At 49.2% G+C, this 142,338-nt stretch overlaps 3 protein-coding genes and 1 non-coding gene across 10 annotated transcripts; all 4 read right to left on the reverse strand.

Moving 5' to 3' along the window:
* Positions 1 to 32,538: 32,538 nt before the first annotated feature.
* Kcnc4 (potassium voltage-gated channel subfamily C member 4) lies at positions 32,539 to 56,088 on the reverse strand. Of its 7 annotated transcripts, none has more exons than XM_047520372.1 (4): positions 53,978 to 56,088; positions 42,832 to 43,768; positions 40,511 to 40,714; positions 32,539 to 33,644 (listed from the first exon to the last, which is right to left on the reverse strand). In XM_047520372.1, exons 1-4 carry the CDS (start codon positions 54,653 to 54,655, stop codon positions 33,583 to 33,585), a joined length of 1,881 nt encoding a protein of 626 aa, XP_047376328.1. In that variant the 5' UTR covers positions 54,656 to 56,088; the 3' UTR covers positions 32,539 to 33,582. The 7 variants fall into 7 exon arrangements, with proteins under 7 accessions (XP_047376328.1, XP_047376337.1, XP_047376300.1 ...); XM_047520381.1 differs by having other exon boundaries at positions 32,539 to 33,704; XM_047520344.1 differs by having other exon boundaries at positions 40,511 to 40,756.
* Positions 55,034 to 55,702, reverse strand: LOC124991066 (putative HTLV-1-related endogenous sequence). Its single transcript, XM_047561807.1, has 2 exons — positions 55,351 to 55,702; positions 55,034 to 55,239 (listed from the first exon to the last, which is right to left on the reverse strand). Exons 1-2 carry the CDS (start codon positions 55,700 to 55,702, stop codon positions 55,034 to 55,036), a joined length of 558 nt encoding a protein of 185 aa, XP_047417763.1.
* Positions 56,089 to 64,076: 7,988 nt separating the features above from the next.
* Slc6a17 (solute carrier family 6 member 17) lies at positions 64,077 to 114,140 on the reverse strand. Its single transcript, XM_047518000.1, has 12 exons — positions 113,735 to 114,140; positions 97,158 to 97,530; positions 92,547 to 92,704; positions 90,474 to 90,600; positions 89,600 to 89,781; positions 87,851 to 87,961; positions 73,665 to 73,906; positions 73,212 to 73,404; positions 71,268 to 71,460; positions 70,343 to 70,502; positions 68,337 to 68,499; positions 64,077 to 67,925 (listed from the first exon to the last, which is right to left on the reverse strand). The coding sequence occupies exons 2-12, from the start codon at positions 97,441 to 97,443 to the stop codon at positions 67,557 to 67,559; spliced, it is 2,184 nt and encodes a 727-aa protein (XP_047373956.1). The 5' UTR covers positions 97,444 to 97,530; positions 113,735 to 114,140; the 3' UTR covers positions 64,077 to 67,556.
* Trnam-cau (transfer RNA methionine (anticodon CAU)) lies at positions 85,899 to 85,972 on the reverse strand. Its single transcript has one exon. It is a non-coding gene; the product is annotated as a tRNA-Met (tRNA).
* Positions 114,141 to 142,338: the final 28,198 nt, after the last annotated feature.

Genomic DNA, 142,338 nt, shown 5'->3' on the forward strand with positions numbered 1-142,338 from the left:
CATTTGCCTAGCTTCTGTTAGGAGGCCCTGGGTTTGATCCCTAGTACTAAAGAAAAAAAGATTAAATATATACTTACCATACAATTTAGAAGATGTTTATAGCAACTTTATTCATAATTGCCCCAAATGGAAACAACTCTAGTGTCCTTCAATTGGTGAATGGATAAACAAACTGTTGTACATCCATATTTGGAGTGCTACCTAGCATTAGAAAGGAATGGGTTACCAATACATTTAATAAGATGGGCAAATCGCCAAAAGATGGTACTGAGTGAAAACAATCAGACTCAGATTTCATTTATGAGACAATCAGGAAAAAGCAAATCCAGAGGGGGAAAATGAAAGCAACCCACACTGGTGGTTGTGAGAGCCTGGGGAGAGGAAGTGGCTGACTTCAAAGGTGTCTGGGAGAACTTTTGGGGGTGATGGAACCATTCTGTACCTTGATGAGGGTGGTAGTTCCATAACCATGTGTTTGTCAAAAATCTAAGACATATATGCCAAAAAAGGCTGTACGTTACTCTGTGTAAATCATGACTCAGAAAACCTGACTGGAAAACTAAATGCCATGTAGTTTAGATACTGTGCTGTAGGAAGCCCTTGGGGGAATTTGCCCTCTCAAAAGGTGAACCTTTCCCAGGAAGTGGAGTGAGAAAGATAACAAATGGCAACTGAATTTGGAGGTCCTCATCCTGTTAAAGGTAGATGAAAATGGTAGCTAAAGGCATGGCCTAATCCTAAGAGAGGCTGAAATACAGTTTCATTGGCCAGGAGAGGAGGCAGGAGCCAGATTGTAAATGTATTTAGGAGTGTGCTTCGGTAGGAGATGGGGTCTGAGGAGAGTGTTGGTATCTGGAATTACAGATTCAGGAAGGACATGGAAACAGCAGGGGAATAAAGATGGGCCCTCCATCAGTTGAATCTCTTGGTGTGCCTGTGCACAATGCAACACTGAGCCGGAAATGTTCTTCTGTGCCTCAGAGCTTACCAGTTTGCTTCAAAGAAAACCCCTAGACAGTAACTGCAGTATAAATAGCAAACAAGCAAATACAACATTCTTCTGCATCAGAATGGAGAAAGCTGTTGACTTGAGCAGCCCGAGGGCCTGATGTGGTGAACAGCAACAGCCTGGCTGGGCCCCAACCCCACCCAGCTGCCCCCACCCTGGACTCCTGGAAACCCAGTACCCTGCTTCCCAGTAAAGCCCACCCCACACAGGTGACTGAGCCAACCACGGCCAAATGAGTGATGAATAGCAGCCCTCTCCCCAAGGGTTCTGCCCACAGAGGCCTACGGGGCCACTTATGGGCCACTTGCAACAAAATGAAAGCGACCAGGCGTTTGGGCTGCTGCAGCTTGTTTTGCTGCAGGCCCCTTGGTAAATGCTGTTTGCTCAGCCTGTCCCACCAGCGGAGGAGAGAAAGTGGGGTGCCCCAGGAGAACCACCCAGGAGATGATGAGGGGATATCAGAAGGAGCAAACACCCTCAGGATAGTGGCATATCAAGTCCTGGATTCTCGAGGGCCCAGGGAACCCATGCACAGAGGTACTTTGGGGTGAAATGCCAACGACTTAAAGGGGAAGAATTGGGGCCCATTACTAGGATGACTGGTAATAAAGGGGCCAAGCTAGGCCCAGAATGGCAATAGCAGCCTTGGCAGTGGTATAGGTAAGAGCAGAGACTGGAGCTGGACTCCCTGGGTTCAAATCCAAGCCCTGCCATTTACAGGTTCGGGCCATTAGGTAAGTTGATAAACCTTTCCTTATTTGCAAAATAGGACTAGTTATAGTATCTACTTCCTAGAATTGCTGTGGAAACTAAATGAATTATCCTGTCTAAAATGCTTAGAGCAAAACTGACTGTTAGTAAGGATTTACTAAGGGCTACCAACTATGAAAGATTGTGCTTCCAGAAAGTCTTCAAGGAGTTCCAGAAATTATCGTTCCAACTCATAAGGAAAGTGATGTTCTGGGTGCCCTTATTTGTGGGACCCAGCTCATTCTGCACTCCACCCCTGGCCCCTCCAGAATGTCACTCCAGCCCTATAACCTCACATGATCTCCTCACTGTCTATTCACTTCCTCCAGCTGAGATCATCTGCCCATGCAGCAGGGTTGGGACCTTCTGCATCCCTAACCAGCCACTTGACTTCATTCTTGCCTGTGCTCTCTCCCAGGGCTGAAGGGGGATGAAGTGAGTTGTACTTAGGTGTAACAGTGGTGCACTTAGCAGTACTCAGCAGTGCTGCTTCTGTCCTCATGCAGAGCCTCAGGAGCTGGTGTTCCCCCCCCCCCCCCCCCCCCCCCGTTCCTAATTCCTCTACACCACCAGCACAGTCCCTCCACATTCTCCAGAGGATTATCCAGTGCCAGACAAGACCTAACCTGTGCTGCCCACCTCTAAGGGCCTTTCTCCTGGTTCTGAGATCCTGTTCTGGGCCCCAGAACAGCTTCCTGGGCTAAGATTTTTGGGAGATGATTTTTGGGTTGTCTCCAAATCAGAGGGTTAACATGTCGACATAAGTACTGATATAATCCTAGAAACTCAAGTGGCCTGGAAGAGTGAGGATGACCACTCTCAGTGTTGCCTGGGAGAGCAGCCTGGATGACCTCTGGGGCAGTCTTCTCTGAGAGCTCCTCTGGGCTCTGACACAGCCTTCTTCTAGCAGCCTAGGACCCAGTTGCAAAGGGCTATCCTCTGGGTGGGGATTTTTTTTTTTTTTTAATATTGGGGATTGAACCCAGGGGCCCTTTACTGCTGAACTACATCCCTAGCCCTTTTTATTTTTATTTAGGGACAGGGTCTTGCTAAGTTGCTTGAGGCCTCACTAAGGTACTGAGACTGGCTTTGAACTTGTGATCCCTCCTACCTCAGCCTCCTGAGTCACTGGAATTAAAGTACATGCCACTGTGCCCAGCAGGCTGGGGAATTTTTAACAATTTATTTTTTGTTGCTGCTGGAGACCCAGGAAGATTTAGATTTCTACTGTTCACTCATTGGCCACTTGCAAATCAATTTTCCAAGGTTTACAGTCTAGGGAGAACTTGAACACTTTAAAGGAGGAATTGTTCTGGGGAGTCTCAAAGCAAAAGGGACAGGGGAAAAGAAGTAACTAGTATGGCATCAATAAATTATGTTTTGCTATTGCAACTAGTTTTCTCCTTCTCCTCCTTCTCTCCCTTCTTCTTCCTCTTTCTCTTCCCTTTCCCCTTCTCCTCCTCCTTCTTCCATCTCCTCTTCCTCCTCTCCCTTTCCCTTACCTTCTCCACCCCCCCACATGTGAAGGAATTCAGGAAACACTATCCTAAACATGCCACTTTTGGTCATGCCAGGAATCACTTCTAGCTGAGGGTACTTGGGGAATACAAATGCAGGGAGAGGCTTTCTCTGAGCCTCTATTATCTGACTAAAGACAGATCCCCCCAAAGGAACACAGTTGTCATGAATCTCCTCCCAGGGAATCTCATCAACCAAACAAGATTAATTGCATCATAGGACAGAAAATTAGAAGTCAACATCACACCCCAACAGGCTTTGTCATAGGCTAGCACCGATTTTTTCAAGGCCCATTTGTCTCTCTACAAAATCACTCACTCTCCCCTACATCTCCTCTCCCATCTCCCTTATGAAAATTATAGGTTTCTAGATCTTGCCAGATTTGGGAGTAGTCACTTTTCTTTCCTGTGATGCTCCCATGCACAAAACACATTTGTATAACTTTTCCTCTGTTCTTCTGTCTACTATTAGTTTATTTCGTACACTCAGTAATAGAATCCTCAGAGAAAATATTTTTCTTCCCTTACATATGTATAAAGACCCTTTGGGAATTTCATTCTGCCTTGGCTGTACTAAGGGCAATATATGAAAGAGATTTTTTCCCTATCCATTTGAGCAAGAGAATGGAGGAGATTTGCACCCAAAGAGAAGGCAAAGCCCTAAGGTAGAGACAACTGTAAAGGGTCCTTCTCAAATGCAGACTCCCATCCAAAGTTTGAAATAGTTTGGTTTTGCTTAAGGGATGGTGGCTGTTGCCTTCCAATATGGAATTTGTTTCCCCAAACAATCTTCACTGCAAGACTGTTTCTTATTCTGTGTGTAAAATTGGGTCTTTGAACCTATCAGTCCCCCACATGAAACCCCACTCTAACCTGGCTCATTTTTTCAAGAGCTACTTTGAACCCCAGAAATAACTATGGATTAGATGATGGCCCTACTTGGAATGGCCCACATATATAAGGGCGTCTGTCTGTCTGTGTTGCCCAGACAGCTCCTACTTACCCTTGGTAATCCTTTCTGGACAAAGAATGCCAAGGCAAATATCAGTCATTCTATCTCTAGCAGCAATCTTAGATGGCCAAGGAAATGCCAACCTTAGAAAATAAACAGCCCTAAGATTAGCCTGGATGTGTGGACATGTTTCCCCTCCAAGTGAGGCGGGGGGAAGCCCTTAAATTCTCATGTATTTTTAAAGCATGCCTCATGCACTGAAACCTCACAGGATGTCACTACATGTCTTTTGGCCCATAACAGATATTATTACCATAACTCTTATCCACAGGATGAGGTAGTAGCCAGTTCAGCTCCCAGGGCTCAGAGTAGCTGGCTATCTTCAGAACAGCCTGAGCAGTCCCATCCCTCCTGACCCCTCATTTCCCTCTGTCACCAGGCAGGTAGCAATTCTAGAGCTACAGCATATAACCACTCTCTCTAGCATAGAAAAATATTCAAGAGACAGATCCAGGCAGGTCACTAAGCAGCCCCCCAGATGTCATGCTGTCGCCAAGTAGCATTTCCAAATGAGGCCTGGGTACAGCACGCTCATGTTCACAGGGCTGTGTTCCAGCTGCTGGGCTATAAGGCACCTCACAGGCTCTCTGGTTCTTACAGGTGGACAGTCAGAGAGTATGGACAGGACATCCTTATCATGACAAATGCTTATTATCATACCTACCACATCATACAGGTAGGTGCTATACAAAAGTACTCAGAGGTTGGAGGGTTCAGAGAGGTTAGGGCCAAAGAGATTTAGAAAGGAAACAGGACCTGACTGGGATTCTGTCCCAAATCTAGAGCTCAAATAAGTAGGAGAAAAGAAGGGCTCCTGGAGATGAATGGGGACAGGCAAGTGACAAAGAGGATAGACCCAAGGAAAATAGAAGCACGTCTGTGTTACAAGAAGGTAGAGCTCACTCTATGACCTTTGGGGAGCCAAAGTAGGATGAGAAAACAGGCCTGACAATGGCAGGATCCAAGATTCTGGAGGTTAAGTCCCTGTTGGCAGAAACTTTATATTCACATTCATAAATGCAGTGTCTTCTGAATGAAGAGGTAGGCCCTGGGGCAGGTGAGGGTGGTCAGAGACAGGGAAGAGTAGAGGCATAGAAAAAAGAACAGGAAACAGGAGTTTCAACTATGTGGAAAGACGGCACACTCCCTTGGCTAAGAAGACAGAGCGGTCTAAGGCAGTGTGCAAAAATCATCAAATAGCACCAAAGTCTGTTCTTTTAAGTGAAGAGAAAGATTTGTATAATTTTATATTTTATAATTATTTGTTATATATGTAATTTTAATAAAATGGAATCAAAACATTGTAACACCTCATTTAAAAAGAATTAAAACAAGGCAGAACATTTTGTTTACAGTTCTTCATAAAATGTTTAGATACAAGCAATTTAAAGGTAAAGTTGTCCCTTGGTATCTGAGGGGGATTGGCTTCAGGACCCTCCCCAGGTACCACATCCACAGATGCTCAAGTATCTTATATAAATTGATGTAGTATTTGCATATAACCCACATGTATCCTCTCACATACTTTAAATCATTTCTAGATCACTCGTACCTTAAAAATGTAAATGCTATGTAAATATTTGTTATAGTGTATTGATCAGGGAATAATGGCAAGAAAAAAAGTCTGTGTACTGTTCAGCACAGATGTAACCATTGCAGGCTGAACCACATTTTCCATCCGGGGTTGGTTGACTGAGGATGCAGAACTGATGGATAGAGGGCTGACTGTGTTACAAGCAGTGCTTTGGGGAAAATGGCAATAATGGAAACAACCAAACATCTGTTTTCAAATATTCTTTTTTTAGCATAAATTTAATTTTTAAAAGATGATAAAGCATCAGCTGTATCTTGAAGGGACAGATTAAGACTGCTTTTTTTTTTTTCTCCGAGGGATGGCGTGGGTACTAGGGATTGAACCTGTGGCTTTGTACATGCTAGCCAAGTTCTCTACCACCGAGATACATCCCCAGCCCAGGACTGTTTATTAAAAAATATCTTACAGTCATTTGTCATCACAGAGACAATAAAAATAGAACCCTCATCTTTTGGTATAGGAAAAACTTGTAACTTATCTTTAACATTGGTAATTCATTAAAATGCTTGCCCCAAGAAAACCAGTGAATGCCTATGTAAATAGAAAGATCTTCCTGGTTACTCCTGCCCCATTTTGAAGTGTTGTAAGATCTCTTATTATATTTTAAAAACCTTTTTTTTAAATAAAATGTACAACATCAATGATATCACAATGTTTTTTGCATGTCTAGCTTTAGCATCTTTGCTGTGAATAAATATCAAGTGTGGTCCTATCTTTGCAACCATATGAGGCCTCTCTTTTTATTTCAGTCAATAAATTTCCCATACAGCATTATTTTTAAAGAAGTCATTTATTTTTCTCCCACACACCTTTCCTTTAATGGCTCAAAAATAATTCTTTCTCATATATTTCAATAAAATGTAGCAAATTCCATTAACTGAGATGTTAAAAATCTCTATGCTTTTAATCAAATATATAGCATGCTTCCCTATAAGGCATACTCTGTCCTCATATTCATTTCTTGAATTTCCCAGCAATGTTTTCTATGCATCTTTCAATAATGCTTGCTGACAAAAGATTGCATTTTTTATTGCCACATTGTTTTTCGTGTATTATTTCAGCAATTTTTCATGGTAGAAAGAGCAAATGGTTCCCTAAGGCCATGTGGTTTTTTTTTGTTTTGCACTTACTAAGAAATACCAAAAGATTCTTGTATATGCTTATCATTACTTCTAACGAAAAATTGTTAAATACTGGATTAAGCATTAGAATGGCTTTAAGCATAATGCTTAAGTTTTAAATATCTTATCAATTGGAAAGTTTTCTCCTGTCATTGGCTAATATCTCAAAGCAAAAACTCTTAGGAGAATAACCTTTGTAACAATACTGTTAACCATATTTCAGGTAATTATTTTGAAAATGTTGAATTTTTTTGTCAACTTCTTTGCAGATTCCATCAGATTGTCATTGCTTTTTACCTTGAGGAAGAGGGTCATTCCAGGTATTAATGTTTTACGCTTGCAGTATTGATATTACCTCCAATTCAGATCTCTTTGCAGACATCTTTTAAAGACATTTGCTTGTTTTGTGAAAGTTCACATGGTAGGCACTCAGAAAAATGTTGATTGGTCTGGGATATAACTCAAGGATAGAGTGCTTGCCCTAGTGTGCACAAGGTCCTGGGTTCTTGTGCACAAGGTACTGCAAAAACAAACAAATGAACAAATGAACAAAAAGATGTTGGATGAGTTGAAAGTCATTTCAATGATAGATGACACATTCATTATTTTCTCTTTATAAAGCCTTAAGATCTTGCAGATTCCAAAGGCTCAACATCCACAAGCTACCAGGCTTTCAGTGGGCAGCACCCTTGGGCCCTCAATGGTTTAATACCTGGAGGGAGAAGACCCTGTCCCTTGGTTTGGGAGGATCAAGTTCTTAATGCTCAAGGAATTCGCAGCAAGAAGCATTTTTGTGAGAACCTTATTCTCTCTTGGAACAAGTAAAAGCAATTTTGGGGACTTTATTCTTCACATTCCCCCAGAGTGATACAGATGAATAATCAAGAAAGAGCTCAGACCATCTGAGATGTGTGCCCCAGTTCACTGGGAGTTCTGCTGGGAGAATTCAGACGCGTTTTTTTTCCCTGATAAATGGGTGGGCTGATTTGAAGCCTGGCCAGGTTTCAATCTCAAAGCAAGTGGAGCCTGGGGACAAACACAGAATGGGAACCAAACATGGGTTGTCTAAGTCTGCTGCCACACACAGTCACCTGCTTTGGCAATCTTTATGTGGCAGTTAAGATTGTACTTGGCTCCCTGTTACAGAGACAAATGAGGCTCTTTTTTGGGGGTTGGGGGTCATATAACTAGAAGTCAGGAGGCAGATAATCAAGGGACATTGTCAGAAAAGTTACAAAGGACCTTAGGTCCTTCTAACATCCTGCCCTGCTCCAGCATGAGGCATTCCTTTTCGGGATGGTGAGACAATTGCTTCAATCTCGGGCCCCCCTCCTCCAGGCAGGAAGAAGTGGGTGAGGCCAACATGTGGTTTCTTCTTGGGCCTTTGCCTTTTTAATCAGAGATGGACAGTCTTCCCAGAGACTTCTACCAATATTTTATTATCTAGCATGGTGAATATCTGTAAGCAAACTTGCGATATCAGGGTTTTCAAACAAGCATACGACCTCTCCAAATAAAACTGGTGTTCATTTAGTACAGATTAAGGGAAGAAAGGATTCTGGGGTGAGTTAGACTCTCTGGCTCATCTCATGAAGGAACCACCCATGTTTCAATTTCATTTGAATAAACTGACTCTGGCTTCTTCATAGACAACTCTCAAAGCCTTTCATCATGCCTTGGACAATATCTTACTCTAAAATACTGCCGAGAAGCATCAGGTGATCTTGGTGAGTTCCCTGTGCTGGCCTACTTCTCACTCCAGAAGTATTTCTACAGCTACGGCAAGAGTCAGGAGGCCTGGGCTTCAGGCCTTAATTTACTGAAGGGCTTCTTTGTTCTATGGGGAAAGGGGGACAGTCCTCCATGTCCTTGACTTGCCTTACAGGTGCTGGGGATACCTCTGATTCATAAAGAATTGCAGTCCTCTGTGAGAGGCTGTGTGGAGACTGAGCCTCCAGGAGCTCCACAGCCTCCACTTGCTGCTATTCAATGTGACTACAGTTGGCCTTCAGCCTCAATCCCTGAGGACATTGGATTTCAGGATGTGGGAAGTGCCTCAGACACAGGAGTGGGGACCGGCAGAGAAGCAGCTCAGGCGCTAATCCAGGAGCTGGCCATACCTGAAGCTATAGATCCTTCCAGCTCCTGGCAGACTTGCTCCTTTTGCTCCATTCCTCTTTCAACAGAGATATGGTCTGTAGATGTCATTCAAACTGAATTGAACTGATATTCATTTTGACTCTGGGCTAATAGTCACCTATGTGGATGATGAAGGATAGATCTTTTTCCCTCTCTTATCATCAAATAAATATACATGCTGCAGAAAATTAGACAACACAGAGAACTTTCATGAAGCAGGAAACAGAACCCCTTTGTAAACCTTAGGAGATAAACATGGATGAAGATATATAGATGAAATCCCCTAGCAAACTGTCCATGGCAGAAATTGCTGGTTTCTCCCAATATTATTCTCCCATTATTTATTCCTACCACAACTCCAATCTTAATTAGGAAAGCAATGTGCCCAGCTAAAAAACAACATTTCATAATCTCCCTTGCAACCAGCAGGTGCTAACGGATTGTGAGTGGAACTTAAGCTTGCAGGAAGACTCCTAAAGGGAGGGAGGGGGAGGAGAGGGCAGCACGAAAGCCCTGTCCCTTTCTCTTCCCATGTTTCCTATCTGAAATGTGGACATGATGGCTAGAACTTCAGCAGATGTCTTGGGCACTTTTAGAATTAAATCTATGGACTAGAGACAGTCAGACAGGTAGAAAGAACCTGCATCCCTGATGGCTTGGTATGGCTGCCATCTAGCTCTGGAGTAGCTGCCTCTGGACTTCTTTTATGAGAGAGAATAAACTCTAAGTTCATTAAGTCTCTAGGTCAGGTCTCCCTTGACAATAACTGAATGTAATTCTCAGTTGATCCATTGCTTGATATAGAAAGAGTATCAAGTAAATGTTTAGGGCAGCATGTTTCTCTGGAAAGAGGTTTAAGCAACAAGAAGAAAAGTGGCCAAAAGAATCCTGGCCCTGCTTGCAGCACCCATTTCCTTAGGGACCAAGTCACATGCTGTTTCTGGGTCTCAGTTGATTTTCTATGAAGTGTGTTAGAGTAAACACTCTCTAAGAGCTTCTTGAGTCTTATCGCCTGAGTCTATGCCCTGGACAGATCACGTGCTCTTCCACCTCTACCTCTTACCAGCATTGCCATTGTAGGTGGTCACTATGGCCTCTTGGAGCTTTGCATTTTTCATCTCAATTTTTTTACCTATCAGGTACACAGGAAACAGCAAGGAAAAAACAAGATAATTCTGTACAGTGCTACCCTGAAGAGGGAGTCTCTGTCATTCCAATGGCTCCAGGACTTAGGTGACCTAGCCTTCCCCAGTCTTGGGCGGAGCTTGTGTTCTATGTAATTGCCAGGACAGGCCTCTGCTACAAAATGACCCTGCTGTCCTTCTTTTCCTGGCAATTTCTGGACTCCTTGGGCAGCCAAAGCCTTCTGGAGAAGAAAGAAACAGGGAGAGAAGTGAACCAGCTCATGACCGGTATGAGGGAGGAATAGTCAATCCCTCCCAGATTGAAGCTCTAAAGACAATGTCCTCTATCTTCTGACTGACCCCTTCCAAGGGCATCAGAGAACTCTGCCATCGTTTGGCTTTAGGAGAGGAAGCTGTGACCGTCCAAGAAGCTCCTCAATTCCCATTGGTCCAGAACTCTACCTGTGCCGTTGTTTCCTGACAGGAAGTTCAGTTGTCCTAGCGCTCAATCTCCATGGCAACCCCTGCATTTGAGACACTGAATGGAAACTGCTGGTGTGGGGAGGCCAGTAGCAGAATACTGATTTGCCTGGGTGTCTGTAACAACGACTGCATCTCAATACCTTTCCAGATACCCAAAGAGCTAAAAATACATCTAGCTCTGTCTAGGACTCCCCAGCCAGGCTAAGCATCTTAAAGTACCTCTGTGCTGACTCTGAACTGCTAATATTAGTACCTTTGGCAACTTGGGCTTCAGGGACATAAAGTGGTACATTGAAAGCAAAATTGCAGAGCTCAGGTCTGGAGGGGTACATTTGGGAAGAAAAGGAAGACCTCCTAGGAGAAAACCCAGGGGTTTGAGGAGAGGAACAATCAGCAGAGAACATGATAACTCCCAACTCCTCACACAGCTCTATCAATCTTGCTGGTCCAACTCAGATCATCCAGGTCTTTGTTCATTTACTTGTTCGAGAAACATGTATTAGGCACGTACTCTGTTCTGGTCTCTGTGCCAGGCACTGAGATTACAGTTATGAATAAGAGAATAGGTGTCATGTATGACCAATTAGAACAAAATTTTTAAAAAGCAAAAGTTAAAAAAAAAGAGAGAGAAAGAATATGTATGTTCCCTCTTCTCACCAGAGCTTGCAGGATGTTTGAACTCAGGACTATTATTCAGTCTAGAAATGTTTTGTGTAATACCTGGATGCTATGAAGTGAGTTTCTTCAACTAGAAGCTCATGTTACTTTCAACCTTGGCACATTTCCAGCACCTGGTAGGTGGCAAGCTAACATGGGACTGAATGCAATGGGATGGAATGGAACGGCACAGCAGCTACAGTTGTGCCTGTCTGCCCTAGTGCCACAGCCTCTCTGTGGGCCTCCCAGAGGCCCTGGCTGGCTCTGCCAAGTGTGTGCTCAGGCTGTGAGGTGCCGTATTCAGGATAGATGGGGTGACTGCTCCATGGACACCTGCTAAGGGAGCTCAGTATAAAGTGACAGGTTGAATTAATTCCTAGTCTCCTTGGCAGGATCCACAGACAGTCCTCCCCCACCCATCTCTTCCCGTAATCGCTGCACATGTCATTCAATTAATTCTGTATTTCCCAGAGCCAGAGGCTGTAGAGAGTCGAAGCAAGCAGCCTATTCCAAGACTGTTTTCAAAAAAGCAGGTGTTGCGCATTTAGCCTCAGTCGCAGCTCCAGACCCAGCCTCTTCCTCAGGTAGATAAGCCACAGATGGAAAAATGGACCATGACTACGGCTCTTCATGACTGTTCTTGGATACACAGTAGGTGCTGGGCAGGTACCTGAGGTGCAAATGAGGTACCAGATCACATGAGGATGCCATGCTGAGCCTCATGGGGGGTCAGATCTTGTGGCTTGTCTGCTGGCTGGAAGCAGGGAAAGGCTGGGCTCCTGGCTGCATCCCAAATCATTCTAGGCCTGACTGAGAGTGAGAATGGTTCCACGCAACCTAATCCTCCTTTCTGGAGAGGCAGCTTCAGAGATGCCTGTGGTGTGTGTGTTGGAGTGGGGTGATCCACAGCAGAGCTGCTTCTGGTTCCCTCTGGAACCCTGTAGGCAAAATGACAACAGCCCCATTTCCTTCTTCTTCTGCCCTATTTCCTCTGTTACACATGGCAGTAGCAGGTCTCTGGTGGCTTTCCTTTCTCTTCCTCTTAGAGGAAGAATCCTCAGACTCATTGGGGCTTGATCTGTAACTAATCACCAGCCTCCACTAGTGGCTCCCTGCACACCAACAGGCTGGGGAAGGGATCCTGGAGACCCCCAAATTAGCTGAATCCTTTGGGATTCTGGGAGGGTCTTCTCCTGTCCAGGACCTCAGCCTAGCTGGTGGCATCAGGGCATCACCTGAAATGCTTCTTAGTACCCTGTGCTCTGACATGAGTTGCCCTCAGAGCCATTCTGATGGCCCTTTCCACAGGGCCCAGCAGCACCCTTCTCATGGCTCTGTGGAGGAGGAAACTGCAGGGAAAACCAGATGACTGAGGTAGTTGATCGTACGTCTGTGGCCTGTGCAGAGAAAGACGTTTAGATTCAGAATCGAAACTCAGCTCCCAGTCCTGCTCATCACCTTGGCTATAGCACCAGCCCCTCAAAGCCTGTCCCACCTCACAAGGTTCTCAGATGACCAGGGGCAATGGACATTCGAGTGCTTTGAACAGTAGTACCCAGCTGTGTGGAATGTATTCAACACCTACTGTGTGGCTGGTACTGGGCCGAGTGCTGCCCACATACAAAAGTCATTGCCTCTGGACTTAGGAAACCTGTGTGCCCAAGAGACAAGATCCCATGGCAGTAAGCAATGTGACATGTTGGGGGATTGGTTGTTCTTTAGGGAGGGCAAAAAGGGTAAGGAAGGGGCTGGTGATATAACTCAGTTGGTAAAGTGATTGCCTCGCCTGCACAAGGCCCTGGGTTCAATGCCCAGCACCACAAACACACACACAAAAAGCAGGGTGTGGGGTGGGAACAAGATATATACATGTGAAAGAAGAGGACACATAAACAGACCACAATTAAGTGCCTTCTGGTTCAGTAAATGTAACGGGAAAAGAAGAGGGGAAATCAGCATGACCTGGATAATCAGGGATGCTTTAAGGAAGAAGCCCATTGTGAGCTGGACTGTGAAGATCTACAGTCATGAACCGCATAATGATGTTTCTATAAATGAAGGACCACATATATATGTTAGTGGTCCCATAAGATTCTATCACCTAGAGACATCGTAGCCATCTAAGTTTGTGCAAGTACACTCTGATATTTGTGCAACATGTGATCACCTAAGGAGGCATTTCTCAGAAGGCATTTCATTGATAAGCAACAGACTGTCCAGGCTTCAGGGAATTGACTGAGAGAATGAGGCTGGGGTGGAGGGAAAAGGGGATCCAGTGTTCAAAGGGATGGAGGCCCCTTCAGTATGTGTAGGGTTGGGGGAGCAGGGTGGTAAGACAGCAAATAAACAATAATATCAGTTGGGCTTGGGCTGCCATGGTAGGTCTATCACTCAGCAGTTGTTTGCCTTGGGAAAGCCTCATTAACCTGAGTTTCAATTTCTCCACCATTGAAAACTTGATAACAATACCTACATGAACTGATTATTTTGAGGATTCTACTAGATCCCTGCCACAGTTCTGCAACTCCCTGGCTACCTGACCCAGCAAGTTCACTTTCCTAAGCCCCAGGTTTCTTATCTTTAGAGTGGGGACAATGCCTCTGCCAAAGGTCGGACTAGGATGAAACAAGGTGTGATATGTCAACTATTTGGCACAAGTAGACACTCAGTGAATGTCATCATGAACCAGATCCCCTCAAGGGAGGCAGGGCTCCTGGGAAGTTTTCTGAGCAGAAGGAAGGACTCGAACTGGGCCATCTATCAAGTGGATGGAGGTCCAAGTGACTAAGAGAGCATTTCTAAATGCTCCAACCAGGTAAGTTCCACCTGTGCCTAGAAAAGGGAGGAGAGTCTCCTCCCCAACTAGAGCCAGCAAGTTAATCTGGCCTGACCTCACCCTTGCAGGGCAAACTTCCATCCCCTCAAAACCAGGAGACCAACTTAATAGCTGTAACCAAGGTGGAGAAGGAATTGGGAGAGGCTCTCCTCTGGCAGCCAGGGATGCATTGTGAACCTCATTTCTTTGATGGATGGAAAAATAAATCATTTTAGTGGATTTGTTTTCCTGTGGGCACTCTGAGTCATAGTACCTGGACATCATCCCCCAGTCGTGGAGCCTCTGAGCTCCCCAAGCTGCCCCTGCCAGTGCCTGGGAAGGTAAGCACACTCCAGCTATAGGGCCACTGGGTTCTGGACACCTTGATTAAGAGTGGGGGTGGGATGTCATGGGCAGCACAGGCCTGAGGTGACTCAGAACCTACTCCCACCCCCTGATCCCTCCCTTGGCCAGTCCTTAGAAGAGCTGCCTGTAGCAGACAGCCTACTATTGTGGGCTCTCAGAGTCTGCCCATGTGGAACCTACTGGACCCATACAGTCAGGACAGGCAACCTGGATGAGCAAGGACCCTGGACCAAGGACAGAAACCCTGGGGTCAAATCCCATCTCCTTTACTGATGGCCCGCAAGGGTCTTTACCTTTTCGAGCCTCATTTTCTTTGCCTGTATTATGGAATAGCTGTTCCTGCCCTGCTCATCTCACAGGGTTGATGTGAGACCATCTATATTAATGTTATCAGTCTAACACCTTACAAATAAGGTGAATGATCATGAATGACCTAGTCACTTGAGTGTCCCCTTCTCTCTTGGGCAAATAATCCCAAATTCTGGCCCTCTAAGCAAATTTCAATTCTGTCTCTTTCTTTTATCCACTTCAAGTTCTTGGCCTGTGGAGCATAAAAACCCTCTAAATAGATTCTCTTAGCCAAGTTTATCTAGTGTGCAGTGACCTCATGGACCCTCACATGGAAGTCCTGCAGGGATTCTGTCAATGAGACCCTTACCCTGCAGTCTCTACTCTGCTACCTGCTAGGATGTAAGCAGTTACCACAGGGGACTCCTAACTGTTTCTGCCGGTGCCTACTGCCCCACCTCCCTTCTCTGCCTGACACATGGCCCTCATCCCATCCCCCAGTTCTGACGTCAAAGGCTGGAGCGGTAGCTGAGCACGCAGAAGGTGAGGGCAGGGCTTCCTGGCAATCCAGGGGCTTGGCTTCGGAATCAGCCACCTGCTTCTCTGCCTGATGGGCTTGGCTGAGCCTCCTCGGCCACAGCCTCCCCTCTGCTCCTTCCAGAGTGACCTGTGCCTCTCCTAGGCAATGAGTCCTTTTCTGATAGGAGATCATGTCTGAGCGCCCAGCAACCCAGGAGAAGGTCTGACTTTCCTCCTTTCATTTGGGTGCCACGTTGGGAGCCACATGGGGTGCCTGACTCAAAGCACTGCTGCTCTGTAGGATGATCTGGTGAATGAAGGCAGGAAGAAATAGCTGTGCTGAAGCTTAGAATTTGATTTCCCTTGGGACAAGAATTCCTACCCACACTGAAAGCAACCATGCCCCACCCCCCCACCCTAAGGCCAGCCATGTGGGCTGATTTCTCTGAGAGGATAATTCCCTCATTTTTGGTGGAGGGGGGAGTTTCTTACCACAAATGGCTCAGGCTTGCGCACTGGTGCCAAATGTGGCACACAAATTATTCTAAGCAACTCAACAGCCTGGTCTTACACAAATCATGAAATAGGGAAGTTTAATTCTGGGTTTCTCTTTCTGCCTTCCCTACTGTCATTGATTGAATGATTCATTCATTGATTCATTGACTCAAACTCTTGCAGAGCATCATACATCAGCAGGTGCAAACTGAACAAAGGGCTTGCTGTGAACTGTGCCCTCCCTCAGGGAACCTGTATGCTAAGGAGGGAGTTAGTATAAAACTAACAGGGTGATCTACCAGAGGGGGGCCCAGAAGTCCAGGAAGCCATGGAGGAGGCTCCCCTGCTGCAGGTGTTGCTGGGCTTCTGGGAGGAGATGAGGCTTGAGCTGAGTAGGCATTAGCCAGGTGAGGGAGGGTGGCCTGGCAATGTGGAGGAAAAAGGGTGGGGGCTTATGGAAGGGGAGCTGCGTCAAGGAACCATCTGGAAGACAGTGTTTCATTTAGCTAGAGAAAAGAGGGAATGATGACCCATTCTTGTTGGCAACTAATTCCTGCTAAGGTGCTAACTGTTAAGTAAGGCAAGTGTTAGCTTATAACAGTTTCAAGATGGGATTCCTCTTAAGGACTATCTATTTTCATTGGCTGCTGATGTGGGAAGAGTGTGACTTTGGAATCAAGCACACCTGGGTTCAAAATCTGCTGCTAGTCATTACCTGTAACCTTGAGCAGATCACTTAATTTTTGGAAATTTCACTTCCTATAGAGACAACAATCTCCACCTCTAAGATTGTTGCGTGGGTTAAAGGAGATGTCATAAGGAAAGGGCCCAGCTCAGAGCCAGCACAAAAGAGGTGCTCAGACAAGTTGCTTTTACCTCAAAAGATTAAACATAGGATTACCATATGGCCCAGAAATTCCACTCCTGGGAATATACTCCAAACTGAAAATGGGGACTTGAACAGATATTTATACACCCATATGCATAGCAGCATTATCCACAATAGCCAAAAGGTGGATCCAAATAGCCATCAATGGATGAGTGATAAATAAACATACAACAGACTCTTTTTCAGCCTCAAAAAGAAATTCCTGATACATGGATAAAGCTTGAGGACATTATGCTAATTGAAATAAACTGGTCCCCAAAGGGTAAATACTAAATGATTCCACTTACATGAGGTACTTTGAGTAGTCCAATTCAAAGAGACAGATAGATAGTAGAATGCTAGTTACCTGGGGTTGATAGAGAGGGGGAATGAGCACTTAATGAGTACTGAGTCTCTGAGAAGATGAAAAGAGTACTGGAGAACAACATTGTGAATTTAATTAATGTCACTGAGCTGATATGCCAAAAATGATTAAAATAGTAAATCTAGGACTGGGGCTATAGCTCTATTGGTAAAGTGTGTGCCTTGCATGCACAAGGCCCTGGGTTCAATCCCCAGCACCACACACACACACACACACATACACGTACATACAGTAAATTTATGCTATGCATATTTTACCATAATTTTAAAAATGTTGCAGAACTGGGATGTAGCTAAGTGGTAAAATACTCACCTAGCATGCATAGGCGTTGGGTTCAGTCCCTAGCACCACAATAATATATCAGTGATTCTTCTTCAGAAGCAAAGCCTCTTACCAACCCCCACTCTTTCTGTCTCTTGGAAAGTGGACAAAGGTATACTCCGTGTGACACTTCTGAAAGATCACCAGCCCTGAGCTAGATGCCTAATTATCAGCTGATCCTGCTCAGACTCCCAGAGGGGGGATTGATTAAGCAATGTTCTATCCAGGCTGCGGACTGTATGCATCAGGCTCATTGGAAGGGAGCTGGCTCTGGTGCTGGAGTTGGGCAGGGAGGGGGAGGGGAATTAGCATTCACTGAGTGTCCACTGCATGCCAGGCTGCATACTAACCAGGTGCCAGGCATACAAATGAAAAGCTTCTGCCCTTAAGGAATTTGCACTCAACTTCTACCTCAGTTGCCAGTCAGCCAGCCCCCACTGTGGAGATGGCCAGGAGGGTAAAGGGGATGAAACATATTTTTGCAATTATTGGATAGGACTCAGAACCTAGAGAGGTTTCTCCACAACCCCCAGAAGACCTGGTTTTTGAGGCCAGCACTGCTACTGACCTCTAACAATAAAAATGTCTATGTCCAGACCTTGAGGAGCAGTTGAGCTTGTCTGACAGAATCTTCACAGTGCTATAGTTGGCAAGATCATGCCACAGGACAGGAGGGTTGGGAGAACTATCTGGGCTCTCACTACAAAAGGGAATTGCTTTGGCCAGCATTGTCCTGGGATCACAGACACCAAAAATTAGGGAACCACTCAAAGAGTCTGGGTTTCCTAAAAGAGCGTCTCATCTTTCCTACGTCTCCCACCTTCCAGGCCAGCAGCTGATAGGGATGCTGCTGCAAAATATGGGTGGTTATACCACTTAACGTCCCAAATTGAAACAAGGGCTTTTTATTCACTCAACATTCATTGAACCCCTACTTAATACTTAGCATGTTAATAATTCAGTCTTTGCTCTCCCTAGATAGGAGACAGAGAGCTATCAAAGTATAATTTAAGAATAGTTAAAAGTGTGCATCTCATACAAAGATGTCATTGAACTTAGTAATTACCAAGAGAACCAAGAAGGTGATAAAGTTGATTCAAAGAGCATTTGAAGAGTTGGGATTTAAAAGAAAGTCACAGCAAAATAGTTTCTTAAAGATAAATTTAGCTATTGTCCTAAAGGTCAGTAAAACTGGGGTTATCTTTCTTACTGGGCAGAAATAATCCCATCTCTACTAGACAAAAAAAAAAAAAAGGGCCAGTTAACATGTAACTTCATATTCTGAGCCCTTAGTTAATAATAGCAAATGATGAAGTGAATGAAACCTTCCAGAGGGACACTTTCCAAAAGATATATAATGGGAGCCACAAGTGTAATTTAAGTGTTTTGGTAGTTACATTTAAAAGCAAAACCAAAAGGGCAAAAATTAATTTTAATATCAAGATTCAATATTAAATTGTAAATATTGTATTTTATATTTTAATTAAATACTAATTTTAATTTTTTTATTTAACCCAGCAAGTCCCAAATGTTATCCTTTTGACATATGGAACTAACCACATTTCAAGAGTTCAATAGCCATCCATGGATTGCACAATTCTCTCTATTAAATCATCTTCATGCACATCGGTTAAAACAAAGACTCCGAGTAAAAAAGAGCATCTTTGAAATTAAGAGCTTCAAGTTGTAGTAACTCTGGAACCTCCTTATGCTGAGACACTGGCCCAGGTGGGCACCAAAGAAACTGAACGGTGACAAGTTTTCTGGCTAAGCACATGGTAGCTAAATCTACATATATCTACACATGTCTATCTTCTGTTTTTTTGTTTCTATAAGTTGTTACTGCTCCCAATTTTTTTTTCTTAAATCATTTGCTTATTTCTTATACAGCAGGCAATCAAATCCAGCCAGCCCAGATCCAGGCAGGCTCCCTGGCTTGACTGCCAGTAACATGTTGCTTCTACCAGCCACTGAAGGAACACACAGAATCCCCCTGGTCTTATCTGTATTTTGGATCATTCTTATGAACATAACTGCACAAGTCCTGTGATCTAGTTGGAAAGATGAGTCCAAACTGTGACCCTTAGAAGGGTTTGTGCAAGGCAGCTGAGCAAGCGTCAGTGCAACAGGTGCTCTGGTTGAGGTGTATCCAGGATTGTGGGGGTCTACATTCTGCTGGTGGGACATGGTAGATTAGAAAAGACCTGATAGGGGATGAGTGGGTTAAAAAAAAAAAAAAAAAAAAAAAGTGGTGGAGGGACATTCCAAGCAAAAGGAATGAGGCCCAAAGCAGGGAGAGGCACAAATTCAGAGAACACTGATGTGTGCACGTGGCTGAAGAACGGGGTGTGTCAGGGACTGACTGAGACGTTGAAGACAGGCTAGGCCCCCTAGCAAAGGCCAAGGGTCTGGAAAGCCATGGATCCTCATCTACAACCAGAAAAGTAGGGACATGACCAGATTTGTCTTTTAGCAAGCTACTTCAAGGAGCTGTTAGCCCTGTGGCCGGTAGAATCTTCTCCAATTCCCTATCCTCTCATTACCCCAGTTGTGAATGGGGATGAAGTTTGTGTCACAGTTGGTAGCTAAAAATATTTTCTGGGCATCAAGTGACAAATGTGAGGCCCAAATCCAGGATGAAGAAGGCATTGATGAAGGGGGCAAGGTGGCTCCTGAGGTCAGGACAAAGCAAACACTCCTTCTGGGTTCTGAGAACGGCTGTAAGGTGACTTTTATGGATTGGTGACTTAGTAGCTGATACTCTATCAGCCTTTGGGGCCAGGTTCAGGTGAGATAAAAGAATCCCAGTCTGGCCTTGACTCAACCATTGGCAAGAAAGAGCCCCTCATCTGAATGGAGATAAGAGCTGGCTTTGATTTCTCTTGCCCTTCACATCTGAGAAGTCGGGCGTCCTTCCTGGGCATCCCCTGAGATGATAGTCTCTGGCTCCTGGAAGAGGCAGGTTAAACAAGGGCAGGTAAGGTTGAAACAGGCCCACAGAATGTGAAGAACCAAGAATTCATTGATTCTCAGCTTCACCCTCCTGGATCCCACACTCCATCAATGTTAGAAAGAGGAAACTGATTTGTTTTACTTCTAGTTCTACCTGGAAACAAAATATGTGCATGAAACAGCTTCTTTAACCAAGAGCCTGTGGCTGCCAGGAAGGGATGAGGCAGAGTGGGTGAGACTTCAGGATGGCTCTGCAGTCCAGTTGCCTCTCTGCACCCAAGTATGTGGGGGCGGGGTAGGAGGGAGTTCAAATCAGTTTCCCGGGGCTGATGTGTCCCTAAGTGGCCAGTCTGGGAAGCAGCAGACTCTAGGGTCCTATTTCCACTTGGGGCTCTACATCTCTAAATGCAAGACTAACCATCCAGTTGAAAGAGGAAAATTCTGATCTTATCTCCTTGGAGATAAGACTTCCTGTACTTCTGCTTCCACACTTTTTGCCATGAACTGATCACTGCTGAGCTTCAAGCAAATGTCTTCTAATGACAGGAGAGGAAGGAAAACCGAAGCCCAGAGCAGCAGGGGCTGCTGAGTTGGAACTCGGGCAATGGATCCAGGCCTGCCAGCTCCAGCCCCATGTTTAGAAATGAGCTCCACAGAATGTCAAATATATAGTTAAATACAAAATCCAGTATTTCCGAATATTAGACACAGGCTCACATGCCTTTCTGCCCCATAAGCTGTTAGCACCTGTGCTGAGCCCTCTGGTCCCTCAGCATTCCTTCTCCCATTCCTCCACCAGAGCTAACCTTCTGGCCCCAGACCCTCAGGGGAGACTGTGGATGATGGTGCTTGTTCCCTTCCCAATTTAAGCATCCTCAGAGGTCCTCCAGTGGAGGCTACCTATTAAATTTGAAAAAGGGCCTTGGAGTTCATCCAGAGAAGAAGGAAAAAAGGAAGGAAGGACACGAAGTTTTAGGAAGTGTTTGTTACTGAGCTCAGTGATAGGGACACAGATCTCATTTGAGCCTGTGAGAGTCTGTTAAGGGGGGCACTATCATCCTCAACTTGACAGGAGGGGATCTGCAGCTCAGCTAAGTGAAGTGAAATTGTGCAGCCAGGGGCAGAAGCCAGGCTAGAGCTCAAGGCCCTGATTCCTTCCACTTTCAGTCCCAAGTAGAACCGATCTGAACTCTGGAGAAATCAGTAACAGCAAAGCCCCATGGTGAGGACCCCTTGGGATGAACTAAAACCCAGGCTCCAGCTAACTTCATGGCTGGCACAGACCCAGTGTCTAACTCCTAGACAGTTCTTCACAGAGCAGTTGGGTAGACTCCCTGGTGAATCTGATGGAAGCTCTGGATCCTCTCTCTGGAAAAGGTACAATCACCCTCATACACACACAACCTTGGCTGACATTTGAAGGAGGTCTGTGGGCCCTAAGAATCAAGCAAATTCTTTTGGAAGCCCAGAAGTCTCCGTGGGGGCTTAGGTAAAGAAAGAGAGAGTGTTTGGGAGAATGAAGGAAGGAACAGAGTACTCTGGCAGGGGAGGAGGAATGAACTATGTCACTGGCATTGCAGAGCTCAGTGGCCCGGGACCTCCCAGAGCAAACTTTCTGGTGTCCTGTGAGGTCATCCAGAGCATGCCACAGCTCTGGAGGCCTGAGAGAGGCAGGGCCCCAGGCAGCCCTGACCCATCCTGGAACTGGGTTTTGCTCTAATAAAGGAAGTGGTGTTCCATTCCACGCCTTAGTTTCCTAAGTCCCCATTTGGAAAGTGGATTAAAATTTCTTACTCTGAAGCCAGCAGAAGGCACATTAGAATAAAAACCCAGAGTGGTTTTGGTCTCAAGGTACTGCCCACCTGCCAAGAACAGGGTGGTGTCAGGCTAACCCAGTCACAGCCAGCCTGTTAAAAATAATGATTACGTTAAGAAAACATCCCCAGAAAAAGAATCTTGACTAATCTCAGCTGGACTGGAGCAAAGGCCTCCTGTCCTGAACCACCTCTGAGGTGAGATGGTTCTAGTCTTCCTTGAATTGTTGTCCCTGTTCCATTCATTCATGTGCTTGCTCAGCAGATACCAAGACAGTGTGAGTTTGTCAGCTCTTCCATTTCTAGCCTCTTCAGTTCACTTCAGGTCCCATAACCTCAACCTAGTTCACTTTAGGCCCCATAACCTCAGCCCCTGTGAAAGCAGGACCTCCTCCCCTGCCCTTCCCGATTTTTCTCTCCTGCTTCTGCTCTGGTTTTCCACTCTCCCTTTCTTCTTCTTCTTTCTCTCCTCTCTCTCTTCCTCGTCTTCTAAGATTTCTGCTGTGTTAGTCAGTTTTCCATCACTGTAACAAATCTCTGAGAGGATCAACTAATAAGGAGGAAAGGTTATTTTGGCTCAGTGTTTCAGAGGTTTCAGTCTATGGTCACTTGGCCCTGTCATTTTGGGCCTGTGGGAGGCTCAGTACATCCTGGTGGGAGTGCTAAGGAGACCTAGTCATTCATTTCATGGAAGCCAAGAAACAAAGAAACAGAAAGGGACCAGGATCCCAATATCCCTTTCAAGGTCACACCCCCAATGACCTAACTTCCTTCCACTTGGCCCCACATCCTAAAGTTTCCGCTGCCTCCCAGTAGCACCATGGACTGTGGACCACGCCTTCAACACATGGGTTTTGGGAGGACTTATAAGATCCAGACGATAACACCTGCTTTCCATCTGACCTGTGTTTCCTCTCACCTCGTTGCCTCCTTGGCTCTCATTTCCAGTGGCTCACAGGTGTATGTGGAAAGAACCTGAGGGCACTCCCAACCCCTGGGCCTTGCGGGAGGGAGGAGGCGGGCAGGTGTGGCCAAGGTAGTCCCAAGTGTAAGGAGTAACTTTGGCGGCAGACAGCTTCATGTGTGTCCCTCTGTCTTCTCATTGCTTTGAAAAGCATGCAAACAGTTCTCACTGCTTCTGGGTCACCAAGAGGGACATGGATATGCCAGTGAATTGTCTCATGTGAATTACTGCCCCGAAGTCCTGCCTCAAGCTTGACATGGCTCATCCTGTTGTCCCAAAGTGAATGGGTCTAGCAAGAGATTTCTGGAAAAGAATATCCGTTGTGAGGGTCAGTCCTGCCAGCCCCCAGCCCCCTGGCTGCTTCTCTGCGTGTGCACTGGGAAGGACACACGTTGGAACTCTTCAGTTGCTTGGGTCTGGCTAGCTGTTTCACATATTCCACTTCCACTTACTCCCTTCAACAGGGTCTGTAGGAAATTATCCTTATTCCACAGAGCAGGAACCAAGCTCAGAGAGGTTAAGTTATTGGACCAAGGTCACACAGTTCCTAAGTGACAAAGCCAAAGAACCTAGAATTATCTAACCACAGGCAGCGAATAATTGGCAGTGATGGTTCTACGGTGCTAAGGGGCCAGTGTCTTCTACCTGCAACCGTGTCTGGCTACAGCCAGTGGAGTCACATAGGGCCAGAGACAGCCTAAATGGGTTCCGGTCCAAATTAGCCTTTGAAATCTACCTGTGAGTCCTCTGTCAAGTTACTCTCTGCCTTGCTTTCCTCATCTAGAAGATGTGAGTGATAAAAAAAGTCTTTACCTCCTAGGCTTGTTCAGAGGATTAATCTGCACAGAGGGCTTAAAACAATGCTTCTCCTGTGTCGGCACTCAAAATTAGCTACTGTGACTTCCAGAGGCACCTGTTTCCCAAATCTGCAGAAATGCCCACATTGCTGGGAGCAGGCTGGAAGACCAATAATCCTTCACCTTAGGGGGTACCTAGAGGCTCCAGAGGACCCACTCATCACTTTCTCATCTAATCTTTATAACACTCTTGGGTGAGGTGGTGGTGGGCTTCCATCCCATCTCACAGAAGTGGATCCTAGAACCTGGCAATGTCATGGAACTGGCTTAGACCCCTGTAGAAATACCACCTTCCCTCCTTCCTTCCCTCCTTCCTTCCTTCCTTCCCTCCTCCTTCCTCCCTCAGCCTCCTTCTATGACCCACTTTTGCAGCAGGAATTTTGTCCAAGAGCACAACTGAGAGCACCTGACTAGCCCTCTGAGAGTTGGGGAGAGCATGAGGCTCTAGAAGAATACTTGCAATAAAGGCTGAGAAAGAAGAACATGGAGAAGGAAAGGGCACAGGGTGTGAGCCCCTGGCTGTTCCAGTGGACTCTACGCAAGTCTGCAGCCATTAACACCAGGAAGGAGTGTCCCAGCTCCATGGAGCCTGGGGAGCTGGGACCATGGGTGGGGCAGAGGGGGAGCTATGAATGGGAGCACTCAGGGTGGGGAGCACTGATGGGGGGGTGATAGGAGGACAGCATCCCAGGGAATTGCTCCGGGCAAATTCTGACACTCAGACATGGACCTAAGTGACAGATGTGATGGACAGAAATTGACAGAAGTCAACAGTGGGCAGCTATCCCATTTACCATTTATTCATTCAATCCTTCCTTCATTTGTTCACCACTGAGCTCCTGAGCATTGAACTGGGACTGGCACTAATAATGGAAGCATCTGCAGATGAGCAAACGAGCAACAGGGTATCAGTGCGAGGGGTAAGGTGCTGTGTGTGCACAAAGGAAGGACAGAGGACTTCTGCCCGGGAGAGCCCAGGAAGGATTCCCAGAGATGACAGCTGAGTGGGCCTTGAGGGATGAGTAAGAGTTTGACAGACAGATGGAGCAATACTGGAATGGAGGAGGTGGGCAACAGGAGAGGGGTGACCTAGACACGGGCAACTCCAATTGCATATCAATTCTGATTTCCCCTTTGTGCTCTGTTTTCATTTTGGTTAATCAGAGCCAGATCAGAGTTTCTTGTAAAGTCTTAGCTTCTAAATTGACCCACACAAAGGAACTCCTGCTTTCTTCTCCCCTGGATTCAAAACAAACAAATACAGGACACAGTGGTACATGCCTGTAATCCCAGCTACTTGGGAGGCTGAGGCAGGAGGAGCACAGGTTCCAGGTCAGCCCTGTCTCAAAATAAAATAATAGCCGGGTACATTGGTACATGCCTATAATCCCAGTGGCTCGGGAGGCTAAGTCTGGAGAGTCATGATTTCAAAGCCAGCTTCCACAATTTAGCGAGGCCCTAAGCAACTCAGTGAGACCCTGTCTGTAGATAAAATATTTTTAAAAGGACTGGGAATGTGGTTCAGTGGTTAAGTAGCACTTGGGTTCAGTTCCTGGTACCAATAATAATAATTAATAATAATAATATAATTTTAAAAAAGACTGTGGATGTAGCTCAGTGGTTCACCCCTGGGTTCAATCCTTGATGTCCACCCCTAACACATAGAAAAAGAAAAAAAAAAAAAAAAAAAAATAGAAAGACATAAAAACAAAAAGAAAAAAAAAAAAAAAAAAAAAAAAGACATTGCTTAGAGCTTTCTGGTGCTAGGATTTCCTGTAACAGAGAACAAGGCTCTTACACCATAAGTTCTTGCCGTCTTACAATCCTATGTTCTGTGAAATACATACTAATTCATACTAGTGTGTTAATGACTGACATGAGATACTTTCTTGTGCATATCTTAGATGAAGAGAGTGAAGACCTCTGGAAATGTGTGAATATGCTGGAGGTGGGGCAGCAGGAGCATGGTAATTAATGAGAGTCCCTGCATGGGGTGGGAATGAATTCAAGAACAGATGAAGAGTATGAGAGATCAATGTTTCAGTCCTACCGAGGGAAACGCAGTTTGTCAGAATCCAGCCCTGAGGCCCAGAGGTGGGATGATAACACTGGTGCTCTCATATCTCCCCATACCTCTCCCCATCTTGCCCCAGGTTCCCTGGGAGCTTGTTGCCACCTCTAACAGGGTCCTAAGAGAAATGAGGTCCCTAATCGATTTGCCTGGAGTATAAACAGTAATGTCCCCTCAGGGGAGGAACAGGGGGCCCTTCTGCCTTGGCTAGATATCAGGAGCAGGGACTGTGGCCACTCTGTACCCTGAGGATGGCACAGATCACCCCCCTCCCCAGGCTGAGCAGCCAGTGCGCTAGGAAGGATGAAGGATCCCAGGAGCTGTGTCCCTGTGGAGGTAGCCTCAGAGATGGTGGCACTTGTGGCGCGGCTCCCTTCTCCATGGTAACTGGGGAGGCGCCTCACCAGGGAGGGCCACCACAGCAACAACGGCTCTGGAACAGCTCCTCCGGGCCTCCTAGCCTCCTGGGTTCACCTTGGTCTTCCCCTGGGGGCAGTTGGCCAGGACTGGGCCGCCAAAAGGAGAGGAGAGGCTCTCTCTCCAAGCCCAAGGAGGGAAGTCTGTTTGCAGATCAGACTGACAAGGAATGTGAAGTTCACTGGGCTGAGGGGTGGAGGGAGAGGGGCTAAGGAGAGTCTCTGGGATATCGGGAATGGAGCTGAGCCTTGGGTTGAGGAATCCTGGTCTCTAGTCCCTCACAGGTCTCCGTGGGGCCAGTCGTGCCCCTGGGTCTGTGAGCCAGAGTTCAGGAAGACCCTGCTCTCCAACCCTGAGGCCTGAGCAGGCCCAGGAGTCTCCCGGGTCAGGAAAGAATGGAAGGGATGCTGGCTATAGCGGATGATGGGCCAGGCAACTTGCTCCAGGTTCTGCCTCTTCCACACTCCTCAGCCTCGCTTCCTCCCTCCTCTCCTGTCTGTATCATCTCCTTCACCCTGCCCTCCCCTTTCTCTTCTTCTCTTCCTTCTTACTCATTTCTTCCTTTCTCATCATCTCTTCATTCACCTTAACATTTTGCTGAGCATCCACCTTGCCTAGCTGGCAGTGCAGGGGGGCAGGATTTGATCAAAACCAAAAAGGACCAGGTGGAAAATGGTAAGTTCTGAAGAGAAGAGAGGAGGAGCCATGGGTATGGGACTCCCTGTCCCCTTCCCTCCCCTTCCCTCCCCTCCCCTGCTATCCTCTCCCAACCCTCCTCATTATTCCAACAGTTTCTCAGGCAGGAAATGCATAATATAGAGAAGAGCTTTCACATTGTTCCCCAGGGACTCCCAGGAATGCCCTAGAAGTGAGGCGCACAAGCCAGCTGGAGGCAGCTCGGCAGCTCTCGGGCAGGTCCATCTCCTGCACATGCGCTCATTCATAAAACATGGACTGAATCCCCAGCACTGTGCTAGGCCCTAGCAACCCACTGGAAGGCAGGCAATAAATAAACATATAGTTACAGAGTGACAAGCACCTGGAGAAAACCAGGTGGCTGCAGTGATAAACAACACAGGAGGAGGGTCTGGAGGTGGTGAGGGGAACCCAGGCCAGAAGGGAGAGGACCCAGCTACTAAGACAAGGGTCTCGGGGAGGGGGGGGGCGGGGACAGCACTGTGAAAACACTTGTGAGGAAGAGACTGGCAGGCGTGAGAAGCCCAGGGGAAGGGAGCTGCTGGCTCCCAAGGGCTGAGAGCAGAGAGGGACAAATGAGTCTGCAGAGGCAGGAAGTGGCCTGAGCAGCAGCAGGGCCTTGAGGGCCCCCTGAGGAGTTGGGATTTTATTCGAAATGCAGTGGGAATCCAGCCACTGAGGGTTTTAAGCAGGGTAACATGATCCTGGTTCCATTTTGAGAAGCTCTCGGGCTTCTGGGTGGAGACTGGGTGGTGGAAGGGCAGAGGGGACCCAGGGAGACTGGGGAGGAGCCTCCTGCAGAACTCCAGGCAGTCCAGGCAGGAGGCCATGAGCAACAGTGCTCATGACTGAAGAGTCAGAAATGGAGAATATTTGACATGCATTTCAGAACCAGAAAGATAGAACTTCTAATGGGATGGAATGTGGGATAAAAGGTATTATTGTATATTATTTTTGTTTACTGTCTTCCGGCCTTTCCCCCCCACTAGAATGTAAACTCCATGAGGGCAAGGATCCTGTCAGTCTTAACACTATTAACAGGACAGGCTTTTTTTTGGTGGTGCTGGGGATTGAACCCAGGGCCTTGTGCACCTCAGGTAAGCGCTGTACCACTGAACCACACTCCAGTACCACCCTTCAATAAAGATTTCATGAGTGATAACTGAGTGAGTGAAGTAGAAAATGAGAGGCTGGGGTTAAGAATGACACCCGCCCGTCAGTTTCAGGCTCAGCCCCCTGCAGGGTGGTAGGGAGAACACAGAGAAGGGAGGCAGAGGCATGAAATCAAAGTCTGTGTCAGGGAAGCAGTGACAACACTGTGTCTGAGTGGAGCAGGCAGTTAGTGGGCATGGACAGCATGAGGGGAAAGGACTGGCCTATTTGGACCAGTGCTATCCACCCAGGAAGTAAAGCTGCTCCCATAACGGAGGAGGGCTCCGGGGGTGCCTGCTGAATGAATGTGCAACCAAGCAGCCTTGAGAGGGGATTTCTGATTCCTGGGCTAGAACCAGAAATGTGGATGTTACCAGTGCCTAGAAATGTTGAAGGCCACAGGAGTAGATGAGGTCAACTAGGAAAGCATGTGGAGAGAGAAAGGGGGCACCCCCACCTCTGACCAACAACCAGGGATTGCTGTAGGAGGTAGGGACCCTGATTCAGCTAAAAGCTGTACCCCACCTTTCCTGGAGACCAGCACAGAGCAGTCCTGGCATATGCTTATTAACCACCATCCTTCTAAGGCCCCTTGGGGTGGGGGTGCAACTAAGGTCACCCAGGAGACAGCCAGGGCCCTGGAGTCCCCTGGCAGCCTTCTGTAGTGAGGTTGCTGTCCTGGCCTGGACATGGTGACTCCAGCCCCAGGGGACTGAGCCAGCTTGTGTGACACCTGTCCTGGGTACCAGGGTGCACACACAAAGGCTGGGAACCCCTAACTGAAGGGAAGCACTCACTACAACCATGCCTCCTAGAGCAGGGGGTGGGAGCAGGGGAGGAGGCTAGGTCACATCACAGCCCAAGCCCAGGTGTCCACCCCGCCACTGCAGGCAAGATGAGCCAGATATTCCTTTGCCCTGCCCTATATCCATGATGGGTGGGGAAGAAGCAGAGCCAGCCTTGCTGGGAATTCTCTGGAGTTAAGGAATCGGAAGGAAATCACACTGGGAAAGGAGCTGATCTGAGTCCTGCTTAGAAGCCCTGGTTCTGGACAGAATTAGCTGCACAGCCCCAGGTGAGTCAGTCTTCCAAATGGAGGAGGTCTTCTAACCACCTTCCACACCGAGCAATTGTTCTTCTTGTGCACCCCTGGCACAGCACGTTACTGTCCAGTGTCTCTCTAAACATGTCCAGGGACTGGAGCTTCCCTCAGCTCCAAGGTGGTCCAGTCCTCCTTGGTGATTTTTCTAGAAAGAGTCTCTTTTTGGAAAGGCCTGGAGGACCCACACCAGATGTTCATGGTGCCACCTCCAGAGGGAGGAGGTGGATGGAGGCTTCCCTACTGATTATAAGACGCTTTCCAACACCTTGTATTAAATTTCTACTAGCAAACAAAACAACAAAAATGCCTTCCTAACATTTCCAGGTATCATTGGAACCCCCTTCCCCTCAGCATCCTTCAAATACCTGAAGGTAGCGATCAGGTTTCCATTGAGTCTTCTCCAAGTTAGATGTTCCTCATGTAACTTGGTTTCCAGACCAGACTCTCCCAGGCACCTCTTCTGTGTGCCAGGGAATAAAACTCCAGGGCATTGCACAGGAAAGGGACCACTCTCTGAGCTGGAGGTTACCACTGGCTAGTTAATGAAGTCTGAGAAGGCATCCCTTGCCCCTTTGTGTGTGGACATAGGTGTGTATCGTGGGGTACACACACATAAAAGGAAGAATGAGTTAAATCACTCACTTCCCCAAGTTCTAGTTTTCTTATCTATACAAGGGGAAACAATGCTTTTACTGTAATAATCAACCAAGATTAAGGTAAAGAAAAATTTAACAGCACAAATTTCCACAGCAGGGGCTATGCCTCCCAAGCCCCATTTGGTTTAGACAGGGGCTAGACATTGGGCCAATAGAGTCAGGCTTCATGGCTCGGGACCCCAGCTTTGTCACTTTCAGGCTAAGTGTCTTTGACCTGCAGCTTTCTCCTCTGTGGAACAAAGATAATGATAACACCAATCTTGGAATGCATTTTTATGAGCATTAAATGTATTGCCATGCACTCAATAAATAGCGGCTGTTTGGAATTATCCCTAGGCTTACCCTTTTGCATGGAGATAAGGGCTTCACTGGAACAAGGCTAATTCCTAGTACCTATTTTGAAAAGTGAGGGCATCAAAACAAAATGGTCATATTATTGAACTGAGTTGCTCCATAGCACCCCCAGCCCCCATATTTGTAAGCAGCAAATAGGCGCTAGGGGCTCTGCTGAAGCCTCTGCAGGCACCAGCTTGTTTCATGAGGTAGATCCCACGGCCGCTCCCATTACAAGGATGAGAGGGGAGGTTCAGACAGGTTAAGTGCCATCACAACTAGAAGCGATGGAGCGGGAGCTCAAACCCAAAAGCCCCTCTCAATCACCGCAGTGTCCTGTTATCTTCAGCAGTTCCCCAGTCTGGGCTCACCTCCAGCTCCCAGCTGCCTGAGAGTGGCTTCCTTGACAGCAAGTCCCGCTGTCTCTGTGAGGCCAGGCCTCCTGCTTCTCTCACCCAGCTCTGCCCTCCTGTGCACTCTGCCCCTATCTTCCTCCAGGGCTCTGAGGGCGACACCATGCACCCCGGCTGCATCCTCTTGGGTCCTCTCAGGATCCCCCTGCCATATGGTATCCCTGGGCTGCTTGCTGGGTTCTTGGTCTCTGACCATGAAATGGTTCCACATTGATCTACAAAAACAAAAAAACAGCCATTCTGGATGTGGGCCCTGATGCGTAATATCATTACAGAGCCAGCAGTGCATCCCATCCCATTATCGCCTGGCCAAGCTTCCCTGAGCAAGCCTGGCTGCAAATGACTTTCTTTGAGGGGAGGGGGGCACAGCCCCTATCTGCCCTCCACTGTTGGAGGAGAGATTTTATCTTAAATTGACAACTGGCTGCCTGCCACCGCCCTGCCTCTTCCGTCAGCCCAGGCTCCCAGTTGATTTTCTCTTGACACTTCAGGAAGAGGCTTCTTGCTTCTTCCCTCCCCTCAGCCCTAGGGTCCTCACCTCACTGTTCAGCATTGCCCCGGAGGCCAGCTCTGGGTATGCTCTTGTCCTTCCTTAGTGTGATGGACATGGAGATTTCAGAAATCTACAGAGAAATGCCTGAGAGCTGCAGGCAAAGGGCAAGAAGAGGGCTAACATCTATTGTACGTCTTCTGTATGTTGTACACAGACACAGGCCACCAGGCAGGGCTCTCACACTGCCTCTGAAACAGCTGCTCTTCTTATCCCCTTTCTACAGACAGGGAAACTGAGGCATGGGGAGTTGCCTCCAAGTTATCCAGCTAGTAAGTGGCAGACCAAGACTGAACAGAGGTCCCTATAACTCCATTTATACCTTTAGTGAAAGTAAGGAATAAGACATATAGAATGAACAAAAAAACAAGCATCCAGACCCAGCTACATAATTTGCAGAGCCCAGTGCCAAACCAAACCATAAGATCCCTTGTTCAATAATGACTAATTCTACAATGGTAACTGCTGAGCATTAAACTCAGTGTGGGACCCCTCTCAGTGACTCCAAGGGTTACAGCCTGTGAAGCTGCTGTGTGTGTGCCCCTACGTGAGTGTGCGGGACAGCAGTGAGGGTCCTGGCTCATGTCTGACCATCGCTTATCATTCCCCCATTCTAACCAGGTCCAGGTTGCTCATTCCCTACACCTAGGCAGCCCCTGGTAGTGCCACCCATCCCTTGTTGGCTTCAGTGCATCAACCATCCAGTCATCTCAATGAGTAGTATCCCTAGGGCCTTGGCCCACTTAGAACTGGTGCAATGGCAGGGAGGGGCACAAACAAGCAGGAGCAGAGGGGACCTGCCTAAACAAAGATTTCTTCCATGTGATGGGGGTTCAGGTGGCAGCAGGGGAGATCAGAACACTGCCTGGAAGTCACAAGTCCAGGGTTAGTCCCCTTCATATGGACTTAGGCAGATTTCTTTCCTCTGAGATTTTACCTCTGGCTATAAAACATCAGGGCTGGGTTGCATGGAGGATCCCGGTGGGTAGGAGTATGCTCAGGTGTGTGGCATTCTTTAGGTGTAGTAGATGGGGCCCAGGGAGTCCCCACAGACCCAGAGTCAGAAAGAAGAGGCAGACACTCACACAGAGGAGCAGCAGGACACTCTGATGTCTTTATTGAGGTTCGAGCACAGCGTGACAGTTGAAGGCATGCAGACAGGGCAGCAGGGCCCAGCCTAGGCGTGCCTCAGACACACATGAGGAGACGGCTTGAGAAAAGGACTGACCCACACTGGGGAGGGACAAGGGGGAGGGCTGAGGCCAAGGCTGAAGGGGTCACCTGGCCTCTGCTATTGCACGCATCCTCTGGCCACCGGCCAGGAAGTACAGTATTGCAACTGGTCTCCTCTTGCCCGAGGTGTCCCCTTCTCAGACCCCTGAGCCAGATGGGCAGACAGACCCCTTTCCTGCCCGTCTGCCCAGCAGCATCTTTGAAAACAAATGGATGAAGGAGACAGAACAAATAAATCAAAATGAAAATGACAAAATGCCCCCCTCCATCAAGGACACAGATGGGGTGTTGGAAGGAGTGGAAAAAGCTGCAGAGGAGCCCCTGGAAGTCCCCCCACAACTGAGGTGTGGGGTGGGAGGTAGAACCCCAATCTGGGGTGGGAGTGGGTTAGTGGAACAGTGACCCTGGGGGGGGCAGTCTGACCTTCTACAGACTTCAACAGGCCACCTGCTGACAGGGCAAACACCCCCGGAGAGTATCCTGGGACCACCCAGGTGGATGGGCAGCTCCCAGGTGCACTTTTCCTGGGACATCCCCACAAACAATCAGAAAAAACAAGGAATCTGTGAAGGGGAAGGGGACTGGAAACTTGGGGTGGGGAGAGGGCTCAGGGAGACATAGCCTACAAAGAAGACAGACCACCAATAGCACGTGCACTACACACAAGAGTATAGTATGTATGAATATAGATACTATATGTGCATATATATCTCTTCAATGTACAGTAGAACAGAACATCAGACCCAGATGGCTCTGGGCCCCGAGGGTCACATGGGAGATTTTCCACCAGTCCTGTGCAACAAGGACATCTGAGTCTTTCCCAGTGAAAGATTCGTGCCTGGTTTCCAGAGTTTCCCTAAGCCTCTGGCTTTCTGTCTGTCTGCCTGTCTCTCTCACGTTGGTGCCGCTTTAAGAGAGGGTGAGGACTTCAGCCTGGGCATAGTTGGACGAGAGGGCGTCTTGGCAGGTCTCTGTTTAAAGAGCACAGGTGTGAGACACTGGGACGCACGCTTTCGGTTCAACATTGCCTTCTGAGGGCAAGGAGTTCAGCAAAAGAAAGGGAGAAACAAAGAGTGACAAGTTAGAAGGAAGCCAGCAGCTGACCCACAGGCTGTGGGTTAAGGAGCAGGCCAGAAGCAGAGCTGGAAGGCATAGGGAACCCAGGGCCAAGAGACCAGAAAGCACAGGGATGGGTTAGGGAATAAAGTGAGTCCTTCATCGTCCCTCTGGAACAAGGGGTTACAGTGCATATCCACATCTGCTCCGGTAACCTAGCTCTAGAAACTATTAGCCTCTCAGGTCTTCAGAACTGCAATGTGGTGCAAGGACCATAACTCTATAGCCTAGTTGAAAGGCAGTGTGGAAGATTCCTCACATAGCCTGTGGCTCATGGGACCCAATTATCACCAGCCCGTAAGCTTTCCCCCAAATAGCTGCACTGCCCTCACCACCCTGGACTATTCCATTGTCCCAAGGAGCTGGTAAGGCACTAGAGTATGGAGCCACATCATACCCAGCTCCTGTCCTCAACATGGGAGGACGAGTCTCTGCAGAAGGAGGGCATGCAGCCTCAGGTGGCGGTCAGGGAGGATGAACATGCCTGACTCAGGAGGGAAGATCAGCAAACAGTATTTGAGAGCCAACCCCTCTGAGAGCCCTTAATGGCATCCCATCCTCAGCCTGGGATTTCTGAGGCCTAGGTCTTCCCTTCCCCTGCCTCCTAGTGATAGCACTGGCAGAGCAGCTAGGGGACTGGGCCAACAGTGTGGGTGGGAGTTTCAGCCCCTCCAGGCTGGTGCTGAGACCATTCCTGCAATATTAGGTCTGTGATCCAGGGCAGGGATCAGAGATGGCACCCAGACTTCACAGCTTCTACCCTGGGTTGCCAGGCCACACTGAAGGGCCTCCATTACTTCTCCTGGAAAAGGTGTTCTCATTTTGGAGCGACACCGTTTCCAATTCCTTAAGACTGTGGGCCTCAACTACCTCCCTACACACAGCCTGATGACCCACTAGTTTCTGGGCCTCTGAGTACAATCCTTGAGGAAATCAGAGAACCTAAGGCCTTTCAGAGCCCCATTTCCAAGGGCAAGGAGAGGGTTGTGGTTTTCCCCTGTACTCCTGACACAAATTTGTGCATGTCACAATACCCAGTCACCAATACCCAGTCACGGGTCCCCCTCCCTAAGAGCAGGGGAGTGCCTCTGGGTTACCTAGGCTACTGGATCCTAAGATGCACTGGTGGGAATGCCTAGGATTCCAAGAGGTCTAGGATGGGTGGGCATGGTGTGAGTGAGGCGGGAGTTCTGGCAAAGCTGTGAAGAATCCTTAATGGGGTCCCACCCTCAGCCTGGGATTTCTGAGGGTGCTAGTGAGCAGAACAGCCTTTTCTGGAGAAAGAATGGTCTTGGGTGGCTTCTTCAGTGACTTCCATGGGCTCTCCATCTTCAGGGGCCTCTTCCAGGGAATCTTCTTTTTAAATCTGTCTACATAAGCCACCAGGGGTGGATCAGGGGTTTCAGAGGAGGCCCTTCTCTCTCAGATGCTCCGTGAAGGGCAGCCCTGGTCCAGGGGTGCCTCCTAGAACCCAGGCCCTCCTCCTCCCCTCCAGCCCCTGTCAGACCTGGCTTAGGCTGAATAGTCACCTGCCCATGGTGGCTACTCACAACCACTCCTCTCAGAAGCCTGGGGCTGAGAAGCTGCCTCTAGGGTTAGCAGTAATCATGATACGGACTGGAAGGTGAGGCTAAGAGCTCCTGCCTATGCTGTTCCCTGCCCTATAGGAAGGGGCCAAGTCCCAGTTGTGGGAAAGCTTTCTAAAATGAAAAGAAATGGGTGCAAGTCTAAGGAAAATCAAATTACACTGTCAGATCCTGGGTGGGAGAGAGTCTTCTCCTGAGGAGGGAAGCCCAAGGTCTCGGGTGGGTCTGAGGCCAGTGCAGGAGGAAGCCTCCTGCGAGAGAGCCTGGTGCACTTGGGAGCGCTATAAACACTGCTCTCTTCCTTCTCCCAGGGCCCTGGGAAGGCCCAGAGGTCTCAAGAGGTAGCTGGGGGCAGACACGCACAGAGCTCTCCTGCCAGCTGGGTCCCGTCTCTCCCCTGACAAGCCAGGGAGCCAGGCGGGAAGTGTGAGAGCCCATCCCCCAAGGTACTAGGGGCTCCAGCCTGGCACTGCTGCATCATGTCGCCCAGGGACATCTGTGCCCCCCACAGGGGTGCCGTGAGCATGCCCATCCCCGTAGGAGGAACGAGGGGAGGAGGCGGTGGGTGCCGTGGAAACTTGGGCTCCTGACAACTTGAGGGCTGCCACAGAAATAGCCGCCTCAGTTCCCTGAACCAGAACGGCAAGTCAGAGGAGAAAATAGCTGTGGTGCCCATACTAAACCGGACACCTAGCTCACCATATTCCTGTCAGACCACACCTGAGACCCCTATGCCAGGAGCACTGCGGGGCAGGGCAGGACCCGTCATGAGGAGGCTGAACTTTCCTATTTGGCTGTGAGGGGGAGAGGTACCAGCACCTCCATCCTGCTCCATAGGCTTCCCATCACTTAAAGTCTGCATCACTTAAAGGGGCCTGTCCCCTTCTGAAGGGTGGTCACGTGGATGCCCCTATATGTTCTCTTTTCAAATCTTTTGGGTCACTTCTTTCTGAGAGCAAATGGCAGGCAGGCCCCACAGACCATAGCAAAGCTAGAGTATTCCACTCTACCTTGAATGGACCTTTCTGAAAGGGACATCCCACATCTGCTCAGTCCAGTGAAAGCACTAAGATGGGGATGCTCCTAGCACAGGTTCTGACTATACCTGGAACCCCAGGAAATAATCAGATCTTTTTGTCCAGGCCACATTTCGGGGTAGCCCCAGATTTCTCAGCCTCCTGCCAGGTCCCCAAAAGCTGTCTTGCCAAGCCTATCTTTGCCACCCTGGAGGAACAGATATGGACCTTCCTTAGTCACTCCTCTACAAAGTTGCATAATCTGACTCTAAAAATTGCCAGGCGCACGGCTCTGCTGTCAGGTCTAATTCCCATCAGGTAAAACAGGAAATGGCTCGGCTGAGGCCTTGGTTCCTGGGTCCTGGGCTGAGGAGGGCCGGGCTGGCAGGTGTGGGCCTCCCTGGGAGTGGCAGAAGCAGGTGCGGGTGGGATGGCTTCTGTCTCTTACTTCCCCTCAGCTGTCCCTGTGCAAGGTGTACCCCTGCTCACCCAATGACTCACAAACCTGTTGTGCTCCCAGGCTCGTTAGGTAAATGAACACACTTAATTATAGAAATTAGATGAGTCTCTGGTTCTGGCTGGAATACAGAGCGCAGAGGCTGGGTGGGAGCGGCAGGTGACTCACAGGCAGGGCTGGGAATCTGAGAGAGCAGGAGAGGGAGGAAAAACTGTCGCGGAAGCAGAGGAAGCAGTGTGGAGAGAGATGCTGCAGTACGGGGCGCAGATGGGATGCCGGGTACTGCCGCTGGGTGTCACCTGCTGAATCAGAGGACAGGCTTCCCTGCACCTAGGCACCTGGCCCATGGCTGGTGCCAAGCTTGGGGCTTCGATTAGAGGAACCCCCACCTGCGTCCCAGGCCAGAGGAGAAATGTCAGGTCTCTTCTCCCAGGGCAGCACTGCCTGTGGGCACCGCTCTTCCAAGGAGTCAAACTCCCCTGGTGCCAGCAGAGATGACCCACATGACAGCCTTGTTCCTTGCTGGTCTTGGTGTGGGATGGACAGGCAGACAGACAAGACAGGCTGCTTGGGTACTGGTTAAAGGCCACAAGAAATGGGAAATGCATTTGTGGTGATTAAAAATATTAAGGTAGGCATAGCTCTCTGGCAAGGCTGGCTGGTCCCAGGTCACCTTGTACCACCTTCTGAACCATGGGACACTGAGGCAGAAGCAAGGCCCAGAGACACAGTTCCTGGGTATGCCACTCCAATGGCTCAGAGGAGACCATATGGGGGGCAGGGTAGGAGCTCTGGGAATAACCTCCCTTGCTGTCAGGGAGGTGAACATTCTGGGGAGCTGAATGCTATGCAGGGATATCAGGGACCTGAATCTCCATCCTGATGGCAGTTCCCTCCCATTGCTCCCTAAGGCCCCAGGAGGAACAGGGACACGTGCCTACTCAGGTATGTGTTCCCCTGCCCAAAGCAAGGAAGGCCAAGGGTGTAGCTAAGGGGCCGAGTGGCCGGGTGGGGGGCTGGTGAGGGGGTGGAAGGGGTGGGAGAGCAGGAGCTTTCTCGGAGGGTAGGGCGAGCTGTACCGCGATGCCAGTGGAGACAGCCCCAGACTGGTTCCAGCCGCTCCGGCTATGTTGTTTAGGCTCCGGGACTTTTCGCAGCCTTGGTGAAGAAAAGGTATACGGGTCAGGAGGACAAGGCTCCTCACCAGGGCAGGTCCATGGAATCCATGCTCCAGGGGACCCTGCAGGGCCGGTGGTGGCCCTGGCCTGTAGTGGAGGAGTCTGTCCCTCCTGGGAGAGACTTCTTGACTCTGGTCTTTTGGTCTCCTGGGTTCCTGAGGACAGACTCCAGGGCCCTCACACCCAGCTGACCTTTGTCCTATCCTGTCCCCAGGTAAGTTCCTCAAGAGCTCTTTGATAGCCCAGCTGCACAAAGACCCTACAGCTTCCAGCACCCAACCTAAAAGGGCCCAGTTAGCACCTGTTACCTTCCTCCCAAGAAGCTGATAATCTTTTTTTTTTTCTTTTTTCTGATTCCAGGGATTGAGCCCAGGGATTGAGCCCAGCTCAATCATTAAGCCACATCCCCAGCCCTTTTTTAATATTTTATTTTGAAACAGGGTCTCACTAAGTTGCTTAGGACCTTGCTAAGTTGCTGAGGCTGGTCTTGAACTTGTGACCCCCCTGCCTCAGTCTCCCAAATTGCTGGGATTACAGGCATGCGCCACTATGCCTGGCAGAGCTGACACTGTTGACACACAGGCAGCTACAGGTTAATGTGGGATCTGTACTGGTGGCTGGAGAAAGTGGGGAACCATTCTCTCCTGGTCCTACATGTAGCTGAGTGCAGAAAGGTGTGACATGGGACAGCATGGGGAAGCTGTTGAGTGCACACTGGGAGTCTGGAGATGTTACCTCATGCTTGCTTAGCAGGGCCTGTATCCCAGCAACCCACCTGTTCCCTCTCGAAGGTCACTCTAATTGGCTGAGTTACATGCTTGTTGCCAAGAAGCAGTGTGGAGGCATCTTGAAAATAGAGCAACAGGGCCCCACCGGCACCCCAGAGAGATAGGGTGGTGGGACACAGGCTCCCCAGCCACGTGGATGCGCACGTGACCCCCTTTCATAGATTCAGCTGCTCCCAGGAGCAGGGGCCCTCCCAACTTGCACCCTCACAGCTTCTTCCACACTCTGCTTGCACTGAGCCCCTCACAGCACGGGGAGGGAAGCAGGGGTGCCTGGCACTCAGCATTGTGTGCTCAAGTTCTCCATGGGGGCGGGGTCCCCTCTCCCCCACATTCTAGGTCATCAGCTTAGTAGGCTTGAGACAGAGCAAGACTGTGGGTATGAACCAGGGTGCAGTGGAACCACTGCATGGTTGAGGGAGGAGGCAGGAGAGAAGGGCGTGTCCAAGGCCTGAGGGCACAGCGGGGGTGTACAAGGTCTGCGCACACTTCATCTGCAGTCATTTAATGGGACCTTTGGGCTATCTCCTTCCAGATCAGATTGCTGCTCCTGCTTCTACCAACCAAGACACATGTGCAGCAAAGCTGGACAGACCTCTCAGGGCCAGGGAAGATGCCCTAGGAGCCTGCCTGGTCAGGGCAGCCAGGGGACATCCTTAAGGATCAGAGGCATTGCAGGTCATCCTTGCATCAGCCCCTGCCCCACCTCACCCAACCCAACCCGGACTGAGATTGGGGGATAGTGAGAAGTAGCAGGTGGAAAGTCTGACTGGTGAAGAAATGACGAGGTAATCTGGGAAGAGTTTCGTTTTGGGTGGGAGGAGTCAAGGCCTGTTTTGGAACTAGGCAGGATTTCAGGGAGGTCAGGTCACAGGGGTAGGAAATACAAAAAGTGATCAGAAACTGGGCAGGAAAAGTGTCTCAAGACCCCTGGTTCTCGGCCACCTTTGGCCCTCGCCCATCCCTGATCATCTCTACCCCCATTTTGAGGACAGAAGTCCTAGTTCCATAGCCTTAGGCTGGGGCCTGGTGATGGAATTCTAGCCTTTCCTGACAAGCAAGGAATGGGCTACCTCCCTGAACTCTCCAAATCCTTCAGAGTACTCACAGACCCACTCTCCCTGCCCACCTCACTTTTGAGCACCTCTGGCTCTGCCTTGAAAGGACCATCTCCCCAGGGGGTTTGCAGATTTTGGTCAGCCCGCCTGGGCTGCCCAGCACCACAGTAAAAAATGGGAGGAATAGGGCTCTCTGAAGACCTGGAATCTGACTCTGGAAGGTTGAGGGCATCTCTGGGGACTGCTTGAGCAGAGAAGCCTTAGCTGTGTTCAAGGGAGGCCTAAGGAAAGGCTGGCAGTGACCCTTAGAGCTAGGCCGAAGGCAGTGGCAGGACTCCAAGGCAGAAAAGGTGATAAAAATGAAGGGGCCAGGCTCCTGAGCCTGTGTCCCCTCAACCCTCTAGCACTGCTTGTCCTTGTGGGTATTTTGGCAGTGGAGGGCTCTGTGGACCCTTTTGGGAGGCTGGAGGCCTTTCTAATCCAGAGACAGCATACCCCATTCTAAAAGCGGGGGCGCACCTAAGGCATAGGAGATGGTGGCCACAGGCTCTGAGAAGTGGGGGACCTCAAGCTCTGTGGAGAGGGCTGGGGAGACTCAGCTCTGCGGGGGCTCCCCACCTGCCCAGCCCAGGGAGCCATACCTTTCCGGACACTACCATCGGCACAGGCATAGTCCCCAGCACTGAGCAGGAAGCAGGCAGCTGCCTTCTTGTTTCTGTCCCGTGTGCCAGAGCGTCGCAGGGCCCGGCGCTCCTCGGGCGTGGGGGCAGAGGCCAGGGGCTGGGTGAGGCCGGCGCCTTCCTCATCCGACAGCACTGCGTTGGCATCACCATTCTGCTTCGAGTCTGAAGGCAGCAGACAGAAGGGGCTGCGGCGGCTGCCTGGGCCTTTTTTTGAGTACCAGGGATTGAACCCAGGGGCACTTAACCACTGAGCCACATCCCTGGTCCCTTTTACATTTTATTTAGAGATGGGGTCTCTCTGAGTTGCTGAGGCTGGCTTTGACCTTGAGGTCCTCCTGCCTCAGCCTCGAGAGTCCCTGGGATTATAGGCATGTGCCACTGTGCCCAGCTGCCTGGGCAACCTGTGTCTTCACAGCGCCACCTGTGTCTCAGATTCAGGACACGGGATATCCGGGATGTCCAGGATGTCCTCAACCAGAGAAAGGGACCTAGTATCACTGGGAAGAAGTGTCCCCAGAGCCAGGAAGCAGGCTAAGAGTCAATGCCGTGCTTGATCTGCACGATTCTCCCCCAGCCTCAGACTGGAGGCCTCCCTCAGGGTGAAGCAGAGCGGATGCCCCACAGCAGGCCCCCCAAGTGGTGCCCACCACTCCCAGTGGTGTTCACGGCTCTCTCCCTGCACCACCTAAGGCAGCTATTCTTGCCCACCATGCACCTATGCTGAAAGTGCCCAAAGGACCTGGAGCTCCCTACCTGCAGGGCTCCCATGTCTGGGAAGACACTGTGCAGAAGAGACTTCAGTTCAGCTCTGTGGCTGAGGTTTTTAGCCCCAAGTCCTTGCCTTGGGCAGGGAGCAGCACAGGTGCGTTGGGCTCTTGGATACAGAGAAGAGGGGTCCACTTGGTCTGAAGACCGTGGCCTGGGCCTTGGCCAAGGAAGTCATTGATGCAGCTGAGCGTCATGGCAGCTAAGGGCGTGGTTGACTGGGTCTTAGTGACGTGCAACTGAGGAGCCCCCTCAGGACCTGCATTTTATGTGAGGATGGGCCCTGAGTTCTGCATGGGCCTTGGAGTAGAGCCAACATCCCTGGGAGACTTAACATTCAGGGATCAGGAAGGGGGTACCATGCTGGTGGGGGAAAAGAGGAGCCTGGTGGGTACTGTTCTATCAGGGTTGTCCATCAAGGAAGACCCAAGTCCAAGATGACTCTAGGGAGTGAGTGGCCCCAGGGTGTGTGATGGGCACATGCCAAAAGGCCACAGGTGATTGTCCCCACTCAGGTACCTCCATGGAGGATGAATCTCACTTTGTCCCAGAGTTTAGCCAGGAGCTGCTAACTCGGTCTCTGGCCCAAATCAGTCCCTGGGGTTCCAGCATCCAACAGCCCCCCACACTAGGCATCCCACATCTTCCCCTGACTATCAGGTGCCAATGTCCTGGCAGCCTAAATCCATGTTGCTGGAGATGGAGATGCTTTCCCATCCTGGTCTGACCCAGATGGAGGTGAGCTTTGTTGCGCTGGCCTTTTCAATCCTTGAAGGACAGAACACAGAGACCCAGGCCTTCCCCTTCCACAATGCAGATACCAGTTTGTTCCACCTTTATCCCTTTCCCAATACTGCCTGGTTCTCTCCCTCCTCAGTCCCTTTCCATCCCATATTCAACCCTGAGCCCGGGACTCAATCTAGCTTATGCTGAACAGAAGGCAGCCTCCCACTGCTGTTACGTTATCGCATTTATTAGGACAAGAGACACCAGACTTGAATGTTGGAAAGAAGTGATTCATGTGTTGATGCACCTTGGAAGAACAGCTGTCTGCTCTCTGGCTAATAATGACAGCTCCTGACATTAGTAAAAACTTTGAGAAGTTTTAGCTTCTCAAAGTGCTCTAATGTCTATCATTCATTTGGATCTCATCAGGGTCTTGGGGGTGGAATATTGATATATCTCTCCTATTTTATAGGTGAGAAATCTATGCCCAGAGAGGGTATGACACTGGCCTCAATGCACACAGCAAAGCAGCCAAGTAGGGATAAGAAACCAGGGCTTCTAACATACACATCCAAGCACAGCGTATGCTAGGTGGACTACTAACTCCACAGATCCTGATGTTCAGGAAACTCAGGACAACAAGAGGATGAAGCTGGCTTCGATGCTTTTGTCCTCATAAAGGCACATCTTATACTCTCATTAGATCACAGACCCAAATTCCAAGGGGACCTGGGGAACTGCCTCAGCCATGGGGAAAAGAAGGGTCCTCCTTCCCAGTCCCTACTCACCTGCCCGTTTCCTCTCCACCATACCCTCTTCCCGGGCAGGGGGGCTGGTATCACTGTAGGTGCTGTCCCTGGGCGAGGTCTCCTCCGACTTACAGTAAATGGGTGACTCAAGCTGGGGTGGCCGTGGCACATGCTTCTTCCGTTTCTTGGGCAGCTTCTGCTTGGCCATAGCCAGGGAGTAGTACATGCCGAAGTTGTTGACAATGACAGGCACGGGCATGGCAATGGTGAGCACCCCAGCCAGCGCACAGAGCGCCCCCACCAGCATGCCGGACCACGTCTTGGGGTACATGTCCCCGTAGCCCAGCGTCGTCATGGTGACCACGGCCCACCAGAAGCCGATGGGGATATTCTTGAAGTCGGTGTGGTCATTGCCCCGTGGGTCGGAGGGCCTGGCACCAATGCGCTCTGCGTAGTAGATCATGGTGGCAAAGATGAGCACGCCCAGGGCCAGGAAGATGATGAGCAGCAGGAACTCGTTGGTGCTGGCACGGAGGGTGTGGCCCAGCACGCGCAGCCCCACGAAGTGGCGCGTGAGCTTGAAGATCCGCAGGATGCGCACGAAGCGCACCACACGCAAGAAACCCAGCACGTCGCGGGCTGCCTTAGACGACAGGCCGCTCAATCCCACCTCCAGGTAGAAGGGCAGGATGGCCACAAAGTCAATGATGTTCAGCAGGTTTTTGACGAAGTCCAGCGTGTCAGGGCAGCACACGATGCGCACCAGGAACTCCAGTGTGAACCACAGGACACACACGCCCTCGATGTAGGTGAGGATGGGCTCCGTCTCCACCTCCCGCCGGAAGCGCACACTGGTGATGTTCCCCACCCGGTGGATCTCCGTCACGTTGCGGTCGATGTTGAAGGCCTCGTGAGTCTCCAGGCAGAAGGTGGTGATGGAGACCAGGATGAAGAAGAGGGAGGCAAAGGCCACCACCTGTGGGCAGGGGAGGAGAGTCGGGAGCTGCTGTCAAGGCAGGGATGGTGTGGCCCCACTGGGGATAGGAACCTATGCTTGTGGAGGGTTGGCACCCAGGGCACTGGGCAGGGTGCTAAAGGAGAGGAGGCATTCAGGCAGAGTCAGAGGCTGGAATTCTGTCCTCAGAGGGTCTCAGCTTCCTCATCTGTCAATGTGCCCAGCAGACAGAGGTTGCTGTCTGGAAGCAGCGGGTCATGGAAATGCAGCTGCTTGGCCCTGCCCAGGACAACTCTGTCCACTTTAAGGCTCTTTAAACTGTAATGGGTATCCAGATGAGCTGCAAATCCCATCTCAATATGATTCTGCCTTAGGAAGCTTAAGAACAAACCTGCAATTCTGCCTTTTTCACAAGCACTCAGGTGAGGCTGCAGCTAGAGTAACCAGGGCAGTGGTCCTAGAAGTGAGCTCCTGGACCAGAAGCAAGAGGTCCCTGGGAACTGGTTAGAATGTAAATTGCAGGCCCCACCCAAATCTACTGAGCAAGAAGTGCCAGGGGTCCAGGGCCTGGCAATCTATTTTAGTAAAGCTTCCCAGGAACCCTGATGCACATGCAGGTTTGAGGCACACTGCTTTAAGGCAGGGCCCAAGGAATGACCCTAGGCCTCCTTCTGCCAGCAGAGCCAACAGCCCCAGCCATGAGGCATCTTAAGCCACAGTCTTAGTCCCTCTTTCCAGCCTCAAGGGTGTCTAGGTGACTTCACAGATACTGAGGAAGTCCCAGAAGGAAGACAACATGCACTGTGGCAGGAGACACAATGGTCCACCCAGAATCACCCCTTCCCGCAAACTGACATTTTCTAGGACACTGAGTCCTAAAGAAGCATGAACTGCACCCCCAGGATGAGGGTGGCAGCGGCTGATCCTGACAACTGCTGGGATCTCAGCTAGAATGGTGACAGCAATACTCAGCAGAGCAACGGCTGGGCTTAAGCGTCCAATCATTATGAATGGAGATGAAATGCACGTGTAATAACACCAATTACGGAGCCGTCATCTGTTATTCATGCCATGCCATTTAGCATTGTCAGGAGCCCGTTGCTGGGGTCTGGTCTTCAGGCCCTGCCACTGCCTGTGCTGCTTGGTGTGTGAAGCTGGGCTTCCTCTCTGAGCAGAGGGCTGAGCCTACACAGGGGGTGAGGGAGGTCTGCGTCCCCAGGACCATTTGGCAAGCCCATGCCTGCCCTCCCAATCAATCTCCACCTGCCATGGCCTTCACTGTTGAAGGAGGATGCAGACCTACCCCAGAGGGATTTTCATCTGGGAACTTTGCAGTGGAAGTGGGAGTGGTACACCCTTTTCTTAAGACCACAAAACACCACTGCAGAACACAGGGAGATCCAGGAAAAGGAGGTAAGAAGTCACACCCTGAGGGAGTCAAAGTCTGAGGGAACTTTGGACATAGACATTCATCTGCTCCTTATTCTGTCAGGAGTTCTGTATGGGTCACCACCTTCAATACTCCCAGTGATGTGGGAGACAGGCGTCAACCATTTTATGCAGGAGGAACTAAGGATCAGAGAGGTTACATACTTGTCTCAGGTTACACAGCCCAGAAGAGGTAGAAGCCAGATGTGAAATGTAAACGGTTTCACTTTAGTCTATCTTCCCTTCATAGCGCACTACCTTCACTGAGCAGGGTCTGTTCTCTCATGCTAGCTATTTCATATCCTTGGGGATGTGTACCTTGGACTTAGATCCTCTATCACATGCTATGATGTACCTCATTTACGCCTGAGCTTGGATCAGGAACAGCATAAAAGGAGAAGTCTGGAGAGGGGAGTGGGGCAGACATACCTTCTCTACTTTTTAACTTTGTCTGGAGTGTCTTCTGTCTGCTTCTCCCTGGGAAGGTACACTTCAACTGTCTTTGTTGGCCTCATTTTTTCCCCCTGACGAATGGGCTGCCAAGACAATGCAGGCTGATGGACCCAGGAAAATGGCTCCAGACCATGGCCTCTGCATGCCATCAGAGATGCACTGGTGGAAGCACCTGCTGGTGGCCCTGGCAGTGTTGGGCATCCAGGGTCATGGCTTTATCCCTTGTCCTGAGAAACAGAACGCATGGGGACAGCACATCCCAGTTCTGAAGCATAGGATACGGGCCCTCTGTCTCAGAGGGAAAGTTAGCCACCTGGGAGTCCAAGTGTAGGTTAATTAGTGATTTGGAAAAACAAGCTCAGGAAGAGCTGCCAAGGGGCGGAGCACAGGGAACAGAGATGGAGGGAGGATGGTGCGGCCACTGCTGCTCCCTCACCCACAAGGCCAAGGAGCCTTGCCCCACTGCCCTCTGCTGCCTCAGGCTCCTGCAGAGGCGTGGGAATCCTTCAAGCCCAGTAGGTACAGCCGCCCTCCGGGTCAGGGAGCAACCCCTACTCCTGCTATCTGCACTCACACTTTAGCTCCTTTTTTTTTTTGGTAGCAGAGGTTGAACCCAAGGGTGCTTAACCACTGAGCCACATCCCAGACCTTTTTATATTTTGAGACAGGGTCTCATTAAGTTGCTTAGGGTTTAGGGCCTCACTAAGTTGCTGAGGCTGGCTTTGAACCTGTGATCCTCAGCTTCCCAAGCTGCTGGGATCACAGGGGTTCGCCACCACGCCCAGCTTGCTCTTATTTTTACATGAAGGACCGTCCCCCATATTACTCTAAGGTTACAGTTCCCCTTCAGGACCCATGTTATTCTTTTCTCCCTTAAGCTACTCCCTGCGCTCAATTATTTCCTAAGCAGTTGACTTGCTTCTAACTGGTGCTTTTGGCCAGGTCTCCCCCAGGGGGCAGGGATACTGCTTTCTTTCCCCACATTCTCTTGTGTGGGGGCTGCCCAGGACAAACGGTGTCCTACAGGAGGTGGCTGCTGCACCACCAGTCTGCAAGGGGTCAGGGCCTCATGCCATGGGGCCATCCAGCAGAGCTGACAGTTGCATCTGGGCCTGCCTTCCAACAGCCCTTGTGTTGCCAGACTGAGAACAAAGGAGAGGGAGAGAGTCCTGGGTTAGACACTGCCTCTGGGGGTCAAATTACCTGGGTTCCTCAGCCTGGCCTTGTCCCTCAAACAGGCAAATCGTGCCCTCTAGGCTGCTTCTTCCATGTAAGACAGGGATAGAACTAGTACCCAGCTCCTAGAGCCACTGCAGGATTAACTGAGCTTCACACTGAGGAGGTGCTCAATAAAATGGCGACAGAGCTGAGGTGTGAGTGCCCCAGAAGACCTCTGCATGCAGCTTCTGATGGCAAGCTGGATCTGGAGTCAATATATCACAGAATCCTGGTTTTTTAGAAATGAAAGGTACTCGAAAGACGAAGAAACAGAACTGGGTGTGGTAGTGCACACCTGTAATCCCAGAGATTCAAGAAGCTGAGGCAAGAGGACTCCAAGTTCAAGGTCAAACTCAGTTATTTAATGAGACCCTGTGTCAAAATTAAAAATGACAGGGACTGAGATGTATCTCAGTGATACAGCACCCCTGCGCAGATTCAATTCCCAGTATCACAAAAAGGGGCGGGGAAGGAAAGAAAAAAAGAAACTCAGACCCAGGAGAAAGGATTTGCCCAGGTTTCTATAGCTGATGCTCTTTCCACAGGCTACAGATTCTGCTAGAAATCAAAACTGCCCAAGCACAAAACTGCTGGTGTGAACTGGGTTTGCCAGTAGCAGCTCCTTTCCTGCCAGTTGGGAGGATGCAGGAGGACCCCCGATCCCCTGGGCCTCCCCAGACACATGCTGGCCACTGTGTCTTAAAGAGCCCCCACTTATCCCCAAAGGCCCAGGTGTTCCAACTAGACAGCTGGCCCGATTACCAGCCTCCTCCACCAACCCCACCCTAAGACTGTCCTTGAGGAAATCTAGGGTCGCACTCTAGGTTCAATTGGGATCTGCTACCATCCTGAGACTTTATGTGAATTTTTTAGCCTCTCTGAGCCTTAGGATCATCATTTATAAATGGAAAACTGAACACTTAGTATGTAGGGATAAAAGCAGGGAACAGTACTTACTATCTGCTGGGAACAGCAGGAAAAAAACCAAACACTCCTACCCCATTAGAATGAAGAGAACTATTTACAAATAAACAAGTAAAAATACAGAGCATATCAGATGGTTTAAGTGTTACAGACAAAAACAGAGAGAAAAAGAAGAGAAGGCATATGGCAGGGGAGCTATTTCAAATAGGATGGTCAGGTAAGATCATAATGACAAGGGGACATCTGAAGAGAACCCTGAAGGGACGAGGGAGGGAGTCACAGGAGGAGCCAAACAGCTGCGGAGGCAGAAGGAACAAGGGCAGTGAAAAGGCACTGAGGCCACAGTGTGCCTGGTGTGTTTCCATGGGTGAGAGTAGGACACACCTTATATGGTCATTTGAGAATTAAAAGAAACCATTCTTGTACAATCAGCACAGAGACTGCAGTGTCTCAGGAATCTGGCACAGACTAGCTGAGGGGAGAGGTGAGAGACACCAATCACTGGGAAACAAATACAATCACTGGGGGCAGAGAAGGGGAGCCCAAGGAAGGAGGGCCAGGGAGACAGATGGACAGATAAACAGAAGAAGACTCATGCCCAAAAACCTATATTAAGGATGAAGTGTAGGAGAAGGGAAAATTGAGAACAGAGCCAAAGACACTTGCAGAGGAAGATCTGGAGGGTAGGGGGTGGCGCTGAGTCTCCTGGGGAAGTCAGATCCTAGTGCCCAGGCTAGGAGTGGGGTGCCCTGGGGGCTACAGAGCAAGAAATTAAGGAGGTCTGCTAAGGATGGCATCTGAATTGTACTGAGCTCGTGGTTGAGGACCTGCAGCGAGGCCCAGTTCTCAGCTGAGGGGAGCTCCCCTGGGGGCTCCCCTAGGGGCAGATTTGGCTCTGGCCCCAGCCCCACTCAGCCTGAGCCAGGACACTCTGGTTCCAGTGTCTAGAGCCTACCTCTACCTCTGCTTGCCTTCTGCTGCCTGCGCTGGGTGCCACAGGGGCACCTGAGCCGATGAGTCCCACTCCAAAGCAGGACCACTGTCTGAGAACTCCACTCCAGTCCCTGGCACTCCTGATTACTGCCCATCCGCGTCCCATGCAGTCCTCCCTCTGCTTGGGCTGGTCTCCTGGCCAAGAAATGCCCCTTCCCTAACTCTGCATGGTTTAGCACTACCCACTCTGAAATTTTATTTATTTATATATTTATTTATAACCTGTCTTCTAAAAATTACTTAAGGGAGCTCTGTCAACCCGCTTCCCTTCTCCTTCCTCGCCATGTAGAGGGAGGACCGCTGGGTCCCTCCTCTCACCTCCTACTGGACTTTATTTTTTATGACTATTGTGCCACCTCTCATGATCCATCTAGTGTTATTGTTGCCATTTCTCACCACCTGTTTCCCCTCCACTACCACCTACTCCCCCTGACCTGGCTTTCCTCAGGAGTACAGACCACCTCTGACTCATCTGCTTCTAAAACCCAGCATGGTGTCCACCACATAGTAAGCACTCAGTGTCATCTGATGACCGGGGCCAAGGAGACTGCTGCTCCCTCTCCCAATCCTGGGGAGCCTGTTAGAAGAAGGGATCACCAGCAAAAGTGTGACCAGGAATACCCTCCAGGCACCAGGGCCCTAGGCCCACCGCCCTGGTTGCCTACCCCATGGCCTGAAGAAAACCCCAGCAGGGTCATGGCACATTGACTGTGCCCTGGAAACAAAGCTGGCATGAGCGCTCTGGTGCCCAGCACCCCACTGACAACGACCCTGAGGTGAAGGATCCAGGGGTCTCCCCGCTCCCAAGGCCTAGCTGCCTGCCTCTGCTTCCGGTTGCTCTTCCCCGAACCCAGCTCTCCAAAATAGCCCAAGTTTATTTTATCCCCCTCCTCCCTTCCACACCCCAGCCCAAACGGTGACAAACAGAAACACCTCATCATCCAAGACAAGATGTTCAGAGGCAAATGTTGGTCTGTTCAGGATGAGGAAGAAAAACACAAAACAAAACCCAAACCAGGAGGAAACAGAGGCTCCCTGCAGCAGGGTCTGCGAGGAGGCTGCGGCCTTTGGCCCAGCCCAAGTTCTGCAGCTCCTCAGAAGGAGGCCAAGGGGCTGGCACCATTTTCCTGGGCTAGGGTTCCTTGTCACTGTAGTCCAGAGGGCACAGGATCAGTGAGTGCTGGCCTTCGCTCAAAGCCAGTTGTGACCACTGAGCAGCAAGTCCCCAGGCAACGCTAGACCAAAGAAGCCAGGGACCTGCAGAAGGGGGTGGATGGGAACCAAGCTCTGCATTTGTTTACTGAAAAGCCCTAGTTTCATTCCTTTGCCTGGACCAGGGGAAACCTAGTGTTTACTCCTAACCAAGACTTACTTCTTTTTTCTTATGAAAGTCCCCAGTAAGAAACTAGAGACCAACAGGGTCAAACTCAAGCAATTCTAGGAGGAGAAAGGAAGGAAGGGAGAAAGGGGAGGATGAAGCTCCCCAGTGAGGCCTACCCCTGAATCCTCCAGAAGCCAGAGATGCTCTCTGGACAAGAGCCATGGGAAACAGTGGCAGGAGCACAGACTTGGACTCTCGACACCAGAATTTGGATCCTTATTCTACCATCAGCTGTGCCACCTTGGGCAAACTACTCTATGCCTCTGTTTCCTTATCTGTACATTGAGTTTAATAATCCCTGCCTCACCTAAGCTGAAGGAACTAGGAGAAGAAAGCATAGGCCAAGCACCTGCCACACATTACAGCCTGAAAAAGAGTCAGTTCTGGCTGCCCTCCAGAGCAGAGGATCCTGTGGATCACCTCTCCCAATCAGAGGGAAAACAACATGGGAAAAATCCATCCAGAAACTGATTTAGTCAAAGAAAACTATACTCCTTAACAGGGCTGACTACTGAGCTAAAACCAGCTCAGTTCCTAAGACTTCAGGAAGGAGGAGGGTGTCCCAGGCTCCCATTCATGGGACTTCTGGACTGCTCTCAGAAAAAGAGAAAGGAGAGAGATTCTTTATCTCTGTGAAGCTACCTTAGGGAGAGCCCTGACTCTGCTCAGGGCAGCAGGCAGTGGGGCAGGTGGGGACAGGACCAGCCTGTGCCTCATGTCTGTCCCCAGTTCAGGACACAGAAACAACCACAGAGGCAATTTCCCATGGTCCAGCTACATTAGGAATGAGCATCCTGGGCTGGGAGCCCCTTCTGAACCGGAGCAGGTCTGTGGGCCAGGCCGGTAGCTAGGCAACAGGCTCTCCTAATCAGCTCAGTTCACTTTCCATTTGTATCTGTTTTGCTTTTGTCATAACACACTACTCAAATGACCAGACTGTTTGGTGTGAAGAAACACCCTGGGTAGAGCACCACTCCTCTGCCCTCATGTGTCCTTCTAGGCCCCAAGCCCACCACCCAAGGTACTGCAGACCCCTTTCAGGGAGGCAGTGGCTGTGGGTGAGGTAAGACATGCACACATACTCAGGAGCACAGGACTGGGATGGGGAGTGTGACTGGTTTACAGTCAATGGAGGGGGACAGTGCAGTCCCGAAATCTCCTGCATGACACTGTGCCCTCAGGCCTACAGGAGCGACAGAGCAAGTGTCTCTTCTGATGTCCCCATCTGCTCCTAGATTTTCCGATGCCATCCACAAGAGATACAGAACCTCAGAACACCCTGCAGGTCAGAGCAAAAAAACTAGGCACCTCTCCCTGCTATAATCAGCCTGGAGCAGTGGGAAGAGACTGCTGTTTCCACAGGAACAGGGGCTTGGAAGTCAGGGAGCTCTGGCTTTGGTTCAAAGTCTGGCCACTATCTAGCTGCATGATCTCAGGCCAGCTGCATACCTGCTCACAGCCTCAAACTGTTAAATGGGGATAATAGCCTTGTTGTAAATTCATTGGGAGGATTAGAGATTAATGTAAAGTGTGTATAGCAAAATATCTGCACAGGGTGCTCAATGAATAGCAGTTATTAATTTTTTAAATTGTATCTTTCCACCTGTGTGTCCAGGAGCAGCTTATGGCTTGCCTTTGCCTGCATTCCTTGGCAACAGGCAAGTCTTCTTTTGGCATGCTTGCCAGTCAGAGCTCCATACAGCTCTTCACATCAGTACTAACAACCCGAAGCCTGGAAACTAAGGGTGGTTTTCTGGCTCTGCTATTACTTAAGTGTCTTTGGCAAGACACATGTTTCTGAATCCTGGTTTCTTCATTGCTTAAATGGGAGAATTAATCCTGCCCTACCCCAAACTTCAGACCTCAGCTGGAATGCCCAAGTTGAAAAGATTCATGCCCAAAGGGCAAAGCATCTCGGATCCCTGGAGGATCCCAAGGAGCACACTAGGCTCTAAGCTTAATTACAGAGGTTCCTGGCTGGGCCATTCTGCAGTAGGTTGAGGAGAAAATAAGCTCATTGATGGTGCATCCACCCCGCAATCCTGGCAAGAAGGACCTGAGCAGGTGAAAAGTCCTCAGAGACACCAGAATGCTCTGAAATAGGGCCTAGCTCTGTTTCTCTTAACCACCTCTTTTCATTCCTCCTCCATGGTTTGTTCCCTTTCCCCATCTCTATCAAGCTAAATCTGCTTTCTCCCTGACCAGCAACTTTGAAAGATCTGAACTATCTGTGCTTGTCACTCTCCCCTTATGCAGAAAGCCAAGAACCAACACTAGCAGGGTCAGTGAACTGCATTAGAAGCCCCTGGAACTCACAAAAGACCCAAGCACCTTCTGAGCTGGCTTCAGAGCTTCAAGGAAAGACACCAAGGCAGCTTGGGGTGGGAAGAGACCTGAAAAAGATTCCTGGCTCTAGTGGCTACCTGTGGCCCCAGTCTGGCATGCCACAGCCCCTGAGACCCTTGCTCCTCCCTTCAGGCAAGGGTTGTATCTGCCCTGATCTGGCATTTATGCCAACCTAGCCCCTCCCTGCAGCCCCATTCCCCAACCCTCTGATCTCCCTTTGGTGGGGAAGTGGAACTTTTCCTTCCATGATTAGGATGAGATGCAGCCCAGGCAGTGCTGAGGGGAGGGCAGGTCCCTGAGACTCATTAGCATGAGTATGCCACAGATACCAACCAGCATTCACAGCAAGCAGTCCCCAGACTCAACAAATCACTCTGCTCTTTCCAGTCTCCCAAATAGACCCCAGCCAGGTTTTAGGCTATGGCCTTGAGATAAGACACCAGTCAGGCAATTTTCTTTTTTAAAGATTCTAAAGTCATCCTTTGGGGTTTTAGCTGCCCAAGCATAACAGAGTGCGTTAAGTATCTCCCTGATCATCCGCTTCCACCTATAAGAGTTAAGGAAAACCAGATTAATTTAGGGAGAGTGATGGGGAGGGACTAGATCTTGCTTAAATCAACCTGTGCTCCCCCTCCCCCTCACACTCCCATTTGGAGCAGTAACCTGAACCAGGGCTTTCTGGGAAGTCACTTTATGCAGCATCAGTAAGAAAAGTAGTGGCAACAAATCTGGCATCATCACCAGGAAGCCTGTGGCTGGTCATTGGCAGTGGGAGCCTGATGGACCTAGAATAGCAAGCCCTTCCGGTCTAACACCCCCTTATCCCAGCTGAGGCCAGGCCAGTTCAGGTATGTAGAAAGCCTTGGGGCACAGCCTGTTCCTGGAAGAACCAAGGCCCCTCACCTGAACTGGAAGCCTGGGTTTGGGTCTCAGCTCTGCCTCTCCGAAGCTGAGCATGCTGGAGCCCATGTCCCTCTCTCTAAAACACATAGCTGCCAACACACAGAGATGTTGGCAGAATTTAAGTGAGGTGACATGGAAGGGAAACATCTAACAAAAAAAAAAAAAAAAAAAATCTAGTTTTCTTCTCTCAGTCCTGCCTCACCCCAGCAGAAGGCAATTCAAGTTCTCCAGGACTGTGGCCCTGTGGAGGAGTGGAGGGTAACTGAAGATGGGGTAGCTTGTGCAAACCAAAGAAGGGATGAAAGAGCTGTGGGCACCCCACTCACTAGGGGGATGCAGCAAAGCAAGGCAGCTGGGATTGGGTCCAAGTAGTAAGTCAAGTGTGTGCAATCTCCTGATGGAGCGTGCAGGAGAGAGGGTGGGAGTGTGTAATTCCCCAGAGGGCCCTGGAGGGAGTTGGGAGGGAGGTGAGAACAGACTGCAGTGGTAAGCTAGTCTTGTTTGGCTCTGCTCTGCCCCTACCCATCACCACCACGCGCCCCTTGCAGACCCGAGAAGGGGAGACCAGGGCTCCTGACACTTACCCTGGCCGCCCGGGAGGAGTAGGGATCCTCAAAGAGTGCCCACATGCGAGGCTGCCAGCCGCGGCAGCCACCAGAACCCGCGCCGGGGCCCGCGCCTCCCTCGTGGGGGCCCAGGCGCTGCAGGGCTAGCTCCCGCTCATCGTCGCCGACCTCGTCGCTGGGCCCCGCTCCGCCGCTACCCCCGTCTGGACTTTCGAAGATGTCGAGCGCCTCCTCGGCGTCGCGATGCTGGCGGTAGGTCATCCAGCAGCAGGGCTCCACATCGGTCTCGTCGATGCCCCAAAAGGTGAGCTCCTCTTCGAAGAGAGGCCCGCACACGTCGGCGGGGCAGTGCAGCTTGCCAGTGCGGTAGTAGTTGAGCACGTAGGCGAAGACGCCGGGGTGCCGATCGAAGAAGAACTCGCAGCCTCCGCCGCCGCTGCTGCCGCTGCTGCCCGCACCGCCGCCATCGGACTCGGGTCGGCCCCCGCCGTCGGGATCAGCCAGCCAGGCAAGGCGGGTGCCTGGCAGAGTGCGCAGGGTGCTGCGGTAGGTCTCATGTCGCGTGCCGCCCACGTTGATGATGATCTTCTCCGACGCCTCGCCCTTGGCCATCTCCTCCTTCAGACATGTTTTGGACGGAGGCTTGTTCCCCGACTTGCGCCCGCGGTAGGAGGAGACACACACCGAGCTGATCATAAGAAGCGCTGCGGGGCTCCGGCTTGGGGCGGCCGCTGCCCTCCAAACACCCTTCCCGAGGAGGCAGCGTCAGACGGGGGAGGGGGAGGAGAAGAGGAGGAGGCAGGAGGCGGTGGCGGCCCCCTCTGCGGCTTGGCCCTGCCCCTGTCTTCCCCGCGGGGCGCGTAGCGGGAGGAGTTGGGTTTCTTGGGCGCACAGGTGGTTGGGGTTTGGGTAGGCAACGCTGGGGCGGGAGGCAAAAGGTGCACAGAGGACTCAATCAAGGGGCCCGGGGAGGTATCGCCAAGCACACGCACGTTCCCCCGCTATGACGGGACACACACACTCCGGCTCCGGCCGGGGACACGCCCCCCCTCACCAGCAAAAGACGAGAAGTGCTCAGTCCCGGCACACTGCGAGGGTCCGGGGCACGCGTGCGCTCACACTCACAAGGGCCAACCTCCGGCTCCCAGACCGCGCGAAGCCCGGGAGCTGCCGGTTTCTCCGTGGCAGCGGCGGCAGTAGCGCAGCAGCAACAAGTCCTTCGAGCGGCTGCCGGGGCCAGGCGGACGTTTTCAGGGCAGCCGGAGCTCGGCGGGCCCAGGCTGCGCGAGGTCAACACGAGGCGGCGGCGGCGGCATGTGGCCTCTTCCCCCCATTCATAAATCCAGCGCTGGGCACGGATGGCGGGAGGGGCTGAGCGGAGCGCAACGGACCGGCGAGTGGGGGCTGCGCAGGGCGAGGCAGCAGCAAGAAAACAAGCGCGCCCGCAGGAGCGAGCCTCGGGTCCTGCATCCGCGGCTGGGAGCTGCGCTGGGCTGGGCGCCGCGCTGCGGGGGCCGCGCCGGGGCGGGGGGGCCTCAGACGGGGCGTCCTGCGCGGCGCCAAGCCTGGGGGGCGGGGCCGCTCCGGATAGCGGGGCTCTAGGTGCTGGCGAAGGAGTCTTCGGGGCGGCGGCCGAGAGGCCAAGGACACCTGCAGGCTTCTGGGGCCGCGCCGAGCGGGAGCCTCAGCGCAGCGCCCCGGCGCCGGGCTCCTGCGATCTAGCGGCGCCGGGAGCCGCGCCATCTACACGTCGGCCCATCTCCGGGCGGGGCGCTGGCCTTGGCTCGCGGCAGGGGGCGGGCGCTAGGTGGCCTCGGGAAGGGCGCGCCTGGGCGCCGGTAGACCGGGACTCAGGGGGCTCTGCCTCTCTCTCCGGCGATGGCAGCGGACGCTGCGCTCCAGTGGCGCCTTTTCCTTCAGGTCCTGCCTGGCCTGGGTGCGCCCTCCTCCGGGAGGGGTGGGCGCGGCGCGGCGCAGGGCCGACTCGGCTCGCTGCAGGGCCGGGGCGGCCAAGCTCAGCCTTCCTCCGCGCAGCCGAGCCCAGCCGAGGCGCGTAACCCCCTCGCCGCCAGTGCCCAGCCCTGCGCGCCGCCCCTGCGCGCCTCCGCCACCATCCCCTCCCTCCGGCGCCTAGGCCCACACTCCGGGCCTCCCCCGAGCCAGCAGCTCCTCCCACTGCAGCCCAGGTGACACCCGAGCGCCCTCCACCCCATAACCTGTAACCTCTGCCGACCTCTTATTACTGAGCCTGTCGCTCCCCTCCGCGCAAGGCTGGTTGCATTGTTGCCTTTTCACTGCGGCTGACTGGAGACTGGAATGGGAGTGAAGAGACGGTGTCTTAAGGAGGAGACCGCTCCAGACACCGCAGTTGGGGTCTCCGGACCACCGTACCCTCATCCTGTGTCTTGGAGGTCCGTAGTCTTTCTGGTTATGACCACTGTCACAGTCACCACAGCCTCTGCCATGGAACGGGGAACAGAGCTGCCTCAGGCAAAGAAATAGCATCTGATCTGAGCCGAGGGAAACTGTAGCCCTGGTGAAATTGCCCATGAAGAAATGCGTTGTATGAGTGTGGAGTGGTGACCCTGACCCATCTTTAGGGAATGGTTTACAGTTCCCTGGAGGGCACATAGAAAATGCCACATCCTGCCTTATGACTGTGTCCAGGTCCTACTGTTGTTTCACTCCTTGTAGTTTGATTTGTCCTTTGGTTCTGTCTCCTTGCCCCTCCCTGACCTGAGCTTCTCCCTGACTGCTTTTTCATCTTGATAGCTCCCACAGTGCCTGCCTTTTAGGACCTGTTTGTCAAGTGATTGAGAAGCTCACATACCCAAAACATTAGGCACCAGTTGGACTTTGCTGGCCCTGTCCCATAACCAATTTCCAGATTTATTTGTTTTTATTTGTTTTGAAGCCCAGAACCTCTTCTACATCTTTAATCTTCTCTCTCCCCCACCCTCCCTCACAGCTTCAGCCAGCCTCCACATCTGCCTGGGTGATATGCAGAGGATTTTGGAGCCGAAATGAAAACTGATGGGCACACCTGCCCTGAACACCTATGTACCATCCAATTTCCAGATGAGGCAGGACCTAGAATACCAGAAATAACAGGAAAGGTTAAAAGTCCAGAACGCAAGGAATTTTCATAAGCAAAAGTCTCATAGTTAATGAGATCAAAACCAAAATGATGGTGATCTTTGATACAGGGCAGATGGGTATAATCCTTCTGTCATCAGAAACAAGTATTTGCTGATATACTTTGGTACTCAGTCCCTCCACTCAGACCTGATGTCTGTATTTCAGAGTTTAGGAGGCTTTGAGTTTGCTGCAGTGAAAAGAACTATTCCAAACATGACTGGGAAGAGAAGACCAGGACTAGCTGGAGCTAGAGTACAGAAGTAAGAAGCACCAGGTGGATATTAAAGAATCGACTACATTGATAACTGTAAAGTCCCCTCTGGACTATGTCCTGGCAAGCCCCTTGTAGTCTCGCCATTGCTTTCCATTCATCGGTTTGGCTGATGGTCATTCTGAGAAAAGAGACAAGATGATGGGGGTACAGTAGGCAAGAAGGAAGAAAATCCATCACAGCACCCCACACCTGGTTTACTTAATCATTCAACAAATATTTATTGAACACCTACTGCCTGCCAGGAGCTGTTCCAGGCACTGGACATGTATCTGTGAATTAAACAGCCTCCCCAGAAAACTTCTACCCTGTCAGCTTCCATTCTGCAGTGCTGTTGGCTGGTGATGAGCACCTGGGGAGAGGGTGGAAGGAGAACACTGCCAGGGCGAGAGGAGGCCAGGAGGGGAGGGAAAACTGGTGTGAGGGTAGGATAACCAGAAAGAGCCCAGAAAAATAGGCAGTCAGTTAAAGGTACACTAAGAGGAGAACTCCTGGTCAACTCCTAGAGAAGGTAGCTCAGACAAGAGGCTTCCAGAGAAGGCTTACCACTTACAGAAGGTTTTATTCTAGAACTCTGGACTAACCAGAGTTCTCTGGGTCCTGTGGGCTTCTCTGGGGGAGTCTGTGTGCTACCCTTGGCATCATGGGGCTTGTCCCCATCAGCTCTGTATGTGTGAGGTCATGTTGTTCTTTGACACAGACCTCAGGATGGAAAGAGCCCCCTGCCTGCTGGCTGGATGCCAGCCTACTGTGGGTGTGAGGGTGCTGCCCCCTGGTGGTGTTGTGGTGGCCTGGTTCTGAACCTCACCCTCTGCTCTGACTGCGATGGTTAAGAAGAAAGGGGGGCTATTATGGTATGGGGTGGCAGCTGATCCTGGGCTTCCTGTTGATTCTAGAACCCAACATAAGGTTACCATCCCGGACTCTATTCTGTCCATTCCTCCAAGACCTTGATAACTAACAGACTTAGGCAAGACACAAGCCGTTACAGTTGGAAAGTCCTAATTCCCCAAGCTTCTTTCCCCCTTTTCACCACTTTCCTATCCTGGGCACCCTATTCCTCCTAGCTGTAGGGAAGAACATCTATGTGCAAGTCAGTTCATACTAATGTGTCAGCTGCAGTGAGCTTCTCTCACCAGGATTGGGGTACTTCCAAAAAGCAAGAGAGAGAACAATGTTTGATTCTAGAATGACAATGTCAAACTTTTCCAGAGCCCCTTAAAGAAGGTCCTTGCTTTCTGAATACTGAAGCTGACCCTCCCTGCAGGAAACTGAGAGACTGAAATCAAAGCCATTTATGCTTCCTCTTTCTCCATTGGGGGATTTGTGTGGCTTAGTCTCTTTGGGGTGACAGGGGCCATCCAAACTCCTCTCTATCCTCCTTCTTTGGCCCCACTTGTTTTGAGGGGTTCCAGGCCAAGAAGCACACTCCATGTCTGCCTGAGTAAGGTACTCATTGGCACTCACACTTCCCCCTGTTGGCATTTCAGCTCCTGCCGGGGACCAACCCCTCCTCCTTCAAGTCCAGGCCAAGGAGCCAGCATACTTTCCCAGCATGCCCTGCTCCCTCTTATTCTGGTTAATTGAATTTCTTTATCAAACATTATCATCAGGCAATGATGTCCTCTCATGGAACAAGAAGGGAAAGGTAGGCAGGAGAAGGCTGGGAGCTTGTTGTCCTCCTATCCCACCTCCAGGCAACCTGCAGATCCCAGGCTCCAAATCAAATGTGAGAGCCTTCCCAGAAGGACTTTGGGGAGAACCTAACCTTAAAGGGAACCCAGAGTCATCCAGGCCTTGTGAAGGTTGGCTAAGATGGCTGTGACCAAGGACTGAAGGCATGGTTGGGTTACTGTGAAAATTTGAGTGAAGTTGTATTTGGGACTCAGGTCTCTCCAAAGACATCCTCTGATGGCCCAGCTCTTAAAGGGAAGAGACCAGAAGCTCAGGCTGGGCCAGGACCTAAGTCCTCATAAACTATGGCCTTAGAGTCATAGGGCTAGAAAGAACCTGGGTGCCAGCTCACAGGCACATGCCCACTAAGGAATTTCAGGCCTAAACAGCAACAGTGAACCTGGAAGACAGAGCTATGGCTGCAGTTGGGCCCAGGCCAGAGAAGAATATGGAGACTGTGTGGCCTCTGCAGGTAGGACAGTGTTTGTAGAAGTCACAGGACCAGGGCCAGCTGAGTGGACCCCCCTCCCCCAGAGGCCTTTTTGCTCAAGGCTGCTGGGCTGGAGGCCCAACCTAGGCCCAAAAAACACCTGCCACCCCACTCCCCCCCCACACACACACACTCACACGTTAGCTTAGGGCCCAGCTGGCAAGACTTCTTGGCACTCAGCATTTCTCCATCTAGAAAAGTACAGATTCCTCCCACCCAGACTAAATTCCAGCATAATTGGTTCATTCCATTAGAGTAGTTAATTAGTCCTGATGGGCCCAGGCCCCTCCAGTAGTGTCCTGGGGAAAGGGGAAGCAGCTGCCTGGACATGCAGACCAAACTCAGGATCCTTTTGGCTGCTCATGAAACCCAGAAATCCTCCCTTTGTGGGTCAGCCCTGGGCAGGAAGGAAGAGACCTGGAATCCAACCAGCTCTGACCCTGGAAACCTGGGGACAGACCCTCCCTGAGTCTTTCTGTTCCACAGCTGGCACTCTGCCTGGCACAGAGTAATCCTCATGATGGCTTGCTGGTTTGTTGTTGAATGACAGTTTTCTTCCCATCTCCCAGATTTCCCCCCACCTAAACCAGTGTGTCTGGCACTGGTGGCTCTGCCATGGGAGGGACACTCCAAGTTGCATTGTGACTGCCTCCATGAGACTGAGACCCCTGCCTGGCCTCATCCTTCTTTGTGCATTTCCACTGGTTAGCACAATCCTAGGCATTCAGATGACTTGATTCATACCTGCTGCATGGAATTACCAGAGTGATGAGAAGGGTGGGAGAGGACTGGAGCCCTTCCCGTCAGCACCTTGCAGTATGGCGCACTGGATTGGGAGTCAAGAAACCCAGGCCTTGTCCTTAGTTTTCATTTGCTTTGTTATAGGGATTCTGGCTAGATGTCTTCCCTTATCAGGGCCTCAATTTCTCCAGTTGTTATTATAAGAAGGTTGGCCAAATGATCACTGCATTTCATGTTCTGATTGCTATTGCTATAACACAAATTACCCACAAAATGTAGTGGTATAAATTCGAGAGCCATTTTCTTTTGCTCATGATTTTATGGGTTGGGAAGTTAGGAAGGGCTCAGTTAGATGGTTCTTGCTTAGAATCCTTCATGCAGTTGCAGTCACATGTAAGCTGGAACCGCAAAATTTTGTAGTCCAGCTGGTCTAAACATCCACTAGGTGTGTTCATGTGACTGGCAGTTGACAGTGGCTGTTGGCTGGGTGCTCAGCTGAAGTGGCCAACTTAAGCACCTACAAATGCCCAGCCCTCTATATGCAGTCTCGGGGTCATTGGACTTTGACACAGCAGCTGGTCTCCCTCAGAACCAGTATCCCTGGAACACTGTTTGCAGTTCTACCCTTGAAAGTCACAAAGCTTCACTTCCACCATCCTGTTGGTCAGAGGGGGCATTTGCTTATTTAAATTCAAGAGAGACAGACTCTGCTTTTTATTTTTTTAATTTTTCAGCCTAAAAGAATAGAATTTATTCAAATGAGGCAAAAAAAAAAAAAAAAGAGAGAGAGAGAGAAAGAGAGAGAACTCTCACAGGATAAGAGGAGATCAGTTAAGGGTTGCCCTAGACTCTACTTTTTGATGGGAAAGTTTAAAGAACCTGGGGACTTTTCTTTGAAAAACAAATCATCACATTACTGAAATCTGTGAAATACTTCAACCTTGGCCCAAGTCCCTTATACTCAGAGCTGGATGAGACTGTGTGTTTGGTTGTGGCTGTTGGGAGGAACAGGATAGTGTTCAGGATCAGGAAGACTGCCCCTGCCACACACACACTCGGAGTGCCCTCTTCCTTGGAAAGGGGAACTTCTCATTCCTCCTTCCTTGGTTTCTTTGCGATTTAGACTGATCATGTCTTTAGAAGCAGCTCTAGGAGGCTGGCTCACTGTCCAGCTGATATAGCTCCCAGATTGAAGCAGGCCCCATGAACCTACCCAGGGTTGTAAGAAAAGGAGGAAAATATTTAATGAGTAGCTATTGTATTCATATGGAGGAATTCTATACTGAAATCCAGCAGGTACTACAGAAGGAGCTTGTTTATTCCTTACAATATCTCCTCCAAGAAGAGATGTTATTGTCAACCTCCTTTTATAGATTAGAAAATTGCAGGTTCAGAGTTAAGTGGCTTGTTCACAGTTGTTGACAAACTCATGGTTCAACTACCTTGTGTCACCTAACCCAGGGCAAACCTGAGGCAGAAGAAGTCTCTCATGTTCTCCTGCATGTCCTTCTCATCTTCTTCCCCTCCTGCTTCCTCCACCCAGGACCCAAATTTAGCCACTCACCTCCACATCAGAACAGACCTGTTGTATGTCCCAGTTCTGTAGTTCTAAGGAGCCAATGACCAAAAATGAAGATCCCTGAAACACTAGAACGGCTTCATTACATGGGCAGCCAACCCCCGCATCCTTTAAGTGAGGTCTATGTGCCCTCCCCTTAATAACTGTAGGAAGATGTTATGCCCGTAGAATATGGTGGAGGTGACAGGGTACCATTTTCCAGGCCAGGTCTTAAGAAATTGGCAGTTTTCATTTTCTGCCTCTCTGAGGTTTTTGTTTTTGTTTTTAGAAATGGTCTCACTATATTGCCCAGGCTGGACTTCAACTACTGGACTCAAGTAATCCTCCTGCCTCAGCCTCCCAAGTACCTAGAATTACAGACACACAGTTCCTGCCTCTCAAAATGTTCTCTGGCACCCAGAGCTATGAGATAAGAAGTCTGGTCACCAGAGAGTAACTCTGCTGGAGGAACCAATTGTAGATGTTCACTCTGGCTGACATTCCCTGCTGAACCCAGGCTCCCAGTCATTCCCACTGGGGTGCTAGACATTTGAATGAATGGGAGTGAGGCTGCCTTGATTTTCCAGACCAGCTCAAGTGAAAGATGAAAACCACTGAGTGACCTCAGTTGCTACTAGAAGAGTTGCTTAGAAAGCTCTGCCTGAATTCCTTACCCATAAAAGTGTGAGATATAATAAAATAGTTGTTTTAATTGTTGGGCTAACTTGGAACACAATATGAGACAACTGGACATGTATTATCTCATTTAACCTATTCAGTATTTCAACTTTACAGACTAGGAAATTTAAGATAAGACAAATTAAATTACTTGCCCAAGCTTTCCCAAGAAACATGAGGTTGAACCAGCATTTGAACTTGAACTTGAGGAGTCTGACTCCAGAGCTCCCTGGCACTGAAGTCCTTGTTATGCTGCTGATTGGTGTGTCCAAGTGCCCCTCCTGGCAGGAGGGTTGGAATTTCAGTGCAAAACATTACTTTCAGTCAAAAGATTGTATGATTATACAAGTAATAACTTTTCTATCACTGGGACATTCCCCTATTTGAGAGACGTGGGGAGATTTGGAATCGCAGGATGGGTTCTTCCTTTGGCAAAACTCAAGAAAGTAGGGGCTGATTTACTTATCTTTATGTATCTATGACTAACAGGGAGCCTATCCATGGTGAGTGCTTAATAAATGTTTGTTCAACAAATAAACTAACCCACAAAGGAGTAAGTGGCAAGGAGGAGCCACAGGCTGAGATCTGGACAGAAAGGTTTTTCCGCCACCTGGTGGTTATTCCTGGAACAACTTTCCTGTGAGGCAGGGGAAGAAAATGGAAGTCTCCTTTAAGGACCTTGGCTGAGTATGTCTAAAGTGATACAGCAGCATCATTTTGGACAAGTCGGGCAGGGTGCAGGTGAGACCCTCTTAGAAGCCAGACATCTTCGCTCTTGAGGGGAACAGGGAGATGGGTTTCCCCTGCCATTTGCTCTTTCTATGCATGGTGCTCAGCATTTCAGCATTTCAGTGGGTGCTTAATAAATACTTGGGATAGAAATTTGAGAAAATAGGTGATGTCACATCCTGTGGTTCATCTTCACCTTCCACTGAAGTTTCCAAGATAGCCAGCCTAAATCAAGGATGGCTTAGAACTCATAATACAGCTCACTCACAGCCAACCCACCTCTCTAGCACCCTGAGTCTGCTGCCTTTCCAGTCCTTGCTCTGGGACCTCTGGACACTGGCAGCTTCCTAGTCCCTAGCCCCCCACCTTCCAAAGTAGGCCTTCACGTACCCCACCCTTGATGAGCTGATGGGTATGGCTTTCCCTGGCAATCAGTCAGGACAGGAATGTCCTGTGCGAAGCCCTGGAAAAGGCCACCAGATGCCATCCTCACATCAGATGGAGTCTCATTTTCCTCACACAGAAACATCTAGACCAAAAGCATCTCCCTTAGAGAACTGCTGCAAAGCTCACAGGAGGTTAGGTGTCTGGAATAGCTGGGATCCAGTAAGGCCTGCCACAAGTGTGTGCACTGAAATACCTTAGGGCAATTCCTAGGAAAATAAATCTATGAGGCTTCCCAAGCTCCTCCGCCAGCCAGCCAGCACCCTCTGGAATCCTCTCCACACATTGCACTCCAAGTTCTTGCCCCAAAGCTTCCCTCAGGATCCTCGGCTTCTCCCATTCCCTTTCCCTGATCCCAAGAGCAGGTAAAAAAAGCAAGAAGGGTTTGGTAAGAACAGACACTTTATTTTACACCAGTGTGGGGGGAGAGGAAAGAGGGGCCCTGGGGTGACAATGCCTCATCCCCCACCCTGGGTGAATGGTCCTGACCCAGGGCTCTGACCAGCCATGGGACACATGGTCTTGAACTGATCTGAACTTGCACCAGGACCCAAAGTGACTGCCTGGTGTGTGTGCTTGGGTCTGTACAAAGCAGGGCTTTCCACGAGAAGGGAGCCTGGACCTTTCTTCCCCAGCCCAGGCCATCAGGCCCCAGTGAAGCGGCAGCAGCCCCCCTGTTTCAGGGCTAGTGGAAGGACCCGGGGGTGCACAGGGAGTCAGGTGCTTTATGAACTGTTAAATCTCACTTCTCTTTTTCAAGGTGGGGAGTACTCTGGCGGCGGGTGTACAACCAAGAGGAAAGGCATCCACCTGCCTGGCAATACTACGGGCCTGCACGGGGCCCAGGCCCAGCCTCATGGCTGATGCAGGCTGACTTGGATGGGCTTCTTCTGGCACTAAGAAATCAGCAGTCCCTGCAGTTATTGCTGGAAAGCAGAAGCCTACCTCACCTGCATTACCTTGCATGCCCCACCTGTCCACCCCAATCCAAGCCTTGGGCTCACATCACCTCAGTGGAGAGGGCAAAGGCTCCCTGAGCAAGAAGCAGGTGACTGGGGCTGGGCACATTCCTCTCACAGGCACCGCCCTGCCTACTCAGCTTAGCCATTCACAGCTGGGAGCCCCTCTGCCTCCTGGTGGGCACTACATGGACAGCACCAAAGCCGGCGGGGGGTCTGCCCCTCTCTGGCCACCTCCTGCTCTTCCAGAGAAGCTGGGACTTGATCCTAGCTCCTCAGGTGACCCCACCTGCCCTGACTCCCCTGCAGAGTGAGCAGAGGCATCAGAAGCACAGTCAGGCAGTTGTTCCTTTCTGAGTAATCAGGATCATCTCAAGGACAAATGCAGGACAGAGGTGCAGTGAGGCCCTCTGGAGGTCACCAACCCAAGAAACCCAGGACCTTCCCTGCCAAAGAGCTGAGACTCCAGTGAGAACAGGAACAGGTTGACTGGAAAATAAATTTGGGGACTTTTTTTCCCCCCACTTCCAAGGCCCTCCCTCCCACCAGAGATGTGAAGGCAACTGTCAAAGCTGAAGCCAAAGCTTCCTGGGGCACTTGTCCTGAGGCCTCTCTCAGAGCTGAGAGGAGGAAGAAGAGGGGGAGCATGGTCTTCAGGAGGATGGTGAACACTGAGGGTCACAAATCAGCACCCTACAAACACCCACAGCCACGCATGTGCACACTACACACACACACACACACACACACACACACACACACACAACACCAAGCTCTGGGACCTACGTCTAACATCTAACACAGCAAAGACACTGCCGGGCCAGGGCCCAGCCCACAGCAAAAGGCTACGATGAACGCTACTGAGCCCACAATGAGCAAGCAGACAGCCCTGGCTCAGCCCCTCCTGCAGGCTCGCGGGCTGGGGCCTGGCCCAGCCATGCTACAAAATTAAAAATATATCAAATATACAATGAAAATAGATCTGTACAGCACTGAGGATGAAAATAGTCCACCAGCCACAGTATAATATTGGGTTTGTCATTTCACAGCATTTACACCCACATGTACAGATTGAATGTACAATAGAAATAGCATATATAGAACAGTATAGACAGCGGAGTGTCTCTCCTGGGGCCTTGCTTTTCCTGTTGCTAATTCTGCTTGGGATCAGGCATGAAGCCAGGTAGGAGGTGTTGTCAGGTGAGAGGGCCTCTCTTTGGGGATATGTGGGTCTCCCTTTCCTCTCACACACTCAGGAAGGACAGGTGGGGCCGAGAGGACTAGAATTGAGAGAAGGTGTGGGGGAGGCTGGAGTAAGGGAAATGGCAGGCTGTGGTGGAGGGGTGTGGCAGAAGACTAAGGGGTAAAGGGAGGGACCAGGGCTTAGTCTGTCCTTCCCAGTGCTGAGAGTATTCAGGGTCACAAGAAGGACTTTGGACCCTCTGTGAAGATGTCCAAGCCTAGGACTATGGCCTGCTCCATTCCTGCACACCACAGCTCTCAGACATGAAGCCTAACTGACTGACTTCCTCTCATCCACTGAGCTATCCATCCATCCATCTGTACACCTATCCATCTATCTGTCTGCAGACATTTATTCTGGATCTGGTTCTGATCCTCACAGGCAGCTTATCTTCAGGAGAGGTTTGAAGGTAGGTAAGGGTGGGGTTGCTGCCATCAGCTGCAGCTTCCTGCAGGTATAAGGCCTCATGACTGAGACTCCACTCCGCCCTTGGCAGCCTCCAATGTCCACGGCACTGTCCACACTGCTGCCCGCCACAGGCCAAGGGAAGCTTGGGCAAGATTCCCAAGGTGTCTGCACACAACATGCACACTGGTGGCTGTGCTTGTGCAACAAGGTAAGTGAGTGGTGGCCCAAAAGGGGCAGTGAAATTATCTTTCTCCAGGAACAAGACTTCCTGGGGGTGAGCTCCTGAACTACAGGGATGCCCATTCCAGGGGAGAAGCTGCCACTAGAGAGAAAATTGGGCCCCAGGTGAGTGGAGGAGTGTGCTTCACGATTGTGCTCCAAATCATCTAATTGTGCTGGGAACCATCAAGTTGTGCTCTGGAAACCTCACCTTGCACTGCCCCCTTAGAAAGAAGGCAGAGGCCACTACCCTGGGCTTCAGGTTGGATAGAGGGGGCTGGGAGATGGCTAAGCCCTGACAGAGGTGGGGAGATTCTGGACCCTGTCATTGCCCACCCAGGCAGAATGCAGGAGCATACCTCACCTGCCCCAGAGAGGGGCAAGGACACCCAAAGTCTCCAACTTAGAGCTGGGGGCCAACAAGTCCCTTTTGCTGTCACGGTTCTTGCTCAAGCTGGGGGCACCACTTCCTCACAAAACAGGCCTTGGGAGCTTCTGCACACTCCTGGCACACCTGTTCTCCAACCCAGCCTTAGTCAGGCAACCTCTTGGCTCAGGAGCCGTCAGTCTGGGTTGGGCAGGATGGTGAGTCCTGTTCTCATGGCAGACTGCCCCTAGGCCCTGAGGCCTCTCCTCACCACCACCTGATACTACAGGGGGACCCTACCCCAAACCCCAGAACTGCAGGTGGCAGGGTACAAGGAGAGAGGAGGGTGGAATGACCCCCAAAGTAGCCACTTGGAGTCTTCCCTGTACTGGAAATCAGGACTTCTAGATTGTTCTGGGTTACATGGCTGCAATTTGGTGAAAGGTTCTAAGGGTTAGATGGATCGAGGGCCTGGACTAGGGGACAGAGCTGCTCCTGGCTCCCTGCTCAGAGCTAGGGAGCAGAGTCTGCCAGGACTGGGGTGGGAATGAGGCAGGGCATGACCCTCTCTCCTTGGGCTTGGCCTGGGCCTGGTGGCCACTGTGGAAGAAGAGGCCAGGCCCAGACCAGTGGGCAGGTTGGGCATGGCAGGAGAGGTGGGCAGGGTAGGGGCAGTGGTCACAGCTCTGATTCAGGTGTGCTGGCCAGGAGGTAGCCGCTTCCATAGCGTCCATTGGGGTTGCTGCTGCTCTCCAGGGGTGATGTGCTGCCAGGCCCCAGGTAGGAGCGGTGGGTGGGCATGGGGGAGGGAGCCTCGCTGGGCACCTTGCTGAGGATGAAGCGGGTCTCATCATTCTCCTCCAGGTTGGAGACATCCTTCATCATGCGGCCCTTCTTGTAGGACACGGAGAGGGTGTTGGAGCCGTCGGAGAGCAGATGGAAGTGCCGCAGGACAAATACCACAGGGATGGGCAGGGTTGCCACAACGATGAGGGTGATCAGGAGTGCCATGGCCCAGTTGGGGAAATACAGGTAGCGCTCGGCAGCCTGGAGGCAGGTGGCAGTGAGGACCACAGCTAGCACAGTTTACCCTCCCAGGCCTCTAGGCGGCCTCTTCCTGCCCAGGCCTAAGGCCTCCCACTCCTCTCATCTGGGGGTGCTACTTGAGTTTTTTAGCTGGTCACCTTGGTTAAAAGGTCTCAGTTTCTACATCTGTAAAATGGGATGGGTACTTCTACTCCATAGACACGGAGAGAGAATATGGGTTAGAAAGACTGTTTCCCCATTTGTGCTATAGAAACAATAGCACCTTTCTCTTTGTGCTGTTCTAAAGATTTCAGAGTAGCTGTGCAAAACACCTGGCAGGCCTGGGACTGAATAGCTGCCATGTAAAGGTTTATCCTGAATACCTGTTGCATTAAAGGCCTTGACCCTGGGTTTCCCAGAAACCACCCTCACCTCCTCCTTAATCCACGCGCTATAGCCCGGGGGCGTCACCCCCAGTTGGATGATACTGGCGGTCGTGAGGATGGCCATGCACAATGGAGACACAAACTTCCACATGTAGAAATAGAAGCGGTAGGGTCGGAAGCCCAGCATCTCTGTCAGCTCTTGCATGAACCTGCCAGGCACAGCAGAGAAGTCAGCAGTTGGTACCTGCACCTCTGAGCCTCCCCTTCCCCCACGGCTACCTCCTCCAAGGAACCTTCTCTGGTCAGTCCCTCCAGGGCTTTTCTAGGCTTCATCTTCGGTGCTCATGGTGTGAGGCCTGACTGGCCTGCCTGGACTACCTTACATCTTGCTCCACCCAGAGGCATGAAACCTGTCCTGGGTGGTGGGACAGGCCCTAGAGGACTTGGGTTCATGGAGCACTGGTCCCGCAACCTGCCCGGCTCAAGTCTTCCCCTGCTGGAGAAGAGGTGGCAGTGCAATTCCCTAGCATCCTGACCGGGGTTCCTAACTTAGGTTCTGTGCTGTACTGCAGGAGGCAGGCAGGTTGTGTATTTGAATGCACACGAAAATCATCTTTACCTCAATTCCACCTCACTGAAACCTGGCAATTTCTCCTGTCATAAATTCAGGCAACCACAATAGTATTAACTGCATATGCGACTTTGTCACCAGATAGATGAAATCACAAGGTGTTTTAATTTTATATCACAGTTGTTGAAGATACCTAAAGACATCATTTATATTCATCACTACTTTGAAATTACTATTTCCACCACTAGATCTTGTAACTTAATGCAATACATATAAAGTGCATGTACATTTCTACTTTACAGATTTAGATAGTATTTGTATTTTTCAATATAATTAGTTTCCTATCTAATCCTATACATTTTATGCATTAAATAAATAGTATTCTGAGAAGGGTACAGGGGCATCATCAGAATGCCAAAGGAATCATGGAATCAGAGCCCCTGTAGCAATGTCTTTCAACCAAGGCTCCAGGAGAAGGGTTGGGTGGTGGATGCAGAGGAGTGTGCCTTTCTTTTCTTTCCCTTTCTCCATCCCCCACCCCCACTCTCTTTTTCAGTACTAGTGATTAAACCCAGGGCTCTGTGCATGCTAGGCAAGTGCTCCACCACTGAGCTACATACCTAGCCCAATTAATTAATTAATTGATTGATTTTGAGACAGGGTCTTGCTGAGTTGCCAGACTGGCCTTGAACTTGTGATCCTCCTGCCTCAGGCTCCTGAGTAGGTGGGATTACAGGTGTGGACCACTGTGCCTGTCTGGGAGTGCTCCTTTCTTAGCCCTTCCTGTCTTCTCCTGTGCTCTCTTAAGAAGCAGGCCACTCCCTGTGCGAGAGCCCCCATTCCCAATCTAGGCCCAGGCATCAGGGAGGGCCAGACTGAGTGGTTCCCAGAGGTCCTGGGCCTTGCCCAGGAGAAGGACAGTGAGGCTACTTCTGGAGCTGAGAGTGTAGGAGAGGCCTAGTCCTGGAGCTTCTTAAGGACATCAATTTTTCCTTAAAGGAGGAATGAGGCCATGAGTTGGCAGTGACGGAGGTCTGCCTTAGGGTCAGGACGAGACTCTATCCTTTCTTATTGCTGAATTCTCGTACCTTGTCTGAGCCCAAATTTGGGGCCCAAATCACAATTTGTGAATTAGGCTGCTGAAATCTACAAGTTCTTTGAGGACTGGGGACCCTGGTGCCCCCACCAAGTGCTTAACAAACTTAACAGAATTCTGATAAAGGGCTGGTATTCAGAAAAGGGGCTGTGGTAATTTAAGAAAATTTAGGCTGGTATCAGAACTTGAACCCAGGACCTCAGCCTGACTTTGGCTCTTACTAACCAACAGACCTGGGCAGCCATGACCCTATCTAGACCTCAGCTTCCCAGTGCTAAAAAGTGCTGCCCCATCTGCAAGCAACACTGGGAACATAGGACTCTCAGGAAGTCATGATGGGATAGGACCCTCCAGTCCCCACCTCTCCCTGACTTGTCCCCCTTACTTCTTGGTTCCATAGATCCAAGCCACAGCGATGTTCTCAAGGATGACGATGACGGTGAGTGGCAGGGTGGCCGAGTAGTCATCAAACATGGTGACAAAGTAGTTTCCAGAGCGCTGGACGAACAACAGCCCCACGAAGAATGCAAAGACACAGCAGCCCACTACAGAGAGCCGGGAGGCCGGTGTGGGGGCAAAGGTGCAGGGTGGGCAGGGCCCTGGGGGTCTGAGGGGCACCCAGGTCCCTCCCATCACACTGCTACCCCAGCAGGTACAGCCCTGCAGGAGGGACCCAACACTGAGGTGCTGAGCTCCCCACCTGCCAGGCAGGAGCATCTTGAGGAAGGTATGGATCTCCTGTCTTCTCCCACAGTCCTGCCCCTCGCATAGCCCCTGCTCCTGAGCAGCTTCTCCACTTGATTACTGCATTGAATTTAAATGATTCCTCTGATTGTTCCCAGGCTCCCTTTCTCCACCTCAGTTTCCCCATTTGAGAACAGCAAGATGCTCCTCACTGGGAGGCAGGTTGAGAGCCCAGCTCAACTCAGTAGGGGCAGAGGGGAACTGTAGACATAGCCAGGAACCAGGAGTGAGAAGACGGAACAGGGCGCAGAGCCAGTACTGAGAGGGGGCACCCCTGCCTAAGATGAGTCAGCAGACCCTCAGGAAGCGGGGCAAGTGAACCCAAGTAAGGGTCTTAGCTCCTAGCTCAGGGTTGGCCCAAACTTCCAAAGAGCTTTGTCCTCCTGGCCCATAAGTGCTGGCGGCCAAGTGGCATAGCCAGGTTCTTGCTTTATCCTGATGGGGGAGGGGCACCGAGTCTGAATGACCCAGTCAGAACCCAGATTTTCTGAAGTGAGAACAGAAACCTGGTTGTCGTATCTGTGTGGGCAGCTGTGGGACTGGGTGGGGCTGCAGGGAAGAGTTACCTGTGAACATCTCCTTAGGCACCTTGAATGTGTCAATGATGGGTGTGGTGATGCCCGCCATGGTCCCAATCATGCTGCCCAGGCCCAGGTTGATAAGCATCAGGAAGAACATGACGGACCAGAATGGAGAGGCAGGAAAGTGAGTCATGGCCTCTGTGAAGGCGATGAAGGCCAGGCCTGTGCCCTGTACGGACTGAGGGTAGGGAGGAGAGCAAGGGCCTGTGAGGGCCACCCCACCTGGGAAACCCCTGCTGCCTCACCACTGCCCTGGGAGCTTTAGGAATCACCTTTCCCTCTTCCACAGGGATTCCCCACCTCCCCCTGAATCCTGTTGGTTTGGGTCTGTGGTCTTAAACTTAGTGGGCATCAGAATCTCCTTGTGGTGGGTATAAGTCCCAATACTGGACTTCCAGGGTGGGGAGCTGGAATCTACAGGTGGCACGAGGATAACGGTCATTCAGATGAATTTGCTCATGTGTAGGAACACCCCAGCACAAGACCATGCCCTTCTGAGACATCTTCCCTGATCGCCCCAGCCACCCTTGCTGCTCCCAGCTGAGCTTCTGAACTCCAGACCTTAATGCCATGGCCTCAGGCATGGTGACCGGAAGCAAATTGGAGCCTTTAAAATCCCTGATGCCTAAGTCACCTCCCATGGACAATGATTTAATTGGTCTGTGGTGACGTTGCTTTGGGGCTTTACAAAGCCCCACAGGTGACTCAATTATTAGGAAGACAAGCTTGGAAACTGCTGCTTGAATGCCTGGGTCCCTGCTCTGTGGGTACCTGACCACACACTGCTGTTGATATCTCTGCCAGATTGTCCCTGTGATGCCCAGTGATTGTGAGGGAACACGTGTCCCACCTGAGCGAGTGTGTGATTCTTGACATTTGGATACTATTCAGTTTGTAGGGTATGAAAGAACTGTTATAACCCTAGTTTTATTCAGAGAACAAAGCCATACCCACAAGAATGGGGCAGGCTTTCATGGAACATGGAAGGGCATGTCCTGTCTTCTACTCATCACCTGGGGAAAAAAACAGCCAAGGGTCCCCAGATTGGCCCCATTTGCTCTTGATCCACTGGGAAGGGGTCGGGGATATGAACACAGATCCTTTGGTCCAATGGAGCTGACCTTTGACATGGAGCAGGCAGGATCTAGAGGAAATTTCTGGTCCCAGGAAGAAGGGCACAGTTGGCCCAGGCTAGGGGAGCTGTCCCTGCCCCATGTATGCCCCGGTACTAGTCAGGACCCTGTGGTGTGTCTGGTGACCCCCCTTCTAACAGTCATTTTGCAAAGTGCTCAGCTATGCAAATACAAATAGAAACAGTGTTCAAACTTGGGTGTCAGCTAATGAGGGGACAATATCTTTCCATCTAAGGTCATCGTGGCCATGGCAGTGGGAGTGGGGACAGCTGGGTGAGGGGACAGAAGGTTCAAGGAGAGTGCCAGAACCCATGCTCTGGATCCGATCTGGATTTCAACCTGGCTTGCCCACTTATTACTTGAGACCTCGATTGAGTCCCCCAACTTGCAGACGATTCATTGGTAAAATAGGGGACAATACTAATACCCAGCTCAGAGCTACCATGAGGTTCACAGGAGATGGAGAGCAAAGGGAAGACACTAATGTGAGCACTTATTTCACACAGGAGTACAGTGCATTTTACAGAAGTCCATCCAATAAACAGGAAGTCACCCCACACCAATTGTGGTTTCTGTGGTTCCTGTGTGTGCCTCTGCCTCTCGTCTAGACTCACACCTAGTTTAGGACACAACTGGCTGACACCTTTCTCCCTCTCTCTTCCTCTGGACGCACAACAGGTCCTCACCTGCCATGGGAACTTATGAGTCAGTGGGCTTTCCAAGGCCGGTGCCCAAGCCACCCATGGCCCATCCCTGGTGTCCTGCCTATCCTGGGAAGGGCAGCCTGTCCCCACACCTTGTCCAGCTCATCCTCCAGGAGGCAGGGATCCAGGCCCAGGGCTGAGAAGCGGTCCTCCTTCACGGTCATGATGACGTTGTACATCTCTGCATAGTCCTTGGTGGTCAGGTGGGAGAAGTTGACATGAGGTGGGATGAGGTCCCGGCTCAGAACGTTGGAGTTGAGGTACCCCAAGATTTTCTCAGCATTCCTGCCAACAAAGGGGAGAAGACTAAGTAGGAAGGCAGGTGTGGGGTCCTGGGGCACCTCTCAGACACCCAGGCAGGACCCCAACAGCCACTGACAGAAACAGCTCTGAGCCTGCCCCTGTGAGCCAGGGCCGGGGACAGACAATGCTGCGTGCCTCTCACTGCTCAGTGGAGTGGAGGGGACTATCTCCCTGCGTGGCCACCTGCCCAATCCTGGCTGTGGTGAACAGGGGAGGAAGGACCGGGGAGAGAAGCCACCTACTCGACCACACACTTCTCATTCATGATGTTGGCCTTGAAGCCCAGCACAGCAAACACCACGAGGGTGGCCAACACCGAGGTGAAGAAGTTGATGAAGGACACCAGAGCGGCGTCGAAGTGGCAGTTGTTATCCTGCTTGTTGTAGCTGGAGAAGGCGATGACACCACCAAAGCCCAGCCCCAGGGCAAAGAAGACCTGTGTGGCTGCCTCCCGCCACACCTGGGGATCCAGCATCTTGTCCAGCTGTGGGGTAGGGGAGGAAAGAGACAGATTTACTCACGTGCAGGGGGTTCCCTCCACACCCCCTTTCCTCAGCCTCCACTGAGTTCAGAAGCAGCATGGCCTGGGAGTAAGAAGCTGTTGTATGACCTTGGGCAGTTCACCTCATTCCTCTAAGCCTCAGTTTCCCCAAGTGCAAAACACAGATAACAAAAGCATCAGCTTCAGAGGATTGTCGTGAGGCCTAAGTAAGATAAAGTAAATGTTAAACGCCTACATCATAAATTCTCAGTTAATTTTAACTGCTATCTTTCTTGTCATGGAGCTGTTAGACTAAGGAACATGGCCAAAGCCATTATATATGGTCTTGTAGTACACAGCTCTAGGGAGTGCCATTCATTTAGATGATGGTGTGATTGCTACCTCCTAAAATTGTGCAGTTAACAGCCTTTACAACAGTACAAGAACTGCAAACACCAAAGTCTCCTTGACATTTTCTCTGCCTCCTGCCTACCCAATTTCCCCTTTCTCAGAAAAAAGAGGTCCAAGGCTTATCCACACACATCTACATGCTCCAGGTCACAGAAGCCCCTTACCTCACTGCACCACTTGACACACAGACTAGACACTTCCTGGACAGAGGCAGCCCCTACCTAAGCCTCTCTGCCCTTAGACCTGACAAGGGCCTGAACCACAATGGCATCTGAGTGATGTGGGCAATTTCCAAAGCCTTTTACATCCATTTTTCTTTTAGTGTTTGTTTCTCAAGGCAGAAAACCACAGGAGTGAAAGTGAGCAGGGTCCCAGCATTTGGGGAGTTTATGCTCCAGCTGGAGAGATGGACATTGGTCAAATGATCCCACCAACAGATGCTAAACTGGAAATGTGACAAGGGCTGTGAAGCCAGGCAGCCAGTGCTCAGAGAGCCTGTAGCAGAGGGTCGGCATGAGCCAGGAGGCCGGGGAGGCAGACGGCTGACGGGGGCGGTGGGGGCTGGGAAAGCACTTGGGCAGAGGTGGCACAGAGGGAGGTGTGCAAAGGGAAATGGAGGTGGCCAGTATGGCTCTCACATGGGGACAAGGAGAGGGGACAGGTGAGGCTGGGAGAGGCGGAGGAGTCAAAGGTCTGGAGGAATTTCCTGCCTTTATCCTAAGAAAGCTCTTGATCCAGGAAACCACCAAGGGGTTGAAGAAGAAAGGACATAATCAGATGTGCATTTCCAAAAGAGATGAGCAAATGAGACGTGAGGAAGCACCATCTGGGGTCCAGGAGGCAGGAGGTGGTGGCTTTGCCCAGGGGCAGGTGCTGCTGATGGAGGAGCTGAAGCAGGAGGAACCAAAAAGACCTCAGGGATGGATTGGAGAAGGGGGGTGCTGGAGAGGAAAAGGACAAGGTGACAGCCACATTTCTGGCCTGCGTACTGAGCATGTGGAAATGGGAACAGGAAGAGGAGCAGGTTTCTGGGGTTGCACAGGGCAGACAAGACATTAGCTCTGCAAAGATTGCGCTTAATGTGTCCTTAAGACATCCCGCAGGAGAGCCAGGTACAGTGGTGCATGCCTGTAATCCCAGCGGCTTGGGAGGCAGGAGAATTACAAGTTTGAAGCTGGCCTTAGCATCTGAGCAAGGCCCTAAGCAATTTAAAATAAAATAAAAAATGAAAGGGCTGGGGATGCAGCTCAGTGGTAAAATGCCCTGGCTTCAATCCCCAGTACCAAAAAGTGGCGGGGCAGGTGGCGGGGGAAGATCCTGGAGGAGCTGCCAAGCAGGCAGCTGGACAAATGAGTCTGCGGATTAGAGGGGAGAGCACAGCTAGAGATGGAGGTTGTGCATAGCACGCAGTGGATGGAGAGTGAGAAGAGGCCAGCCAGAGCCAGTCAATCTATAAAGTTTAAGGCAGGGAAAAGTAAGGACCTTCTCCAAGGAAGCAAGAGATGCAGGCGGGAGGAAATTTCAGGTAGGGCAGCGAGCAGGAAAGGCCAGTGCTGCCCAGTGGCAGCTGCCAAGGGAGAGAGTCAGGAGCAAGAAGGCCCCAGGAGGGCAGTTCAGGGCTTGAGGGTCTGGAAGTCAGGTGAAGGAGGAGAGGCAGGAAGCAGAGCAGAGGAAGTAGAGGTAATACATAGGCGAGTCCCTGGAGAAGCCAACCTTGGAATGGAAGGGAGAAGGCCATTATCAGGAGGAGGTCATGGAGTCAGTGAGGACGGTTCATTTGCCTGTCATCTGGCCTTCGTTTTGGATGGTGTAGCTTCACCACACCATATTTAAAAGCTGATGGAGGGCAGGGATGTGGGGGTGGGGTGGGGCTGTCTTCCATAAGAGCCTCTCTGGGAACCTGGCTACCCATTAGTTAGAGAGGGAAGGGGGACAGGAGGGGCATCTGCAGGCAGGTTTGTACATTCAGTTTCTGCCTCTGTAGGTGGAGAGAGCTTCTGACTTGGTGACCTCTGTTTACCTTGTACAGCAGGAGATGAACTCATCTGCTGTGATGAGGGAGAGGAGGAGAGAGGGTTCAGGCGGGTGGGTCGGTTCCAACGGTCATGGTGGAGCAAGGGAGACAGATGGCCACGGAAGTGGCGCAGGGTTATCTGCACTGTCAGGCTCACCACGCTTGCACACGTGGAGGTCTGAGTTTTGTTTTGTTTTGTTTTGTTGGATTTTTGCTACTGGGCATGGAACCCAGGGCCTCACACATGCTAAGCCACATCCCCAGACGGAGGCTCTGGATTTTAAGGTAAGGTGAAACGTTATCTTCTTTATAGAGGTAACCCAAGCCCTGGAGGAACACTGGTTTTGGATTTTAGTCTTTGATTTCTAATTTTATTTTAGGAAAGTAATATGGTGCATATGCCACAAAATTACATCACACCCCCAGTGGGTCCAGAGCAGCGCCCTATAATCAAATACATTAGGACTTCTGCAACGAAATATGAATCTTCACACCAAGTGAATCAATAAGGACTATAAATAGCCTCACATCTGCACAGGTCGTCTGCCTCCAAAAGAGTTCTGGGGAACAAAACCAAAGCACAGCAACTACTGTTTTTCAAGGCAATTTGGATTTTGGTATTGTGAGTAAGGAAATAGGGGCCTGTACTGTGCTTAATAAAAATTTAGAGATTACAGAAAAGAAGAAAATAATCATAGTTCCCCTGAGAAAGGAATTCTGTAACTCTTCTTTTTTGCATGAGTTTTGTTTTGTTTTGTTTTGTTTTCCCCATTTGTTTTGTTTGCTTTTGTTATTTGGTATTAGAGAACATTTTACCACAGATCCACAACCCCAGTACTCTTTAGTTTTAATTTTGAGATAGGGTCTTGCTAAGCTGCTGAGGCAGCCTCCAACTTGCAATCCTCCTACCTCAGCCTCCCAAGTCACTGGAATCACAGGCATGCATCACCACACCCAACTGGGTGAGGGTTTGTTTGTTTTTTTTAATGATCCTCCCTAAAGGCTCCATCAATGGGGGGAGGGACCATATGCACCTGGAAGGCACACCGGCCTTCACAGGTTTTCACATGTATCCACTATGACAGTTTGCTCATTCTTCTGGGGTCTGAACACTTCACTCAGGCTAGAAACCAGAGCCTAGTGGGAGAGTCAAGGGCAAGTTAGTGAATTCCAACTAGGAAGGAGAGGCAATTTTGTAAGAGAGCAGTTTGAGACAAAGAACTCATGGGTGCCCCATGACTCCCCATTGTCTTCTGGAAATTTTTTTTCCACTCTTTTGTGTTCTGAACATTAAATGCAGTGAACCTACTCCTCATCAAAAGCACTGTGGTCTTTCATACTTCCAGGCTTGGAATTCCCTTCCTCCAAATCCCTCTCTGGTGAACTCCTATTTACTTCTCAAAACCCAGCACAAATACACTTCTTTTTGAAGTTTTTCCTGACTGGCAGATCTAGTCAAGTGCCCTAGGCACTCAACAGTCAATACCCACCTCACACAACTGTCTGTCTTCAGGTAGTTTACACTCAGGGCTGGAGCCCAGACCATGTTCGTGTCCCTGTGAACTTGTGCCTAGCACATATAAAAGAAGGAAAGAGTGGGGAGCAAGAGACAGACAAAAAGCTGACGTGATCTGTTGAGGTTATAAGCTGCATGGGAAGGGCCAGACAAGGGGCTGTGACGTGGTACCTGTCCTTTGGGTCTAAGATGTGTTTCTAAACTTTTCTACTTTGTAAAACACAGATATTTTATTTTATTTTTTTTATTTTCATCAATTTTAATGTATTAGTAAGCCTCATCTGCATATTTCCATTACATTTTAGTGATTTAAAATAAATTTCATTATATTTCACTTACATGGAACACACAAATATATTGTGTGAGTGCGCGCATGCACGAGCGTGTGTGTGTGTGTGTGTGTGTGTGTGTGTGTGTGTGTGTGGTATTGGGGATTGAACTCGGGAAGCTCAACCAGTAAACTACATCCTCGGCCCTTTTTATATTTTATTTTGAGACAGGGTCTTGCTATTTGCTCAGGGTCTCACTAACTTGATGAGACTGGCCTCAGACTTGGAATCCTTCTGCCTTAACCTCCTGAGTTGCTGGGATTACAGGCATGCACCCCCATGTCCAGCCATTTATTTATTTTAAAAGAGAAGTTTGTTATTGTACATAAACTTAATCAACCATTGACTTCATAATACAGTAGAAAGAACATTTATAAGATTATAAGGCATTTAAGATTATTCTCATTTTCTCTTTAAAAACATTGATCATTTCTTCATTTAACTTGATAAATTTCATTTAAGGGGGAAATTCTGGCTAGACATGTGATCTACCTAGTTTAACTGATAATTGTTAAATTTTCAATCAATTTTTAATTGACAACTGATTTAGGTCTTTGAAGCCACATCTGGTTCTATATGTGAGCTATAACATTTAATTTTTGGATCAGAACTTAGTGGCTATTAAAAGTACCATCTTATTGACTGGATATATTGGCTCACCCAATCTTTACGCTCAATAATTTAAGCAAACTTGTGTATGAAGAGCTGACACTTCCATCATTCTGTAGCATTCTCTTCATCTTCAGATATTCTGAAGCAGGTGCATAATCACACTAACACAGATATTTTAATACTCCTTCCCTCCCTTCATCTTTGGTAATGATTTCTTTTTGATCTATCTCAAACATTACTACAGATTTTACAAAAAGGTCCAGACCAACTGTGAGACCCAAACACATGCCACCATTAGGAGTCTTGCCACTCCCTCGGCCTGAAACAAGAATGTGGATAAATCCCTAGCCCCAGTCACTGTTCAGGGTCAAATTTCACAAATGGAATACCAGCACAGTCCCAAACTGCCCTCTCAGTGCTGGTCCAAGAGCTTGGAGGATTTCTAAAAGGACAGGGTAGGATTACTGTGTATGCAATGATCTTGGATGGAAACAAAAAATTTGTTGTTGTTGTTAAGATGGCATGATTTATCATTGTTTTCCCATTTTTTAAAAAATTATGGACTATCATAAAATCAAGCAAAAGTAGGGATGATAATATAATGAACACCTACTATACTCTTACCCCACTTTAATCGTTATCAACACCTGGACAATCTTGTCTCCTCTACATCTCACCCACGTCCACCCCTAGAAGATTTTGAAGGAAATTGATAGATTCAAATCCAACATTGATAAAGCCCCAGGAAAGCACCTGAGAGTGCCAAAGCTTGGCCTTCAAGGTGGGAAGTGCTCCGTAGGAGTGTCCCTTGGTGTCCCCCATTTCCAGGCTGCAGTTGAAGGAGAGGAACACAAACACCCAATGCTAATCTGGGGGTAAACTGAGTCAGGTCCTTCAGTAGAATGGCTGTTGTTCCTTGAATGTAAAGGGGGTTTTGCCAGGATTCCTGGAGTGATGGTGCATGATTTCAGCAAGTGTCAACAGAGGATGAACTCATGGCCCACTTCAGGATGCCCCAGGGCCCCTGCGGACATAAGGAAGTGAATGCAAGGAGAGTGGGAAATGGGCTTTCCCCTCCAGATATAAGAAACTCACATCACACCCTTCTCCTGGTGCCCTCTCTGAATGGCTTCCTGCTGCTTCCGTGGTACAATGACTGAGTCACTTCCTTGCACAAGGGAACAAGGTGTTTCATGGCATTTGACTCATCAGCATGAAGCTGCTTTTTGAATCCACAAGCAGCTGCTGAGCCCTAGCCTGAGCTGGAGCGTGACACCCTTACTTCCCAGCACCGCTGCAGCACCTGCCTATGTGAAGCCAGATGGGGCCACGAGACAGCAGATGGCACTGGAGTGCCAGGTCCCCACTGCTGGAGAACAGGGTCACCCTCATGAGGAATGAGGATAATAATAGCTAATGCTTACCGTGCACTTTCCAATTGCCAGGAGGAGGCCCACCAGCTCTCCTGACAACCCCGGGCAGGGGTGCCATTGTTCAGCCCATCCATAGCTGTGGATGAAGGTCCTGAGGATCAAGGAACTTGTCTAGCTGCTGGGTGATGAGCTGAGATCTGGACTAGAGCATGTGGCTCCAGAGCCCACCCTCTGATCACCAGACTGGGCCACCTTCATCTTCCTGCTGAGACGCCCTTGCTCCAGCAGTGGGTTAGGGTTATTAACCCCTATTCTTAGGCCCTTGGAACTTTCAGGGAAATAACATACACCCTTTGTCCTGAGATCTCCTGTTCCTCACCTCAGCTCCCAGGAGCCCAGTTCTCCTTCCTCAGAAGCAACCACGACATCGGCTTCCTATGTACCCCTCCAACAGAGCTTATGCATGTACCAGCAATATATAAAAGCATATATATTACAATACACACACACACGTGTGTGTGTGTGTGTGTGTGTGCATGTGTGTGTATTCCTCCTTTTCCCCCTACTGTTCACACCAGAATTTTCCATGGAGTTCTCCTTGCTCCTGGGGTATTTTCTTGCCCATCCTTTTCTCTCCCCCAATATGCTGAGTTAGGACCCAGCAGAGGCCCAGGACTCCTGGCAATCTGTCCCCCTGTCCCTGCTCACTTCAGCCCCATCCTACAATTGTCTAATCTGTGAATAAGCAATACTAAAAGTACCTATGTCCAGGATCGTAAGGAGGTCTAGTTGAGTATATATACATAGCCCAGCCCTTAGTGAGACCACCCACTGTCAAACGTACACCTGTTTAGGTACCTCGCTGATTGTGGGAAGCAGCCTGGTGTCAAAGATGCTCAAGTGTGGAAAGCCACTTCTGGGTCATTGAAGGGCTAGCAGTGGCCACGCTGGCTGAGTTCACGAGTACCCCTGAGCGCTGTCGGCTAGCCAGCCCTCAGTACTGCACCTGTCCACTCGTCCCCGGCTCGCACACAGCTACCTCACACTGGTGCCTCCTAGGCCTCCGCTGCCTCCTCCTCCTCCATTCTTTCCCTCAGTTGATCACCTTGCTTCCTATTTCGCTGAGGAGGCGGATGCCATCAGAAGAGAATCCTGGCAATGAGAACTCCGCGCAGCTCTTCCCACAGCAGCACTGGCACCAGGGGCTGGCCCTTCCCTCCCACTGCTGTGGCATTGCCTGTGCTCCTAGCTAAGACCAGCTCCACCACCCAGGCCTGTCCCTGCTGCTACTCTCCGCCCCTTGAACATCACGTTCCCCCTCTTTTTTGGATTTTTTGAAGTGCACTATTAAATGATTTTACTCTATCAGAGTTGCTCCACCATTACCACAATCAATTTAGAACTTTTTGTTGCTCCCCAAAGAACAACCCATTAACAGTCATTCCCCAAATCTCCCCAACCTCCTCTCAAGCCCAGTTCTTTTTATTTTTATTTTTATTTTTATTTTTTTTTTGGTACTAGGAATTGAACTCAGGGGTGCTTAACCACTAAGCCACATCCTCAGCCCTTCTTTGTATTTTATTTAGAGACAGAGTCTCACTAAGTTGCTTAGGGTCTCAATAAGTTGCTGAAGATGTCTTTGAACTTGAGATACTTCTGCCTCAACCTCTCAAGCTGCTGGGATTACAAGCATGTGCCACCACACTCAGCCCTCAAGCCCAGTTCTAAGCAACCTCTAATCATCTTTCTGTCTCTAGATTTACCTACTCTAGACATTCCATACAATTAGAATTATACACTATTTGGTCTTTGGTATCTGGCTTCTTTTGCTTAGCTTAATGTTTTCAGGGTTCATCTATGTTGTAGCCAGTACCGGCACTTCTTTTTTACAGCTGGATAATATTCCATTGTTTGGTTATACCACATTTAGTTTACCCATTGATCAGTTAATGGACATTTGGGTTGCTTCTACTTTTTTGGTTATTATGACTCATACAGCTATGAACAGTCACGTTTAAGCTTTTGTGTGAACATATGTTTTCAGTTCTCTTGGCTATGGGCCTAGGAGTGGAATTGCTGGATCATATGCTAACTCTGTTTAACCTTTTGAGGAACTACCAGACTGTTCTCCAAAGCTGTTGCACCATTTTAAATTCCCACCAGCAGTGTATGATAGACTATTTTCATCATCATATGAAATTCTGAAATAACACCCTTGACTCCGTGGCCCTCTCCAGCTAACACCCCATTTCTCCTTTCTCTGCTTCCCTTTATAGCAAAACTAAAAATACATAATCTCTACTATTTGTCTCTAATTCCTTACCTCTCATTCCACCTTCAACCCATTACCTATTTTTACCTCCAGCAGTCCATCAAATGGCTCTTGTCAGGGTCACCAGTGACACCTCCATTGCCAAGTGGTGGGTCATTTCTTAGTCCTCACCAACTGGCCTCAGCAGTTTGGGACACAGCTATTTGTTCTTCCTCCACCGTTTCTCCCTTCCTTCCCCTCTTCCTCCTCCTCCTCCTCTTCCCAAATCACCAGCTATCCCTTCTGAACCCAAGGTCCCCAGTACTCAGTGTTCACACCTCTTCTCTGGCAAGGTTCACTCTCCAGGTGATGATAAACCAATCCATGGCTTTCAATTCTATTACCTCAGCCTCTCAAATTTGTACCTCCACCCTGACCTCCAGATTCATATGTCGCAATCCTTCCAGCATCTCCCCTGGCTATCTATTTGACATTTTAAATCTGTCATGTCCAAAACAGTTCTCTGGATGTTCCCCACCACATCTGCTCCTTCTACCGTCCTCCCCATTTCCCTGAATGTCAATTCCATCCTTCCAGTAGCTCTGGAAAAAAACCTCAGTCATCCTTGACTCCTTCCTCCTCCCACATCTCACATCCAGTCCAACAGCAAAGTCTCTGCACCCATAGGGCATCTTCAACCCAACCACCTCCCCATTCCCATTGCTCCAAACCTGGATGCCCCTCAGAGAGGTGTCTCTGTTCTCCCCTCCCTTCCTCAGATTCCCTATGGCAGCCTCCTAAGAGGCTTCAGTGCTAAGACCATGTCAGCAGCCCAGAATGCTCCAGTGGCCCCAGTTCATACATAGGCAATGTCAAAGTGCTTACTAAGCTTCCTAGTCCCTCATGAGCTGTCTCCCCACCACAGCCATCTTCTCTCTCCTCTTGTTTTGTCCAGACATGCCAGCCTCCTTGAATATATGACACACTCCAGCCTCAAGCCCTTTACCTCAGGGTCCGCTGTTCAGAATGGAATGAGCTACCTTCACATCTCCACCTAGCCTATCCCCTCAACTTCTTCAGTCCCTCATCCAAATGGCACTTTCTCAGTGAGGTTTTCCTTAACCACACTATGTAAGATTGTAGCTCTTCTTCCTGAATGCCCTTATCCATCTTCTCTGCTATATGTTTCTCCTTAGCAACAACAGTCAACAACGACTCTTTCTTATCTCATCCACATCTTCCCACCAGAATATAAGCTCTGTGAGGTCTGGGAAATTTCTGTGCTTTGTTCACTGCTGAATCTCAGAAATTAGAATAGTGCCTGGCACATACCAGTCACTCTGTGAACCTTTGTTGAATAAATGAATAAATGAATGATAGGCATTTAGGGTGTTTTTGGTCTTTCGCTACTAAAATAAATGCTGCGACAAACAATACTGTAACTGGTCATTTTGTTTACATGTGAGTACATCTACAGGACCAGTATCTACAAGAAGTGGAATCGCTGGGCCAAAGGTCATGAACAATTGGAATTTTGATAAACATTCCCTGAGAGTTGGGGGGTTAAAAAACCCACCATAATCCACCACTGAATGTTGAGCAAATCACGACAAATTGTATGGTACCCCATGCTGACTTGGGTTTGTAACTGGATGGAAAGAAGTAATCAGGAGAAAAGCTGCCTGAGGAATTCAAGTTTATTAGCCATTAGCACCAGTTACTGTCCCATAGAGGCAGAAATGGGTCATCATGGTGTCCTGGCCACACTGCAGTCATCATACCTGCTATCTGTCTGCTTGAAGGCATGGACCCAAAGTGCAGGTCCTATAGCCAGGATTATTTCTGATGTTACAAAACTTTATAGGAGGGAGGACCTTCCAGGTTATTTAACATAATCCACAGAGAGGCTACATTTCTCCCACATGGGTTCTGAGATGCCCTGGTCAAAAATTTCCTCAGACTCTGCCTGGGTTGCCAAATGGCATGACCCCTGGGAATTTCATTCACATTGTGGTCTAAATGCAAAGACCAGTGCCCAACCTGGGTAGCTGTGGTCTGTGACCTGGTACTCTACAGCACCATTCTAGAGCAAGAATCTCCCCAGTCCTGGGATGAAACAGTCACAGTTCTGTGGTGGTCCTTTGCCTGCATGGACTATAACAGAGTTGTTTTGGAGAGTGGGTTCGCCCCTTTTGCAGATGACCCAGGGAGATTTGTAAACCAAAATCTCACTCAAGCTGGACTCACTTGCCTCAAGCTAACAGTAGGCTGTTTGGGAGCTTTTGATGAGGGAGTTCAGTCTCTGAGGTCCTTTAACCCTAGCCCCCTGCCCCGGAATACAGCCTTCCAGAGTCAAAGGAAGGAGCTGGAGCTGCACCCTGGAGCTGCCCAATGGGCAAGGTGTCAAGTGTCAAGATAGGCCCACAGGCTCTGTTGGGCCTAGAGGTCCAAAGAGTCAGATGGGCCCAGGGCTGAATTGTGCTAGTTCTTAGAATCCTTTGGATTTGATTTTTTTAGTCTCACATCTCATAAAGATCTGTCCTCCGTAAATGTTAAAGTGGGTTCAGATGGTTTCCTGAACATCCAGGAAAAGATTTGAGAAAGAAGTGCCCCAGTTGTTCAGAGTACACAGCAGCCATTTCACATCCATCTGAGTAGCAAACATGGAAGTCTGATAAATGTGGAGCAACTTGGACTCACATACAGCTGGTGGGAGTGTCAAGAGAATCAACTACTGTGGAAAGCATTTTGATTGAAGATACACATACCTTTGAGGCAGCAATTCCACTTTAAACATATATACCCTGGAGAAATCTGTGCATAGGAGGACCTGTGTAATAATGTTTACCGTAGCCTTATTAGCAATGGTGAAAACTGGAAACCACTTAAATGCTTATCAACCAGAGAATGAATAAATACATTTTAGTTTAGTCCTATAGGGGACTACTTTACAGCAGTGAAAATGCATGTACACAAATCAACATAGGTAAATCTCAAAAAAACAGTGTTAAGCAAAAAAATAGAAGCAAGTCACAGGATACATATAACATAGTGCCATTTATGTAAAGTTTAAGAATATGCACAGATACTATACAGTTTATACATATGCATATATGTATAACAAATTTCATAAAATGTATTAGTAGGATAAACCCACAATTCAGGGCAGTGGTCCCTATGGTCTGAATGTTGGTGCCCCTCCAAATTCCCATGTTAGATTCTAATACCAAAAGTGGTAGTATTAAGAGGTGGACTTCTGGGTAGTGATTAAGTTGTGAGGGCTTCTCCCCCCTGAATGGAATTAGTGCCCTTATATTAGAAGTTCAAGAGCACTCCCTCACCCTGCCACCACTTGAGGAGCCGTGAGAAAGTGCCACCTTTGAAGTTGAGAGTAAGCCCTCACCAGCTTGATCTTGAATTTCTCAGCCTCCAGAACTGTGAGCAATAAATTTCTACTGCTCATAAATTATTTTTTTTTTTTTTTTTTTTTTGCAGTACTGGGGATTGAACCCAGGGCCTTGTGCTTATGAGGCAAGCACTCTACCAACTGAGCTATATCCCCAGCCCTTCTACTGCTCATAAATTATCTAGTTTGTGATATTTTGTTACAGCAGCAGGAACAGATTAAGACAGTGGTTATCTTTGGGAAGGGGAAGGAATGGGATGTGGGGTTAGGCATATTAATGGCTTCTGTAATATTTCATTTCTTAAGAATGTTAATTATATTATTAGATATGTGTTCATATGCCTGATATATTTCATAATTAAAGAGTCATTTTTTAAAGTGTCTGAGTCTGTAGGGAGCAGCATTGTATATGCTGGGACCATGGCTGATCCCAGTGAGTCTGTTCTGCCTGCTCCCACCCAGAGTTACATAGCAGGGACTCTTAACACCATCAAGGGGCCCATCTGGAGATTTTGTGAATCTCCACATTTATGAACATCACCAGAGCATATAATTCCCTCATAAAGCTCAGTAAAATGTAACTCAAAGACTCAAGTGAACACTTTACACTGACCATGACTCTGAGCTATAGTTGAAGTGATTCATAAAAACAGTTGGCTTTCCGCTCATGGCCACTTACCCCAAAGAAATAGATTTGCATGTTTTCTTCTTTGTCAGATATCACATTTTCACAATAACCCTACAGCCTGCCACACGGCTCAGGATTCACATTCACGCCTCAGGAGGTTCATTAAGTGCCTCACACAGTGGGCCTTTGTAGGCACTCATGCAGAAACCTCAGATGTTCAGTCTCAGTCCAAGGATGCCTCCGGCCAATTTGAGCATTGTGGTGACTGTGGGGTGGCATGTGCCCTGGCCATGGCCATTCACCAAACATCAGCAGCCTACACATGGCAGCATAGTTGGGGAGGCAGGAGTGACTAGGGGCTTCAAACGTTGTTGGATCTGGGTTTTCCTCCTCATGTCCAAGTATATGCACTGTCTGTGCAAGGGCTAGTGTCGGGCGGAAGGCACTGCCGAGCACTTAGGGAGGCCTCAAGCTGGCCTGGCTGAGTTTTGACCCTGAGCCCATGGGATGGAGTCTCAGCAGGCCCCTGATGGCTGCTATTGACCAGCTGGCATTTGGAGGTGGACTTCCCGGCCTGACCAGCTGAGGCTGCTAATGTACATTGCTTGGGGCAACTGGAAGGGCATGTCAATCTGCACTGGAAATGCTCTTATTCCCCAGTGGACCGACTCATGCCAGCAGTGCCAAGTATTATGAAGCATCATAGAGGGGTGAGACCACAGGGTGAGGATAGACCACCTTCAGAAAGCTGGGTGTACGCCTTCAGGACACCTGTGCCTTGTCCGTGCCCTCTATGAAAGGTAAGCAGAGATCCTGCTGGTCTCCTCAGGGCTTTTGAGAGGATGGAGAGGAGGTGTGCAAGAGTTCCACAAGGTAAAATCACTCTTATTGGCTTATCTTTAATAAACAAGCAACCTTGTTCCCCTGATTTGGGTACAAACTGGGATTTCCAGGGAGAGCTGTGTCCTCTTAGGCATCTTCTTGGTTCCTAATGTCACAGGTCTATGAAATGAACCTTCCCAAATGAATAAAGGAGTGAAGCTCCCTGCCCCCAGTCCACGTCCCAGCCAAACCTACTCCCTACCACTGCCTCACGCATGCCCAGTGCTGCCCCACATCCTTGCTCATGTAGCTTCCTTTAAAGACAATGACCTATTGGCACTTACTGAAATCCTACCTGCTCCCTAAGCCTCCTTCCAGGACCTCCTCCCTGAATCCATGTGACATCCCTCTCCTGGGAACCTTGAAGACAGGGTCCAGGGCTCCTTCCTGTGCATTCCTCCAGCGCCTAGCCAGGACCGTTCCCACATAGAGTAGGTGCTCAGTGTGCATTCCAGTATATGAAGCTGACCAGGCGCAGTGGGCCTGTCAAGTGTTTCCCTGGCACGTGGGAACCCCAGCTCTTACCTTGGGAGTGAACATGTGTAGGATGCCATCAACCGCCCCTCGCAGCAGCAGCCCCCGGACCAGAAAGCAGGCCAGCACCACATAGGGGAAGAGGGAGCTGAAATACATCACCTGCAGAGAGGACAGGGACCCACCATCAGGGAGAACCCCTCCTACTCCTGTAGCTTCCATCCCCCTCCCTGCTCACAGTTGGGGCACATGAGCCTCCTGGGATACCAGACAGCAGAAAGCAGAGCCTTGGAGCCCCTGGGCATCAGGCCAAACCCACCACCCATCCAGTCCTGAGCCCAAGCAGGAGCAGAAGCAGGAAAGGCTGGAGCCAGCATGGTTGAACCCGGGACTTGCTTGCCTTCCAAGGACTGATGGTTTGGGCTAGTGGTCCCCATCCCCCAGGCTGCCAAGGGGTAAGGGAACCCTATGCTCTCCTCCTCATTTTCTCAAGTCTCTTGCCCCGATTGGACCACTCAAGGGCCTCCCCTATCCTTACAGTTCCTTTGACAGAAGACATCCAAGAGGCCACAGACGTGGCTCCCAACTGAAGACCATCAGGAAGCCTAGCCCTGTGAGCCCGAGCCCATGCTATTGCTGCATATGCATGTCTCGCATATTTCCACTGCTCCATGTGCCTGGTGCAAAGTCACAGGCAAAGGCTATGATCACAAAACCTCTGTTGCTCTGAAACAAATCCCAGGGGGTGGTGTGAGCAGGATGGTGTAAAGGTTAAGAGGGTGCATGTACTGACCTATGTGCCCGAGTTCTGAGCCTGCCTCTACCAGTTGCCATGGCCTCTAACCTATGGACATAACCTTGATGTGTTTTGTTTCCTTATCTCTAAAAGGGGTGTGAAAACTTCTAATGCATAAGGTTATTGAGGACCAAATGGGTTCATATATGTGGCTGTACTGATAAGTTCCATGAAGCATCAACTACTATTTTGGCCTCCAAAGAAGGGAGAGATTAGAGGCTGGGATGATATCACCTTTCCAGAGTTTAGCTTCCTTGCTTGTCAAGTCTGGAAAAGAACGCAAAACCTCAATCAGGCTTTAGTTCCAGCTCTGAGACAAATTGGCTGCATGATATTAGACGACACACTTCCCCTCTCTGGGTCTCAGTTTCCTCATCTGTAAAATGGGCGCACAGGGCTATAGGATGTCTAACATCTTTTCCATCCCTGGCACTGCATGAGTACTGATAGGTGACAAGTAAGAAAGGGCCCTCTTCAGAAGGGATCTGAGCTGCTAAGAAATGGTATGTGGGCTTGGACAGTGTGTACCCCAAGACAGAGTGGATATGGAACTACCCTCAGGCCTCCCAAGGCCTGCTTCATTCAGAGCACACACCTGCTCAAACAGCCCCATAGTTGTAGACATGGAAAGTGCTGGTTTTCACCCAAAAAAAATCACTTAGAATGACTGTAGGATTTGGCTTGGGAACCTGAGGGATTAGAATCTAAACAGATATTTCTGAGTCAATGCTTCTATCTTCCTTCTCTTTAATGTCTGCAAGGCAGGACTGGATTATCTGAGCATGAAGGTAGACAGGGGTCAGGACAATGATTTCCAGGAAGCCCATCCCTGGCGTGCTGTTCACAGTGGACAACAACACAGACGTTACTCCCTCCCTTTCCTTTGGGGGTCAATGCCATTACCCTGAGTCATCCAGAACCCAAGTCAACTGAAGGACCCTGCATTGGTGACTGGAGTTCTCAGCCCTCTGTCTCTGTCTATCTGCTGTCCTCCTCCAACTCACCTTCCCTGAGGACTGGATGCCCTTGACGACAGCCATGCCCACGATGCTCCAGGCCACAAGGAGGCACAGCGTCATCTTCCAGTTGAGGCCTCCACTCTCAGAGATGGAGTTAGAGATGTCCAAGGCCTCTCGATACCAGAAGTAGGTGGTGGCTGAGCTCTTCTCACATTCTGCCTCCACCACTGAAACAGCAGCAGAGGCCACAGGACTCAGTGGTGAGGCCTATGGGGCCACCTCTCCTGCTGGACCTCTGTTCAGGGTGGGCAGCTGGAAGGGTCTGTGCTCATTCTGGGTTAGCCATGATCTGGAAGACCCCAGGGAATGGCACTTCCTGATGGGGCCTGGGAGGCTACAGGACATGCTCAGCTGGCTGAATTCTACCCACACCACCTGCTGCCCATGTCTGTCCATAGGAGATAGTAAGGGTTGAGGTTGAATTGGCCTAAAGGTCCTTGGGAAAGGTCCTAAATTGGGACCTGGAGACTTAGATTCTCATCCCAGATCATTGGTTAAATAGATACTGTGAACATAGGAAAGTGGCTTCAGGGGCCTCAGTTTTCCCATCTGCTAAGTGGGATAATCATCCAGTCCTTCGTAGGACTGGCATGTCAATCATACTAACTAAATAAAAATCACAATTTATAGCATTTCAACTACACTCGTTTTATTTAATCCTCTAAGGACTCAATGGGAGAAGTCAGAAAGACATCATTTGCACTGTGGAAAGGGAAATGAGGCTCAAGGGTGTGAAGTGACTTGTCCAAGGTGACAAGTCAACAAAATCCCAAATCTGTGTGGTAAGCCTGTGAGACTCCTTCTAGAGACAGAGTTGGCTGAGTCCCCAGCTGTGGTACCTCAGGAGTCCCATACTTGCCTGCCACGGTCCCATTCCTGATAACAGGACATTCACTCCAGGGCAGTGGGTACTGGAAGGACTTGAAGAAGTAGAAGATGCTCCATCCAATGATCACATTATAATACAGCCCAACAAAGAGGCACACCTGAGGACGGAGACCCAGGGTGGGACCACGGAAGCTGTAGGTTAAGGCAATACCACGCCCACCCCAGCACTCAAACCCAGGGCCAGCAGCACAGGCCAACGACATTGAACACAGCAGCACAGTCACAAAGGAGGAAGACCAGGAATGAGACAGAGCAGCAAGGACCTGCCCCAATCCTCCATTCATCTGGTACTCAGGCAACCCACAAAAGAATTCTTTGGATATTAAAGTTGACTTAAATAGACTCTTAAAATGTTAATCCTTTCCAGTTTGAAATTCCTCTAATACTTGAATCCCTTCCCCACCATTTCCTGATGACTCAGGATTCTGATTAGAGATGCCCTCCAGGACCACAGAGGTTGAGTAGCTTTTACCCTTATAGGAAATGGCCCCAGGCAGTTGTGCTTTATGAGATTTTTATGGATTGCTGGTTTTCTATGTCCTTCCTTCTCTCAGGATATTACTCTCTCTTTGGTTCTGTTGGTAGCCTACCTCTAGAAAAACATCCCTTTTCATTTCTTGGAAACAAAATAACTAAGCTTGGTAGAGTTTTTGTTTGGTTGGTTGGTTGTTTTTTGCAAGGGTAACAGGGATTAAACTCGGGCACTCGCCCACTGAGCCACATCCTCAGTCCTATTTTTTATTTTATTTAGAGACAGGGTCTCACTGAGTTGCTTAATGCCTCACTGCTGCTGAGGCTGGCTTTTAACACACGATCCTCCTGCCTCAGTCTCTGGAGCCACTGGGATTACAGGCAGAGTTTTATTTAAAATAAGAGTATGTGGACTCTGATGGAAGGTCCGAAGGGTTTCTTTGAAAGTGATGTTTTATAGACATAGATTTGCAGCATCTGATCCAGAGCAGATGCTGTGGGGTCCCTTCCAGGGGCCTGGCAGTGGGAAGACTGATGTTCAGAGTAAGAACCAAGGGTCCCTTGCTTGGTCCCTTTCACCTGAGTACCTGTGTACAGAACAGACAAGTACCCAGCAGGCTGTGTGGGGCTAGTGATGGAGACACCTGCTTCCTTTACTTGGGTGCTTTCAGTGCACAGGCAGACCCAGCACACACTCCTGCATGTGACCCATGGTCAGCCCAGCAGAGTGCACTGTAGCTGGTCATATCAACCTGCACAAAGGCAATGCCCTGTGGGCGAGTAGAGGCCAGACAGACCCTCTCCCAGGCTCTGCCTGGAGCAGGTTTGGGCTGGCCCTGCCATTCTGCTTGATGGAATCTTTAGTCCCTTCCAGAAGCAGATTCCAGTTTTTACCCCAGGTATGAGCATATGCAACAGTAGACTTTGCCTTTAAGGGACACACAGTTCCCCTAGAGCTCTATGCAGAGCCTCATCTGCAGACTGTGGCTGAGCTGGAGGCCTCACGGACTTCCCCTCCCAGGATTCTGGGGTCTCCCTCTCTCCTCCTGTTCCAAAACCTCACATCTCCTGGGTTGACCTAAAGGTTCCTGAGTTCTCCAACTTGGTTCATTTGCACAGCACAAAGGTAAGGGAGCCCTGAGCCCCAGGACTGCTTCTTCCCTAGTCACCTATGTGCCTAGTAGAAATACTGTCTGCCCAAGGAAACAGGTAGGACCCTCTCATGGGGAACTGATGACTAATTAGCAGAGACAGGTATCTGAAATGGTCCATATGTCCCCAGAGACCCTGGCTGAGACGTCCCAGGGCCTGCCTTGTGAACATGTCCCAGCATTGCCTCCTTTGCCTCAGTTGCAAATATCACACACTGTTTCAGGCAGGGCGGTTGACTTCCAGTGTAGGAGATATGGTAACTGAGACGCTATATGAGCCCTGAGATACCAGCTGGAAGCAATTCTCCTGTTGGGAGACCCCTTGCTGCCCTTGTCTTGGCCCAGGACTCTGGCCTGTAAACCTCTACCCAAGAGTGGCCCCTCTGTCTCTGGCTTAGTGCCTTCCCCCGCCCTGGACTCACAATGCAGCTGGAAAAGCCAATGCCCCCCAGGCGGGGACACACGTAGTGCCACACACCAATGCTACCGCGGCGGATCCTTTGGCCCACAGCCAGCTCCAGGAAGAACAGGGGGATGCCAATAATGATCAGCAGCACCAGGTAGGGCACCAGGTAGGCACCTGCAGAGAGAGGGGAGGGGTGTCAGCGGCTGTCTGGAGCACAGGATCAGAATGAGAGAAGGGCTGGTAACAGGGTCCCACAGTCTCAGTCACATACTGTCCCCAGTCCCAGGGCCCTTTAATCCCTGTGACCTACCCTACACTGGCTCATTCATACCCTTTTTCTCCTGGACTCCCCTGGCCTGAAATGCTAAGGGAGGAACATATGTATATCAATGCGCCCACTCACAAGGTTCAGCTCAGAGACAAACAGATGGATGAACACCTCACTGCCTCTCGGGAATGCACACATCAAATCACAATCAGACAGACACACTCACCTTAGGAAATACTCTGTGGACATCTGTCCACACCCCTCCTGCCCACAGGGAAGCCACCCCAGATGTCATGGGCCCTGCTCGCTTGCCCCCAGTGGCCCTGACTGCCCACATCTGAGCCAGATGCTGATGCAGCACACTGGGCAGCTCCAGGGAAGCAGAACTTGGAAGTTCTCCAGGGAGAGGGGGTCTAACCAGCATCTCCATTAATCCACAGCTAATTGAGAGGAACAGGAGAGAAATTAGCTGTTCAGGAAAGCGTAGTCAGGAGGATCATAAAGGATAGAAAGAATCTTACTAAAGATTCCAGATGATAAATGAATCTTTCTGTCCTAAACCTCACTGCAGACACAATCTCAATTCCAAGTGACAGGGCATTTAGCAAGAGAATTAAAGCCACGCCTGGACATGGACGAATGCACCCCACAGAGAGCTGTGCCAACAACCTAGTCCTGTTAGCAACACTGTCATCCAGGCCTTCCTGTCTGTCAAATGGTTTCAGGCCCACCCCAGTCACCAAGGCCCTGATGGTCACCCAGCACACGTGAGCAGTCTCCAGATGTCCTCCACACTGCTTTGCCCCCCATAACAACATGCCCACATGCTCCCCTATATGTGCCCAATCTGCCAAGGAACACTGGGGGTTGGGCACCAAACCTGGCACTTGGCAACAGTCAGCTGTGTACTGCAGGTCTACCCTGTGCCAAGCAGGGAAGTAGGGGGATAGTGGAATAACAGAAGGCACAGACGCCATCCTGGGGGAGCTCACAATCTGTGGGGGAGGCCGGACTCTCAGCTGCACATGGGCATTGTCAGCACTGGTCACATGGAGCCACCAGAGCAGTATGTATGTACATACTGAGGAAGGGGCCAGGGTCTGGGGAGGCAATCCACAGAGTCATACACCATAGCATGAAATTCATCACTGTAAAGCACATAAATTCAACTTGTCAAAAGCAGACCTATTGTGGTGCTCAAAGGAGGAAGGGCTTGCAGGAATGTAGGTATAAACTCCTGGGTTTGTCTAACTCAGCTTCTTGATCCTGGGTAGAGGGAAATGGAAGCAGAAAGAAGCAATCTGGGCTGGGGATAAAGCTCAGTTGGGCTGGGGATATAGTTCAGTTGGTAGAGTGCTTGCCTCGCAAGCACAAGGCCCTGGGTTCAATCCCCAGCACTGCAAAAAAAAAAAAAAAAAAAGTGATCTGCTACAGGAAGGCCAAGGGAGATAGACTTGCTGGTTTTTTATTTTGTCCCAGTATCCAGGGAGATGGGTTTCAGAGTGTTGCAAAGTGGGTTGGCATCTTCTATGGATGTTTCTTTCCTCTCCTCAAAGAACTGGGTAGGTCCCGGCCAAGAGTGAACCTATGGCAAAAACCAGGTACTTCTGCTCACGTTCTGTCCACCTCAGCCAGGGTGCAGGATGCTGACCTAACTGCAGGGTTCTCGACCATGTCAAGGCCCTGCTGACCAGAGAGCTCAAGGGGCTCTGTGCAGTCCAGGGGAGCAGAATTTGTAGTATATCAGCCTTTGTTAAAATAATTTGAAAACACAATAGCACACTCTTCCATCTTAGGAAATACAACCTGGGGACACAATGGGGTTTTCTTCCATGTTTCAGCAGCTTTCAGGAGCCTCCAGTTTGAATAGCTGGGAGCATTAGGAAATTTAGCAAAATGTGGACTCCTGGCTCTCTGAGGTTCCTAGATCACTAATAATCTATATCTCAGTCTATACCTAGTGCCTTGCTTCTGGCAAACCCCACGTTTGTTTCCAGGGCTTAAAAGACCACGTTGACCCCAGCCCATTGAGCTATGGATTAAGTAGGAGCCAAGTTCAGATCTTGGAGGCAGACCTCCCAGGCTTGAAACCTGGCTTCGCCATTTACTAGCCTGTAACTTTGAACCAATTATTTGATACCTGTGTTGCTAGATTGTCACCCAATTTATAAAAAGGATGGAAATATTAAGTAGAAACATAAAATTTTTGCTGATAGTTGACCATTTTTGACACTTCATTCACCCTGATGCTATACCTAATCACAGGGCTACCGTAAAGAGAAAATGAGTTACTTATCCACATTAAGCACTTAATAAACTTTGCCTCTTTTTCATAAAAATAAACAGAAAAGAGGCAAATTAAGAGGATGAGAAATAAATAAATTGCCAGCATCTGGTGGAGCTAAGCAGAGTCCCACAGTTTCCATCCAGAATTAAGCAAAGTTTGATTGGGATCACCCAAGTTTCAAAACCACATAATGCCAACTGCAAGGCCAAACACCTGTCTCCTCCCTGACCATTTGCTTCCTTCTCAACATTTAAGGTGACTTGTAAAACCTGTAAGATGTGAGACAGTTAAAGGTAAGAGGGAACTGCAGGCACTAGAGAGGATGGACAAATGAACATAGAATGGGAACTGAGTCCCAAGAGTTGACCACACTTTTCTTCTGGGGGTACTTTTTGGTGATGGCCGACATAGTGAACAGGCAGTCTAGTCCAAACACTGTCCTGAGAGTGAGTGAGTGAGTGTGTGTATGTACACACACATGCAGTCATGAAGGGGACTCTGTGATTCAGCACCAAGTATCCAGACAGAGCTGATCATATAAGCCAGCAAGGACAAGGTTAGAGGTTCTGAGTAGGTCCCCAAATGCTGGCTGTCCTCCAAAATTTTTGGTGCCTTAGAGCTCTTCTCGGAGGAAAAGCATAAGGAAGTCATACACTTATGTTTACATCTTTCTTTGAGTTGGTCTTATATCAACATGGTGACCACATCATGCACAACCAAGAGCTCTGATTGGCAGTTACTTATAGAAAAATTTAAAAATATCTTTCAAGCAATAGAACCATGGGGTAAATATACTATACAATGGAAACCTCTGGCCTGGCTCAGTCACATGAGCTCAGGTGGGCAGCCTCACTCCCTGCCCCTCAATAGAAACTGGGAAGGAGGAGAGGCCCCCAACCAGACTTTGCCTTTTGAGCCAGACACAGAATATATCCTGGAGAGGAGGGGAAGTTTCCTGGATGAGGCCGTGTTTTGGGGAAAAGGCTGCCTGGCAAGAATCCCTCAGAGCAGGGACAGGAGGAGCTGGGTTAAAATGCCTGTGAAGCTGTGGCCACCCAATAGACTAGAGTGTGTCAGTCACAGGACAGGGGTTCAGGAGCTGGGTAGCTCTCTGCTGGCTGGTCTTCTCAGGAGCAGAGAATGGGCTTGAAAATGCCATTTTTTCCAGTCTATTGGTAGTTTCTTTGATTATATTCATTAAGTTGCCCCATGGTTTCAAAGCAGGCTGCCTTTGGTAAATTTTAGGCTAAGTGCTGAAGAGGCAATGCCTAGGGGCTTCTGCCCACCCTGGCATCTGATGGTGATCTGACGCCAGCAAGATCTTCAAAACGAATTCACACAGGTGAAGCATGTGGTCCCCTATGGGGGTGGGGTGGGTGGCAGCAGGTGCCATGTGCAGTACACAAGCTGGGGTTAGGCTGTTCGGGTTGAGTCCTAATTGTGTCACTAGCTGAACCCTTCATCACACATGACCCTGAACACACCACCTAAACAATCTGTGTCTCAGTTCTGCAGTCTCTAAAGTGAGGATGATGATAACTTCTTCCTCACATAAGGTTGTTCAGGGATTTCATGGTCGGACTTGTGAAATTGGTACTTTGGTTGATCCAAAATGCTCAGATAACAGCACTTTACCCAGGCCTAATACCCAGTAAGTGTTTAGAACAGTGTCTAGCACCTAATAGACATTTAATAATAGCGGCCAACAGGTGCTCTTTACTATGTGGCTCAGGTAGTGTATAAAGGTCATTTAATCCTTCCAATTCCCCTGCGAGGAGGGAGACACCATTCACTATTATCCCCATTTTACAGATGAGGAACAGAGAAATTAAGCAACCTGTACATGGTCCCAGACTGGGATCTGAACCCAGGCAGTCTAGGGTCAGAGCACACGTTCTTATTATCATGACCTACAGCCTCTGAATAGCTATTAGCCACCGTTATGGCTACTCCTGAGAGTCGCTCTGGAATCCTGATCTGCCACCTTACATGGACTCCAGTTCTACCTTCTTTTCACCCCTAAGCCCAGTGCATTTTCAGGGCACCTTGGTGCAAGCAGGGCAGGCTCTTACCTCCTCCATTTTTCTGGCACAGGTAGGGGAATCTCCAGATGTTGCCAAGGCCCACAGAGAAGCCGATCTGGGCCAGGATGTACTGCAGCTTGCTATTCCAGGCTGGCCGGTCCTCTGCGTCCAGCTCCTCCTCCGCTGCCTTCTGCTTGCCACCTGCCTCGCCAGCCACATTCAGTACACTCTGTTTATAGTCCACAGGCTCCTCAAGGGCCAGCAGGTCAGCGACTGACTCGGTGACGTGTTCATTGCTGTGCTCACGTTGGGTCACCTTGCTGTTCTTCGGCATGGGTGCCACCGGGGCCACGCAGCCCTGCTCCCCAGCACACAGAGAAGGTGGGACTCAGCTGCTGTCAGTTCTTTCTCATCCAGGGACCTGTGAAAACAGGAAAGCAGGAGAGGATTAGTTGAGCACACCAGGGAGGTAGGGGGTCCAAAGCAGATACAACCTGGTCAACTTCCTGGCACACACTCTGAGGCTGGTCAAGGATTTCAAATGTTAAGCTTGCCTTCCCTTCCCTTCCCATCATTGCCCCCATTGCAGAGTTCAAGGCCTGCCCACTCAGTTTTTCCAGAGATCTCCTCTGAGCATAATTAGAAAGGTAAACCCAATAGGGAAAAGCAGGCAAAACCATCCACTGAACCCAAGTGAAGTTACCCATCATGCCACTGCCCTCTTTCATATTGCAGAGTTGCGAGTGCTCAAGACCCTTGGAGACCCCCACAGCTTTCCCCTTGCAGGCTAAGACCTATCTCTCTTGCGTTCTATTTAGCTGAAACCACTTGGTGGGAGCCAGAAAAGACAATGTTTGCCTTTTCTAGTGTCTTCCTATTCAAAATATCCATGGACTAGTAGCATCATCAGGTGCTTGATAAAAATGCTGAATCTCAAGCCTACCTCAGACCTACAAAATCATTATCTGCATTTTTACAGGATCGCCAGGTGATTCAGAGAAACATTAACATTTGCATTAACATTTTAACCTCATCCCCACAAAAAAAAAAAAAAAAAAAAAACCATAGTATCTTGCAGTGGGGCTCCTGGGTGCCAGTTACTAAGGCACCTTCATTTCCTTGCAGAAGCAGCTAACCAGGCTCAGCTAAGAATTCTGGCACCAGAGACCTAGAAGTGTTTGCTTGGTGCCAACAAATCCTGGGTCATTCCTCAACGTTGACATTATCTGAGAGCCACTGCAGCCAAGAGCTGGTTCTCCATCCTTCAGCGACAGTTTTACAGCAGATAATGTCTGCACAACATGGGCCGGGAGGCAAAACTCTCCCCTGCTCTGGCTGGTCCTCATTTGTCATTCATGCCTTCCCTTAAAGAAATAAAGCACCAAGAAAATGAATCCTTGAAGAATTCCAACACTCGTTATATTTCAAGGCACCTCCTCATTAAGGGGAGGTTGGAGGATTTAAAATTAAACACACACACACCCCGGTCTGTAGTTGCCCTGCATCTTTCTAGGGATGTAAATTACCTAGCTCTGTAATTACTTTATTAAGGGAACGAGCTGTCCCTGGAAGTCGGGCTTGCTGCTTGCTGCTTGCTCTCCTCCTTCTACATCTGTACCATCTGCATGGCACAGGCAAGGTTGTTGGGCAGCAGAAGGGTACAGAGACCCAGACTTCCTGGCTGACTCTAATCAAGACCTGGCCTTTGAGGGAACCTGGTCAGCCAGGTCCTGCTACACATATGGTGAAGCTGTGAGGCCCAGCAGGTGGGGATAATTTCCATGCTGTTCCTTGGGATTAGCTAGCCCTCCCCAGAGGCATGGACCATAATAGCAGGTGACACTTCCCTGCCTTTCTCACCCAAGGGCAACAGTGTCTTCAGCAATAAGTCCTTCCACCCCAGGAACAGTCAGGGTCTTGGGCTTTGGAAGAACTAAGACAGAGTCAGCCTGCCTAAAATACCTCAGAATCCCCTTTAAAAAGCCTACTACCAGGACTTCATTGTGGGTCAGCTGAATATCCCTGTGTCCTGGAGGGTGTCCCAACGTGGCACTTATGTGTCTGTGGACCCTTCAGGGCTGCTAGACAAGTGAAGGGTGCTCCCCAGAGTATGCAACAGGGAGGCCTGTGTTCTGGCTGGGCTGTCGGTTTGAGCCCAACCCTGACCCCACCCAGAAGGTCCTTGTCCCCAGGGTGCTTAAATGGAAACCATATGCAATGCTGCTTCTCTGGGCACCTCATCCTCCTCTAGAGCTCACATGGAGAGCTCTTATTAAAGACTGGAGCTGGAAACAGGGTGAGGGTCCCTCTAGAGACTACAGGAACAGGGGTGCCTTGGCTCAGAGCCTCTTTCCAGCTATTCTGCCTACAACAGGATTTGATCAGAACAATCTGCAATGCATTCGATCTGATTTAAGGATCATCAAGCCACAGCTGGAGAAAAGCAAGGGTGAGTCCCACCAGTCTGCAGAATTCATCTTGATGCTGGCCAACTAAAGAACACGTTTCCCCATAAATAGCCTGGTGAGTGGCAGCTCAGTCACCAACATGAGCAAGGATTGGAAGGAAAAAAAGCATCCTTTTAAGCAAAGAGGACTGAAGGACAAAGCACATTCTGGAAATGCCAGAGAAGGACATTAAGAGCAGCATCCGGGCAACCACAGGGCCATGCTTAATGCTGCATGAGTTTCCTCCTCCTCCTCACCATGTCACTGAGGTATCTGAGCATCCTGCACTGCAGGATGGTGGCCTAGGGATCCCTGTGTCGTCAGGTTTGCAAGATGCAAAGTGCTGACGTGAAACTGCAAGTTGAGGTTCTGGGTTATAATCTCAACTGGGAAGTGCCGGGTGATTATGACTATGCCCAGGCAACAGCAGAACCAGATTCTGAGAAAAGAAAGCAATTGCTTGGCTCAACATCCCCATTTTATATGTATGGAAATTGAGGTCCAGAGATAGAGAATAGCTCAAAACTACTCAGGTCCTCCTGACACCCTGATCAGAGTCTCATCCAGGGAGTTCCACCTACTGAGTCAGGCTCAAAAAAGATGGAAGACAGAAAGAAGGCAGATGGGTGTGGGAGTTTAGGGCATGGACTTTGAAGTCAGACAGGCTAGGATTTTAGAGTTCACATTCATTCATTCACTCACTCACTTGCTCACCTGATGTACTTTTCCCAAGTGACTCTCATACACCATGATCTTTCCAGGGGCAAGCTATACAGCAGTGAACAAAACAGGCCATGTGTCCCCTCTTGTGAAGTTCACATTTCTTGTATGAGAGCCAGAAACTAAGAAATAAATGTCAAACATAATGGCCAGGGGTAGAACAGCCTGGGGGGAGGGGACCTGGCTGGCTGCTCCTTCGTGATGGGGGTAGGGAAGCCAGGAAAGGCCTCTTGGTGACATTGGAGCAGAGGTCTAAATGACAGGAAAGAACATTGGCAGAGAAAAGAGCATGCTGAAAGGAAGCAGTATGAGGAATTCCAGGAACAGGAAGGTGCCCAGAGTGGCCAGAAGGGAGTGGCAGGGAGGGCTGGCCACTGGAGGACTTGGCCACACACTAACTGTGTGCTCTTTGGACAAGGCACGAATGATGGGAGCATCAGTCTCCTCAGGAGGAAAATAGTTCTATCTAATGACAGTTCCCTTCTTTCTCAGGGAAGGCTGCTGAGAGGAGCCAATGAGTTACCACAAATGAAGAGCCTGGCATAGAGCTTGGCACACAGGGAGGATCCAAAGGAAGTGACTGCTGCCTGGAGGCCTGGCATTATTTACCCTTATATATTCAAAATATGGAAGTTCCCATATTTACATCTGGTCACATAAATCCCCTCTTTCTCTTAAGGAAGGGCCAAAGTGAAGTAGGAGTGAAGACAGGAGGTAGACAGAAGCATTTTGCCTCACCTCAGAAATGTCTACTTTGGTTAGCAAGAACTGGCTTCCTCCTGGGGTTGCTGGTCAACACCCAGCAAAGTCCTGCCAATTACCATACCCCAGTGGCCAAAGGAGCCAGGTTAAGGGTACAGAGTTCCAGATGCAAATCAAAAAGATTGGCAATAAAATGTAAATAAAACCAAGGCTTCATATAAGTGTGGCATTATTAATAATAATAAAAATATAGTTCAGACCTAGTATTTGTAATCATTTGAAACCATTTAACAACATTTTCTTTCTTTCTTTTTTTGATACCAGTGATTGAACCCAGGGTACTTAACCACTGAGCCACAGCCCCAGCCCTTTTTATTTTTTATTTTAAGACAGGGCCTCACCAAATTGCTGAAGCTGGTCTTGAACTTGCAATCCTCCTGCCTCAGCCTCCCAAGCCCCTCAGATTACAGGCATGCACCACCATACCTGGCCCATTTAACATTTTATATGTTCTACTGACACAGTTAGAGTAGTGATTCTGCTCACCAGTCGTTCAGCCTGGGCTGAAATCCCAGCTTCACTGGGTACCAACTGCTTAGCATAAGTTTTCTCACCTGTCACAGGAGCTCCAGTGCCCCCTTACAAAGCTGTGAGGAGGGTAAGTTGCACAGGTCCTAGAGCCACTGGCCCCTAGGGGTCTCTCACAAATGTTGCCTCTTCCTGGGCTGTCGCTGGATTCACACTGCCAATGCTGCCAGGGAATAAAGCTGGCAGCTGCTTGCACTCCAGGTTACAGATGGGGGTGCCGAGACCAGGACAGTGCAGAGTGTGATGCTCAGCACACGGGTCTCCCGACTTCCAGACTCTCTCCATGCTCCAAACTGAAAGGCTTCTTTAAAGGGGAAGTGGAAACAGTAGGAACTTGGAATAACCTTCCCTCTCCCCAACCCTCACTCCCAGTCCTCTGAAGCCTGGGATTCACATGCTGGTAAAAGAACAGCTTCCAGATCAGAGCATGGGAATCCAAAGTACATCCAACCAGTAACCCCAAAGTATAGCCTTGGGCAAGCACCAGGAACAGAGAAGGACCCAGAGGGGGCCATTCCTCTCTGCCCTGCCTTTGCATCCCATAGAGCCAGTCACAATTCAGACATCAACCAACTCTACAGACTGGAACACTTCCCTAACCTCCCAGGACCTCTGTTTCCATGTGTGTAAAATGGGTTGGTCTACATGACGTCTAAAGCCCCTTTCAGCTCCAGCATATATCCAGCAAATGGCCCTCCTGCCTGTGGGTGTGAGCGAGGCATGTCCTGCCCCTGGCACGAGGTGACACAGACTCCACGGTCTGTCTGTCCTGCCACCCCCCGTCAGCTGACAGCCAGTTGGAGCATCATGAAGATGTGTTGACAACCAGCCCAGCCGTACTCTAATTATCCCCCCGTAGCTGGGATGGGTTGTAAAGTTCCATTCACGAGCAATGCGTCAGATGACGGCGTTGCACGGTGCTCCTTGAAAGGAATGCCTCAATTACTTAAAGCACAATGCAGAGGGGCCTGAGTGCCGAGCAGGTCCTCAGTGCCAGCTTGTCACTTAGCAACCCATGTGGCTTACAGCTCAGAATAGCTCCTGTGAGAGAAGCAGGACTGAGCAGTGAACTGTGAATCTTCTTCAAAGAGAAAAAAGGAATGCAACTAGGAGGCAAACAGGTAAAAATATCTCCTGCCAGAGCACTGATGGCTTCACAACAATGTTCCCAACATGGCATCTGGCAATTAGCTCAAGGAGTTCGGGGTGGCCATGCTCACCCTGCATCCAGGGCTACACCTAGGCCCCACCCCCTACCCTGCAGCAGCTGGAGAAGGGGGAAGGGGTGCCCTTCCGAGGTGCTAAAGTCAGCTCCTCTGAGCACTTGCTCCTAGTTTTGGGATGTCTCTTGCTCAGGAAGGCTGTATTAGGTCACCTATGGGACAAACTCCCCAGGGGAACTGAGTGGAGAAACTGCCATCTTTGGGGAAGCAAGCAGTCAACTTGAACACAGACCCCATGGCACCCACTTCACCCAGCCCCAGAGTGTACCCAGCTTGCTCCCCTCAGAACTGTGGCACTGGAAAGCATGTTGTGACCCAGCACATCCTCAAATAGATGAGACAAACTGGAAGTCCCTGAGGAGCAGATGGGAGAAGGCCCAGCTCCCAGGCCTCAAGGCCAAGGTCCAGTTCAAGATTATCTGATGGTGAGAGGGAAGCATGGCCAGGTTCCCTCCCCTGAGTGCCTGGCAGCTTCCTGATTTCCATGTGACAAACAGCTGTAGCCCCAACAGCTTTCCTAATTACCTCCGAGCCTCTGGGCTGCCACTGAGGTTGGACTGTTATCAGAGACACAAATTGTCCTCCAAATTATTTTAATTGTTTTATTGAAACCTCTGACAGTCATCTAGGGCAAACTGCTCCTGATAGTGTCTGGCCATGGCTTGACAACTGCTTACCTGGGCCCTTCTCTCCAGGACACACAGGCAGAGACCCCACTATTCTCAATCTCTCCCACCTTCACCCCCATCCTAGTGTCATAAAGTCCTGCCAGCGTGTTCGGCTCTGTCCTGTTCCCACCTGCTCTGGGTCAGGCCCTCTCTTCAGCTAGACGCTCACTGCAGGCTCCCAACTCTTCAAGTCCATCCCACATGTTGCCTTCAGAGGCATCTCCAGGAAATACCATGTCCCCCACTCCCACTGTCTACTGAAAGAGCCCAGGACTCTCACCAAGACATTTGGCCCCCTGCATGACGCCCCTGGCTTCCACTTCCTCCCAGCACATTCTACTCCATCTACACAAACCCTCCCCCATCCTCTGCCTCCTGAAGCCTTCCAGGTCCAAGGTCTCAACTCTGTGACACCTCTGCAATTCTCGGAGTAAGCATGGACGTCCTTTTTGCTGCCCTTCTCAGCAAACTCCTTGTGAGACTGTTTCATGCTTTCACCATCTGGCTTTCTGGAAAAACCAGTTGTTAACATGCCTGATTCTTTTTCCAAACAGGAAGCTCCATGAAGGCAGGAATCAAGGTGTACTCAGTTTCATGTCCACGCCTCACTACTCCCTGCCAGCAGTATTGGCACACACAGGTTATCCTATAAATTTCTGTGGGCAGAATATGGTACTTAACAGATGTTCTGGGTTCCTCATCCTGAGAACAACCTGCTTCCTATGTTGAAATTCTAACTGCAGCCTTCGCCTTTGAAACAAAGAGACAGAGGTAAAAAGTGAACCGAGCTGACCAGACAGACATTTAAACCTACTAGAAGTCTGTGTTCTGCCCCAGCCAGGGAGGCTGTAATCAAGTGCAGCTCTCAGTCCATGTGGGAAGGACCCCAGGACTTGGAAGTCAGCTTTCTGTTCCTTATTCAATTGTAAAATAAGGAACATCATTTATTTACCAACTGCATCTGGTTACCACATGGATGGAAGGAGAAGGAAAGAAAAGCTTATTGAGAAATAAACACGGTGGTAATTTTCTGACTCTATTTCACAGATTTGTCAGGTTTGTATTTTGGTCTCCCATTTCTTATCACAATTGCCAAGGCCAGATTCTGTTGTCTTTCTGCTATACGTGCTCAATAAATATGATAAGAATGAATTAAATGATTTCTTGAACAAATGGATACATTTTGAATGTCCCAAATTTTCTACTGTCTGAGGTATTTTCCCAGTATCCAAATTTTCCCATATTCTGATATAATATTCTGATCCAAAGAGCATGGCCCAAGTGGCAGTTGAAAAGCTAAGGTACTCCACGAAGTCTGGCCATCATTCAGTGATTTTTTTTTTTCCTTTGTAAAAGGAGGCAGTATTTGTATTCCACCTTTCCCCCTCTGTAGAGGAACCATTCTCATCTCAGAGAGATCAGTTTTGGATAAGATAGGCACTAAGCATGCTATGGGACAGGTGGGGCCATTTCCAACCATAAATCAGGTCAAAGAGCCAACAGGACCTTCCAAAGCCCCCTGCTCACCTTCAGCTTGCATTTCTGGAGCATGCTCTTTGCCCTGGATATTTTGTTTTCTTAGCCAAGAGGAAAAAGAAGCAGGAAGAGGGGCAGATGGTCCAGAGGGGAAGAACTGGCACTGGAAAGTGTGGGCGTGGCCAGTGCAAACAAGATCTTTTGGTTCCTTTTTACCATTTGGTGCCACAGGGAAGGCGTGCTCAGTAGGTAAGCCAGGGCAGCCCCGCCACCCTGCCCCACACGCTGCTCTTCTCAGGTGCTGAGCAGTCTACTGGGGAACTTTGAAGGCAGAACGGGACGGGACGTAGCAAGAATAAAAGGACAACAGCAGTGCACAGCCCACACTGCTGGAATGCCACCTCTGTGGCAGCTACTGTGCGGACAGCCTGACCTCCAGGATCTCCTTTAATCCTGCCAATAATGACAACAGGTAAGGACCACTTTTATTCCCAATATGCAAATGAAAAAGGGGAGGCTCTGAGGGATTAATTGCCTATATTTCATTGAACTTAGGATCCTTGTTTGTGGCACTTTCTTGAATTTACCAGAGTTATTGGAAGCAACTGCCATTTTGAAATGGCCATTGATTATACATCATCTTCTAATTTTTTCTTCCTTTTTCTTTCTTTCTTTTCAGTACCACAGAATTAACCATGGGGCGCTTTGCCACTGAGCTCTAGCCCCAGTCCTTTTTATTTTTTATTTTGAGACAGGGTCTAACTAAGACTGGCCTTGAACTTGTGATACTCCTGCCTCAGTCTTCTGAGTAACTGGAATTACAAACCCAGGTCACTGCCCCAGACTCCCATATCCTTATTCTAAGATATGGTAATGTGCAAAAATATATATTCTGGAATCCGTGAAATAAGACAACTCACCCATGGGCATAGGATCAAGAAGTAGAGGCCTCTAGATTTCCACTGATACAGTCTGACTCTAGAACTTGACTTCCAACCTCACAGGTATCATAGGAAGATCACAGGGTTTAGGGCCAGGAAAATCTGAATTTGAGTCTTGCTCTGCCATTTTCCAGCTGTGAGTCTTTGGGAAGGTATACAACTTTTCTTGGTTTCAGATTCTGGACCTGAAAAGGTGGGGATGAAGCCTCCTACCTCATGAGTATAAAATGAGACAAACATGAGGGTTGTGCTCAGCCGAGGCCAGATACTCCAGAGACCAGCACAAGCTGCCCCTGAAGGTGAGAGCAAACCAAAAATAATGGCACACACACCCCACCTCCGGGTTTCTCCACAATGCCCTGGAACCCAAGTGGAGCACACTCCTGGGAGCCTGAGGAGTTAGTGGGGAACACAGGTGCTCAGTACACCAAGTAACTTCCCACTTCTTGAACTGGAAGCAGAAAGGAGCCCAGACTCCAATCAAATAGAGGCACTGCTGAAATATGGATTTTTAAATATTCTTCTATCTCCCCCTTCTTTTCTTTTACTTCAACAAATATTCACTGCATAGCATATGCCAGGACCCATTCTAATACAGCGGAGAGCACAGTACGTGATGCTTCTGCCCTGGGGGATTTAGATTCTAGTGCAGAGGGACAAATAAAAATCATACAAATACATAATTTATAATGGGTATATAGACAAATGTCTATAGCACATACAAATGCATCTAATATATCAGTATGATGGGATGGAGTAGGTCAGGGATTCTTTAAGACATGGGGGGTTAAGGAAGCATGCTTTGATAAGGTGACATGACTGAAAAGAGCAAGGGAATGAGCCATGTGGACAACCTAGGACAGCACTCAGGGAGGAGACAAGGGACAGTGCAAAGGCCTGAGGGAGGACCAGCATGCTTGATGAATGCAAGGACCAGATAGAAAGGCCACATTTGTACAGCACCCTGAGCAAGGGAGACAGGAGCTGCTGAGACAGGAAGACAGCAAGTGTCCACAGCAGGCAGGACTTGGGCCATGGAAAGCAGTTTGGGTTTCCTTCTGATGTTAAAGGGAACCTCATGGAGGTTTTGAACTAACATGCTATATGGTCCAACTATTTTATTTTATTTTTAGTGTTTGAGGCCCAACTCTTTTAAAAGGGATTGCTGACTGTGTGTAGAACAAAAGTGAGGAAACTGAGAGGATAGGTAAGAGATGATGGTCACCTGGGTCAGTCTGCTGGATGAGGTTTAGGTTTTAAAAAGAGAAGGAAACACACCCCTGGGGTGTCAAAGGACACATAGGTCCCAGGCAGGAGAAAGACCCACAAGAGTATCTGTTTTTTAAAAAAAGAGAAAAAAATTTAAAATTAGATGCAAAAAATAAAGTTCATAAGCAACAAGTAGAGGCCTCACTCTCTTCTTTCCTAATCCATGGGGTCCACCACTGTAGGTCATGTGGGGGGCTTAAGGGGGTAATAGACGAATCCTCATAGCATCTGCCCAATCCTCTGATCTGGACTTTCTTAAAGTCTCTATTTTCTTTTGTCTAAGAGAGAGAGAGAGACAGAAGGAACAAGGGTGTCCAATTACCTGAGTTACCCAACGGCCTACTGAAGAGCACTTGAAGGAATAATGATCAGAAACCCTTAATTACAGTCCCCACATGATGTCTCTTTCCTGAGAATGAGAGGGTTTATGTCTCTTTCCTCACCAGCCTTCAGTGCAGCTTTGTGGAGTGCTAGGCGGGAAAGCAATCCTGTTGGGAACAATCACAGTGAAGAACTACTATGCTTCCAGACTTTATTTATCCTCTCAACAACTTGAGACAATATGTAATTCTTGTATTAGGGATGAAAAAGTGTAGGCTAATAGAAGCAAACTATTAATGCACAGGATGACCCAGCCATGAAGTGGAAAAGTGAGGATTCAAACTGTGATCTACCACACCGTAGCCCATATTCTTTCTAACATACGAATGCTTTCCAATCTTTTGCATGTCATGACACAGAGAAAATAATATGACATGCCAGGGTAAATGTACCTTACTTAGGAGGCTCCACCACTGCAGGTCACCCCTGGCTAGCCCAAGGGGTGCAAGCATTGTGATTTCTGAGGCACATGCTAGCCCTTTGTGGCACTGGTTGAGAACATCTGGGATATACCATGCTACCTTGGAAAGTGATACTCCCAAATCTCTCAACAAGTCAACAATAGAACAAGCCCATCTACCACCATTTCTTCTTGAGGTGAGAAGTTTCCTCACTTGGTAAGGCCCTTTTCCAAAACTAACAACAGAATGTGATTTGGGACACCAATCAAGCAGATTCCCTCTGAATTTGTCAAGCAGAATCCCTAAATTACTAGCAGGCTAATGACCTCAGTGATGGGCAGGACCGTGGACAGCGCCTGCTGGACACTGGGAATCAGCCCAGGTTGCCCAGGAGAGGAACATCGCTCTCTTTCTGTTAGATCTTGGGAAGAGAAGGTCCATGTCCTCGTGGCGTACTCGCCTGTGGCACCTGCTGGAACTACCCCACCAGGTGATGTTCTCATCCTTCTTACAAGCTAGCCTTAGCAAACAGCACTCCTACTCTATGCACAACTCAAGACTCTTCAAACCAGAAGGGTTCAGGAGTCCTAAAACTAAAAAGAAAAATGCAACTGGTAGGATTTTGGGGCTTTGGATCAGTGAATTCTATTTGCAAACAAAAGAGAATAAGTGGTAAATTAATGGTGCACAGAATCCAGAAGAAATTCTAATTAAACCAGTAATTAGAAATGATGGAGTAGAGTAAGAGGTAATTCATTACCTTTAGATGAACTGCTGGGTGGGCTCTAGATGGCAGCATGGTGGCTCTGTGGGACTGTGCAGCTGAGGAGGTGATGCCAGGGCCTGAGAACTGAGTATTTGCTCCTCTGGCCCTAGGTGTGCCTTTCTTCCACTTCACAAGAGTCACAGGACAAACAACAAGTTGGGGACTCAAGTGGATTAAGACTCACCTAATACAGAATTATTTTCCAACAAAACATTCTTGGTTATGAACATGAGAACAATTTAGTACAATAATTCATATTGCATCTGAGTTTATGTTTTCTTTTCTTTTCTTTCTTTTTTAAAATATATATATTTTTTAATCAGGGATTGAACCCAGTGGTGTTCAACCACTGAGCCACATTTCCAGCTCTTTTTTATTTTTCATTCTCCGACAGGGTCTCACTAAGTTACTTAAGGCCTCACTAAGTTGCTGAGGCTGGCCTTGAACTTTCGATCCTCCTGCCTCAGGCTCCTGAGCCACTGGGATTACAAGCATGTGCCATCGTGCCTGGCTGAGCTTATGTTTTCTGTTCACAGTGAATATCTAAGTCTATATTTTGAAGTAGCTAGATTTACCCACAGATGAACATTTGAATTTTAAATAGTTGCTCATGGGAGGAGGAGAAGGAAAAAAATAGAATTATCAAAGGACTACACCTCTATAAAATGGCTGCCTCTGAAGCAAGGGATTCTGGGAAGTCCTCTTTGTCCACTGGGGGTGGGGAAGCATTAATGCTTACATTCCAGTTATCCACCCTCACTTACAGGAACTTCTCCACAGGGCTCTTGAGTGGTTTGGAGATGGCAGACAGGCTAGGACAGCATGGGCTGTTCCTTCTGGGATGGTGATTTCTCAGAGAGAGAAGAGACAAGACAGGCAGGAAGCATCAGATTCCAGGTTTCCCAGAACAGCCAAGGACACAAGAGGCAGAGGCCTAGGGGTAAGGAGTGTGGGTCTCCATGGGACAAGGCCAGAAAGCAAGGAGCTTCCCTCTCAGCAGCCCTTGCCAGCAGCAGCTGTAAATAATCTTGGAGTGCTAGCAGTTTTGCTCTGGGTCTGGGGCCTCATCCGATGCTGCTGAGAATCCTGGCACACACTGTCCAGCAGAGAAACCTGACACACAGAGCTCCCATTAGCCACTGGCATCCTTGATTCTGCAAATGCAGAAATTCTCAGGGCAGCATTCAACCCACTCTGACTCCTTTCCCCCTGCTCCAGGCACTAGCCCCTGACTTGGATATGAAGTCTAAGGAATGAAGTCCAAGGGATGGAAGTCAGAAAGAGAAAGACAAGGGCAGGATAGGAAGTGCCAACATGGAGCTGGGCATCTCTTTCCGGATTCCAGACCACTTGGAACCAAACATCATATTCCCCAAACCTTGGAAATTTGGATTTGTTCGTTTTTTACCAGTTTCCTACTGTAGAGGCCCATTTGCCTCTTTCCAGGGCACTAGCTTGAAGAACAGAACCCACAAGTTCAGATAACCTCATTTGGTTGGGTAAATGCTTCAATTGTCAGCAAACATTTATAAAGTGCCTATTAAGGAAACATCACACAGTGGTTAAGAGAATTAAGTTTAAAATCTGACAGAACTGAATACCAATTTCAGGTTGCTGCTCACTACCTGTGTGACCTTGAGCAAATTATTCAACTACTCTGAACCTCAAATTCCACATCTATAAACTGCAGATGGCAATATATGTCTCCTGGGATCGTAGTGAAGATTAAACAAGAAACAAGATGGTCTGTGAATAAAGCACTTAGCACAGCACAGAAGCCTCAATAAAAAACGGGATATTAGCACTGCATGCCAAGCATGACATGAGCTGTCAGAATCCGGAACTGCACTCACCCCTATTAAAGCATACAAAGGGGGTATTTCCCCACAGAGGGGGCATTTCCCCCACAGAGCACTGTCCTGGATAGCACTCTAGCAATCCGGGACAGGAACTCTGACAGCCTGGGACATCATTCAGGGGAAGCTGGCATAGGGGCTAAGAAGCCAGGGATTTCTCCTATCCTGGTGCTCCAGATGTCTGGCTGTGAGTATTTCTTGCAGACCAGCCTGGGAGCAAGCGATAACTCAGATTTCGTCTAGGGAAAAAAGCTCCAATTCACCTTCCCTTTAAACTCTTCCACTGCTTATCTTAGCAGTTTTAAAGGGATTAATGATAAATTGTCCTACTGCAGCAAAGCTGGACAGTTAAGGAATATAAGGAGAGGGAGGGTGCACAGGCAGAAGGAAGCTGCGGCTCCAGAGTCTTCTCTGTCTTCATCAGCCTCGGAATATGCTCCGAGGCTCACTGAGGAGGGCATTGGCTCCAGGGTGAATGATGAAGGCAACACACACACACTTCTAGTCACAGATTGGAGTCTCCTGGGTCAGGACAGCCTCATTCTTGCTGTATTCAGTAAGGATCCTCTAACATCCTTCAGTCTGGAGGTGCACACATCTTGGCTCAAGTCTAGACATATAACAGAGCGAAGAAACAAGGGGCCCAGGATTCTTCAGGAAAGTAGGAGACCCACTCTTCCCTTTCCTGTCCAGGAAAGGCCAGCCCCGTCCCTCCTGAACACTTCTATTGCACCTGTCAAAAAAAATTTGGGGGGGGGGGTACCCGGTATTGAACTCAGAGGCACTTGATCACTGAGTCACATCCCCAGCCCTATTTTGTATTTTATTTAAAGACAGGGTCTCACTGAGTTGCTTTGTGTCTTTGCTAAGGCTGGCTTTGAACTCAAGAGCCTCCTGTCTCAGCCTTCACAGTCCCTGCGATTACAGGAGTGCGCCATCAAAGTAGTGCACTGGGCCTAACTCTTACAGATAGGACAAGTGGGGAGGAGGATTTTCTCAAAGAGGTGGGGTCCCTGAAGTCCACCCAACAGGTACCACAGCTTAGGACCAGGCCACAGACATGAGTAATCCCAAGGAGGTAAGGTCTGTGCCGGAGTCTCACCTTGGAGCTATTGCAGGTGGTCACAGGCACCCAGTACACCCAGCACTAGCTCTGCTCTTACTCAGCCTTTCATATACCCCCCCAGTTGGTACTCAGGGGCAGAGACAGAAAGAGAAAGAATTCCCTCTGATTAAGACCCATAAGGGAAAAAATGGAGAACTAACATCTAATGAGTATCTGCTGTGTGTCCAGCACTGGGCAAAAAATAAGCCTGCAGAAAAGGTACCATAGGCATCCCTGTTTTACAAGTGAGGAGAAAGAGGCTCCAGAAGTAAAGTGACTTGCCCAAGGTCACTCTGCTAGCACACGGCACAGCACTGAGGCCAGTTGTGACCACAATCACAGGGCCTCCCCCTAGATTTTCCCTCAACATTACTCCCCAGCCTGGTCCTGTTCACCTCTCCTGTGGGTGGGAGCTCTGGGGTTCTTGCCCAGCGGCCAGGCAGCCTGAGCTCTACTCAGTTGAGGATTTGACCATCTTTGACCAGTGGTTCCAAAACACTTGGGGCTCAGGATATTCCTGCTCGTGAGTCCTGTTAAAGAACTTCATTGAATTCACAACAGCTGACACACGACTCTGCGTATGACTCAGACCAAACAAACTCCCTCCAATCAGAGCTGGTGGGCACGATTTGCCTCCTGCATTGAGTCACCCTCCAGGCTGAGCTGCAGGGATTTGCTGAAACTCAACCACCTACTTAGCCACAGCTGTTCCATTAGACAAAAAGCAGGCAGAGGAGCGAGAGCCTTTGATGGTCCCATGGATGGACCATGGCCAAGGACAACCAGGTGTGACCTCAAAGCCCTTCCAGCCCAGGAGATGAACCCACCAAACAGTGCCATGAGATAATATAAGCACAGTGTAAAACATAAGAGGCCCCACAGTTAACCTTCATGCAGCTGACCTTTTTCTCCAATTATGGTCACACCTGGCAAAGCCTAACAGACACTAAAGTCTTGATTGAATTTTTTTTTTTTTTTTTGAGCCATTACAAGATTTTCTCAGTTCCTGGAAGTTCCTGTTAACAAGGGTAGTGCCTTCAAAAGAATCTTCCAACTCTACCTGACTTCCTCATCTCCCCAACCCAAACCCACCTGCCTCTTGATCACAGCTGGACTGCCCCAAATGTAGCTTTGGTTAGAAATTTCCTAATCCAAAAGGCCTGTTAAAATACTTCTCAAAAATAGGAAAGAGGAATGGCAGCAAATTCAGAAAAAAGTACCACACTTGGCAGCGACAAGGTTAGTAGTCTCAGGACTTCTGAACTTGGAGCCCTGACATGGCTGTTTGGGCTTTAAAAGGAAACATCGGGCTTCCTTCCAAGGCGGCCGCGCCCCTGGGGGAACAGCCCTCGCTGGTCTACCACAAACATCGCTTCAGAGCACCGCGCACAGGTATAAATGTGACTCAGAGAAGCCATTCTCCGAGTAAGGCGCCCTCTCCAGATCAGCACCCGGTATACATCCCCTATTTCTGCCTTTCTGCTTCCAGATGCGCTTCCCTCGAGGGAGGAAGGGCTCCCCTATAGTTCCGAATTCGACGAGGACCGGCCCGAGGACTGGGAATTAAATATTCATATCGGGCGTGAGCGTTCTACTTCTCTTGCCAATGTTACTGTCAAGGTCACGAGCCTGAGGCCCAGTGGCTGGGGCTGGGGTCCCCAGGCGCGCAGGAACCTCCCGGCGGAATTGCGCCCTGGGCGCGCAGCTCTAGGCGGCGGGTCCCGCCAAGCGGGCCTCCTCCCTTGTCCTCCGCGGGCGCTTGCCTCTGCAGCTCTGCTCAATTACCTCCGGAGTTCTGAGGCCCTTCTGAGCCCCAGAAGCTGAAGCCCAATGCCCAACCCCTACGTGCGCTGCTGGGTACCCTTGATGCGCCGAACTAGCAGGGACCAGGGGCTCCGTCGCCAGGCAACTATGGCTGGAGCAGCAGGAGGAGCCCGGCGCCAGCACAGGGTCGGGCGGATACTGGGGGATTGCCGCCTCGCACCTTGGTCCTTAGGCCTTCCTGCCTGGGGCGGGGCCAGAATAAGCAAAGTTGCGGCGGCTGGCTGGATGAAGCCAGGCGGGGCGCGGCCGGCGACTCACCTGTCCCGCGTGGGCCGTCGCACTGACTCGGCCCCTGCACTCCGGCAGAGTAGCTGCGGTCCCCGACCGGTCGAGGGTGCAAAAATCTCTCCTAGCGGCCGCCCGAGTCTGGTGGCGACAGGCCGGGTCCGGGGCTGGAGGGGCCCCAGAGCGGCGCGCCGGCGCACGCGATTCCGCTCGCTCCTTGCCCCCTCCTTCGTAGCCAGTCCTAACCCCTCTCCCGCCCGCCGCGCGCTCGGGGATGTGAGGAGCGGCCTGGGAACCCGGGTCCCGCGGCGGAGGGGGCGCGAGGGGCTGCGAAGGCCGGGATTGAGTGCCGCCCTCCCCGCGCCCTGGCCGCGCCGGCTCTGCGGAGCGGAACGGAGCTGGGCGGAGCGCGGCGTGCACTGTTCCCTCGCTTTCCGAAAGGCCACCCTGGCGGCAGGGCGCCGTGACGCAGGCTTGACTCACGCGCGGGCCCGCGTCAATGCGAGGCTCTCGGGCCGCGAGCGAGGCTCTGATGGCCGACGCAGGCGGAGGGGGTAGGCGGGGACTGGAAAGGGGGTTGCCGGGTGGCAGCCTCGTGAGACCAGTGGTCAAGGGACCCAGACCCTGGTGCTCTCACCAGGGCTTGTGCCCTCCGAGAAAAATGATCGATGTCCTCCTGAGTCCCGGGTCTCACTTTCTTTTCAGACTCACCTCTTTGGATCTTCCTTCGTAAACTCAATCCCACCCAAAGTGGCTGTTCCTTCTGCCCTAGATGGTTCCACCTAGGAACCTATATTGCCTATATTCCTTTCCCTTAAAACCCCTTTCCGCTCCAATGGGTTTCTCTCAAACCACCCTGCAAGGCCATTCCTGGTGCACTTGCACTCTGTCAACACGCCTCTCATCTATAGAGCTCCTACTGTATGCCAGACACTACAGAAACTGACAGGATCTGAATAGAGGGGAAGGGAAACTCTGGGAGAAGTAGAGGAGGGTTTACCCAGGCAGTCACCACACAAGCCAGAAAGGTTGAGTAAATGCAAGGGCGGGGAGGGAGACAGGGCAGGAGAAGGACATTCTGACTGGCTATGAGCAGGCACTGGAAGATGCTGGCCTCAAAAGATGTACAGGCAGAATAGGGGAAGGACAGCCCTTGGGGAGGGAAGAGCACTCCAAAGGGTGTAGATGTAAAAACAGAGAGCGTGTGCAGAGATGGGGTGTCCTGAACTGGAATAGGACTGGGGTGATTAGAGGTGAAGTTGGGAAGACAGGAGACATCCTACCAGCACCTTGGAGGCTGGTTAGGAAGCGTGGAATGAATTATCTCTGCTCTAAGGAACGCTAAGGGGAATTGTGGCATCAGAGGCAAGTGTTTTGGAAGGTTGAGAAGTGAAGTCTCAATTGTTGTAGAGAAAGGCAATAAGGGCCGTTGTCCCAACTTCGAAGGGTCTGGAATTCTACCCTTGAAATCTAACAAGTTAGCCTGCCACAGTTTCATGGATGCTGGGGCGGGGGGAACCCTGAGACTCCAGGACCAGAGACAAAGGGTTTTTATTACTCATAGCACAGTGGTTAGCATGAGCTTCACATTCAAATAAGTTTCCCTTAATCTCCCAGTCCTATGGGAGAGACATGGGGCTAGAGCTGGGTAATACTACGCACACTGGGGAACCTCAAACTTAGGAAATCCCAATCTTTTATAATGGGTTGCAAGCAAACCCATTCATCATTTATCCCAGACAGTATCTTTATTATCCTGAAGAGCAAACAATTGCCCTCCACTAGAGGGAGACACTATTGCTATCTTTCAAAGTAGTTTGCTGTGCAAACATCCTCCAAATCATAGTCTGGGACAAAAAACTCTCAGTGCCTCTGCCCACAGACTTGTGGAAATGCAGGATTCCTGTTTAGAATTATTCCCCAGTAGACATTCTTTCATTCAATAATAGTTTCACTGAGTGAGTGTTTTACTTAACTGTTCTAGGCTCTTCTCTGCTAGAAGATAAAGCAGAAAAGAGACAAATCAGAATCCCTTCCCTTATGAAACTAATATTCTCGTGAACCCAACCAGGGAAGAGGAGCAGGGTGGAGGTGCATGGCAAGAAGTAACAAATGATGCAGGAGATATGACAGAGGTGAACAAATACAATGTGACAGCTCTGATGGTATGGGAGGCAAGAGGGAGGAAAACATCAGAGATCAGTACCTCCAAGGCAAGGGAATTTGAAGGTGGTGTGGTGCTGGCAAAGGGGCAATAATTTTGGAGTCTGACAGACCTGAGTTTTCATCCTGACTGCCATTCCCTAGAGACCTGGAGCAAGTTCACTAAGCCTCAGCTTCCACATCTGTATCTGAATAATACATACTCCATAAAGTTGTTATAATGATCATATAATCTGATTATTTTTAAAATATCTGGTATCACATTTTATATAAATGTGCTTAATAAATGACTATTATTAGTAATATTATTAAATAATTATATCGTTATTAACCAAGACAGAGAATCTAGAAAGGGTAGCAGATTGGGGAAAGAAAGTAAAAAGACCATGGATTTGGGATATAACAAGATGTGTCTGTGGGATACCAAGGTGATAAGCAGAAGATGCCTTTGCTTCTCTACCCTTGAACTTGATTTCTCTTAAACTAGATTTCTCTATGCAAAGTTCTCTAGAGAAAAACACATTGGATCTGTCTCCCTCTGTCCTCGTGGTCACCAAACTCCAGTGGGCTCCTCATGCTTCCTAAGGACCTCCCTGTGAACCTCTGATCAACTTACTTCCCCCACTCCTACTGAGACCACTCCAACCTCTTCTACTTCCCTGCTTGCTCTTCCTCCAGCCCCTACACTCTCAGGAACTGCCTCACCTCCATCAGAGCTCCCTGAGTTCATTAGACCAAAGAAGCCTGCCCCTTCTTGCTGTGCTGACACCTGTTCTCTCCTCCTTCCTCCTGATAGAGGAAGATCCCTTTCTACTGGATCCTTCTTAGCAGCTTTTAAGCAGGTTCAAATATCTTCCTTTAAATGTTACTAGACTCTCATCCCCACCTTCTCATTTTCTTCTACATCCTCTCCTCCATTTCCACACCCTCCCCTCACTCCTTACCCCACCCTTCTGCCAGGATGGTACTTGCTAAAGTCACTGATGACCTGTCACTAAATCCATAGGGCATTTTCCAGTCCTCATCTTACTGATGGCTCATGATATTTGTCACAGGCATCCTCTCCTTCCCACAGTCTCTTCCCTCTCCTTCTGGCAGTCCACACTCCCGATTTTCCTCCTGCCCTTCAGCTACTCCTCACAGTCCCCTTGCTGATCCTTATAGACTGGACTGTCCCTTTCTCATGCTATATTCTCCTAAGCCGACTCCTGTAAGAGTGGCTCCCACATTTGCATCTCTGCTTCCAGTCTTCTGAGCTCCATATCCTCAACCTCCTGCTCCACCTTTCCACTTGGCTCTCAGAATTACCTCCAACACATGTTCGAAAAATGAGCTCAACATTTCAGAGATCTATCCGGCAAGATGTTCACCATTTTGCTTCTTGTTCCCCTTCCAGTGCTCCCTTGCTCTGTGAATCATTGAACCAGCCAGAAATTTCATGATCATTGCCTGGAGACTTCCCTCTTTCTCACCCCTTCCTGAAATCTAGTACCAAATCCTGGAGGTTAGACCTATTAACCTCTAGATCCTGGCCACTTCTCCTGAATTCTGCTGCCACAACTCTAGTCCAAACTATAGTCATCACTTTAAGGTCTCACTCAATCACCTTCTCACTCCAATTCCAGTCTCAACCCCTTCTCTCCACACAGCAGCAGGAGTGATCTTTCAGAAGAAATGTGGTCATTGCACCTTCCTCAAGCTTGCAGTTTTACCCTCATCTTTGACATGTCCCTCAAGGCCCTTCCTTGTCTAACCACATTTAATCACTCCTTTCCCCCATGACTTTCCTGCAGCCCACTGACTCCATCAACCTTCTCTCAGTTTTTCCCACTCTCCCACGCCTTCCTGGCACAGGCTTCAGCCCATATGTCCTCCCTGCCAGGAATCTGTTGAGTCCCCTCCTCTTCCCTTTCTTCATGTCCACTCACCTAACAGGGTTCTCTTGGAACCCTAATCCTCTGTGCCTCTCCTAACTGTGGAGGAGGATTAGGCCAGGTGGACATTTATTTCCCTTTGTACCCCTTGTCACAGTATAATTACATACATAATGTGTGACTGGCTACTTAGTGACAGTCCCACTGGTTGATGTGGAAGCTCCACAAGGACAGAGACCATATCTATTTTCAACACATGGTAGACCCTCATAAATACTACTGGAAGAATAGATAAAATGTGGTTAGAAATACAGGTATGAAACCCAGTAAAGAGGGCTGGAGACACAGACTTGGAGGTCATAACCATAAAGAGAGTAGGGAAAGGTGAGACCATCCAGAGAGAGTGTGTAGAAAGCAGTCAGAGAGACATCGGTGGGAAGTGTTTACTTCTAAGCTGCAGGAGGAGAAAGAAGGGCCAGGAAAGAAGACCAGAGAGGAGTCAAGAGGGGAGAGGACAATGTACCTCACAGAAGGAAAAAGAATTTCAAGAAGGCAAAGGCAATCTGCAGTGTCAAAATCTGCAGGGATAGCCAAGAGACTGAAGTCTGGAAGGTGTCCCTGAAGGCAGCCCTCGTGAGGCAGTGGGTGTGAAGCTGTACTGAAGGTGCTGAGGAACAGGAAGTAAGGCTTCCTCCACAAAGTCCTTCTGAACACTGGCTCTTGATGACCATCTCTCTGGAAAACAGATTCTTCCTTTTATGTGACATATAGAAATATGTTCAAATTATACAATATTATATGAGGCTAGTACTTATTAGAATCCCCATATTACTAATAAGGAAACCAAGGCTTAGTGTGGTTAACTAAGCTGTCCAAATCATCCAGTGGGCTCCATCCTGGATTTAAAGTCTTTGCTCTGTCTTGACATTTAGGGCCTTATAATGTAGGACCCCCTTATATGCCAAATTTGTCTCTCAAGTTTGACTAATTATAGTGCAGGGACCTCTTCTGATTCAAATCTGCATGTCTTATACTCCCAGCACAGTGACTTAAGTTTATTAGGTGCTCAAGTTGAAGCTTACACACAGGGAAGCCCTGTCAAATATGGCAGGCCCAACACAATGACCTGATCCATTCTTCTCTATGCTGGTCCTGCTTGAAAGGAAAGACATGCTTATTTTCCTCTCCTCTGCAACTTTCCCCCTTTCTCCCAAGCCTGCCTTCCTGAGAAAAAATACACTGAAGTGATGCTTCTGATGTACTTTTCTCATTACATGAACCTAATAGGACCCACTAGTACATATGGAGTAAAATCTAGAAAGAAGTGTTGGCCATGACTTTTCCTCAGGACACATGAAAACAATTCATCTGCAATTTACCTAAGCTGTGTTTGTATTTTTGAGTATCTTAAACATACTAAGAAATGACCTCTTCTTTGTTCTTAGTGGCACAATTATTAATTTCCCCAGTGAAGCTATTCCAAAACATGGCCTTGAAATTCTTTGGCAATGCTTTCTTCAAGAGGTGAAGTCTATATCCCCTTCCTTTGAATCTGGGGATTCAAAGAAAAATGATATCATGCCTATTTCTGGACACAGTCCATAATGGTAACTTTCATTATTTCTGTCCCAGGATCTTGTTCTAAGAACCTAACTGTCATCCTGTGAGAAAGTCCATGCAACTCAGAGAGAGGCCTTTGTAGAGAAAAACTGAGGCCCTCAGTGCCCAGCCCATAGCCCTGACTGAGCCTCTGACATCCAGCCAGCCCCAACCTGCCAGCCAGGTGAGTGAGTCACCCTGGAAGCAGAGCCTCCAGGCCCCAGACATGCCTGCAGTCAATGCTGCACAGAGCAGAGATAACTGTCCAGCAGAACCATTCCCAAATCCCTGACCTGTTGAAACCATGAGAAAGAAAAATGATTGTTGTTTTAAGCCATTAAATTTTGGGGTGGTTTTCTCTGCAGCAATACATAACCAGAAGATGCTTGCAATTGTTGAGTAAGTATGGAAGTAGCTAGATGACCAGGGACTGCTCACCATCCATCTGCGACTCTCACGCCTTTGAAAATCCTTTCACTTCTGACTTAGAGACAGGAAATTGGGCCTCTTCCTGCAGCCATTATAGGTGCCCCATCCTCCCAGATTAAAGGTGTGTGATGAACAAATAAGATGAGCAAACCTCACCCAATTAGTGTTCAAAATCTAGGAGATGGCAGATAAGACACTGTTACTGTATAAATGTGCCTGTAGAATAAATGCCAGACTTCTGTGGTGTCTTGAAAGATGGCCATCCTGTTATAGCCTTGGAAGATAAAGCCAGTTCCTGTGGCCATGTGTCATGTTAGCTGAAGGAAGAAGCAAATGCCAATGTAATTGGACAATGGAAACTGGGGCCTGCCTCATAAGACCCCGGTTTCCTTGGACTAACCCACATTCAGCACCTCTGTATCTGTAATTGCCTGTCCTTGCTAATAGCCACTCTCCCTAATAACCTGGGGTATGTGTGCTTCCCTTGAGACCCTCTTCTCACCAATCATTTGGAGTCAGCAGAAGAAATGAAGCGTATTTGTCATCCTGGGATGGATGAGCCACCATGAGGTCTCAGCTCCCAGAGGCACAAGTATGGGGAGCAGCATTGGGAGCACCTGTATACTTAAGAGCTTGATCCCTGAGCTGGGCCTGGTAGCACACAGGTGCCTGTAGTTCCAGCTACTTGGGAAACTGAGGTGGGAGGATCCCTTGAGCCCAGGAGTTCAAGGTCTGGGCTTTATTTATTTATTTATTAGATACAATCTTGGCCCCTGGAGTCAAGGTGCCAGGGCTTGTGGCCTTAACCCTTTATTCTAAGGACATTATTCCCAAATGTCTTTGTCTGTGATAGAGATGATAACACTGGTCCCTCACAGGGAGCTCAGTAGTAAATGAGATTTTCCTACGTAGCACATGTACCCGTGAGTCCTCAATCCATGTCAACTCCGTTGCTGTGATAATGATGAAGATGAGCTAGTAAGGAGTTAGGCTAGGAGCTTGGAAGTAGGGTGTTTCAGGCCAGGGATCTTTGTCCTGGAGTCCTGTGTAGATGGAACAGAACTTGGAGCAAGAAGGGAGCTCTGCCTTACAAACCAGGCTGTCCAGAAGGTCAGCTGTCCAAACCTGAGAGGAAAAGGGCACTTCCCTGGGCAGAAGTAGGACACAGTGGCAGTTGCCCCTCCTCACCCAGATCATCTGCTCCTATTGGCACACAGAGGTCTGGGTTTCAACCCCAACTAAGTCATGTTTGGAGAAATCTAATCTGTGACAGACCCTGTGTTAAGCCTTCAGAGGAGGGGTTTGTATGATCAAAGACAAATTGGAAGCTGTTAAGGAGCTAAACGGTTGTCCTCTATATAGACCAGGACCTAATAAAAGCTCAAAAGCAGCCACCAAGATAAGAAGACAATCTAAACTCCAATAGAAGAGAAGGCAAATGCCTCTTCAGCATGAAAAGGGAACTTTGTGAGCAGCTGGGAGTTTGTGCTCAGTACAATTTTTGCTTTGAGTACTACGTTGCTTAGAAAAAGGACATAGAACCAGGTGTGGTGGCGCATGCCTGTAGTCCCAGCAACTCCAGAGGCTGAGGCAGGAGGATTGCAACCTCGAGGCTAGCCTCAACAACATAATGAGACTCTGTCTTAAAATAAAAAATAAAAAAAGGGCTAGGAATATAGCTCAAAGGTTAAGTGTCCCTGTGTTCAATCCCCAGTACAAAGAAAAAGTGAAAGGAGAAGACAGACATAGAATTGAATTCTCTCTCTCTCTCTCTCTCTCTCTCTCCATGTATATTTTTCAGTTCCATTATTGTTGATATGAAAAATAAATACCTAGAGTTTTTACTAATTTTAAGCTAAAAAATGAAGCAACAATATGAAATGGTTACTAACACTGTGTTAGCTCACTTCCCATCACTATAACAAATAGCCAAGATGATCAACTTAAGGAGACAAAATTTCTTTTGGCTCAAAATATTGGGGGCTTCTGAGATGAATTCTATTCCTAGTTCCACCTCACAGCAAGTCCTAGAAAGTCCTTCATCCTTGACCTTGACTCCTCAGTGTATACAGTAGAAGTTTCATTTCAGAGCCTGAGAAAAATCCTAAGGCCAATGAACCCCAGTGATGAGCAGGAGTTCAAGAGGTAGAAATGGGGAAGAACAGAGGAAGGAGAGAAAGAGAGAGAGAAAGAGAGAGAGAAAGAGAGAGAGAGAGAGAGAGAAAGAGAGAGAGAGGGCACACCAGGGATGAAAGGCCCTGTAGGACCAGAGGGGGGCCTCTAAATGATTTCCTACCCCCACCCTCTCACCTCCCTCCACCCCATCATGACTCACGGGAGCCTCTGAATGGCTTTGTTCCTGTCTCCCCTGGCAACGCCAGGCCATTGTGCCCAGTGATGAAGGAGATGAATAGAGGCTCTTCACAGGAGTAAGAAGGACAGCCAAATGCAGGTCAGGCCCTATTGCCCAAACTGGAAAGGCAGGCCCAATTCCTTTGCCTGTTGGGACTCAGTGGCAAAGAACGTTGCTCCTGAGAAGCTGGCTCCATAGAGCCCTTCTGGAGCAGGGCGGGAGTGCCCCCAACTAAACACACCATGTATGAACACCCAGAATCAAAATCAGAGCCAGCCTTTGGAACAGTGATGCCAAGGGCCCTTCACTGTCTAAAGCATTCTCCTGCCTTCCCTTCCTTAGACCACGCGACAACGTACACAGTCGGGTCAGTGTAAGTTCCCAACCCAGGACGACCTTGACAGGCTGCCTCTGACAAATTGCTTGTATCTCTGACCTTCAGACTCTTCATCTGAGAAACAGAAAAAAAAATCTGCCTTCTAGCCTCATATGGTTGTTGTAAGGATTATGCAAAATAAATTGTGTAAACTCAAGGCAGTATTATCACTGCTTCTATTAGTGGCAACTCATGGAAAGTGCCAGGCTCTCATCCACAGGATTTATGTTCCTTAACTCATTGAATAATTAAATAGTTATTATCCTGGGAGTTTTAAAATATAATGTGTACGCTCTCCTTAACAGCTAAAAGATCCACTTGGAAAATGTTTTACAACTGCGGTTCATATAGAAAAAAGAAACAAGCAACAATTATTCAGGAAAATTATAAAAGGGAAGAATAATGGGTGTAATGTGAGGAATTAGTCCTCCAGGAGGAAAAGCATATTCTAAAGCTACAAGTTGAAAGTGAGTGTGGGCTTAGTCACAAGGAATCCATCAGGCAGAGCACAAAGTTCAGAAATAAACTCACATCAAAAAACAGTCACTGAGCTGGGTACAATGGCTTGCGCCTATAATCTCGGCTCAGCTCAGGAGGCTGTGGCAGGAGGATCACAAGTTCAAAGCCAGCCTCAGCAACTTAGTGAGGCCCTAAAGCAAGTGAGAACCTGTCTCTAAATAAAATATAAAAAAGGGCTGGGGATGTGGCTCAATGGTTAAGCACCCTTGGGTTCAATCACCAGTACCCTAAAACAAAAAACAATAACAACAACAACAAAAAAAAAACAGGCATTTAGAATATAATGAGTAAAGATGAATCTTTAGTAAATAATTTTGGTTTTGTCATTTGAAAAAAAGAGTAGAGTTGAATTCTTACCTTACTCCTCATACCAGTATAAACTGTAGCTATATCAATACTGATAAATGCAAAAATTTATCAATCCCACAGGAGCACAGCAAAAGCAGGATTCAGAGGGATATTTATAGCCTTAAATAGATCTATTAGAAAAGAAGGAAGGTTCAAAATCAATGAACCAAGCAACCATTTCAAATCTTAGGGAAAGAATTACAAAATGGACCCAAACAAAACAGAAGGCAGGAAATGCTAAAGACACTACAGAATTTAAAGACATAGGAATCTAACACAGGGCAGAGGAGGCTATAGAAATCAAAGTCTGTCCTTTGAAATGTCCGATTTTTTTTTTTTTTTTTTTTTTTTTTTTTTAACAAAACCCTAAGACCCGCAATGGAAACCCTGGGGGAAGTTGTTATAAGGTTGGGGCATTGGGTAGGAAGGCCTTCCGGAGCCGGTGTGATCCCTGGCATTCCCTTGGCCTTCCCTGCTTTATTGTTCTGGAAATCACTTCCCACCATCTGGTATTCAACTCACTTTCTTCTTTATTTGCTTGTAGACAAAAGCAAAGTAGATGAAATCTGTATCCCCAGAAACCAGAGCAGTCTTGACACATAGTGGGCACTCAGAAATACCCATTGAGTGATTGTAGAAGAACAGGGTGCGCTGCTTATGAACAGCTGCATATGAAGCTGCTTTTGTTTGTTTTAGAAAATAAAAAGAGGTGTGATTAGAAAGCTCTTTGAAAATAAAAGTAGCTCTTACACATGTAAAAATATTCAATTCTATTTATAATAGGAGAAATACTAACTAAAAAATAATGAGATATCTGTGTGTGTGTGTGTGTGTGTGTGTGTGTGTGTGTGTGTGTTTGTGTGTTTTACTGGGGATTTAACCCAGGGGTACATCCCCAGCCCTTTTGTTAAATTTTGTTTTGAGACAGCATCTCTCTAAGTTTTGCTAAATTGCTGAGGTTTGCTTTGATCTTGCGATCCTCCTGACTCAGCCTCCCAAATCTGGGATTACAGGTGTGTGCCACCAAGCCTGTCACAAGATACCATTTTTTACCATTTATGCTAGCAAGTAATTAAAGCAAATGAAAAAAAAAATGTTGAGATCACACATTTTGCAAACTGAGAAGAGTTAATAGTGCAATCTCTATGGAACTTGATTAAACCATATTCATCAAAATTACAAAGGCCCATACCCAATGACCATTAGGCCATATCTATCAAAATTATGGAGACATGTACTCATTTTGCATGTGTTTGTTTAAAGACATTCATTTAAAGATACTCCTTGAGCAGGGTTTGTAATAGAAAAAAATGGAAGCAATTTAGATATCTATCAACAAGGAACTGTTTGAATAATTTATGGCACCTCCATGCAATGAAATTCTTTGCAGTCATTAAAATGAACAAGGCTGTGCTATATGTTCTGATCTGAAAATGTCTCCAAGATGTGCTGTTAAATGAAAAAAGATGCAGAATAGTGTGGATAGGGCATGACCGTTTGTGTATGCTTGAAGAGGCACAGATATTTCTGGAATGATACATAAGAAATTGATAATAGTGCCTGCTTCTAGGGTGAGGAACTACATGGTTAGAAGCAGGCATGAGAGAAAGATTTACTTTTCATCTACCTTTTGAATTGCACACTGTACTTCTGTACCATATATATATATTCTATACATCCATATCTGCTTCTGTATGCACATGAAATCTCTAGAACACAAACCCTGAAATTGGCCACAGTTCCTTAGACAGGAACTGTGTTCTGGAGGACCCTGAGCAGGGAAACTTGGTTCTGAATTGACTTCAATCTTGCTTGAATTTTTCTTTATATATGTGTTACCTGTTAATTAAAATCATAGAATGTGGCAAGGATGTGGGGGGAAAGGTACACTCATACATTGCTGGTGGGGCTGCAAATTAGTGCAGCCACTCTGGAAAGCAGTGTGGAGATTCCTTAGAAAACTTGGAATGGAACCACCATTTGACCCAGCTATCCCACTCCCTGGCCTATACCCAAAGGACTTAAAATCAGCATACTACAGTAATGCAACCACATCAATGTTCATAGCTGCTCAATTCACAATAGCCAGATTGCGGAACCAAACTAGATGCCCTTCAATTGATGAATGGCTAAATAAACTGTGGTGTATATATATACAATGGAATATTACTCAGCCATAAAGAATAATAAAATTATGGCATTTGCAGGCAAATGGATGAAATTGGAGAATATCATGCTAAGTCAGATAAGCCAATCTCAAAAAACCAAAGGACGAATGATCTCACTGATAAGTGGATGATGATACATAATGGGGGGTGGGAGGGAGGCAATAATGGAGGAAGGAGAGACTGTATAGAGGGAAAAGAGGGGTGGGAGGGGTGGGGGGGAGGGAAAAATAGCAGAATGAATCGAACACCATTGCCCTATGTAAATGTATGATTATACAAATGGTATGCCTCTACTTCATGTACAAACAGAGAAACAAGTTGTATCCCATTTGTTTACAATAAAAAAAAAATCACAGAATGTTTCTCCCCTTGCTCTTGTGAACTCTCTTCAGCCCCTGTTCCCACTGATCTGGGCACACTCTCTGTCACTCTCCTAGGATGGGCACAGTGGGAAGAATGGGGGACCTCAGGACCAGGCAACGTGGGCTCCCAGTCTGAGTCCTAGTCCTCGTCTGTACAATGGGGATAATGGTGATGTCTGTGTCATGGCGGGTGGTGAGAATAAATGAGGTTATACATAAAGTTCAGTAAACAACAGTTACTGTTAATTGTGTTCCACAAAGGTCAGAGGGGATGAAACCCTTCCAAACCTATGAGCTCAGATGGGTACTCCCTTCAGCAGCTACCTCCAAACTTTTAAGAAAGAGAGAAGTGACAAACTGTAGCTTCTAATATTTATTGAAAGCAGCTCCCGATGGTACCCAGGAAGAGGTTAAAGGCAGGTGTCCCAAATACCCACGTGCCCAGCATCCTGCAGCCCCAAACTCCAGCCTGGGAGGAAATGTCATTCAATGTAAACAGAGTGGGGGTGGTTGCTCTAGTAGGACCAGCATCAGCCATCAGCCAGGAGTTGGGTGGGGGAATGTGCAAACAAGAAGGGGAGGGGACCGTTTGTTCCACCAGGCACAGGGAGGGAGAATCAGATGTAAGACCTGCCTGGCCTCAGGGACAACGCGGAGTTTTCAGTCCCTGAGTCAAATATAGACCCATTTCCATAAAAGCACCAGCCGCTGCTTCTATAAATACCTCAGCCAGTTTTCCGGGGTTCTCATGTGACTTTGATGCCTACCTCGTCTGTGGGGATCTGTTGCCATGGTGACAGGGCCCCGTGACCAGCCACTCTTCATTCATGGCAGGTTGCAGTGTCCTAGATTGAGGGTGGGGTGGGTAAGGGGGGCCAAGAGAGGAAGAATGGGAATGAACAATGAATAAGGATAAAGTTTCCAGTCCTCGGGGGAGACTGCAGAGCTCTAGCTTTACTGCAAGGATGCTTTGACAGAATTATTGATCTCCCCAGGCTGCTGTCAGGGGAGGAACATTTTTATTGGAGAAGCAGTAGACATCCTTGCCTGAGCATCAGAGAATCAAAGGTTCAGAGCTGAAAACACCTCAACAATTCTCTAGACCACTCCTTGTGTTTGTACAGATGAATAAGGCCCAGAAAGATAGAGTGACTTGTCCAAGGTCACACAGCAAGTCAGTGGTAAAACTAGGTTAAGTACCACGCTGCCTGTCACTGGTCAATTCCTCTCCATCTAAGTAGTGTCAGCTCTGGTCTGGGGTCTGCAGGATGCCACAGCGATCTAAGTGTGAATCTGATGGGGGGACTTGAGGTTGTTGCACCCTCCTCAAGCCATAGGTCTTCCAAGGGAGGTGAGAACAGAGCTCATTTAATCTGTGCCAAGGTCACCCTGGCCCCTTGCCAATAAATGAGGAAGAGAATGGGTAGTAAATCACAAGAGGTACCACCTTGGTGAGCACAGCCAGATGTGTCCTTGGTCATCTATGGAGATCTCTTTTTCATCAGAATGGTCCAGATCTGCCCCCATCCAGCTGAATTCCTCAAGTACTACCTTACTTGCTTCCTATACCCTTACGTGCTTGGTGCCAGAGAGGAGGTGAGGCTGGGGATGAGCGCTTCCCACTGGCAGAGGTGTCATGCTTGAGCATTCGTGGATAAGTCCCTGGAAGAGGCTCAGTGACCCAGAGGCGATGCTCTGGTAGGGTTCTCAGGTCTAGAAGCAGGGTGAGTCACAGAAGTCAGGCAGCTCCTGGGAGGAGGTGGAGAGGAGGATGTAGCCTTCGGGGAGGGTGGAGAGGAGCATTCTTTGGGATGCTGGGTGGTGGGGCAAAACCTGGGTGGCTGGGGTAGGGGAGAGTGGGTCTGACTGAGGTGGCCTAGTCTTGGGGTGGGACAGGGCTGACCACACAGCTAGTTCACAAGACTCAATCATGTGAGTTCACTCAGCAGCAGTGGATTTGGAGAAAACCAAGAAATGCTTGCACTGAAAGGGACTGAGAACAAACGCAGACACCAAGATAGGACTGGAAGATCATCCACAGCAATTGTGGGCTCTGTCACCACGTGGTCTTGGGACAGAGGCATGGTGGTGTGGCTTGGGAGGCAGAGCTGCATCTGAGTCCTGGCTGCGTCACTGACACCAGTGGCCTCAGTTGCTTCTCTTGGAAAAGGGGATGAGCCGTTGTGACATGAGACATTCTAATAAAGTAGCACGTGGCAGAACTTAAAAGCCAGTGGCACGGAGGAAGGAAGGCACTTCCTGGGACTCCAGCTCCCCCACTCACTCCAGAACTCTCCTGAATCCACTCACCCAGCCTGCCCCTCGCCCCACAAGTTCCTCGCATTTGGCCCCTCTCATCCAGAGCCTTTCTCCCTGTGTGGAGGAGTGACATCCGACCCACAGGGATGTTCCCCAGACCAACTCTGCTGGTACTTATTAGTGGCCATAGGACTACCTTCAACACATAGCACACCCAGCATTTAGTATCAATGACAAGAACTATCCTACGGGCACCATTTCCTGCACTCAGCACCTAACTCAAATGAGATCTGAGGGGGTAAGTGCCTTGTCTGTGGTCACACAGTTGAAGGGTTGCGAAGGTGAGAGAGAAGCCCAAGTCTGCCTCATTCCACAGCTTGCTGCCCACAGTGCACCTCTACATTGCATCCTCATGGTACTTAGGCCCTTACTTCACCATCGGGACACTTCCAACTCTGCCATAAGTCAGTGTGAGTGGGACAGGAAAGTCACAGCCCCTGGAGTCAGCTAGAAATGGGTCTTAAGCTTGCCTTGGTCACGCATGGGTGGGAGACCTTGTGTGCATCACTTCCTCTCCCAATCTCAATTTCCTCCTTGACAGTGGTGGAGGGGTTTGTTAAGTGACATGCCACATAGTGGTGGGCCTGTCTTACAATAAATATTTTCACTCACACCTCCTGCTTACTCCAATAGAAGCTCTGGGAAGTTCTTGCCACAGACCAGCGCCATCCTAAGGGCTTATTGTATATCCTTTTATTTTACAGCCACACCTGCAAAGTACATATTGTTAGAGTCCCCACTTTACAAAGCCAAAGCTTAAAGAGGTTAAGAAATATGTTCAATGTGACACAACCAAGCAGCAACTCTAGGATTTGAGCCCATATCCATCTGATCCCAAAGCTCAGACTCTAAACCATGGTTGCAAGGGGTTTTCTACAAAATAGGTGATGGGTGAGTCCTTGTCTATTTCTCCTGTGAGATCGTTGAAGCAGGATCACGGATTCCATCTTCTGAATAGAGAAAGTCAAGAGAGTGTTAGCTTTCCATCACTATGACAAAATACCTGAGATAACCAACTTATGGAGAGAAAAAGTTTATTTTGTCTCAGTTTTGGAGCATCCAGTCCATGATTTATTGACCTTATTGCTTTGGGCCTGGGACAAGGCAGCATATCACGACGAGTGCATGGTGGAGCAAAGTCATTCGCCTCATGCCTAGGAAGTAAGAATAAGAGGAAGGGACCAGGGTTCCCTAATCCCCAATAAACTGAAGACTATCCACTAGCTTCACCTCTTAAAGGTTCTATCACTGCTCTAGAGGCAAGTGGGAAAGATGTCCCCCACTCCTACCTAGTGCCTCCCTAGGGACCAAACCTGCAACCACAGACCTTTAGAGGTCATACCAAAGCAGGTGTGTTAATCGACTTGCCCACAGTCACAAGTCGGCTGGCGGAAGAGTCCATCCTAGAACTTGGGGATCCTCAGTCTGGCACTCCACTTTTTCCCTTGCTCCCTGCTGCCTGTGGCTGAGATTCCTGGAATGGAGGCATTGGGACTGTGGGACCTTGGCCAGGAAGTTGGCCTGAGGCCTCAGCCTGGGCCCAGAAAGCCTCTGACCATGGAGGAATTTGCTCTGAAGACAAAGGATGACTCCTGGCAAGGAGAGTCATTCCTATTTCTGCCTCAGACAAATTGGAGGCTGCCACAGATTCCGTGATAAATCTTTTTGCTGAAGATGATGCATCACTTTGGGCTGGTGATATGCACCGAATCTTTGGACATTATACAAGCCAATTACTAGAGACTAAGTTCTCAGCACTGAGCAGTGATATTTTCATCAAGTGGCTGTAATGGAGCCAGAGCTTCCCAGGGATCTGTCTGGGAAGCTGTTTCACTTGTGTTTGATGCTACGGGTTATGCAGAGTGCTCTAGAGGCAAGTGGGAAAGGTGTCCCCCACTCCCACCATGATGGCCTCCATTGTATTTTTCCCTGAGGTCACCAGAAGGCAGCTGGGCCAGCTAGTGATATTCTGCCCATTTAGGAATCCTCAGACCAACATGTCCTTACTCTAGGCTGCTAGAGTTGAGGAAATCAGTTTCCATTCCAGGCCAAACCCCAAGGACAAAAGGGAAAACAGGGCCTTGCAAACAGGCCCAGGTCTCAGAAGCACTTCCCTTAACCACATCAGTGTCCTTACCTGAGTCCCAAGCAGGTCCCGTCCATCACTCCTGCCACTCCCTAAGCTTTTGGGCATCACAGCCTACCAAGGTCAGCCCCTGGGAAGGGTTCCAGGTCAGCCCCTGGGAAGGGTTCCAGGTCAGCAGATGGGGACCCCTCCACCTCCCAAACTCAAAAGGAGAAGCACACGGTCAGGGACTTCAAGCAGGATCTGTTTGTTGCTCCTAGAGGACCCTCCTCTGGTCCCAGTATGGCACTGTGCATCTCAGAACCAAGGCTGAGGTCCTGCTGAAAACCCTATGGGCGTCACCTACTGGCTTGTGTGGTTTGGGACAGAACTTGGCCTTTTGCAATCCAATTTCCCCAATTGAAAATATGGCAAATGGCCCACCTCACTCCAAAATGCTAAGATTCATTCTCTGGGATTCAAAAGAGGCAGTTGGAGATATCTGGAGCATAAGATGAGGGGGCCGGGGTTGGTGAGAAATTGAGGGAGAGGGCAAGGGTTTGAATCACTTAGAGCTTGAATGCCATGCTGAAAAGCTTAGATTTTATTTTAAAGGTAATGGAGAAAGAGAGTGGGGGAAATTTCAAGCATGGGAGTAGAATTGCCAGCTTTAGCAAATAAGAATGCCAGACATCCAGTTAAATTGCCACTGGGACTGGGCATTCTGTATTTTATCTGGCAATCTTGCACAGGAGTGACAGGGAAAGTCCTCTGGGCATGGAGGGAAGTATGTATTGGAGGGACAAAACTGGAAACAAGGAGACCCTTTAGGATTTTATTACTATATTCCAGGCAGTAATTGCAAAGTTACTATTCGTTGAACACATGTCTTTTGCCAAGTGCTGTTCTAAGTACTTAGCATGTATAGATTTATTTATCTTTCATAACAAGCCTATGAAATATAGTATCGAGACTCATTCCCATTTTACAGCTGAGACTGCAGCACAGAGAGGTTAAACAACTTGCCCCAAGTCACAGAGCAAGTTAGTGGCAGACAAGACTGGAATCCAAAGTCCATGTACTTAACCTCATGTTGTCATGCTGCCACCTCAGGGGGCCCTAAGAGTCTGAACCAGGCCATGCAGTGGGATTAGGTGAGAGAAGCTGTCTTAAAATCCCAGTCCAGTGGATGGGGATTGGGGCAGGAGGCAGGTAGAGAGGTAAGAAGGCAGGTTCAGACATCCCACTCTGTTTCAGAAGCCTTTACATTTTTCAGATCACTTGATACTTTCAGAGCAGGAGGGGGCCTGTAAGAAAAAGAAGCAGCCCTGCCCTGTCCCTCGACCACCCAGCAAGGGAGGCCTACTCTATGGGTCAGTGTGAGACTCTTTCAGCCAGGGTACAAGCTGGAGGGGCCAAGAAAATCAGAGGTCAGTTAGGTGGCCACCTCACTAGCCTAGGCTGGGGCAGTGTCTGTGCTGGGGGTTTCACAGAGGAAAGCATCCTTGGTTTTCCAGAGACAGCATTAACCGGGTATAGTGACTGATAGGACAGGAGGGAGGGAGGGCTGAAGGGCGATCCAAAGGGTCTAGATTTGGAGTAGCAGAAGGGTAATATTAAACAAAGAGGTTTGGGATGATGAGCAGCATGGGACCCAGGCCCTAGTATGTGGGCAAAGAGAAGATATGCTTAGCCCAGGACAGGGGGGTGCAAACCATGGGGGCAATTGAAACCCAGAGAAGTTAGTGACTACTCTGGAGTCATGCAGAAAGGGTGTATCAGGGAATGAACTGGAACTGGAGTCTCTTTAATATATCTGGGGTGCCTGGCACAGATGAAGCCCAAGTTCAGTTTCCAAGAGGGAGTCAAAAAGAAGATACCCCTGATCCAATTTCATTGCAGTATTTGGGAACCACGTTTGATGCATGTTCCAGCATGCCTCTCTGCTCAGCTCTAAGATCACATCTTGTCCCTTCAAGTCTGAAGCCAAAGTCAAGGGCAGAGCTGGGCTGAGTTTCAGACACTGTGAGCCAAGAGCGGTCTCCCTGCAACATTTTTGCTCCATCTGTAACAGAAAAAAAAAAAAAAAAAAAAAAAAAAATTCTCGGCAAATCTTTTTGGGAATTAAAGGAGGTAAATAAGCAGGAGAGCCAGTGCACCTACCAGTGAAGCCCGTCGCTGCATTATTAGTCCATTCTCCACCTCTGCCACCACCCCCTTGTCCTGCCCATCCTCTTTCATCTTCGCGCCTCTCCCCCTCCCACATCTTTTTCAGATCTTGGGACAGAGCCTGTCCCCGGGAGTGTCTGCAGAGAAGCAGCTGCGAGACAAACGTGCCACCTCACATCTCAGACAGCCTGGCTGCCTCCTCCGCCTCCTGCCTTCCATTCCCCTTCTGGGTCCTGGATCACCCCTCCCTCCCCGCACATGCGTGTGCCACGCAGGACATCCCAGCTCAGCGGACCAGCTCACCCGGGCTTCTCTCCCGCTGGTCCAACCCAGTCCAGCCCACCCCACCCCGCAGAGCCGGCAGTGGGGACAGCAGGACAGACCAAAGGGGATGGGAGTCTCCGGCCCCGCTGGCCTGGAAATGTACAAAACCTATCCCTGGGGACAGAGCCGGAGCCTGACGTCAAACCGAGGCTGAAAATACAGTCTGGAAAGTCACGCGGAGCCCATGAAAAATGAGTTGGCCCTCCCCAGTCAGAGACGTGGGAGCGAGGAAGGGACATAAATCCCAGCCCTTTAGAATCTCCGAACAGCAGGGGCGGACTCTGAGCGTCCAGAGTTCCTGCAGAGATCTTGGGTCCCCAGTGCCCCACTTAGGGGCTCCCTGGGCCCCCAACACCTGCAAACCACCTTTCCCATTCCCACATACACACACTCCTGGGAGCAGGGGGAGGGGCTGAGAACCAATGGGCACCCACTGGGGGAGGAGGGGGGGTGATTTTTCACAGCTGGTCCAGCATCCCTCTCCCAAGCTGAAGCCTCATCCAGGACTTATCTGGCTAAGCCACAGTGTGGTGAGGACATGACTTTCCCAACTGCTTCAGGAAGACCCAGAGAGCCCAAAATTAATGCCTTGGGGTGAGGGTCAAGGTCCCAGACCACTAAGCTCCAACACCCCTCCGTGTCCCAGGAGCCTCCTTTCCCATCTGTTTCTCCACCCACTCATCTTCACAAGTTCTAGTCACACCTTTAAGGCAGAAAAACCCGAGGCCCACAGCTGTTGCATGATCTAGAACCGCCCAGGGGCAGGGCATCAGCCCCCACCCCCAATCCTCTGCACCTTGCTACTCTCAGAGACCAGACTTCCTGCCAGCTTTGCAGCCTCAAACACCCCTCAGACTGAGGTAAAAGGAACAAAAGAGTCCCAGGTCACAAGGGCTACCTTGGGAGGGTGTTTTCTGGGACAGCCAGTAGGGAAAGATGGTCAGAGGCGAATGTACCCCCAGCAACACTACCCATCTTGGTGCTTCATAAGCTCCCAAGAATTAAGCTGGTCTAGGGAAGGGGGGCAGGGAGGCGTCCCTCAAAGTGACAGAGATTGTTTTTACCATCCTGAGGCAACAAAGAGAAGTTAATCTACTTTGGAAAATGAAGAACATCCGTTGGCCCTGGAGCCTGTGTGTGAGATGCAGCCTCCTTGCCCTGCAGCCTTCGCAGCTCAGTCTCCCCCTTGGCCCTTCCCAGCCCCACCCTCTCCCCTCCCCAGAACCATGACAACACTCTCCTCTAACTTGAAGCCCTCCTCACACTGCAGGGCTCTTCCAGGGCAGAGGCACCTGGGTCCTCTGCAACCCGCCCAGAAGGTGGGCTCACTTCACAGAATCTAATCAAAGTTCATTTGCACATCAGCCTTTCAAAAACACTAAAATGGCAACCAAGGGTCAAGCCGTGAATTGGGAGGCAGAAACCTCACCAGACTCTCCTCCTCTGACCATCTGTCCACAAGGCCCTGAACCTCAAGCTCTGACACTCCTAGGGTGGTGTGGGTGGGAAATGGGGCAGTTAGTACCATTGAGTGTCCAGTGGGATAGACCCTACCCAGATGGTCAAGAGCAGGGTCAGGCCTCAGGGCAGCTGAGACATTTGAATGAAAACCTTAGTCAGAGCATGTCACTTCTCAGCTCAAAGTCTTGACCTGCCTCCTCATCTCCTTTAGGGTAGAAACTAATGTCTTCAGCATGACTCACAAAGCTGCTGTGTGATCTGGTCCCCTTGATCTCTCAACCAATTTTATGCTGTGCTCTGAAGTTCCAGTCCCAGCAGCCCTCCTCTAACACCCTGCCTCAGGATCTTTGCACCTGCTCTGTCCAGGTCCTCAAGTGTCACCCCTAGAAAAGCCTTCCCTGACCATCCTATTTAAAATCACACACTTATACACACGCACATATAAGAACTTCCATACACACAAAAAAAATCCACACATACATGCTCCTCATCCCTTTTCTGTGCTCTTTCTTTATCATTTATCAGTAACTAACACCTATGCACTTTATTTCTCTCCCCAACTTGCTCAAAAGAGGTGGAAACGTGTGTGTGTCCGGTACTAATGATTGAACCCAGGGTTGTTCTACCACTGAGTTACACCTCCAGGTCTTTTTTATTTTGAGGCAGGGTCTTACCAGGTTGCCCCAGCTGGCTTTGAACTTGGGATTCTCCCTCCTCAGACTCCTGAGTAGCTGGGACTACAGGTGTGCATTACCACACCTGGTCTGAATTTTAATCTGTTTGATGTTCATTCACTCTTCTCCTGCTTAATTTACACCCCCCACACCATTAATAACCTAGTTTATTATTATTCAAACATCTTATGTTAGATGAAAAGGGAATGAGAGTGGGAAAGAAAACGAAAATATTTGCTTAGTGGAAATGTATATGTACACATATAAGGAAACACAGTCACTGTTTCTACATCTGTCCATGTGGCCAAAGCAGTTGCTTATAATCAGCTCTTTCCTGTTGCCCTCTGTGAGCCCCTCAGCCGGTCATGGGTCCTTACCTGGGTTGGGGTGGAGGGCTCATGGTAGGTCCTTAAACAATATTTTTTGAGACATACAGAAGCTGGTCTCTGCCTATCCCAGAACAGAGAGAAACCCAGAGCAGTCTTTGACTTATGAGTACAGCCAGAAAAGATAAACTGACTTTTTAAAAGTTTTACTCCTGAATAGCTCTTCAATTTACAGCCCAGATCAGGGAATATTCTCTCGTCAGTTTTGCATCTCCCAAGGTGCTAGGGCACACCTTCAGAGAGCTGTCACTCGGCTGATGCAGAGTGTCTATCTGCCTCAGCTTCCCCTACACCTGTGGAGGACCTTCTCAGAGCTGGGTGAGTGGAGGGCATAGTCACTGGCAGCAGTGAACAAGGAAAAGGTGGTAGATGGTCCCTTGTGCCCTACATACCTCCTCCTTCAACATCTCCCTCTGGCTAGCACTTTCCAATGCTGTTACCTGTGCCTCTAACAAGGCCCAGGGGACCCCAGGGGACTGCCATCAGGTTCCTACTGGTGCTCTGAGAGCCCCACACTTCCTGCAGGCCCAGAGCACCTACCTCTGCAGAGGCTTCCACTGAAGGTTGTGAGCCTGTATGTTGCTCAGGGCAACCAGGTCCCCTGGAAGAGTGGAGGTCAACTCTGACTCAGCTGCACAGTCTCCAGGAGCTGCCCTTGACACACAGGTGCTGAACCACTACAAAGGCCCCAGACAACACAGGCAGCACAGCAAGGGCCACAAGCGTCCCCTTGGCTCAATGGGTCTCCATTATGCCAACTATTAGCTGAGTGATCTTGGACCAGTCTTTCTGTTCTCCAGGTACTGATTCTTTATCTGAAAAGTGGGGAAAACAGCCTGTCTCACCCATTGTTTAAAAGTAGTAATGTGGCCCTGTGCTTACACCAGGCCAACAGATGACAGGAGCTGCACAACAACTGTGAGCGTGCAGAAGCAGGGAGCACCCACAACGGCCAGGGTACCCTCTGTATCACTGCAGGGGCTTCAGCAGGGCTCCTCTACCTAACACACCAGGCTGCCGGCTCCCAGTGCTTCCTACTGCTCCTGGCCCTGGAGAAGCAGCTGTGTAAGTCAGAGCAGCAGAACCAGGAGGAGATGTGCATGTACTCTAGGGAATTGGCTTATGCTAGTGAAGAGGGGCTAGCTGTGCAGACAGTCAGGAAGGGAAGGCCACAGCAGCTGAAACCCACCTGCACAGTCGAGGGACTGTGAGAGGTCAGGGGAGGCCTAAACCTTCTCTTAAAGAACTTCCTACTAGCTGGGCCCAGTGGTGGTGCACGCCTGTAATTCCAGGGGCTTGGGCGGCGGAGGCCGGAGGATGGAGAGTTCAAAGCCATCCTCAGCAAAATTGAGGCACTAAGCAACGCAGTGAGACCCTGTCTCTAAATAAAATACAAAATAGGGCTGGAGATGTGGCTCAGTGGTCAAGTGCCCCTGAGTTCAATCTCTAGTACCCCTTCTTAAAAAAAAGGGGGGGGGGGGCTTCCAACTGATTGAGTGAGTCCCACCCAGGATAATTGTCCCCAATTTAAAATCAAGGACTTTAATTTCATGTGCAAAATCCCTTCACAGCAGCACCTCATCTATGTTTGAATAACTGGGGGAGGGGAGTATGTGTGACAAAATGGCCCTGCTGCCTCTGTCCTCCAACTCTCATCAGAGGCTGTCACTTGTGGCCCGCCCTATCTGAAAGCACTCTGGAAAGGGAATTCTGGGGAACATTATCTAGGTGACACACCACAAAGCATCCCCTACCCCACTGGCTTAAATCTTCATAAAGACACAGTTGTCACACTGCATGCTGATGGACAGTCACAGCTTAGCGATCACTCGAATTCCACAATCTTGCACAATCCACATACCATATCATTGAAGGGAATTTAATTCATTTTTCTGGTGACTTACTGTAGATCACTTTTTTGTCACTGTGACCAAAATACCTGACAAGAACAACCTAGAGGAGAAATTTTTGTTTTGGCTCATGGTTTCAGAGATCCAGTCCATGGTTGGCCAACTCCATTGCTCTGGGCCTGAGGTGAGGCAGAACATCATGGCAGAAGGGTGTGGCAAAAGAAAGCTTCTCAGCTCTTGGAGGCCAGGAGGGAGAGAGAGAATGGGAGGCTGGAGAGAAGATAAATCCTTCCAGGGCCAGTCCCCAGTGACCCACTTCCTCTAACTACGTCCCACCTCCCAGCAGTTCATTCAGCTCTCATGTTTCTCTGACATACAGTATAAACATCACAATTCCTTCTCCAAGTAAGATGTAATCTACTCCAACTCTCCATTCTACCCGTACAGAGGAATTCAATATGCTGTATTGGAACTTCCTTGTCCACCCATCCAAGGAGAGCAGTGTCTGGGGGCTCCACATTGCAGAGCATTCATGAAAGGGCCTACTGGTCTCTGTACATCTGACCACACGACACACTCAGTCACCAATCCTCATGGTCCCTGAAGAGTGATGGATGAGTCTCCTGTTTCTGGGCACATTTGGGACAAGGATCTCTGATGTCAGTCAACTTGTCAGGGTAGTCTTCTGCCATTGCCCTAAAGACCTGCTACCTCACTGGGAGACTACAGGGAAGTCTGGCTGCAGGCCCAGCTACTGTATAATCTCCCCCAACACTTTCCCTTTCCATAGTCTGCTTTCCTCCAAACTTTCCTCCCACCACCTCTTTCTACAAGATAATTCAGCATAATCCCCTCAAAGAACCTGGAATTTGGCAAAATTTAAAAGCCAGGAAAATGTGAGAATGGTCTTCTGGGTGCCTGGAAATTGCTGCTTTTGGCTCTGCTGCCCCAAACCACAGTAACAATGATAAAACTCACAGAACATTTACTGTAAACACTTCTTCCCTTGTGTTAATTTAATGCTGTCCATAAGTCACTAAAGCAGTCACCAGAATTATTAGCCACTTTTACCTGGTTGAAGTAGCACTTTTACCTGGTCCAAGGTTAGTCCAGCTTATAAGTAGACCTAGCATCCTGACTCTGGGACCTATTCTCTAACCCATTGCTCTGTGACTTCTCTAATCAAAATCTGGTGTAAAGCCAGGCTGCACAAAGACCTGGCTGCTACCTTGAGATGACAGAAAAATGATTAGCTATAAAAGCAAAAGCAAGTCACAAGCTAAAGTTGCACTAAAAATTATCTCACTCCCATGGGTGGGAAGTAGAGAAGGGGAGCAAAAGAATTTGGATTTTGGTTCTACTATGTACCCACTCTATGAGCTTGATTTTATTATTTTTTATTGTTTATTCATTTGTAGTGTTGGGGATTGAACCCAGGGTCTCATGCATGCCAGACAAGCACTCTACTCTAAGCTATGTCCCCTAGCTCCCCACTTGAGACCTTGGGGACTCAACCTTTTTGAGTTTTAATCTCCTTAAATATAAAATGGGGACAATAATCCCAACTTTTTAAGTTTATTAAGAGGACTAAAGAGAAAAGATTTGCAAGCACTCTTTGCAAATCATTAATTCCATGCCAATGTCCTCCTAAAGGGCATGGAGCAGAATGCCTGCTTCACCATGCCTGGATTTACTAACATCAGCCCTGGCAAGCAACAGTGTAGGAGTGACTGTCCAGGGCCAAGGGTAGGTCCCTGTGCGGGGACGCTCTTTTTTTTTTTTTTTTTTTTTTTTTTTGGTGGGGGGGTGTTGGGGAGGTGCTTGCCTGTGCTTAAAAAGCCTGGAAAGCCTATGGCCACACTTTCCAGACTCCTTTGCAGCTGGGGTCCCCATGTGACCCAGTTCCATCAAGGAAATTCCCACATGAGCCTGGGGTGGGGGAGCAGGAGGTGTGGAGGCAGCATGGACTGAAGGAATTAGGTCTCCTGGCCCAACTATGGAGATTTCTAGTGTGTTGCCTCTGCAGAGAGGTCTGTAGGGCAGTGTTTCCACCAGATCCCCTCTGCAGGATGCTCAGGCACACTTCTCCATCTCTGCCATTCCAGACCGTATACCATCCTGGCCCTTCCCAAGGTTTTATAAACTGCCTAATACCTCTAATAAATTCCTTTCTGTGTAAATCAGCCAGAATGGAATCCATTGTCCCCAACTTAGAAGAGTAATTTATATCAGAAGAGATTCCAGCGAGAAACCCCCAAGGAAATGAGAATCTGGGACTAGTTTTCTGAGCGAGTTCCATTTTCAGGGCCACAGAGAGCTGGTGGCGTCAGAGGCGGTGGGCGCTGTCTCCATGAAGCAGTTAGGGAGGCACCTGAGGCCCCAGTCCAGAATCCCTGGAGGAAGGGGCCTGCAGACCAGCAGTAGCTGAAGGAAACCTTTTTTAGAAACTTTTATTATGAAACATTTCAAACAAACACAAAAATAGCGTAGTATGATCAACCCCCGTGTACCTATCATCACCCAGTTCCTACAATTAGCACACTACGCTTCCAACGCGTAGACACTTCCTCTGTCCCACTTCACTGGGTTATTCTGAGGTAAATTGGATGTATCTTTCATCCCAAACCACTTCACTCTGCATTTCTAAAAGACAACTTTTTGAAGCATAACCACAATAATCTCACCTTTAAAATTAATATTAATTCCTCAGTACCACCAACTCTCTAATCAATATTTGAATTTCCCCAATTGTCTCGCTTTTTTTTTTTTTAAATCAGTTTGTTCAAATAAGCATGTAGGACTGCGTGTGGTGGCACATGCCTGTAATCCCAGTGTCTCGGGAGACTGAGGCAGGAGGATGGCAAGTTCAAAACCAACCTCAGCAACTTAGTGAGGCCCTAAACAACTAAGCGAGACCCTGTTTCTAAATAAAAAATTAAAAAGGACTGGGGATATGGCTCAGTGGTTAAGCACCCCTGGGTTTGATCCCTGGTACCAAAAAAAAAAAAAAAAAATCAGCATGCAAATAAAGCCATACGTTAGTTGATATGTATTCAATTTTTTGAGGTTGGGGTGGGGTACCAGGAATTTAAAATCTACATTTCCAAGACTCCTTTTAAGCTAAGGTTTCATTGTAACCTGCCTTCTTCCAGGCACATGACCCAAACTGAATGGCATGTAACTCGTAGTTGGAAGTGAACCAGATAAGAGGCAGCTCTTTGGAATGGTGCTGGGGCATTGGAGTCTCCTGGGGAGACGGTGATGGAGGCTCTGGGTAGTCATTCTTGAACTCCTGGGACCATTCGGCAGGCAGGGTGGCAGTAATGTGTCTGGGTTTTCCTTTTGGCTATAGTGCCCCAGCTAAGTGTCTAAACCCGGTTCTTTGGCCCTCCTGGTGATCCTGTAACACAGCTGCCCCCCCACAATAAAGTCAGAGTGGATTCTCTTGACTGCAGTAGAGATCCATGGGGTGCAGGAGGTGTAAGAATAAATCTCAATTCTAAGATGCTACTTAGAGTTTACAAAACACTTTGACATATCTAATCTGACTAGGTGCTCTTCACTGTACCACAGGAGGGCATTATTATCCTGCTGAACAGATGAGCCCCTCTGAAGGCCAAAGAGACCAGGTGGGTGACCAAGTCTCACAGTCAGGGAACATCTTAAGACACAACCCATGGCTTTAGACACTGGACCTAACCCTCTTTACCACCTCCACTCCTCTCTTACTGGGCTGCAAATGGCGAGGCAGGTAGGGGGTGGGGCGTAGGCTTAAGACAGCCCCAGGAGATAAGAGAAGGGGGTGACAGTGCATGGGGAGAGGCAGCAGCAGCTCTGTCACTGAAGCCCCATGGGAGTCCCTGTCCTGGTGTATGTGTGTGTGTGTGTGTGTGTGTGTGTGTGTGTAGTACACTTGGTGTAGCAGGGAAATAAAGTAGAGGGGTTCAGGGGAGCCCTGGGAGTACCGAGGCTTTCTCCAGCACATTACCAGTCAAGTTTAAGTGACAGCCACGGCCTGAGGTTGTCTGGATTAGAGGAGGGGCCAGCAGGGGGACTCCAAGGGCCTCCACCATGCTCTCTCTGAGGGATGGAGGCTTTGATCCTGGGGTCTGAGACTTGTAAATAATGTCCTTGGCCCAGGCAACCTGGGACCCATCCAAGGGCAGCTGGCTGACAAGGCAGACCCTGCCTGTCTTGGCGGGGAGACCTGGCCCTGCTGCAGTGGGCTGTGACGGGTTTACAGCCAGGCAGCCCACAGTAGTCACCTCAGATTTATCACCCTTCTAGAGGGCAGTGGGAGCCGCCAAAGGCTGCCAGGGAGCCCTTAAATCACCGTGATGGGAAATGCTGTCTGAGGGAGCAGCAGAGGGACAGGTAGGAGCCGTCCTGGGGGCTGGAGCTTCCTGCCTGCTCCTCAGGTTACAGTCCTTTCAAGAGGAGGATTTATAACCCTGGAACCCAGTGGAGCCAAGCAGCCCCCCAGGGAGGATCCAGGAGCTAAGCCAAGAGAATGAGGGTGCTTAGTGCCAGCTAGGAGGAAGAGCAGGGACCTAACACCTGAACTGCTGATGTTGTGGCTTTGAGAGGCAGCTACTCAGGCTCCCTCAATGGAGGTGTGCTGTCACCATACGTGTGCCTGCCTGGGCCATCTCACCTCCCTGCCAGTATGCTCACCTGCAAGCAAGGCTCTCTGTGGGAACCCTGTGTGTGAAGGTGTCTGTACCCTTTCTCTAGGTACATGCCATGTCTGCTTTAGGGTATACTATCAGCCAACAGTTGTGTGTCGGCAATGAGACCATTCTCACTGTACTCCAGTACCAGGCTGGCTGTGTATCTGTGAATTATTGCACATGTGAAAGATCATGGACACATTTGAAAGTAGAGGACTGCAGTTCCCTGTCCATGCCAGGCCAGGGGTGAGCCTGGGACAATAAATGAGAAAGGGAACACAAGAAGGGAAGGAGATGAGCTGCTGCTGATGATGTTTAATACAAGGGCCTCTACTGCTAACTAAAAGGGATGGGAAGAAAGAGAAGATGGACATGGGTTAGGCAGGAAGAGACATAAGGAACAGAGAGGGGGAGCTAAAAGGAAGCACCCAGATGTCCAGACAATGCAGCCAAATCAGCCCCAAATGTGGTCAGAGAAAATAGGAGGATGTGCATGTGGTGGAAAAGAGATATAAGAAGAAAAGCAGA

The sequence above is a fragment of the Sciurus carolinensis genome, chromosome 1 (genome assembly GCF_902686445.1).
Source record: "Sciurus carolinensis chromosome 1, mSciCar1.2, whole genome shotgun sequence".
NCBI lineage: Eukaryota > Metazoa > Chordata > Mammalia > Rodentia > Sciuridae > Sciurus > Sciurus carolinensis.

Bases quoted from the DNA above. Each gene is read 5' to 3' on its own strand.
- Kcnc4 (XM_047520325.1), bottom strand. From the start codon at position 54,655: ATGATCAGCTCGGTGTGTGTCTCCTCCTACCGCGGGCGCAAGTCGGGG. The intron at 43,769-53,977 runs GTAAGTGTCAGG...CCCTGCCCACAG, and splicing joins ACTCCTCCCGGGCGGCCAGG to GTGGTGGCCTTTGCCTCCCT. The intron at 38,007-40,510 runs GTATGGCTCCCT...TTCTTCACCAAG, and splicing joins CGATGGTAGTGTCCGGAAAG to GCTGCGAAAAGTCCCGGAGC.
- LOC124991066 (XM_047561807.1), bottom strand. From the start codon at position 55,702: ATGGCGCGGCTCCCGGCGCCGCTAGATCGCAGGAGCCCGGCGCCGGGG. The intron at 55,240-55,350 runs GTCCGTTGCGCT...GACCTCGCGCAG, and splicing joins TGCGCAGCCCCCACTCGCCG to CCTGGGCCCGCCGAGCTCCG.
- Slc6a17 (XM_047518000.1), bottom strand. From the start codon at position 97,443: ATGCCGAAGAACAGCAAGGTGACCCAACGTGAGCACAGCAATGAACAC. The intron at 87,962-89,599 runs GTGAGTTGGAGG...TCCTCTCTGCAG, and splicing joins GCATCCAGTCCTCAGGGAAG to GTGATGTATTTCAGCTCCCT. The intron at 68,500-70,342 runs GTAAGGGGGACA...TGTGCCTGGCAG, and splicing joins TGGATCTATGGAACCAAGAA to GTTCATGCAAGAGCTGACAG.